General features: G+C 45.8%; 10 protein-coding genes across 12 annotated transcripts in view; 4 read left to right on the top strand and 6 right to left on the bottom strand.

Annotated features, from left to right (window-relative positions):
- Window positions 1-221: 221 nt before the first annotated feature.
- Window positions 222-26,017, top strand: LOC110485718 (uncharacterized). The gene is made up of 9 exons (XM_090194323.1): window positions 222-316; window positions 453-505; window positions 639-2,541; window positions 18,126-18,226; window positions 22,629-22,689; window positions 22,826-22,878; window positions 23,012-24,914; window positions 24,993-25,029; window positions 25,110-26,017. Exons 1-8 carry the CDS (start codon window positions 288-290, stop codon window positions 25,000-25,002), a joined length of 4,113 nt encoding a protein of 1,370 aa, XP_090050449.1. The 5' UTR covers window positions 222-287; the 3' UTR covers window positions 25,003-25,029; window positions 25,110-26,017.
- Window positions 26,018-31,510: 5,493 nt separating this feature from the next.
- Window positions 31,511-32,674, top strand: LOC118938215 (uncharacterized). Of its 2 annotated transcripts, XM_090195795.1 has the most exons (4): window positions 31,511-31,622; window positions 31,709-31,767; window positions 31,871-32,126; window positions 32,176-32,674. In XM_090195795.1, exons 1-4 carry the CDS (start codon window positions 31,585-31,587, stop codon window positions 32,585-32,587), a joined length of 765 nt encoding a protein of 254 aa, XP_090051921.1. In that variant the 5' UTR covers window positions 31,511-31,584; the 3' UTR covers window positions 32,588-32,674. The 2 variants fall into 2 exon arrangements, 1 of the variants encoding a protein (XP_090051921.1); XR_016485761.1 differs by lacking the exons at window positions 31,709-31,767; window positions 32,176-32,674 and having other exon boundaries at window positions 31,871-31,959.
- Window positions 32,675-43,956: 11,282 nt separating this feature from the next.
- On the top strand, window positions 43,957-47,518 carry LOC149978782 (uncharacterized). The gene is made up of 6 exons (XM_090194322.1): window positions 43,957-44,014; window positions 44,106-44,161; window positions 44,242-44,825; window positions 44,870-47,049; window positions 47,130-47,166; window positions 47,241-47,518. The coding sequence occupies exons 1-5, from the start codon at window positions 43,986-43,988 to the stop codon at window positions 47,137-47,139; spliced, it is 2,859 nt and encodes a 952-aa protein (XP_090050448.1). The 5' UTR covers window positions 43,957-43,985; the 3' UTR covers window positions 47,140-47,166; window positions 47,241-47,518.
- A 3,066-nt stretch (window positions 47,519-50,584) lies between these two features.
- LOC110487285 (uncharacterized) lies at window positions 50,585-58,885 on the top strand. Of its 2 annotated transcripts, none has more exons than XM_090195792.1 (7): window positions 50,585-50,704; window positions 50,796-50,851; window positions 50,932-53,378; window positions 53,445-57,922; window positions 58,427-58,627; window positions 58,706-58,742; window positions 58,817-58,885. In XM_090195792.1, exons 1-6 carry the CDS (start codon window positions 50,676-50,678, stop codon window positions 58,713-58,715), a joined length of 7,221 nt encoding a protein of 2,406 aa, XP_090051918.1. In that variant the 5' UTR covers window positions 50,585-50,675; the 3' UTR covers window positions 58,716-58,742; window positions 58,817-58,885. The 2 variants fall into 2 exon arrangements, with proteins under 2 accessions (XP_090051918.1, XP_090051917.1); XM_090195791.1 differs by having other exon boundaries at window positions 50,592-50,704; window positions 50,932-51,704.
- A 9,829-nt stretch (window positions 58,886-68,714) lies between these two features.
- LOC149978781 (uncharacterized) lies at window positions 68,715-72,722 on the bottom strand. The gene is made up of 5 exons (XM_090195793.1): window positions 72,553-72,722; window positions 72,406-72,461; window positions 68,971-72,325; window positions 68,854-68,890; window positions 68,715-68,776 (listed from the first exon to the last, which is right to left on the bottom strand). The coding sequence occupies exons 1-4, from the start codon at window positions 72,579-72,581 to the stop codon at window positions 68,881-68,883; spliced, it is 3,450 nt and encodes a 1,149-aa protein (XP_090051919.1). The 5' UTR covers window positions 72,582-72,722; the 3' UTR covers window positions 68,715-68,776; window positions 68,854-68,880.
- A 6,116-nt stretch (window positions 72,723-78,838) lies between these two features.
- LOC118936523 (uncharacterized) lies at window positions 78,839-82,153 on the bottom strand. Its single transcript, XM_090194427.1, has 5 exons — window positions 82,041-82,153; window positions 81,894-81,949; window positions 79,095-81,813; window positions 78,978-79,014; window positions 78,839-78,900 (listed from the first exon to the last, which is right to left on the bottom strand). Exons 1-4 carry the CDS (start codon window positions 82,067-82,069, stop codon window positions 79,005-79,007), a joined length of 2,814 nt encoding a protein of 937 aa, XP_090050553.1. The 5' UTR covers window positions 82,070-82,153; the 3' UTR covers window positions 78,839-78,900; window positions 78,978-79,004.
- A 2,510-nt stretch (window positions 82,154-84,663) lies between these two features.
- Window positions 84,664-91,471, bottom strand: LOC149978780 (uncharacterized). The gene is made up of 5 exons (XM_090195790.1): window positions 91,359-91,471; window positions 91,212-91,267; window positions 85,638-91,131; window positions 85,521-85,557; window positions 84,664-85,446 (listed from the first exon to the last, which is right to left on the bottom strand). The coding sequence occupies exons 1-4, from the start codon at window positions 91,385-91,387 to the stop codon at window positions 85,548-85,550; spliced, it is 5,589 nt and encodes a 1,862-aa protein (XP_090051916.1). The 5' UTR covers window positions 91,388-91,471; the 3' UTR covers window positions 84,664-85,446; window positions 85,521-85,547.
- A 4,313-nt stretch (window positions 91,472-95,784) lies between these two features.
- Window positions 95,785-98,477, bottom strand: LOC149978779 (uncharacterized). Its single transcript, XM_090195789.1, has 3 exons — window positions 98,365-98,477; window positions 98,218-98,273; window positions 95,785-98,137 (listed from the first exon to the last, which is right to left on the bottom strand). The coding sequence occupies exons 1-3, from the start codon at window positions 98,391-98,393 to the stop codon at window positions 95,790-95,792; spliced, it is 2,433 nt and encodes an 810-aa protein (XP_090051915.1). The 5' UTR covers window positions 98,394-98,477; the 3' UTR covers window positions 95,785-95,789.
- A 2,517-nt stretch (window positions 98,478-100,994) lies between these two features.
- On the bottom strand, window positions 100,995-114,816 carry LOC110485717 (uncharacterized). The gene is made up of 10 exons (XM_090194321.1): window positions 114,694-114,816; window positions 114,547-114,602; window positions 114,280-114,466; window positions 110,638-114,054; window positions 107,294-107,301; window positions 107,060-107,102; window positions 106,913-106,968; window positions 101,948-106,832; window positions 101,831-101,867; window positions 100,995-101,756 (listed from the first exon to the last, which is right to left on the bottom strand). Exons 1-9 carry the CDS (start codon window positions 114,720-114,722, stop codon window positions 101,858-101,860), a joined length of 8,691 nt encoding a protein of 2,896 aa, XP_090050447.1. The 5' UTR covers window positions 114,723-114,816; the 3' UTR covers window positions 100,995-101,756; window positions 101,831-101,857.
- A 5,306-nt stretch (window positions 114,817-120,122) lies between these two features.
- Window positions 120,123-121,896, bottom strand: part of LOC110485716 (endoplasmic reticulum resident protein 27) — a 3,086-nt gene continuing 1,312 nt past the window's right edge. Inside the window, exons 3-7 of the mRNA XM_021556856.3 lie at window positions 121,612-121,755; window positions 121,364-121,480; window positions 121,053-121,178; window positions 120,515-120,709; window positions 120,123-120,191 (exon numbers count right to left, since the gene is read on the bottom strand). Coding sequence (XP_021412531.3) covers window positions 120,147-120,191; window positions 120,515-120,709; window positions 121,053-121,178; window positions 121,364-121,480; window positions 121,612-121,755 — 627 coding nt within the window. The 3' untranslated portion in view covers window positions 120,123-120,146. The remainder of the gene's footprint in view (window positions 120,192-120,514; window positions 120,710-121,052; window positions 121,179-121,363; window positions 121,481-121,611; window positions 121,756-121,896) is intronic.

Below are 121,896 nucleotides of genomic sequence, written 5' to 3'. Positions count from 1 at the left end.
GATAGGCTGGATGCAATTGTTGCCATATTGCTTATACCTTTTCAATAATTTCTGATTCACAGATGTGTTTAGTCCAGGGTGTAGGATTTAGCGGTCAATTTGGAATTAGGAATCACATGTAGTTCAGGGACTTACAGCTGTCCTTAATTAGCCAATGACATTAGAAGGGTCTGGGATTTGTTTAAAATGAGCAACCAAAAAGCCTGCCAGATACAGCAAAAGGGATATTAAACTAGGGCTTATATCGGCCATTAGTTCTGATTACTGGTGAGGGTTCGAGGCGCAAAATGGCCGTGATGATTGGAATCACTTTCAGGTAGGTTTTTAAAAGTATTGCTCTAGTTTGTTTCCCTTGTCCTTCATGTGTTACAGGTAGTGTGTACAGGTTATATGGTTATACAGGTTATATGTTTATAACATATGTTTTTATTTTATATATATTTTTTTTTTAGAGTTTCTTGGTTTTGTTGCCTGCTAATTGTCGGGATAACCTGTTCTACATCAAGTGAGTTTCTACACATTAATTGCAAGTAACAGTTGCAGTTCCAATTACTTCCAAGGCTGGCGTTTTTACTTTGTTTCTAACCTAGGTGATGGCTATCATGCACCAGGTTCTGATGCAGTATGTCTCTATGCAGGCTCACTTAGGTCTAAAGGATATGGAAATTACATCTCTCCAACAGCTCAATTGCGAGCGCAGCTGACCGAAGAGCAACAGAAACATCTGGCCTCCATCCTGCAAAAGCAACTGGCCCCCATGCCCCAGGCACCTCAGGAAATGTGGTATCCAACTCAAATGCCCCAGCAGGAAAAGCAACTGGCCGCCATGACCCAACAGGAGACTCTACCGGCCAGTTATCCTAAGCAGCTTCAAGCTGTGTTGTATCCAGCTCAAATGCCCCAGAAGCAACCAGCTACTGAACGTCAGCATCAGAAGGAACAGGTCATACCCCAGGTACCTCAGCAAAAGCAACCAGCTACTGGGCCTCAGCCGCAGACGGAACTGACCACCATGCCCCAGAAGCAACCGGCTCCAATGGATATACCGCAGAAACAACCAACAGCTATGCCGCAGCAAACATGGTATCCAGCTCAAATGCAGCAGAAGCAACCGGCCACCATTCACCAGCAAGTGTGGCATCCAGCTCAATTGTCCCAGCAGCAAAAGCAACCAGCTACTGAACCTCAGCAGCAGAAGGAACCGGCCGCTATAAGCCAGCAACCTCAGCAAGTGTTGCATCCAGCTCAAAAGCCGCAGAAGCAACTGACTGCCACGCCCCAGCAAGTGTGGTATCCAGCTCAAAAGCCCCAGCAGCAGAAGCAACCCGCCACTGTACCTCAGCAGCAGATTGACCTAACCGCCATGCCCCAGCCTCAGCAAATGTGGCATCCAGCTCAATTTCCCCAGGAGCAACCAGTCCCTATGCGTCAACTGCAGAAGGATCTGACCGCCATTCCACCACAACTGTTGCATTCCGCTCAAATGCCCCAGCTGCATAAGCAACCGGCTGCCATGCTTCAGCAAGTGTGGCAACTGGCCCCCATTCCCCAGCAGCCTCATGACGTGTGGTATCCAGCTAAAATGGTCCAGAAGCAACAAGCCGCTGCAACTCGGCGGCAGAAGGAACTGACCACCATGCCTCAGCAAGTGTGGTATCCAGCTCAAATGCCCCAGGAGCAGAAGCAACCGGCCACCATAACACAGCAAGAGTTGCATCCAGTGCACGTTCCCCAGCAGCAACAGGAACCGGCCACCATACCCCAGCAAGGGTGGCATCCAGCTCAAATGCTGCAGACGCAACTGGCCCCAATGCCTATCCTGCAGAAACAACCAACAGCTATTCTCCAGCAAGCATGGTATCCAGCTCAAATGTCCCAGCAGCAGAAACAACTGGCCACCATGCTGCAGAAGCAACCAGCCCCAATGCCTCAACCGCAGAAGGAACAGGCCACCCTGCCCCCGCAAGTGTGGCATCCAGCTCAAATGCAACAGCAGCAAAAGCAACCAGCTACTGAAACTCGGCAGCAAATTGAACCGACTGCCATGCCCCAGCCACCTCAGCAAGTGTGGCATCCAAATCAATTTCCCCAGCAGCGGAAGCAACCGGCCTCCACCCCTCTACCGCAGGAGCAGCCGACCGCCGTATCCCAAGTGTGGTATCCAGCTCAAATGTCCCAGCAGCGGAAGCTACACACTGCCATGCCACAGCAGCAACTGACCGCCATGCCTCAGCAATTATGGCATGTAGCGCAAATGACCCAGAAGCAACTGACCCCAATGTCTCAGCAGAAGCACTACCAAAGCACTGAAGATGGTGCCTCTGGTAGCGCTCAGGCCAGCATCGTTGAACAGTCGGGTGTCATCCCAATCTATTCCTACAGTTCCAAATCGCACTACGAGAATGGCAGAACTGTCTTTTCCCAAATCAGCTACACTCCTAGGGAGGCTATTTCTGTTGACAGTGGAAATGCTCCCAAGGACGGTTATGTTAGCATTGGTGCACCAAGCATATATCCACCACTAGTGAAGGATTCTGCAAGGTAATGGTTCACTTTAACCTGCTCTGAACTTTGCTCTCTGAATTTGAAGTCCTTTGTACTAACCATATCTTTCAACAGGAAAATGTAATGGATTCATCCTCTAGAAGCTCTAATGGTGAGTATTGTTTCTTACATTGGTTACTTAACATTCTGTGTTGCTGACACTGCATTTCTTTCTGCTTTTGTTTTGACCAGGACGTTGCTGGTGCTCTTGCTACTCTAGAGTTATGGAATACATCAACAATTTTACTTTAAAAAATGCCTTGTCTCTTTGAAACAATGATTTTCGTGTCCATTGCTTGCGAATTGGGAACAGGTGGTGTGCAGTCTTGTAAAAATGACTGTTCAGTTAAATGTTTGGTTGTTCATCTTTTACCTTTGCTACTGGTTGTTCAAAATAAAAGCTTGTCTACATTAGAGCATTTGTGAAGGGGTGAGTTGTTAGACATTCATCATATGTTCATACTTTAGATGTAGTCATGCATTGTATACAGTGAGACTTCACTTCAACCTCAGTGTAAGTTGTTGGTGAGTAAATTAACATATAGGAAATTGTTTTTAGATGGTCAGACAATGGCTCATTTAGCTATTAGAATTGAAACCCAAAAAGTACACTCAAACTTGCGTTTAGCCTTCTACTATAGCCCACACCACAAATGGCAAAGAGTCAAATCAGTTTAGAAGTGTCTGTCCCATATCTAGGTGATGCCTCATGTTTTGGATGCTTCAACCCCTGTTGGCACATCTACCTCCATACTTCTGTTTGTATGGGTTACAACCTTCAGATGTGTCTTACAATTGTGGGATCAAAGAGGGAAAAGTAACTATGTTCGGGAGTCAATTTTCCGTAATGTTCATAGTTTGTAGGCCAAACCGTTCTGACGCTAGGTGTTTTTGAGACTGCATTTTGAGGTGTCTGACCAACACCACTGTAGCTCGGCCCCTGTCCACCGCAGATGCGTAAGGGCGACAGGCGGATGCAGTGGATTGAGACGCAGCCCATTCTAAATGTTCTAGCTTCAACTGGATTTTGATGGGCCTCCATACTCTTCACCTGTAGCCCATTCCTCCTAGTCCATTTATTGTACCACAGGTTCCTATAGAATGGATTCGGTGTATTTGATTTTTATGAAGCCTGGAGCGTTTAACCTATCAATAAATATGTTCTGTACAGACTGTCTTCAAACATGTACATTTTCTTAACCAGTTATTAATCTTACTTCATAGTATGAGAATTCAGCCCTTAAATGGATCCATTAAGTTCCAAAGAGGAAGCTGGTAGGCACTAGCATGACAGTTTAACTAGCATAAGATGTCACCCAGGACTTTTTGTTAACTTGACATATTTGCCTGTTGTAGTTGAGTATTTGGACACAGACTCATGAACACGAATGAAATTGTATATGCATTGAATTTTCTACAAGGAGTTACACTTTGCTGTTGGACAATGTCTTGTCTAGCGTACCTCAACATACTAAGTTTAATTTGTCACGGTATGGAATTTTTGGACACAATCTCAATGTGTGTACAGCCTTTTTGCACAAAATTTCTTCCCGGACCACTGAGGTTGCACCTGCAAAAGCCTCTGTCAGGAACTTCATTAGCCTGCATTAAAAGGTGCACTTGACTAAGCTCACCCAGTGCAATGGTTAGTTACATTTCCCGCTATAAAACCATCGGATTGGTCCACGATCCTCTAGACCCAAATTGCTACAGACGCAATCTATCCTGCCTTTCTAAGGTCTTCGAAAGCCAAGTCAACAAACAGGTCACTGACCATCTCGAATCCCACCGTACCTTCTCCGCTGTGCAATCTGGTTTCCGAGCCGGTCACGGGTGTACCTCAGCCACGCTCAAGGTACTAAACGATATCATAACCGCCATCGATAAAAGACAGTACTGTGCAGCCGTCTTCATAGACCTTGCCAAGGCTTTTGACTCTGTCAATCACCGTATTCTTATCGGCAGACTCAGTAGCCTCGGTTTTTCGGATGACTGCCTTGCCTGGTTCACCAATTACTTTGCAGACAGAGTTCAGTGTGTCAAATCGGAGGGCATGCTGTCCGGTCCTCTGGCAGTCTCTATGGGGGTGCCACAGGGTTCAATTCTCGGGCCGACTCTTTTCTCTGTATATATCAATGATGTTTCTCATGCTGCGGGCGATTCCCTGATCCACCTCTACGCAGACGACACCATTCTATATACTTCCGGCCCGTCCTTGGACACTGTGCTATCTAACCTCCAAACGAGCTTCAATGCCATACAGCACTCCTTCCGTGGCCTCCAACTGCTCTTAAACGCTAGTAAAACCAAATGCATGCTTTTCAACCGTTCGCTTCCTGCACCCGCACGCCTGACCAGCATCACCACCCTGGATGGTTCCGACCTTGAATATGTGGACATCTATAAGTACCTAGGTGTCTGGCTAGACTCTAAACTCTCCTTCCAGACCCATATCAAACATCTCCAATCGAAAATCAAATCAAGAGTCGGCTTTCTATTCCGCAACAAAGCCTCCTTCACTCACGCCGCCAAACTTACCCTAGTAAAACTGACTATCCTACCGATCCTCGACTTCGGCGATGTCATCTACAAAATTGCATCCAACACTCTACTCAGCAAACTGGATGCAGTTTATCACAGTGCCATCCGTTTTGTCACTAAAGCACCTTATACCACCCACCACTGCGACTTGTATGCTCTAGTCGGCTGGCCCTCGCTACATATTCGTCGCCAGACCCACTGGCTCCAGGTCATCTACAAGTCCATGCTAGGTAAAGCTCCGCCTTATCTCAGTTCACTGGTTACGATGGCAACACCCATCCGTAGCACGCGCTCCAGCAGGTGTATCTCACTGATCATCCCTAAAGCCAACACCTCATTTGGCCGCCTTTCGTTCCAGTTCTCTGCTGCCTGTGACTGGAACGAATTGCAAAAATCGCTGAAGTTGGAGACTTTTATCTCCCTCACCAACTTCAAACATCTGCTATCTGAGCAGCTAACCGATCGCTGCAGCTGTACATAGTCTACTGGTAAATAGCCCACCCATTTTCACCTACCTCATCCCCATACTGTTTTTATTTATTTATTTTTCTGCTCTTTTGCACACCAATATACCTGTACATAACCATCTGATCATTTATCACTCCAGTGTTAATCTGCATAATTGTAATTATTTGCCTACCTTCTCATGCCTTTTGCACACAATGTATATATAGACTCCCCTTTTTTCTACTGTGTTATTGACTTGTTAATTGTTTACTCCATGTGTAACTCTGTGTTGTCTGTTCACACTGCTATGCCTTATCTTGGCCAGGTCGCAGTTGCAAATGAGAACTTGTTCTCAACTAGCCTACCTGGTTAAATAAAGGTGAAATAAAAAATAAAATAAAAATCCTCTTCAACCGATCACTGCCCGCACCTGCCCGCTTGTCCAGCATCACTACTCTGGACGGTTCTGACTTAGAATATGTGGACAACTACAAATACCTAGGTGTCTGGCTAGGCTGTAAATTATCCTTCCAAACTCACATTAAGCATCTCCAATCCAATATTAAATCTAGAATCCGCTTCCTATTTCGCAAAAAAGCCTCCTTCACTCATGCTGCCAAACACCCTCGTAAAACTGACTATCCTACTGATCCTTGATCATCTATAAAATAGCTTCCATCACTCTACTCAACAAATGTGATGCAGTCTATCACAGTGCCATCCGTTTTGTCACCAAAGCCCCATTTATCACCCACCACTGCGACCTGTACACTCTCGTTGGCTGGCCATCGCTTCATACTCGTCGCCAAACCCACTGTTTCCAAGTCTTTGCTAGGTAAAGCTCCACCTTATCTCAGCTCACTGGTCACCATAACACCCACCCGTAGCACGCGCTCCAGCAGGTATATCACACTGGTCACCCCTGAAGCCAATTCCTACATTGGCTGCCTTTCCTTCCAGTTCTCTGCTGCTAATGACTGGAACAAACTGCAAAAATCACTGAAGCTGGAGACAAATATCTCCCTCACTAGCTTTAAGCACCAGCTGTCAGAGCAGTTCACAGATCACTGCACCTGTACATAGCCCATCTGTAAACAGCCCATCCAACTACCTCGTCCCCATACTGTATTTATTTATTAATCTTGCTCCTTTGCAACCCAGTATCTCTACTTGCACATTCACCTTCTGCACATCTACCACATCTACCATTCCAGTGTCTAATTGCTATATTGTAATTACTTCGCCACCATGGCCTATTTATTGCCTTACCTCCCTTATCTTACCTCATTTGCACTCACTGTATACAGATTTTTATTTTTTCTAATGTATTACTGACTGTACGTTTGTTTATCCCATGTGTATCTATGTGGTTTTTGTCGCACTGCTTTGCTTTATCTTGGCCAGGTCGCAGTTGTAAATGAGAACTTGTTCTCAACTGGCCTAACTGGTTAAATAAAGGCGAAATAAAAAAATAAGAGCAAGTACATTTTTCTAAACCAAGTATTGTTGGTGAAATCATCTAACTACATAGTATGAGAAGTCATACCTTAAATGGATCCATTCAAGTTCCAATGATGAAGCCGGCAAGGCACTAGCAGGGAAGCATATCTAGCATTATGTGTCACATGGAACTCATTCACAAACATTGACACATTAACACATTTGCCTGCTGTAATCAACTGCCTGTTTGGCCAAAGACTCATGACACGGGATGAAATTGTATATGCATTCAATGGTCTGCTTTTATGTAATGAATGTAAATTCTGTGTTGTTGGACAATCTCTTGTCTACCATGCAGTAGCACTCAAACTTGGACACACCTAGTCATTCAAGGGTTTTCTTTATTTTTAATATTTTCTACAATGTATTATAATAATAGTGAAGAGTAGTTAATAGTTAACACATCAAAACTATGAAATAACACATGTGACCCGATTCAGGAAACTAGGCGTATGTTGCAAGTCACGACTTCACAGGGGAGCCGTTTGAACGTAAAAATCTAATTTTTTTGGCAGAAATTCCTTCCCGAACAAGTGAACTTTCATGTACCTTAATAACAAACATGTCATCTGTAAATACAAATACAATTGTTAAATTACGAGCCTTGCTGGTTAAGCCACAGTAAAAGTAAGCAAACTTCTCACTAGCCATGATTGTCTGAGGTAATGAGTGGGCTGGACATGCAGAGAGAGGAGTTCAGATTGGTCTGCCATATTGAAGTCCTCTGTCTATTTGAGCTCGTCAGTCTGTTTTGGTAATCCTGTCGAACACCGCTTAAAAATGTTTTGTATAGTGGAGCTACATAAGTGTTGCTCTCCTGTTTTCTGTAGGAATTCAGTGGAATTAGAGTATGATAGCTAAAGAGATGGAGAAAACACCTGTCTCCGGATTACATCTTCAAACCGTGCAACCGTGGTATGGCATTCCTGACAGGGAGATGCGTCCATGATGTATGTTGATAGTCTAGCATTAGCTAGCTACATTTTCAGATATGACACATTTCTAATTTTGACAAAGGGGTTTCATTTCAAGCTAAAGTGTACTGTTAGCTGGTTGGTTCCCTAGCTGACCTTATTATTTGTTTCCCAGAGCCGTTTGCTTTTCTAGTTAGACCCTAATGTTAGCTAGCTAACCTGGTTGGTTAGCTCCCAGCACTGTGGCATTGTTGCCACTTTGTTCATTGTTGTTTAACTAGCTAACATTAGCTGGCTGGCTCGTTAGCTAACGTTACGTGACGTGTGTACAACACCCGTTGAATATGGCCGGTGTCAGTAAACGTCTGCAAGAAAGCGTCATGCAATTGTTTCCAGAAGAACTGGTTAGGCTGTTTTCATGTTATCCAGAGGTAAACAAATAATTGGCCAGAGTGTGCTCTGAAAGCGAAACGAGATGGGTGGGGCTAAAGCTTATTAAGAGGGTGTGAACGATGCTGAATGGGTGTAGACAAAGAAGAGCTCTAAACTAGAAACTACCAAAACATTCAAAGGTGATTTTCTCAAAAGTGAGATTAAAAGATGATCAACTTTCAAAGCAGAATTACTTTCCCATTGTTCCTCAAATGCAGTGTATGATATACCATTTTGTAACTTTGAGTCTCTACTTTTAACACAATTTCACATTTTACTACATAAGACGGAATCCAGGTGGTGAGTCACATATGGAATCATGTAGCAACAAAAACAAGTGTTAAACAAATTGAAATATATTTTATATTTGAGATTCTTCAAAGTAGCCACCCTTTGCCTTGATGACAGATTTGCACACTCTTTGAAAAATCTAAAATATATTTTTGCACAACACACTTCCACCGAGGTTGCACCTGCAAAAGCCCCTGGTAGGATCTTAATTAGCATGAAATAAAGGTGCACTTGATTAAGCTCACCCAGTGCAATGGGTAGGTAGAGTTCACTCTTTATTAATTAAAACCACTGGTTTTGTCCATGATGCGCAAACCCTCCAGCACACCAGCTGAATGAAATCAAGCGCACCTAATCTCAATTGGGAAATTGGACCAATGGAAATTATGTTCAGTGGCTTGCATGTGTACCTAATTAACCAGCCAGATTAGAAGGGTCTAGGATTCCTTTGTAAAGCGCAGCAAAAAAAACAATCAGATACAATATCAGGGATCTCCTGGTAAGGCTTCTGGCTACCATTAGTTCTGAATACTGAGGTTTTGATGCGAAAAATGGCTGTGAGTTTTGAAATGTCTTTGAGGTAAGTTGTATGGCTCTAGTTTGATTCTCTTGTCTTCCATGTTTTACAGGTAGCTGTATTTAACTGACTAGGATATTTTTATTTAGAATTTCTTGGATTTGTTGCCTGCTAATTGGAGGGATAACCTGTTATCCTCCACCTAAAGGTGTGTTTTGTTCTGCACATTTTAATTCAGTAAAAATAAATGTGTATAAATGGCTTCAAATGCTGGCATTTTACGATTTGAAACTTTTTATTTTATTTTGTAGGTAATTATAGCTATATTCCCCAAAATCAAGTAAAAGGAACTGGCCGCAATGCAGCGGAAGCTACCGGCTCCCGTGCCTCGACAGGTGAAGCTACCGGCTCCCGTACCTCAGCAGGTGAAGCAGCCACCCATAATGCCTCTGCAAGCGTCACGACTGGCCCAAATACCTTAGCTGAAGCAACTGGCCACAATGCTCCATCAAGTGCCACGACTGTCCCAAATTCCTTAGGTGAAGCAGCTGGCCACGGTGCCTCAAAGCAACTGGCCACGGTGCCACACAAGCGCCACCCATAATGCCTCGACAAGTGTGGCAGCTGGCCCAAATACCTTAGGTGAATCAATTTGCCACAGTGCTTCATCAAGCGCCGTGACTGGCCTAAATACCTTCGGTGAAGCAACCGGCCACTTTGCCTCGGCAGCGGAAGCAACCGGCCACGGTACCTCAAGTGCGGAATCTGGTTCAAATGCCTCGGCAGAAGCGGCAGGCGCCCTTGCCTCGGCAGAAGCGGCAGGCGCCCTTGCCTCGGCAGAAGCGGCAGGCGCCCTTGCCTCGGCAGAAGCGGCAGGCGCCCTTGCCTCGGCAGAAGCGGCAGGCGCCCTTGCCTCGGCAGAAGCGGCAGGCGCCCTTGCCTCGGCAGAAGCGGCAGGCGCCCTTGCCTCGGCAGAAGCGGCAGGCGCCCTTGCCTCGGCAGAAGCGGCAGGCGCCCTTGCCTCGGCAGAAGCGGCAGGCGCCCTTGCCTCGGCAGAAGCGGCAGGCCTTGAACAGGAGGGCCAACTCCTCAAGCAACATGGATTTTAGCAGCAGTGATGTTTCTCAGGATTTTGGGTATGAGGGTGACAATGAAAGCACCCAATGTGTCAGCTCCAGCAGCGTTCAAGGCAGCATCGTTGAACAGTCAGTTCTCGTACCAACATAGTTACAAATCGGTGTATGAGAATGGCAATACTGTACTCCCAAACCTGCCACGCCACTGGGTAGGTTATGCAAACAACTCTCGGACTGTAGTGACATCTCTGAACCAAGCATATCCCCACCTGCTACAAACTCACAACCTGCTAAAGTAGCCCCGCCACAAGGGAACGGCTACTTGGATGCAATGTAATGTGCATTTTCTACACTCACCTGCACTTTGCGTTCTGATTTTGAAATCCGTTGTACTAATCATCTATCAACAGAATTGCAATGGTAGATTCATCCTTTGGATGACAATTCTGAGTTGTTGCTGACACTAAGCTTCCACTGTATGCTTTTGCGTCGGTCAGGGAGTTGCTGCTGCTCATTCTACCCTGCATTACTTGTAAAACAATAAAATATTGTACCTTTTAAAAGTGCCTCCTGGTGTTTTGAAATAGTATGTGTTTTAATGTCTACCTTTGGCTTGCTGGTTGAGAACAGTGTTGGTTGCCAGTGCAATTTGTAGTAATTGGGAATGTGATTCATAGTTCCTTATCTTTTGGATATCAAATCTATAATTTCTTTTTATCTTTGCTGCTGGTTGACAAACCCCAAGATTGTCTCTACGTTAAAGCCACTGACCACGTTTACATGATCCCGTTATTCGGGATCCTGAAGTTTATTTTGTGTTGACATGTAAACATCAAATCCTGTTTTACAAAAACCAGAGAAAGCTCTTCTGTTTTTGTGGTATGCGCAGGCTCCACTTCGCCTCTCGTGGTTGTCTGACTCTGTCAATCAATTTAAAGTGGGCTATCTGTCCAGTTTGATCCACCATAACTGAGCTTAATGGCTATTTTCACCCCTAATTTAGACACGTTTCTGCTTACTTAGGTAGGCCATTTGTCAACTATAGTTTAATACATGCAGCTTCTCTTCTGTCACTTGTTGCCCCAGAAGACTAAAGTAGTGCTCACAAATGTCTTACGTTGATAGAATGAATGCATTAGTCATCTTAACAGGTAAAATTATTTAAGGACCAGGTAGCATAGCATGCTAGAACAGTGGAAACATTGGTCCTGTGCCAAATGTCATTGTAACAGATTTTAAGGAAATGGAAAGCTGAGAATGGTAACTCCAGTTAATCTTGGGTGTGTAGTTTGTGGTTGAAATGCTGTCTGCTTGCAAAAGTGTCAAAGATGACACATTACACGTGCATTGGCATTTTCCCCGAGACGATGATAGAAATATTTATCCACTCTGTTCCCAAGACAATTTCAAATAGATTTTTATTTCACTGCAACTGAAGTTAATATAAACTCTGCAAAAAAATAAACGTCCTCTGTGTCCTGTTTATTTCCAGCAAAATAATATTTGTATTAACAAGATTCTACAACTGACACAAACTGAGTTCCACAGACATGACTAACAGAACTGGAATTATGTGTTGCATTAAGTACTGCACCAGATTTGCCAGTTCTTGCTGTGAGATGTTACCCCACTCTTCCACCAAGGCAGGCTTTGTTTGGTGTGAGTGAAGTAGGGTCTGTTACGAAATTGGAAGCCGATTCTAGATTGAATTATGGATTGGAGATGCTTAATATGAGTCGAAGGAGAGTTCACAGCCTAGCCAGACACCTATGTATTTGTAGTTGTCCACATATTTTAAGTCAGAACCGTCCAGAGTAGTGATGCTAGTCGGGCGGGAGGGTGCGGGCAGCGACCGGTTGAAAAGCATGCATTTGGGTTTACTAGCGTTTAAGAGAAGTTGGAAGCCACGGAAGGAGTGTTGTATGGCATTGAAGCTCATTTGGAGGTTAGTTAACAGTGTCCAAAGAAGGGCAAGATGTATACAGAATGGTGTCTGCATAGAGGTGGATCAGGGAATCACCCGCAGCAAGAGCGACATCGTTGATATATAGACAGAGAAAAGAGTCGGCCCGAGAATTGAACCCTGTGGTACCCCCATAGAGACTGCCAGAGGTGCGGACAACAGGCCCTCCGATTTGACACTGAACTCTGTCTGAGAAGTAGTTGGTGAACCAGGCGAGGCAGTCATTTGAGAAACCAAGGCTGTTGAGTCTGCCAATAAGGATACGGGGATTGACAGAGTCAAAGGCCTTGGCCAGGTCGATGAAGACGGCTGCACAGTACTGTCTTTTATCGATGGCGGTTACGATATTGTTTAGGACCTTGAGCGTGGCTGAGGTAAACCTGTGACCAGCTCGGAAACCGGATTGCACAGCGGAGAAGGTACGGTGGGATTCGAAATGCTCTGTGATCTGTTTATTAACTTGGTGTTAGAAAACTTTAGACAGGCAGGGCAGGTTGGATATAGGTCTATAACAGTTTGGGTATAGAGTGTCAACCACTTTGAAGAGGGGGATGACCGCAGCAGCTTTCCAATCTTTTAGTGATCTCTGACAATACGAAAGAGGTTGATAAGACTGGTAATAGGGGTTCCAACAATGGCGGCGGATAATTTTATAAAGAGAGGGTCCAGATTGTCTAGCCCAGCTGATTTGTACGGGTCCAGGTTTTGCAGCTCTTTCAGAACATCAGCTATCTGAATTTGGGTGAAGGAGAAACTGGGGAGGCTTGGGCAAGTAGCTGCGGCAATAAGCTGTGTAACTCTGCAGTTGTTGCCATCCTGTACCTATCCCGCATTTGTGATCTTTTAATGTATCGATCCTGTGCAGGTGTTGTTACATGTGGTCTGTCACTGCAAGGGCGATCAGCTGTCCGTCTTGTCTCCCTGTAGTGCTGTCTTAGGCGTCTCACAGTATAGACATTGCAATTTATCACCCTGGCCCCATCTGCAGTCTCCTTGCAGCATGCCTAAGGCACGTTCACCCAGATGACTAGGGACCCTGGACATGGTGTTTTTTAGAGTCAGTAGAAAGGCCTTTTTTAGTGTCCTAAGTTTTCATAACTGTGACCTTATTTGCCTACCGTCTGTAAGCTGTTAGTGTCTTAACGGCCGTTGAACAGGTGAATGTTCATTCATGGTTCATTGAACAAGCATGTGTTTAAATCCGTTTTACTAATCATCTATCAACATAATTGCAATGGTAGATTCATCCTTTGGATGACATTTCTGAGTTGTTGCTGACACTTTCTTTAAGCTTCCACTGTATGCTTTTGCGTCGGCCAGGGAGTTGCTGCTGCTCATTCTACCCTGCATTACTTGTAAAACAATAAAATATTGTACCTTTAAAACTGCCTCCTTGTGTTTTGAAATACTGTGTGTTTTTAATGTCTACCTCTGCCTTGCTTGGCCCCAGTAATGTACTAGGCCGTTCGCGCTACCGAATGCAACAGTGAAATGGTTACTTACGAGCCCGTAAGCAACAATGCAGTTTAAAAACAAATATGACTAAGAATAAGAAACAAAAGTAACAAGTAATTAAAGAGCAGCAGTAAAATAACAATAGTGAGACTATATACAGGGGGGTACAGAGTCAATGTGTAGGTGCACCGTTTTAGTTGAGGTAATATGTAGGTGGAGTTATTAAAGTGACAATGCATAGATAACCACAGAGAGTAGCAGTGGTGTAAAGGGGGGATGCAAGTAGTCTGATTAGCTGTTTGACTAGATGTTCAGGAGTCTTATGGCTTGGGGGTAGAAGCTGTTTAGAAGCCTCTTGGACCTAGCCTTGGTGCTCCGGTACCGCTTGCCGTGCGGTAGCAGAGAAACCAGTCAATGACTAGGGTGGCTGGAGTCTTTGACCATTTTTAGGGCCTTCCTCTGACATGGCCTGGTACAGAGGTCCTGGATGGCAGGAAGCTTGTCCCCAGTGATGTACTAGGCCGTTCACACTACCCTCTGTAGTGCCTTGCGGTCGGAGGCTGAGCAGTTGCCATACCGGGCAGATATTCAACCAGTCAGGATACTCTCGATGGTGCAGCTGTAGAACCTTTGGAGAATATGAGGACCCATGCCAAATCTTTTCAGTCTCCTGAGTGGGAATAGGTTTTGTCGTGCTGGCTTCACGACTGTCTTGGTGTGCTTGGAACATGTTCGCTTGTTGGTGATGTGGACACCAAGGAACTTGAAGCTCTCAACCTTGAAGCTCTCGTCCTCTCTTTCCTGTAGTCCACAATCATCTCCTTTGTCTTGATCACATTGAGGGAATGGTTGTTGTCCTTGCACCACATGGCCAGGTCTCTGACCTCCTCCCTATAGGCTGTCTCGTTGTCTCAGGCCTACCACTGTTGTGTCGTCAACAAACTTAATGATGGTGTTGGAGTCGTGCCTGGCCGTGCTGTCATGAGTGAACAGGGAGTACAGGAGGGGACTGAGCACGCACCCCTGAGTGGCCCCGTGTTGAGGATCAGTGTGGCGGATGTGTTATTACCTACCCTTACCACCTGGTGGCGGGCCGTCAGGAAGTCCAGGATCCAGTTGCAGAGGGAGGTGTTTAGTCCCAGGGTCCTTAGCTTATTGATGAGTTTTGAGGGCACTATGATGTTGAATGCTGAGTACTAGTCAAAGAATAGGAAAGAATAGCAGTGTGGAGTGCAGTAAAATTGCATCTGTGGATCTGTTAGGACGGTATGCAAATTGGAGTGGGTCTAGTGTTTCTGGGATAATGGTGTTGATGTGAGCCATGACCTGCCTTTCAAAGCACTTCATAGCTACAGACGTGAGTGCTACGGGTTGGTAGACATTTAGGCAGGTTACCTTAGTGTTCTTGAGCACAGGGACTATAGTGGTCTGCTTAAAACATGTTGGTATTACAGACTTGGACAGGGAGAGGTTGAAAATGTCAATGAAGACACTTGCAAGTTGGTCTGCACCTGCTCGCAGTACACGTCCTGGTAATCTGTCAAGCCCTGCGGTCTTGTGAATGTTGACCTGTTTAAAGGTCTTACTCACATCGGCTGCGGAGAGCGTGATCACGCAGTCTTCCTGATCAGCTTTTGCTCTCATGCATGTTTCAGTGTTATTTGCCTCGAAGTGAGCATAGAAGTATTTTAGCTCGTCTGGTAGGCAGGTGTCACTGGGCAGCTCTCGGCTGTGCTTCCCTTTGTAGTCTGTAAAGGTTCGCAAGCCCTGCCACATCCGACGAGTGTCAGAGCCGATGTAGTACGATCAATCTTAGTCCTATATTGGCGCTTTGCCTGTTTGATGGTTCATCGGAGGGCATAGCGGGATTTCTTATAAGCTTCCGGGTTGGCGTCCCGCTCCTTGAAAGCGGCAACTCTAGCCTTTAGCTCAGTGCAAATGTTGCCTGTAATCCATGGCTTCTGGTTGGGTTATGTATGTACGGTCACTGTGGGGACGACGTCATTGATGCACTTATTGATGAAGCCAATGATTGATGTGGTGTACTCCTCAATGTCATCGGAGGAATCCCGGAATATATTCCAGTCTGTGCTAGCAAAACAGTCATGTAGCTTAGCAGCTGCTTCATCTGACCACTTTTTTATTGATCAAGTCACGGGTGTTTCCTGCTTAAATTATTTCTTGTAAGCAGGAGGATAGAATTATGGTTAGATTTGCCAAATGGAGGGTGAGAGAGAGCTTTGTATGCATCTCTGTGTGTGGAGTAAAGGTGGTCCAGAGTTTTTTTTCCCCCTCTGGTTGCACATGTAACATGCTGATAGAAATATGGTAAGATGTATTTAAGTTTCCATACATTTAAGTCCCCGGCTACGAGGAGCACCATCTCCCGGTGAGCGTTTTCCTTTTTGCTTATGGCAGAATACAGTTCATTCAATGCGGTCTTAGTGCCAGCCTCAGTCTGTGGTGGTATGTATACAGCTACAAAAAATACAGATAACTCTCTAGGTAGATAGTGTGGTCTACAGCTTATCATGAGATATTATACCTCAGGCTGGCAATAGCTCGGGACTTCCTCAGATATCGTACATCAGCTGTTATTTACAAAAATACATAGTCCACCGCCCCTCGTCTTACCAGACACCGCTGTTCTATCCTGAAGGATAGCCAGCTGTATGTTGATAATGTCGTTGTTCAGCCATGACTCCGTGAAGCATAAGATATTACAATTTTGAATTAATCTTCCGCGTAGGTCATCTATTTTATTTTCCAAAGATTGCACGTTTGCTAGCAGAATGGAAGGAAGTGGGGGTTTATTCGATCGCCAACTAAATCTCAGAAGGCAGTCCAGCCTCTGGCCCCCTTTTCTCCACCTTCTCTTCACACAAATCACGGATCTGGGCCTGTCCCAAAAAAATGATTCTGTTCCAAAAAAAAAGGATTCTGCCAGTCCGTGGTGAGTAATTGCAGTTATTTTCGGTCATAAGAGATGATAGCGGCAACATTATGTACAAAATAAGTAAAAAAACAAGTTCCAAACAACTCAAGAAACTAACAAAAAACACAATTGGTTGGGAATATGTCAATTAACTCAAATATGCTCTACACACAACAGAATGTCTTTGAACATTTCTGCTGAAATAATTCACTAACTGCATATTATGAGAATTCTGACCTTCAATTGATCTATTCATTGGAGGGATAACCTGTTATCCTACACCTAATGGTGTTTGTTATACACAAATTAATTAAGTAAAAAAAACAGCATTCGTATAGTTCCAATGACTTCAAATTCAGGCATTTTACTATTTTGAACTTTTTGTCTTTGTTTCCTAGGTAAATTATAGATATATTCTCCACACTTCATTAAAAGGAACCTGCGCCAATGTCCCAGCAACAAAAGGAATGGGCTTGCATGCCTTTTCAGCAGAAGCAACCAGCCACAATGCCTCAGCAAGTGTGACGACTGGCGCAAATACCTTAGGTGAAGCAACAGGCTCTCGTGCTTCAGCAGCAGAAGCAACCAGCCACAATGACTCGGCAGAAGCAACCATCCAAAATTTCCATCAGAAATCACCTGCTTGACTCGCATTACAAATACCTGGACTGCAAATTTACACAAGATTTAAACCAGCCTTGTTAAAACTACACCTTGGCATCACATCTTTGTATTATTAGCCTTTCATGTTCAGTCATATAACCAGACTATACCTACAGACAGTTAATGTACTGGCACATGCCTATTTTCATATCTATTTCCCATACTTCTGTCTTTCTCTTTCTCATTTTCTCTCTCTCACACACACACACACACTCTCTCTCACACACACACTCACTCACACTCACAGAGACAGCAGTGGGTCTGTACCAGTCAGAGGTGAAGGGGCACATCCTGCTCTTCATCAACAGGGGGAGTGGTGACTATGAAGTGCTCAAGGACCGGCTAGGTCAGGAGCTCTGGCCCCAGAATTAGTTGAAAAGGTGAGATCAGGCAAGCAGCTACTGGACCTGAAAAAGAGTGACTCACAAAAACCTCTATTATATTAGCTATTTGATTCAGATCTTAAGATAATGTCCCTAATCCACTATTTGGAACAAGTTATTTTGAATCCACTCTTTAATTGCAGCTTGAATTGAATTTGTAAATTGATTCATTGGAGTCAGATGTGATGAACTGCTTTGTGATCTGAGAAAACCCTTACCAAATGCGGGAGATAAGGAACTGCCCATCAACAAAATTCATACGTTCTGCAACCGAAACTAAAACTAAAATCTGTGTTTTTTTTGGATGAGACCAATGTCAAAAGTAGTTCAATATATATGAACTGCTGAACTACTTTTGACATTGGTCTGGTCCAAAAAACCCACTCATTTTAGTTTTAGTTTCGGTTGCAGACCGTTTTGCTACGCTGTGCCCTACTGAACATAACTATTAATTATTTGTCTAGGTTCCTGTTTGTGCTGGTAAACGGGCTGAAGTCCAATGGAAAATCTCTGGCCTACTTCGGCCTGATGTCACGTGACCTTCCTCGCGTGGGCATTTACGACGGCAAGTCAGCCATGAAATGGCTCATGCACGAGGGAGAGATCTCCACTCACTCATAAGAGGCGATCTCAAGGTCTGAGGTGAAAACAAACCTGAGTTCAAATAGTATTGGTTTTCTTTCAAATTCTTTTGAGGGTTGATTGATCCTGCCTGGAGTGACAGATAAACTCTCAATTAAGAGCAGCTAAAAAAGTATTTGAAAGAAAGAAATTCATTTTGAAGCCATGTCTATGGAGCAGTATACGATTAAGTGGCTTTGATAATATATAGAAAGCAGCAGTGAATTATACTGAGTTGCCTCTATATAATCTATCTACATTGCTTCTCAAATACTTTTTTCTTAATTTTAAGAGGTGAAGCAGGCAGTAGTACCTGATCCTAAAACTGAGTTGTAAAACAAACAAATAAATGAATGTCTATGATAATTGTGTCTGTTTTGGAGTCAGTATTGATTTCTGTCTGAATCTGATGTAGGCTATTTGTGTGCTCTGGTGGGCATGGTGTGTCTTTATGTGAGGACTGCCATCAGCTCAGTGGTTACTCACCACTGAGATTTTGGATCTGATGGTTACAATCACAACTGACTGACCTCAGTAGACTAATAGGGCCTGGAGGGTCTAACAGAGAAAGAAGAATTGGAATCTGTCTACAGAAAAAATAACCGTTGAGGATTTCAAATGCAATCGCAAAGAAACAAGAAATACAATAGAATATGATGCAGTATAATACAATACATATCTGTGTATTTTCATGCAAATGCTACATTTTAAGTGCAGACCTGTATTCAAAAACATGTGTATTTCAGTATCTGGGTTATAATATCTGGGTTATAATACAAATTGTATATTTGACAGTATTTTCAAATACTTATTTAATACATTGGAGTGTAAATTAGTTTGTGATTTTGAGTTTTCAAACACTTTCCAAGTGTATTTCTAAATACATAACATTTAACTACTTATCTTTTCAAATAAAAGATCAGAATACTTACTTTGAATGTATGTGAAATTAATTGAAATATTTTAAATAGTATTTGAACCCAGGTCCGATTTAAGTGACATACATTTGTGTTCCAGTTACAGTAGGCCAGCCTACAGCAGTGGAAGAGGGGAGTTAGTGCAGATTTCTAGACATTAAGGGCTGTACAATAAAGTACAGAATGATTGGAGCACTTGGGGCGAATATAAAAGACCAGAAAAAATAACAGTGTCTGCCTGCTGTGTTGTAAGAAACAGGAGAAGAAAAGGAGATTGGCATTTTCAAGGCACAGACTTGGAATCAAGTATAATTATCAGAGATGGAATGCAAGCGGAAACATCAGTCGGAATAGGGAAAACACTGTGGCAGATTTAAGGGGGCTGGAGATATATGCATAGCTATCTAAACAGTTGTAATCGAGTTTATATGTTTGTGGATGTGTACTGCAATCAAAGTTGAGACAACATTGGAAAAAAATGCTTCCACAAAGTAGGATAGACGGTCAGAGGATGATGAGATGGGTTGTTGTCTTGTGTTTTATTTCATCCACATGAGGGAGACATTTTATGGAGACAGTGGGCACCTTCGAGCTGATCACTATTGTCAAGTCGGTGACAATTGTTGGTCACCGCTGTCGTGTCTTTGGCTATGCCGGATTAATTGCTATGACATGCTATTCTATAAAATAATTTCTCTGTAATTAATATCACCTGATTGAGCTAATCATGTAAATGTAATTAACTAGAGAGTCGGGCAACACAAAATAATATTTATAGACCTGTTATCTTCCAAATAAACTCTTAAAGATTGTAATATTTTACATCAATAGTAGTCAACATTAATTGTCATCTTACTTCAGTCTCATAATCTTAAAGTTGTAAATTCTTGGTTATCTGCAAGAATCCTGGCTAACAAGTTGAATCAGCAATACAAAATTGGGTTTAATTAGTTATTTACTAAATACCTAACTAATCACACAGAATCACACATACACATAATTAAATCATAACTTGATTACAAATTGTCGTCATAAAGGAAAACGTCCCTAGTGGGCGGAACAGATATGACAGCTTGTTACACAGAGGAAAAGGGGCTGGGTTGAGTGAAAGAGTGGGAGACTGGAACAAAGGCGAAGCTGTGCTATCGTAAATACAGGATCTTATGCATTCTAAATTACCGCTCATTTGGAAAAGGAAAATGCAATAAATATTTACTCTGAGCTGCGCTTCTGTAGGTTGGTGGTAGAAGACCGCGTTGCCAAACCGAGTCCTCTGTCCTTTGAAGAATGTCTCTGGTGGTCACTTGGATAAGTTGTAGTAACGTCGTTGTGTGGTATACTCTGTCTGTTCCTTCCTACCCTGCATTTGCAGCTGCGGTCGCTAACTCAATGGCTAGGAGGTATCACTTCTGTTGTGAACAAGAGTTCAAAGTTCATAGCATTCGCAACCAAAGCTCATGCTGATGTTGGCTTCGTTCTGTAGTTTTATCTGAACCATTCTGACATAGGATCGTCATCCTACCTCATTGGAACAGAAAGTTATGTTGTCGTCAAGGCTTTATATAGGAAGGGAGAAAAGGGGTGCGTGTCATAGTTTACGACCTCTGTCTCTTCACGTGGGCGGGCCACTGAGTGAGCAGCCCTAACTTATGAAAACCCACATCTCACATTTTAGAAGCTAAAATCACATTTCATCCCGTCACAAATAATTTCATATTCAAACATTTAAATTGAACAACAATTCCATGTGAATCTGATAACTCTGATGTATAGACTTTCTACTGCAGAGTTTGTCATCTTATCATGGATGAGAATGTCTCAGATGACAATCGAACTGACATCATATTCATTAAGTACAGCTGCATATGTTCAATTGTTTGGATTACCAGAATATAGTTAATTTCCCCCCACATACTGATGCTCCCAGAATCTCTATGTTAACCAAGATTTTAAAAAAATGTAACCTCAGTAGGTTAGAGATTGGAAAAAGGGGGGAAGAGGTATTTATGACTGTCATAAACCAACCCAACCAGGCCAACATCATGACGCCTTTCAAAGTTTGTTGCGTTCTGGGGATAAAACATTTCCGAAGTGAGTCTATATGTCGACTGCATGAACTTTACAAAAATCTTTACAAAAGCTCTTCACCAACTTCATCCTGCAGCCATCACCTGTCATGTGGGGGCTCCATTGTCAACCAATCATTAGTGTTTATGTTTAACCCACATGACCAAAAACATGACTGAAACAGGAACCAATTTGCTGCAGTTAATGTGTAGCCTACAGTGCATAAATGAATGTTGTGATTGAGGCTCTCTCTCATTTATTGATTGTATAATGTACACATAAATTATTTCAGTTTGTGAGTGGGTGTTAGAGACATGTTTTTTTTTACATTATAAAGGAAGCCTTGTATAAACAATGGCAACACTGCCATGGTGATCTGAGCCTTGCTGTTGGAAGACATTAGTATCCGAATTTCGGTTGTTGCAGATGCACCTCTCCTGACTTTACTTCTTGACTTTGGTCTACAGTCAGTTGCTTTAGCTTTACCACTCAAACGAGCCCTACTGTATGTTTGCCTCTGAAAAATTAAAGACTCAGATCATCAAAAGCATAACATGAGTGTTTAATTGGTGTCTGTCTGAAATCAGAATTTGTCTAAGATGTTGCACTTTGTGCAAATGAAACTGTTATCCATCTAATGTTGCTATGCTGAATGAAACACACGGTTTTAAAGAAGGCATGTGTAAAATAATGGTGCCTAACTGCTTATTCAACCTCTAATCTTCAAATGAACCAAGTGAATTTTGTACAAACAATAATTGAAACCGATCAATGAAGTGCCAAGACAAAATGTGTTTCCTACTTTAGAGCAGGGGTGTCAAACTCAGTCCATGGAGGGCCTAGTGTCTGTTGGTTTTGGTTTTTTCCTACAAGGAAGGAGCAAAAACCCACAGACACTCGGCCCTCCGTGAAATGAGTTTTACGTGTGCTTTAGAGTAAGGGCTGTCAAACCTGTCAGGAACTCAATTAGAGAATCAACCACACCTGAGTAAATTTCTGAATTCCAAATCAACCCCTAGCCCCTACACCTACCACTTAGTCACTTATGGGCATTTGAAACGATCCGATAGGTTATAGCAATATGGTAATTGCTTCACTTTGACTTCTGATAGGCTGGATGCAATTGTTGCCATATTGCTTATACCTTTTCAATAATTTCTGATTCACAGATGTGTTTAGTCCAGGGTGTAGGATTTAGCGGTCAATTTGGAATTAGGAATCACATGTAGTTCAGGGACTTACAGCTGTCCTTAATTAGCCAATGACATTAGAAGGGTCTGGGATTTGTTTAAAATGAGCAACCAAAAAGCCTGCCAGATACAGCAAAAGGGATATTAAACTAGGGCTTATATCGGCCATTAGTTCTGATTACTGGTGAGGGTTCGAGGCGCAAAATGGCCGTGATGATTGGAATCACTTTCAGGTAGGTTTTTAAAAGTATTGCTCTAGTTTGTTTCCCTTGTCCTTCATGTGTTACAGGTAGTGTGTACAGGTTATATGGTTATACAGGTTATATGTTTATAACATATGTTTTTATTTTATATATATTTTTTTTTTAGAGTTTCTTGGTTTTGTTGCCTGCTAATTGTCGGGATAACCTGTTCTACATCAAGTGAGTTTCTACACATTAATTGCAAGTAACAGTTGCAGTTCCAATTACTTCCAAGGCTGGCGTTTTTACTTTGTTTCTAACCTAGGTGATGGCTATCATGCACCAGGTTCTGATGCAGTATGTCTCTATGCAGGCTCACTTAGGTCTAAAGGATATGGAAATTACATCTCTCCAACAGCTCAATTGCGAGCGCAGCTGACCGAAGAGCAACAGAAACATCTGGCCTCCATCCTGCAAAAGCAACTGGCCCCCATGCCCCAGGCACCTCAGGAAATGTGGTATCCAACTCAAATGCCCCAGCAGGAAAAGCAACTGGCCGCCATGACCCAACAGGAGACTCTACCGGCCAGTTATCCTAAGCAGCTTCAAGCTGTGTTGTATCCAGCTCAAATGCCCCAGAAGCAACCAGCTACTGAACGTCAGCATCAGAAGGAACAGGTCATACCCCAGGTACCTCAGCAAAAGCAACCAGCTACTGGGCCTCAGCCGCAGACGGAACTGACCACCATGCCCCAGAAGCAACCGGCTCCAATGGATATACCGCAGAAACAACCAACAGCTATGCCGCAGCAAACATGGTATCCAGCTCAAATGCAGCAGAAGCAACCGGCCACCATTCACCAGCAAGTGTGGCATCCAGCTCAATTGTCCCAGCAGCAAAAGCAACCAGCTACTGAACCTCAGCAGCAGAAGGAACCGGCCGCTATAAGCCAGCAACCTCAGCAAGTGTTGCATCCAGCTCAAAAGCCGCAGAAGCAACTGACTGCCACGCCCCAGCAAGTGTGGTATCCAGCTCAAAAGCCCCAGCAGCAGAAGCAACCCGCCACTGTACCTCAGCAGCAGATTGACCTAACCGCCATGCCCCAGCCTCAGCAAATGTGGCATCCAGCTCAATTTCCCCAGGAGCAACCAGTCCCTATGCGTCAACTGCAGAAGGATCTGACCGCCATTCCACCACAACTGTTGCATTCCGCTCAAATGCCCCAGCTGCATAAGCAACCGGCTGCCATGCTTCAGCAAGTGTGGCAACTGGCCCCCATTCCCCAGCAGCCTCATGACGTGTGGTATCCAGCTAAAATGGTCCAGAAGCAACAAGCCGCTGCAACTCGGCGGCAGAAGGAACTGACCACCATGCCTCAGCAAGTGTGGTATCCAGCTCAAATGCCCCAGGAGCAGAAGCAACCGGCCACCATAACACAGCAAGAGTTGCATCCAGTGCACGTTCCCCAGCAGCAACAGGAACCGGCCACCATACCCCAGCAAGGGTGGCATCCAGCTCAAATGCTGCAGACGCAACTGGCCCCAATGCCTATCCTGCAGAAACAACCAACAGCTATTCTCCAGCAAGCATGGTATCCAGCTCAAATGTCCCAGCAGCAGAAACAACTGGCCACCATGCTGCAGAAGCAACCAGCCCCAATGCCTCAACCGCAGAAGGAACAGGCCACCCTGCCCCCGCAAGTGTGGCATCCAGCTCAAATGCAACAGCAGCAAAAGCAACCAGCTACTGAAACTCGGCAGCAAATTGAACCGACTGCCATGCCCCAGCCACCTCAGCAAGTGTGGCATCCAAATCAATTTCCCCAGCAGCGGAAGCAACCGGCCTCCACCCCTCTACCGCAGGAGCAGCCGACCGCCGTATCCCAAGTGTGGTATCCAGCTCAAATGTCCCAGCAGCGGAAGCTACACACTGCCATGCCACAGCAGCAACTGACCGCCATGCCTCAGCAATTATGGCATGTAGCGCAAATGACCCAGAAGCAACTGACCCCAATGTCTCAGCAGAAGCACTACCAAAGCACTGAAGATGGTGCCTCTGGTAGCGCTCAGGCCAGCATCGTTGAACAGTCGGGTGTCATCCCAATCTATTCCTACAGTTCCAAATCGCACTACGAGAATGGCAGAACTGTCTTTTCCCAAATCAGCTACACTCCTAGGGAGGCTATTTCTGTTGACAGTGGAAATGCTCCCAAGGACGGTTATGTTAGCATTGGTGCACCAAGCATATATCCACCACTAGTGAAGGATTCTGCAAGGTAATGGTTCACTTTAACCTGCTCTGAACTTTGCTCTCTGAATTTGAAGTCCTTTGTACTAACCATATCTTTCAACAGGAAAATGTAATGGATTCATCCTCTAGAAGCTCTAATGGTGAGTATTGTTTCTTACATTGGTTACTTAACATTCTGTGTTGCTGACACTGCATTTCTTTCTGCTTTTGTTTTGACCAGGACGTTGCTGGTGCTCTTGCTACTCTAGAGTTATGGAATACATCAACAATTTTACTTTAAAAAATGCCTTGTCTCTTTGAAACAATGATTTTCGTGTCCATTGCTTGCGAATTGGGAACAGGTGGTGTGCAGTCTTGTAAAAATGACTGTTCAGTTAAATGTTTGGTTGTTCATCTTTTACCTTTGCTACTGGTTGTTCAAAATAAAAGCTTGTCTACATTAGAGCATTTGTGAAGGGGTGAGTTGTTAGACATTCATCATATGTTCATACTTTAGATGTAGTCATGCATTGTATACAGTGAGACTTCACTTCAACCTCAGTGTAAGTTGTTGGTGAGTAAATTAACATATAGGAAATTGTTTTTAGATGGTCAGACAATGGCTCATTTAGCTATTAGAATTGAAACCCAAAAAGTACACTCAAACTTGCGTTTAGCCTTCTACTATAGCCCACACCACAAATGGCAAAGAGTCAAATCAGTTTAGAAGTGTCTGTCCCATATCTAGGTGATGCCTCATGTTTTGGATGCTTCAACCCCTGTTGGCACATCTACCTCCATACTTCTGTTTGTATGGGTTACAACCTTCAGATGTGTCTTACAATTGTGGGATCAAAGAGGGAAAAGTAACTATGTTCGGGAGTCAATTTTCCGTAATGTTCATAGTTTGTAGGCCAAACCGTTCTGACGCTAGGTGTTTTTGAGACTGCATTTTGAGGTGTCTGACCAACACCACTGTAGCTCGGCCCCTGTCCACCGCAGATGCGTAAGGGCGACAGGCGGATGCAGTGGATTGAGACGCAGCCCATTCTAAATGTTCTAGCTTCAACTGGATTTTGATGGGCCTCCATACTCTTCACCTGTAGCCCATTCCTCCTAGTCCATTTATTGTACCACAGGTTCCTATAGAATGGATTCGGTGTATTTGATTTTTATGAAGCCTGGAGCGTTTAACCTATCAATAAATATGTTCTGTACAGACTGTCTTCAAACATGTACATTTTCTTAACCAGTTATTAATCTTACTTCATAGTATGAGAATTCAGCCCTTAAATGGATCCATTAAGTTCCAAAGAGGAAGCTGGTAGGCACTAGCATGACAGTTTAACTAGCATAAGATGTCACCCAGGACTTTTTGTTAACTTGACATATTTGCCTGTTGTAGTTGAGTATTTGGACACAGACTCATGAACACGAATGAAATTGTATATGCATTGAATTTTCTACAAGGAGTTACACTTTGCTGTTGGACAATGTCTTGTCTAGCGTACCTCAACATACTAAGTTTAATTTGTCACGGTATGGAATTTTTGGACACAATCTCAATGTGTGTACAGCCTTTTTGCACAAAATTTCTTCCCGGACCACTGAGGTTGCACCTGCAAAAGCCTCTGTCAGGAACTTCATTAGCCTGCATTAAAAGGTGCACTTGACTAAGCTCACCCAGTGCAATGGTTAGTTACATTTCCCGCTATAAAACCATCGGATTGGTCCACGATCCTCTAGACCCAAATTGCTACAGACGCAATCTATCCTGCCTTTCTAAGGTCTTCGAAAGCCAAGTCAACAAACAGGTCACTGACCATCTCGAATCCCACCGTACCTTCTCCGCTGTGCAATCTGGTTTCCGAGCCGGTCACGGGTGTACCTCAGCCACGCTCAAGGTACTAAACGATATCATAACCGCCATCGATAAAAGACAGTACTGTGCAGCCGTCTTCATAGACCTTGCCAAGGCTTTTGACTCTGTCAATCACCGTATTCTTATCGGCAGACTCAGTAGCCTCGGTTTTTCGGATGACTGCCTTGCCTGGTTCACCAATTACTTTGCAGACAGAGTTCAGTGTGTCAAATCGGAGGGCATGCTGTCCGGTCCTCTGGCAGTCTCTATGGGGGTGCCACAGGGTTCAATTCTCGGGCCGACTCTTTTCTCTGTATATATCAATGATGTTTCTCATGCTGCGGGCGATTCCCTGATCCACCTCTACGCAGACGACACCATTCTATATACTTCCGGCCCGTCCTTGGACACTGTGCTATCTAACCTCCAAACGAGCTTCAATGCCATACAGCACTCCTTCCGTGGCCTCCAACTGCTCTTAAACGCTAGTAAAACCAAATGCATGCTTTTCAACCGTTCGCTTCCTGCACCCGCACGCCTGACCAGCATCACCACCCTGGATGGTTCCGACCTTGAATATGTGGACATCTATAAGTACCTAGGTGTCTGGCTAGACTCTAAACTCTCCTTCCAGACCCATATCAAACATCTCCAATCGAAAATCAAATCAAGAGTCGGCTTTCTATTCCGCAACAAAGCCTCCTTCACTCACGCCGCCAAACTTACCCTAGTAAAACTGACTATCCTACCGATCCTCGACTTCGGCGATGTCATCTACAAAATTGCATCCAACACTCTACTCAGCAAACTGGATGCAGTTTATCACAGTGCCATCCGTTTTGTCACTAAAGCACCTTATACCACCCACCACTGCGACTTGTATGCTCTAGTCGGCTGGCCCTCGCTACATATTCGTCGCCAGACCCACTGGCTCCAGGTCATCTACAAGTCCATGCTAGGTAAAGCTCCGCCTTATCTCAGTTCACTGGTTACGATGGCAACACCCATCCGTAGCACGCGCTCCAGCAGGTGTATCTCACTGATCATCCCTAAAGCCAACACCTCATTTGGCCGCCTTTCGTTCCAGTTCTCTGCTGCCTGTGACTGGAACGAATTGCAAAAATCGCTGAAGTTGGAGACTTTTATCTCCCTCACCAACTTCAAACATCTGCTATCTGAGCAGCTAACCGATCGCTGCAGCTGTACATAGTCTACTGGTAAATAGCCCACCCATTTTCACCTACCTCATCCCCATACTGTTTTTATTTATTTATTTTTCTGCTCTTTTGCACACCAATATACCTGTACATAACCATCTGATCATTTATCACTCCAGTGTTAATCTGCATAATTGTAATTATTTGCCTACCTTCTCATGCCTTTTGCACACAATGTATATATAGACTCCCCTTTTTTCTACTGTGTTATTGACTTGTTAATTGTTTACTCCATGTGTAACTCTGTGTTGTCTGTTCACACTGCTATGCCTTATCTTGGCCAGGTCGCAGTTGCAAATGAGAACTTGTTCTCAACTAGCCTACCTGGTTAAATAAAGGTGAAATAAAAAATAAAATAAAAATCCTCTTCAACCGATCACTGCCCGCACCTGCCCGCTTGTCCAGCATCACTACTCTGGACGGTTCTGACTTAGAATATGTGGACAACTACAAATACCTAGGTGTCTGGCTAGGCTGTAAATTATCCTTCCAAACTCACATTAAGCATCTCCAATCCAATATTAAATCTAGAATCCGCTTCCTATTTCGCAAAAAAGCCTCCTTCACTCATGCTGCCAAACACCCTCGTAAAACTGACTATCCTACTGATCCTTGATCATCTATAAAATAGCTTCCATCACTCTACTCAACAAATGTGATGCAGTCTATCACAGTGCCATCCGTTTTGTCACCAAAGCCCCATTTATCACCCACCACTGCGACCTGTACACTCTCGTTGGCTGGCCATCGCTTCATACTCGTCGCCAAACCCACTGTTTCCAAGTCTTTGCTAGGTAAAGCTCCACCTTATCTCAGCTCACTGGTCACCATAACACCCACCCGTAGCACGCGCTCCAGCAGGTATATCACACTGGTCACCCCCGAAGCCAATTCCTACATTGGCTGCCTTTCCTTCCAGTTCTCTGCTGCTAATGACTGGAACAAACTGCAAAAATCACTGAAGCTGGAGACAAATATCTCCCTCACTAGCTTTAAGCACCAGCTGTCAGAGCAGTTCACAGATCACTGCACCTGTACATAGCCCATCTGTAAACAGCCCATCCAACTACCTCGTCCCCATACTGTATTTATTTATTAATCTTGCTCCTTTGCAACCCAGTATCTCTACTTGCACATTCACCTTCTGCACATCTACCACATCTACCATTCCAGTGTCTAATTGCTATATTGTAATTACTTCGCCACCATGGCCTATTTATTGCCTTACCTCCCTTATCTTACCTCATTTGCACTCACTGTATACAGATTTTTATTTTTTCTAATGTATTACTGACTGTACGTTTGTTTATCCCATGTGTATCTATGTGGTTTTTGTCGCACTGCTTTGCTTTATCTTGGCCAGGTCGCAGTTGTAAATGAGAACTTGTTCTCAACTGGCCTAACTGGTTAAATAAAGGCGAAATAAAAAAATAAGAGCAAGTACATTTTTCTAAACCAAGTATTGTTGGTGAAATCATCTAACTACATAGTATGAGAAGTCATACCTTAAATGGATCCATTCAAGTTCCAATGATGAAGCCGGCAAGGCACTAGCAGGGAAGCATATCTAGCATTATGTGTCACATGGAACTCATTCACAAACATTGACACATTAACACATTTGCCTGCTGTAATCAACTGCCTGTTTGGCCAAAGACTCATGACACGGGATGAAATTGTATATGCATTCAATGGTCTGCTTTTATGTAATGAATGTAAATTCTGTGTTGTTGGACAATCTCTTGTCTACCATGCAGTAGCACTCAAACTTGGACACACCTAGTCATTCAAGGGTTTTCTTTATTTTTAATATTTTCTACAATGTATTATAATAATAGTGAAGAGTAGTTAATAGTTAACACATCAAAACTATGAAATAACACATGTGACCCGATTCAGGAAACTAGGCGTATGTTGCAAGTCACGACTTCACAGGGGAGCCGTTTGAACGTAAAAATCTAATTTTTTTGGCAGAAATTCCTTCCCGAACAAGTGAACTTTCATGTACCTTAATAACAAACATGTCATCTGTAAATACAAATACAATTGTTAAATTACGAGCCTTGCTGGTTAAGCCACAGTAAAAGTAAGCAAACTTCTCACTAGCCATGATTGTCTGAGGTAATGAGTGGGCTGGACATGCAGAGAGAGGAGTTCAGATTGGTCTGCCATATTGAAGTCCTCTGTCTATTTGAGCTCGTCAGTCTGTTTTGGTAATCCTGTCGAACACCGCTTAAAAATGTTTTGTATAGTGGAGCTACATAAGTGTTGCTCTCCTGTTTTCTGTAGGAATTCAGTGGAATTAGAGTATGATAGCTAAAGAGATGGAGAAAACACCTGTCTCCGGATTACATCTTCAAACCGTGCAACCGTGGTATGGCATTCCTGACAGGGAGATGCGTCCATGATGTATGTTGATAGTCTAGCATTAGCTAGCTACATTTTCAGATATGACACATTTCTAATTTTGACAAAGGGGTTTCATTTCAAGCTAAAGTGTACTGTTAGCTGGTTGGTTCCCTAGCTGACCTTATTATTTGTTTCCCAGAGCCGTTTGCTTTTCTAGTTAGACCCTAATGTTAGCTAGCTAACCTGGTTGGTTAGCTCCCAGCACTGTGGCATTGTTGCCACTTTGTTCATTGTTGTTTAACTAGCTAACATTAGCTGGCTGGCTCGTTAGCTAACGTTACGTGACGTGTGTACAACACCCGTTGAATATGGCCGGTGTCAGTAAACGTCTGCAAGAAAGCGTCATGCAATTGTTTCCAGAAGAACTGGTTAGGCTGTTTTCATGTTATCCAGAGGTAAACAAATAATTGGCCAGAGTGTGCTCTGAAAGCGAAACGAGATGGGTGGGGCTAAAGCTTATTAAGAGGGTGTGAACGATGCTGAATGGGTGTAGACAAAGAAGAGCTCTAAACTAGAAACTACCAAAACATTCAAAGGTGATTTTCTCAAAAGTGAGATTAAAAGATGATCAACTTTCAAAGCAGAATTACTTTCCCATTGTTCCTCAAATGCAGTGTATGATATACCATTTTGTAACTTTGAGTCTCTACTTTTAACACAATTTCACATTTTACTACATAAGACGGAATCCAGGTGATGAGTCACATATGGAATCATGTAGCAACAAAAACAAGTGTTAAACAAATTGAAATATATTTTATATTTGAGATTCTTCAAAGTAGCCACCCTTTGCCTTGATGACAGATTTGCACACTCTTTGAAAAATCTAAAATATATTTTTGCACAACACACTTCCACCGAGGTTGCACCTGCAAAAGCCCCTGGTAGGATCTTAATTAGCATGAAATAAAGGTGCACTTGATTAAGCTCACCCAGTGCAATGGGTAGGTAGAGTTCACTCTTTATTAATTAAAACCACTGGTTTTGTCCATGATGCGCAAACCCTCCAGCACACCAGCTGAATGAAATCAAGCGCACCTAATCTCAATTGGGAAATTGGACCAATGGAAATTATGTTCAGTGGCTTGCATGTGTACCTAATTAACCAGCCAGATTAGAAGGGTCTAGGATTCCTTTGTAAAGCGCAGCAAAAAAAACAATCAGATACAATATCAGGGATCTCCTGGTAAGGCTTCTGGCTACCATTAGTTCTGAATACTGAGGTTTTGATGCGAAAAATGGCTGTGAGTTTTGAAATGTCTTTGAGGTAAGTTGTATGGCTCTAGTTTGATTCTCTTGTCTTCCATGTTTTACAGGTAGCTGTATTTAACTGACTAGGATATTTTTATTTAGAATTTCTTGGATTTGTTGCCTGCTAATTGGAGGGATAACCTGTTATCCTCCACCTAAAGGTGTGTTTTGTTCTGCACATTTTAATTCAGTAAAAATAAATGTGTATAAATGGCTTCAAATGCTGGCATTTTACGATTTGAAACTTTTTATTTTATTTTGTAGGTAATTATAGCTATATTCCCCAAAATCAAGTAAAAGGAACTGGCCGCAATGCAGCGGAAGCTACCGGCTCCCGTGCCTCGACAGGTGAAGCTACCGGCTCCCGTACCTCAGCAGGTGAAGCAGCCACCCATAATGCCTCTGCAAGCGTCACGACTGGCCCAAATACCTTAGCTGAAGCAACTGGCCACAATGCTCCATCAAGTGCCACGACTGTCCCAAATTCCTTAGGTGAAGCAGCTGGCCACGGTGCCTCAAAGCAACTGGCCACGGTGCCACACAAGCGCCACCCATAATGCCTCGACAAGTGTGGCAGCTGGCCCAAATACCTTAGGTGAATCAATTTGCCACAGTGCTTCATCAAGCGCCGTGACTGGCCTAAATACCTTCGGTGAAGCAACCGGCCACTTTGCCTCGGCAGCGGAAGCAACCGGCCACGGTACCTCAAGTGCGGAATCTGGTTCAAATGCCTCGGCAGAAGCGGCAGGCGCCCTTGCCTCGGCAGAAGCGGCAGGCGCCCTTGCCTCGGCAGAAGCGGCAGGCGCCCTTGCCTCGGCAGAAGCGGCAGGCGCCCTTGCCTCGGCAGAAGCGGCAGGCGCCCTTGCCTCGGCAGAAGCGGCAGGCGCCCTTGCCTCGGCAGAAGCGGCAGGCGCCCTTGCCTCGGCAGAAGCGGCAGGCCTTGAACAGGAGGGCCAACTCCTCAAGCAACATGGATTTTAGCAGCAGTGATGTTTCTCAGGATTTTGGGTATGAGGGTGACAATGAAAGCACCCAATGTGTCAGCTCCAGCAGCGTTCAAGGCAGCATCGTTGAACAGTCAGTTCTCGTACCAACATAGTTACAAATCGGTGTATGAGAATGGCAATACTGTACTCCCAAACCTGCCACGCCACTGGGTAGGTTATGCAAACAACTCTCGGACTGTAGTGACATCTCTGAACCAAGCATATCCCCACCTGCTACAAACTCACAACCTGCTAAAGTAGCCCCGCCACAAGGGAACGGCTACTTGGATGCAATGTAATGTGCATTTTCTACACTCACCTGCACTTTGCGTTCTGATTTTGAAATCCGTTGTACTAATCATCTATCAACAGAATTGCAATGGTAGATTCATCCTTTGGATGACAATTCTGAGTTGTTGCTGACACTAAGCTTCCACTGTATGCTTTTGCGTCGGTCAGGGAGTTGCTGCTGCTCATTCTACCCTGCATTACTTGTAAAACAATAAAATATTGTACCTTTTAAAAGTGCCTCCTGGTGTTTTGAAATAGTATGTGTTTTAATGTCTACCTTTGGCTTGCTGGTTGAGAACAGTGTTGGTTGCCAGTGCAATTTGTAGTAATTGGGAATGTGATTCATAGTTCCTTATCTTTTGGATATCAAATCTATAATTTCTTTTTATCTTTGCTGCTGGTTGACAAACCCCAAGATTGTCTCTACGTTAAAGCCACTGACCACGTTTACATGATCCCGTTATTCGGGATCCTGAAGTTTATTTTGTGTTGACATGTAAACATCAAATCCTGTTTTACAAAAACCAGAGAAAGCTCTTCTGTTTTTGTGGTATGCGCAGGCTCCACTTCGCCTCTCGTGGTTGTCTGACTCTGTCAATCAATTTAAAGTGGGCTATCTGTCCAGTTTGATCCACCATAACTGAGCTTAATGGCTATTTTCACCCCTAATTTAGACACGTTTCTGCTTACTTAGGTAGGCCATTTGTCAACTATAGTTTAATACATGCAGCTTCTCTTCTGTCACTTGTTGCCCCAGAAGACTAAAGTAGTGCTCACAAATGTCTTACGTTGATAGAATGAATGCATTAGTCATCTTAACAGGTAAAATTATTTAAGGACCAGGTAGCATAGCATGCTAGAACAGTGGAAACATTGGTCCTGTGCCAAATGTCATTGTAACAGATTTTAAGGAAATGGAAAGCTGAGAATGGTAACTCCAGTTAATCTTGGGTGTGTAGTTTGTGGTTGAAATGCTGTCTGCTTGCAAAAGTGTCAAAGATGACACATTACACGTGCATTGGCATTTTCCCCGAGACGATGATAGAAATATTTATCCACTCTGTTCCCAAGACAATTTCAAATAGATTTTTATTTCACTGCAACTGAAGTTAATATAAACTCTGCAAAAAAATAAACGTCCTCTGTGTCCTGTTTATTTCCAGCAAAATAATATTTGTATTAACAAGATTCTACAACTGACACAAACTGAGTTCCACAGACATGACTAACAGAACTGGAATTATGTGTTGCATTAAGTACTGCACCAGATTTGCCAGTTCTTGCTGTGAGATGTTACCCCACTCTTCCACCAAGGCAGGCTTTGTTTGGTGTGAGTGAAGTAGGGTCTGTTACGAAATTGGAAGCCGATTCTAGATTGAATTATGGATTGGAGATGCTTAATATGAGTCGAAGGAGAGTTCACAGCCTAGCCAGACACCTATGTATTTGTAGTTGTCCACATATTTTAAGTCAGAACCGTCCAGAGTAGTGATGCTAGTCGGGCGGGAGGGTGCGGGCAGCGACCGGTTGAAAAGCATGCATTTGGGTTTACTAGCGTTTAAGAGAAGTTGGAAGCCACGGAAGGAGTGTTGTATGGCATTGAAGCTCATTTGGAGGTTAGTTAACAGTGTCCAAAGAAGGGCAAGATGTATACAGAATGGTGTCTGCATAGAGGTGGATCAGGGAATCACCCGCAGCAAGAGCGACATCGTTGATATATAGACAGAGAAAAGAGTCGGCCCGAGAATTGAACCCTGTGGTACCCCCATAGAGACTGCCAGAGGTGCGGACAACAGGCCCTCCGATTTGACACTGAACTCTGTCTGAGAAGTAGTTGGTGAACCAGGCGAGGCAGTCATTTGAGAAACCAAGGCTGTTGAGTCTGCCAATAAGGATACGGGGATTGACAGAGTCAAAGGCCTTGGCCAGGTCGATGAAGACGGCTGCACAGTACTGTCTTTTATCGATGGCGGTTACGATATTGTTTAGGACCTTGAGCGTGGCTGAGGTAAACCTGTGACCAGCTCGGAAACCGGATTGCACAGCGGAGAAGGTACGGTGGGATTCGAAATGCTCTGTGATCTGTTTATTAACTTGGTGTTAGAAAACTTTAGACAGGCAGGGCAGGTTGGATATAGGTCTATAACAGTTTGGGTATAGAGTGTCAACCACTTTGAAGAGGGGGATGACCGCAGCAGCTTTCCAATCTTTTAGTGATCTCTGACAATACGAAAGAGGTTGATAAGACTGGTAATAGGGGTTCCAACAATGGCGGCGGATAATTTTATAAAGAGAGGGTCCAGATTGTCTAGCCCAGCTGATTTGTACGGGTCCAGGTTTTGCAGCTCTTTCAGAACATCAGCTATCTGAATTTGGGTGAAGGAGAAACTGGGGAGGCTTGGGCAAGTAGCTGCGGCAATAAGCTGTGTAACTCTGCAGTTGTTGCCATCCTGTACCTATCCCGCATTTGTGATCTTTTAATGTATCGATCCTGTGCAGGTGTTGTTACATGTGGTCTGTCACTGCAAGGGCGATCAGCTGTCCGTCTTGTCTCCCTGTAGTGCTGTCTTAGGCGTCTCACAGTATAGACATTGCAATTTATCACCCTGGCCCCATCTGCAGTCTCCTTGCAGCATGCCTAAGGCACGTTCACCCAGATGACTAGGGACCCTGGACATGGTGTTTTTTAGAGTCAGTAGAAAGGCCTTTTTTAGTGTCCTAAGTTTTCATAACTGTGACCTTATTTGCCTACCGTCTGTAAGCTGTTAGTGTCTTAACGGCCGTTGAACAGGTGAATGTTCATTCATGGTTCATTGAACAAGCATGTGTTTAAATCCGTTTTACTAATCATCTATCAACATAATTGCAATGGTAGATTCATCCTTTGGATGACATTTCTGAGTTGTTGCTGACACTTTCTTTAAGCTTCCACTGTATGCTTTTGCGTCGGCCAGGGAGTTGCTGCTGCTCATTCTACCCTGCATTACTTGTAAAACAATAAAATATTGTACCTTTAAAACTGCCTCCTTGTGTTTTGAAATACTGTGTGTTTTTAATGTCTACCTCTGCCTTGCTTGGCCCCAGTAATGTACTAGGCCGTTCGCGCTACCGAATGCAACAGTGAAATGGTTACTTACGAGCCCGTAAGCAACAATGCAGTTTAAAAACAAATATGACTAAGAATAAGAAACAAAAGTAACAAGTAATTAAAGAGCAGCAGTAAAATAACAATAGTGAGACTATATACAGGGGGGTACAGAGTCAATGTGTAGGTGCACCGTTTTAGTTGAGGTAATATGTAGGTGGAGTTATTAAAGTGACAATGCATAGATAACCACAGAGAGTAGCAGTGGTGTAAAGGGGGGATGCAAGTAGTCTGATTAGCTGTTTGACTAGATGTTCAGGAGTCTTATGGCTTGGGGGTAGAAGCTGTTTAGAAGCCTCTTGGACCTAGCCTTGGTGCTCCGGTACCGCTTGCCGTGCGGTAGCAGAGAAACCAGTCAATGACTAGGGTGGCTGGAGTCTTTGACCATTTTTAGGGCCTTCCTCTGACATGGCCTGGTACAGAGGTCCTGGATGGCAGGAAGCTTGTCCCCAGTGATGTACTAGGCCGTTCACACTACCCTCTGTAGTGCCTTGCGGTCGGAGGCTGAGCAGTTGCCATACCGGGCAGATATTCAACCAGTCAGGATACTCTCGATGGTGCAGCTGTAGAACCTTTGGAGAATATGAGGACCCATGCCAAATCTTTTCAGTCTCCTGAGTGGGAATAGGTTTTGTCGTGCTGGCTTCACGACTGTCTTGGTGTGCTTGGAACATGTTCGCTTGTTGGTGATGTGGACACCAAGGAACTTGAAGCTCTCAACCTTGAAGCTCTCGTCCTCTCTTTCCTGTAGTCCACAATCATCTCCTTTGTCTTGATCACATTGAGGGAATGGTTGTTGTCCTTGCACCACATGGCCAGGTCTCTGACCTCCTCCCTATAGGCTGTCTCGTTGTCTCAGGCCTACCACTGTTGTGTCGTCAACAAACTTAATGATGGTGTTGGAGTCGTGCCTGGCCGTGCTGTCATGAGTGAACAGGGAGTACAGGAGGGGACTGAGCACGCACCCCTGAGTGGCCCCGTGTTGAGGATCAGTGTGGCGGATGTGTTATTACCTACCCTTACCACCTGGTGGCGGGCCGTCAGGAAGTCCAGGATCCAGTTGCAGAGGGAGGTGTTTAGTCCCAGGGTCCTTAGCTTATTGATGAGTTTTGAGGGCACTATGATGTTGAATGCTGAGTACTAGTCAAAGAATAGGAAAGAATAGCAGTGTGGAGTGCAGTAAAATTGCATCTGTGGATCTGTTAGGACGGTATGCAAATTGGAGTGGGTCTAGTGTTTCTGGGATAATGGTGTTGATGTGAGCCATGACCTGCCTTTCAAAGCACTTCATAGCTACAGACGTGAGTGCTACGGGTTGGTAGACATTTAGGCAGGTTACCTTAGTGTTCTTGAGCACAGGGACTATAGTGGTCTGCTTAAAACATGTTGGTATTACAGACTTGGACAGGGAGAGGTTGAAAATGTCAATGAAGACACTTGCAAGTTGGTCTGCACCTGCTCGCAGTACACGTCCTGGTAATCTGTCAAGCCCTGCGGTCTTGTGAATGTTGACCTGTTTAAAGGTCTTACTCACATCGGCTGCGGAGAGCGTGATCACGCAGTCTTCCTGATCAGCTTTTGCTCTCATGCATGTTTCAGTGTTATTTGCCTCGAAGTGAGCATAGAAGTATTTTAGCTCGTCTGGTAGGCAGGTGTCACTGGGCAGCTCTCGGCTGTGCTTCCCTTTGTAGTCTGTAAAGGTTCGCAAGCCCTGCCACATCCGACGAGTGTCAGAGCCGGTGTAGTACGATCAATCTTAGTCCTATATTGGCGCTTTGCCTGTTTGATGGTTCATCGGAGGGCATAGCGGGATTTCTTATAAGCTTCCGGGTTGGCGTCCCGCTCCTTGAAAGCGGCAACTCTAGCCTTTAGCTCAGTGCAAATGTTGCCTGTAATCCATGGCTTCTGGTTGGGTTATGTATGTACGGTCACTGTGGGGACGACGTCATTGATGCACTTATTGATGAAGCCAATGATTGATGTGGTGTACTCCTCAATGTCATCGGAGGAATCCCGGAATATATTCCAGTCTGTGCTAGCAAAACAGTCATGTAGCTTAGCAGCTGCTTCATCTGACCACTTTTTTATTGATCAAGTCACGGGTGTTTCCTGCTTAAATTATTGCTTGTAAGCAGGAGGATAGAATTATGGTTAGATTTGCCAAATGGAGGGTGAGAGAGAGCTTTGTATGCATCTCTGTGTGTGGAGTAAAGGTGGTCCAGAGTTTTTTTTCCCCCTCTGGTTGCACATGTAACATGCTGATAGAAATATGGTAAGATGTATTTAAGTTTCCATACATTTAAGTCCCCGGCTACGAGGAGCACCATCTCCCGGTGAGCGTTTTCCTTTTTGCTTATGGCAGAATACAGTTCATTCAATGCGGTCTTAGTGCCAGCCTCAGTCTGTGGTGGTATGTATACAGCTACAAAAAATACAGATAACTCTCTAGGTAGATAGTGTGGTCTACAGCTTATCATGAGATATTATACCTCAGGCTGGCAATAGCTCGGGACTTCCTCAGATATCGTACATCAGCTGTTATTTACAAAAATACATAGTCCACCGCCCCTCGTCTTACCAGACACCGCTGTTCTATCCTGAAGGATAGCCAGCTGTATGTTGATAATGTCGTTGTTCAGCCATGACTCCGTGAAGCATAAGATATTACAATTTTGAATTAATCTTCCGCGTAGGTCATCTATTTTATTTTCCAAAGATTGCACGTTTGCTAGCAGAATGGAAGGAAGTGGGGGTTTATTCAATCGCCAACTAAATCTCAGAAGGCAGTCCAGCCTCTGGCCCCCTTTTCTCCACCTTCTCTTCACACAAATCACGGATCTGGGCCTGTCCCAAAAAAATGATTCTGTTCCAAAAAAAAAGGATTCTGCCAGTCCGTGGTGAGTAATTGCAGTTATTTTCGGTCATAAGAGATGATAGCGGCAACATTATGTACAAAATAAGTAAAAAAACAAGTTCCAAACAACTCAAGAAACTAACAAAAAACACAATTGGTTGGGAATATGTCAATTAACTCAAATATGCTCTACACACAACAGAATGTCTTTGAACATTTCTGCTGAAATAATTCACTAACTGCATATTATGAGAATTCTGACCTTCAATTGATCTATTCATTGGAGGGATAACCTGTTATCCTACACCTAATGGTGTTTGTTATACACAAATTAATTAAGTAAAAAAAACAGCATTCGTATAGTTCCAATGACTTCAAATTCAGGCATTTTACTATTTTGAACTTTTTGTCTTTGTTTCCTAGGTAAATTATAGATATATTCTCCACACTTCATTAAAAGGAACCTGCGCCAATGTCCCAGCAACAAAAGGAATGGGCTTGCATGCCTTTTCAGCAGAAGCAACCAGCCACAATGCCTCAGCAAGTGTGACGACTGGCGCAAATACCTTAGGTGAAGCAACAGGCTCTCGTGCTTCAGCAGCAGAAGCAACCAGCCACAATGACTCGGCAGAAGCAACCATCCAAAATTTCCATCAGAAATCACCTGCTTGACTCGCATTACAAATACCTGGACTGCAAATTTACACAAGATTTAAACCAGCCTTGTTAAAACTACACCTTGGCATCACATCTTTGTATTATTAGCCTTTCATGTTCAGTCATATAACCAGACTATACCTACAGACAGTTAATGTACTGGCACATGCCTATTTTCATATCTATTTCCCATACTTCTGTCTTTCTCTTTCTCATTTTCTCTCTCTCACACACACACACACACTCTCTCTCACACACACACTCACTCACACTCACAGAGACAGCAGTGGGTCTGTACCAGTCAGAGGTGAAGGGGCACATCCTGCTCTTCATCAACAGGGGGAGTGGTGACTATGAAGTGCTCAAGGACCGGCTAGGTCAGGAGCTCTGGCCCCAGAATTAGTTGAAAAGGTGAGATCAGGCAAGCAGCTACTGGACCTGAAAAAGAGTGACTCACAAAAACCTCTATTATATTAGCTATTTGATTCAGATCTTAAGATAATGTCCCTAATCCACTATTTGGAACAAGTTATTTTGAATCCACTCTTTAATTGCAGCTTGAATTGAATTTGTAAATTGATTCATTGGAGTCAGATGTGATGAACTGCTTTGTGATCTGAGAAAACCCTTACCAAATGCGGGAGATAAGGAACTGCCCATCAACAAAATTCATACGTTCTGCAACCGAAACTAAAACTAAAATCTGTGTTTTTTTTGGATGAGACCAATGTCAAAAGTAGTTCAATATATATGAACTGCTGAACTACTTTTGACATTGGTCTGGTCCAAAAAACCCACTCATTTTAGTTTTAGTTTCGGTTGCAGACCGTTTTGCTACGCTGTGCCCTACTGAACATAACTATTAATTATTTGTCTAGGTTCCTGTTTGTGCTGGTAAACGGGCTGAAGTCCAATGGAAAATCTCTGGCCTACTTCGGCCTGATGTCACGTGACCTTCCTCGCGTGGGCATTTACGACGGCAAGTCAGCCATGAAATGGCTCATGCACGAGGGAGAGATCTCCACTCACTCATAAGAGGCGATCTCAAGGTCTGAGGTGAAAACAAACCTGAGTTCAAATAGTATTGGTTTTCTTTCAAATTCTTTTGAGGGTTGATTGATCCTGCCTGGAGTGACAGATAAACTCTCAATTAAGAGCAGCTAAAAAAGTATTTGAAAGAAAGAAATTCATTTTGAAGCCATGTCTATGGAGCAGTATACGATTAAGTGGCTTTGATAATATATAGAAAGCAGCAGTGAATTATACTGAGTTGCCTCTATATAATCTATCTACATTGCTTCTCAAATACTTTTTTCTTAATTTTAAGAGGTGAAGCAGGCAGTAGTACCTGATCCTAAAACTGAGTTGTAAAACAAACAAATAAATGAATGTCTATGATAATTGTGTCTGTTTTGGAGTCAGTATTGATTTCTGTCTGAATCTGATGTAGGCTATTTGTGTGCTCTGGTGGGCATGGTGTGTCTTTATGTGAGGACTGCCATCAGCTCAGTGGTTACTCACCACTGAGATTTTGGATCTGATGGTTACAATCACAACTGACTGACCTCAGTAGACTAATAGGGCCTGGAGGGTCTAACAGAGAAAGAAGAATTGGAATCTGTCTACAGAAAAAATAACCGTTGAGGATTTCAAATGCAATCGCAAAGAAATAACAAATACAATAGAATATGATGCAGTATAATACAATACATATCTGTGTATTTTCATGCAAATGCTACATTTTAAGTGCAGACCTGTATTCAAAAACATGTGTATTTCAGTATCTGGGTTATAATATCTGGGTTATAATACAAATTGTATATTTGACAGTATTTTCAAATACTTATTTAATACATTGGAGTGTAAATTAGTTTGTGATTTTGAGTTTTCAAACACTTTCCAAGTGTATTTCTAAATACATAACATTTAACTACTTATATTTTCAAATAAAAGATCAGAATACTTACTTTGAATGTATGTGAAATTAATTGAAATATTTTAAATAGTATTTGAACCCAGGTCTGATTTAAGTGACATACATTTGTGTTCCAGTTACAGTAGGCCAGCCTACAGCAGTGGAAGAGGGGAGTTAGTGCAGATTTCTAGACATTAAGGGCTGTACAATAAAGTACAGAATGATTGGAGCACTCGGGGTGAATATAAAAGACCAGAAAAAAGAACAGTGTCTGCCTGCTGTGCTGTAAGAAACAGGAGAAGAAAAGGAGATTGGCATTTTCAAGGCACAGACTTGGAATCAAGTATAATTATCAGAGATGGAATGCAAGCGGAAACATCAGTCGGAATAGGGGAAACACTGTGGCAGATTTAAGGGGGCTGGAGATATATGCATAGCTATCTAAACAGTTGTAATCGAGTTTATATGTTTGTGGATGTGTACTGCAATCAAAGTTGAGACAACATTGGAAAAAAATGCTTCCACAAAGTAGGATAGACGGTCAGAGGATGATGAGATGGGTTGTTGTCTTGTGTTTTATTTCATCCACATGAGGGAGACATTTTATGGAGATAGTGGGCACCTTCGAGCTGATCACTATTGTCAAGTCGTGACAATTGTTGGTCACCGCTGTCGTGTCTTTGGCTATGCCGGATTAATTGCTATGACATGCTATTCTATAAAATAATTTCTCCGTAATTAATATCACCTGATTGAGCTAATCATGTAAATGTAATTAACTAGAGAGTTGGGCACCACAAAATAATATTTATAGAGCTGTTATCTTCCAAATAAACTCTTAAAGATTTAGTAATATTTTACATCAATAGTAGTCAACATTAATTGTCATCTTACTTCAGTCTCATGATCTTAAAGTTGTAAATTCTTGGTTATCTGCAAGGGTAGACGGTCAGAGGATGAAGAGATGGGTTGTTGTCTTGTGTTTTATTTCATCCACATGAGGGAGACATTTTATGGAGACAGTGGGCACCTTCGAGCTGATCACTATTGTCAAGTCGGTGGCAATTGTTGGTCACCGCCTTTCAAAGTGTGTTGCGTTTTGAGGATAAAACATTTCCGACATGAGTCTGTCTATATGTTGACTAGATTAACTTTACAATTGCTCTTCACCAACTTCATCCTGCAGCCATCACCTGTCATGTGGGGGATCCATTGTCAACCAATCATTAGTGTTTATGTTTAACCCACGTGACCAAAAACATGACTGAAACAGGAACCAACTTGCTAAAATTCACGTGTAGCCTACAGTGCATAAATTAATGATGTGATTGAGGCTCTCCCTCATTTATTGATTTTATAATGTACACAAATTATTTCAGTATGTGAGAGGGTGTTGGAGACATGCTTTTACATTATAAAGGAAACCTTTTATAAACAATGGCAACACTGCCATGGTGATCTGAGCCTTGCTGTTGGAAAATGACGTTAGTATCCGACTTTCGGTTGTAGCAGATGCACCTCTCCTGACTTTACTTCTTGACTTTGGTCTACAGTCAGTTGCTTTAGCTTTACCACTCAAACGAGCCCTACTGTATGTTTGCCTCTGAAAAATTAAAGACTCAGATCATCAAAAGCATAACATGAGTGTTTAATTGGTGTCTGTCTGAAATCAGAATTTGTCTAAGATGTTGCACTTTGTGCAAATGAAACTGTTATCCATCTAATGTTGCTATGCTGAATGAAACACACGGTTTTAAAGAAGGCATGTGTAAAATAATGGTGCCTAACTGCTTATTCAACCTCTAATCTTCAAATGAACCAAGTGAATTTTGTACAAACAATAATTGAAACCGATCAATGAAGTGCCAAGACAAAATGTGTTTCCTACTTTAGAGCAGGGGTGTCAAACTCATTCCATGGAGGGCCTAGTGTCTGTAGGTTTGTTTTTTCCTTTCATTTAAGACCAAGACAACTACTGTAGGTGAGGGGAGTAATTAGTGGCCTTAATTCAGCCATCAAGTACAATGAAGGAGTGAAAATCCGCAAACACTCGGCCCTCCGTGTAATGAGATTGACGCGTGCTTTAGAGTAAGTGCTGTCAAACCTGTCAGGATCTCAATTAGAGAATCAACCAGACCTGAGTAAATTTCTGCATTCCAAATCAACCCCTAGCTCCTACACCTACCACTTAGTCACTTATGGGCATTTGAAATGATCAGATAGGGTAAAGCAATATGTTAATTGCTTCACCTTGCCTTCTGATAGGCTGGATGCAATTGTGGCCATATTGCTTATCCCTATTAAATCCTTGTGTTTAGATCAAGGTGTAGGATTTAGGGGTCAATTTGGAAATAGAAATTGAATGTAGTTCAGTGGCTGACAGCTGTCCTTAATTAGCCAACAACATTAGAAGGGTCTGGGATTCCTTTAAAAGGAGCAACCAAACATCTGGCAAATATAGTAAAAGGGATATTCTGGTAGGATGTATGCCTACCATTAGTGCTGAATACTGGTGAGGTGTTGAGGGCAAAATGGCTGTGATGATTGGAATCGCTTTCAGGTATGTTTTTAAGTATTGATTTAGTTTGTTTCCCTTGTCCTTCAGGTGTTACAGGTATCTATGTTTATAACATACATTCTCTTTCCTCAAGCGTTTCTTGGCTTTGTTGCCTGCTAATTGGAGGGATAACGTGTTCTACATCAGAAGGTGAGTTAATTTCAAATAACAGCTACGCAGTTCCATAACCTTCAAAGGCTGGCATTTTACAGTTTATATTTTTAACCTAGGTGATTGGTCTCCTGCACTGGATTCTAATGCAGCATGGCTTGACGCAGGATCACTTCGGTCTCTAGGATATAGCAATTATAAGTCTCCAAAATCTCAAATGCAAGCGCAACAGAAACAACCGGCCGCCATGTCCCAGCAACCTCAGCAAGTGTGGTATCCAGTTCAAATGCTGCAGAAGCAACAGACCGCCGTGCTCCAGCAAGTGGGGCATCAAGCTCACATGCTGACGCATAAGCAACCGACCGCCGTGCCCCAGCAAGTGTGGCATCAAGCTCACATGCTGATGCATAAGCAACCGACCGCCGTGCCCCAGCAAGTGTGGCATCAAGCTCACATGCTGACGCATAAGCAACCGACAGCCGTGCCCCAGCAAGTGTGGCATCAAGCTCACATGCTGACGCATAAGCAACCGACCGCCGTGCCCCAGCAAGTGTGGCATCCAGCTCAAATGCCCCTGCAGCAGAAGCAACCGACCACCGTGCCCCAGCTGGGGTGGTATCCAGCTCAAATGCAGCAGAAGCAACCGACCACCGTGCCCCAGCTTGGGTGGCATCCTGCTCAGTTTCCCCAGCAGAAGCAACTGGCCCCATAGCCCAGCATCCATAGCAGGTGTGGCATCCATCTCAAATGCCCCTGCAGCAGAAGCAACCGACCGCCGTGCCCCAGCAAGTGTGGCAACCTTCTCAAATGCCCCTGCAGCAGAAGCAACCGACCGCCGTGCCCCAGCAAGTGTGGCATGCAGCTCAAATGCCCCTGCAGCAGAAGGAACCGACCGCCGTGCCCCAGCAAGTGTGGCATCCTGCTCAAATGCCCCTGCAGCAGAAACAACCGACCGCCGTGTCCCAGCAAGTGTGGCAACCTTCTCAAATGCCCCTGCAGCAGAAGGAACCGAACGCCGTGCCCCAGCAAGTGTGGCAACCTTCTCAAATGCCCCTGCAGCAGAAGGAACCGAACGCCATGCCCCAGCAAGTGTGGCAACCTTCTCAAATGCCCCTGCAGCAGAAGGAACCGACTGCCGTGCCCCAGCAAGTGTGGCAACCTTCTCAAATTTCCCTGCAGCAGAAGGAACCGACCGCTGTGCCCCAGCAAGTGTGGCAACCTTCTCAAATGCCCCTGCAGCAGAAGGAACCGACCGCCGTGCCCCAGCAAGTGTGGCATCCTGCTCAAATGCCCCTGCAGCAGAAACAACCGACCGCCGTGCCCCAGCAAGTGTGGCAACCTTCTCAAATGCCCCTGCAGCAGAAGGAACCGAACGCCATGCCCCAGCAAGTGTGGCAACCTTCTCAAATGCCCCTGCAGCAGAAGGAACCGACCGCTGTGCCCCAGCAAGTGAGGCATCCAGCTCAAATGCCCCTGCAGCAGAAGCAAACGACTGCCATGCCCCAGCAAGTGTGGAATACATTTTACACACTGCAGAAGCAACCGACTGCCGTGCCCCAGCAAGTTTGGCATCCAGCTCTAATGCCCCTGCAGCAGAAGCAACCGACCGCCAAGCCCCAGCAAGTTTGGCATCCAGCTCAAATGCCCCTGCAGCAGAAGCAACCGACCACCGTGCCCCAGCAAGTGTGGCATCCTGCTCAAATGCCCCTGCAGCAGAAACAACCGACCGCCATGCCCCAGCTAGTGTGGAATCCATTTTCCACACTGCAGAAGCAACCGACCGCCGTGCCCCAGCAAGTGTGGCATCCTGCTCAAATGCCCCTGCAGCAGAAGCAACCGACCGCCGTGCCCCAGCAAGTGTGGCATCCAGCTAAAATGCCCCTGCAGCAGAAGCAACCGACTGCCGTGCCCCAGCTGGGTTGGCATCCTGCTCAGTTTCCCCAGCAGAAGCAACTGGCCCCTGAACCTCAGCATAAGGAACTGACCGCCATGCCCCAGCAAGTGTGGCATCCAGCTCAATTTCCCCAGCAGAAGCAACTGGCCCCTATGCCTCTACTGCAGAAGGAACCAACCACCATAGCCCAGCAACCTCAGCAGGTGTGGCATCCAGCTCAAATGTCCAAAAATCGAACAGCCACTGAACCTCAGCTGCAGAAGCAACCACCCACCACGTCCCAGCAATCGTGGCATCCAGCTCAAATGCCCCTGCAGCAGAAGCAACCGGCCACTGAACCTCAGCAGAAGGAACTGCCCGCCATGCCCCAGCAAATGTGGTATCGAGCCAAAATGCTCCAACAGGAGAATCATCTGGCCGCCATGCCACAGAAGCTACAGGTTATTCTCCAGGAGCCTCCGCTCGTGTGGCATCCATCTCAATTTCCCCAGCAGCAGACGGAACTGGCCGTCGAGCCCCAGCAGCAGACGGAACTGGCCGTCGAGCCCCAGCAGCAGACGGAACTGGCCGTCGAGCCCCAGCAGCAGACGGAACTGGCCGTCGAGCCCCAGCAGCAGACGGAACTGGCCGTCGAGCCCCAGCAGCAGACGGAACTGGCCGTCGAACCTCAGCAAGTGAGGTATCCAGCTCAAATGGCCCAGCAGCAACCCAACCCCATTCCTCAGCAATTATGGCATGTAGCCCAAATTTCCCAGCAGCAACTGGCCCCAATGTCTCAGCAGAAGCACTACGAAAGCACTGAAGATGGTGCCTCTGGTAGTTCTCAGGCCAGCATTGTTGAACAGTCGGGTGTCATCCCAATCTCTTCCTACAGTTCCAAATCGCACTACAAGAATGGCAGAACTGTCTTCTCCCAAATCAGCTACACTCCTAGGGAGGCAATGCCTGTTGACAGTGGAAATGCTCCCAAGGACGGTTATGTTAGCATTGGTGCACCAAGCATATATCCAACACTAGTGAAGGATTCTGCAAGGTAATGGTTCACTTTAACCTGCTCTGAACTTTGCTCTCTGAATTTGAAGGACTTTGTACTAACCATATATCTATCAACAGGAACATATAATGGAGTCATCCTCTAGAAGCTCTAATGGTGAGTATTGTTTTTGACATTGGTTACTTAACATTCTGCGTTGCTGACAGTTTGCATTTCTTTCTGCTTTTTAGACCAGGAAGTTGCTGGTGCTCTTGCTACTCTAGTGTGATGGAATCAATAAACAATTTAAATTTAAAAAATGCCTTGTCTCTTTGAAATGTTTCATGTCCATTGCTTGCTAATTGAACAGGTGGTGTGCAGTCCGTAGTAAAAATGACTACTGTTCAGTTAATTCTTTGGTTTTCTCATCTTTTACCTTTGCTACTGATTCAAAATAAAAGCTTGGGTCTATAAGAGCATTTGTGATGGGGTGAGTTGTCAGACATTCCTCATATGTTCATACTTTAGATGTAGGCATGCATTGTATACAGTGAGACTGTCAGACAAATCCCTGATTAAGAGATCTGGGGAAGTGTACGAAGCATTGAAGGTCCCTAAGAACACAGTGGCCTCCAACAAGTGGAGGACAGAGGAGCCTCTTAAAGAAGTTACAGGTCTGAGAGCCAAATACTGATTTTCCACCATAATTTGCAAATTCATTAAATCCTACAATGTGATTTTCCTGACTTTTTTTTTCTCATTTTGTCTGTCAGTTGAAGTGTACCGATGAATTACAGGCCTCTCCTTTTAAGTGGGAGAATTTGCACAATTGGCTGACTAAATACTTTTTTGCCCCACTGTATGTAAACCTATTTAATACTTATTGCTTGTTACAGAAGACTACTGTTGTACATTGAATAGCCATTAATCACTGTTAAACCTTCTTGATGTGATCGTTCTGTCTGGACATGTTTATAATCCAGTGTGAATAGGTGTTTCCAAGATTTTATTACCCCCCTCCCCCTAAACCTGAATCTGAAATGACCTTTATGATCTTTCTTACCACTTTGGGGTTCTAATCCCCCTCTTTCAAAATCCCCAAGGTGAACAAATCTAACATTCATGATCCTTGATCACTATATTGATCCTTCATCTTTCTTACCACTTTGGGGTTCTAATCCCCCTCTTTCAAAATCCCCAAGGTGAACAAATCTAACATTCATGATCCTTGATCACTATATTGATCCCTAAACCTCCCACAACTACTGTCCATAGCTAGTCTCAATGACCTTACTGCCAATATGAAAGTTTTCTACATAGCTAAATACATTGTTGGATACAGTTCATGTCTTCCGTTATGCAGACATTTGTTTATATTTCTCATCAATGTTTTAATTATATGGCTTTGCTTTGGTCATGATTTTAATTACAATATAGAAATTGTTCTAGGCTCAATTAAAAGTGCATGTGGTCCCAGGTGCATATTTGGGAGCCCATATTCATTCAGGATGTAAGGCTTACTAGTTATGGCAAATGTTAGGAAAACTTTGTAACAAAACAGCAACGTTTTATACTTTGACCACATCTTTTCACATACGTTTTATTTGGGTCTTTTTAATTTACTATGTTGATTGGCTCCAGCCCTTGGAGGCTCGGTGCATTTACAAAGAAAAATAACACAATTCAACAATTGATGGATGGTGACAAATAATGACATTACCAGTAGTCATGTTAAGGTTTTCAAAGTTCTATTGGTGGAGTTTATGGATTTACATGTGGCTGTGCATTATATGGTGCCTGCATAGGAAAGGGGATCTGATCAAGCCTATTGGTATTCTTGAGCCAAAAAGACAACTGTTATGGGGTTAATTCCACATCTGCTTGCATTGCTTGGTATGTATTGTCATGGTATGAGACAACATAATACAATTTCAGTAAAGTAGAAAATAAATGATATCCTAAATTGAGAGATGAATAAAGAATGTGTTATCACAGCATCAAAAATCTTTCAGAATATACCTGTCTTCAGTATAGAATGACATGTATACAGATTATATTACAACTCTTTGTGTTTTGTCTTAATGACTGTTCTTTAGTAAATAGGAAACTCAAGTGTGTTAGTCCGAGAAACATTAACTAGATAGTTTTATGTTTGTGAAACCTTGAAATGAACACAATGAGAAGTGATTTTGTAACAGTTTTGAATGGGTAATTGTATCAAATATATATCATTGTATATTTTAATTAGCACACATATAAACTTTTTTCATCACTGCCTTGTAAACCCATTCTTGTAAGTTGGAGCTACTGTACATGATTGTCTGGCGCTGCTGTAAAAATTTGAGCACTTGCCAAGATGTTGACATTTCTGGGTATGCCTCACCTGTAACATAAAGATTATGATGATATTGTTATATTATTTTTTATAATAATACAAATCTGTCAATCAACCATATGTATTTCTTAAAAGCCCTTTTTTGCATCAGCAGTAGTCACAAAGCATTTTCGAGATACCCAGTCTAAAAATCCAAGACCCATCAATGCATATGTCAAAGCACAGTTTTACATTATAAAGGAAACTTTTTATAAACAATGGCAACACTGCCATGGTGATCTGAGCCTTGCTGTTGGATACTAACTTCATTTTCCGACTTTCGGTTGTCGCAGATGCACCTCTCCTGACTTTACTTCTTGACTTTGGTCTACAGTCAGTTGCTTTAGCTTTACCACTCAAACGAGCCCTACTGTATGTTTGCCTCTGAAAAATTAAAGACTCAGATCATCAAAAGCATAACATGAGTGTTTAATTGGTGTCTGTCTGAAATCAGAATTTGTCTAAGATGTTGCACTTTGTGCAAATGAAACTGTTATCCATCTAATGTTGCTATGCTGAATGAAACACACGGTTTTAAAGAAGGCATGTGTAAAATAATGGTGCCTAACTGCTTATTCAACCTCTAATCTTCAAATGAACCAAGTGAATTTTGTACAAACAATAATTGAAACCGATCAATGAAGTGCCAAGACAAAATGTGTTTCCTACTTTAGAGCAGGGGTGTCAAACTCATTCCATGGAGGGCCTAGTGTCTGTAGGTTTGTTTTTTCCTTTCATTTAAGACCAAGACAACTACTGTAGGTGAGGGGAGTAATTAGTGGCCTTAATTCAGCCATCAAGTACAATGAAGGAGTGAAAATCCGCAAACACTCGGCCCTCCGTGTAATGAGACTGACGCGTGCTTTAGAGTAAGTGCTGTCAAACCTGTCAGGATCTCAATTAGAGAATCAACCAGACCTGAGTAAATTTCTGCATTCCAAATCAACCCCTAGCTCCTACACCTACCACTTAGTCACTTATGGGCATTTGAAATGATCAGATAGGGTAAAGCAATATGTTAATTGCTTCACCTTGCCTTCTGATAGGCTGGATGCAATTGTGGCCATATTGCTTATCCCTATTAAATCCTTGTGTTTAGATCAAGGTGTAGGATTTAGGGGTCAATTTGGAAATAGAAATTGAATGTAGTTCAGTGGCTGACAGCTGTCCTTAATTAGCCAACAACATTAGAAGGGTCTGGGATTCCTTTAAAAGGAGCAACCAAACATCTGGCAAATATAGTAAAAGGGATATTCTGGTAGGATGTATGCCTACCATTAGTGCTGAATACTGGTGAGGTTTTGAGGGCAAAATGGCTGTGATGATTGGAATCGCTTTCAGGTATGTTTTTAAGTATTGATTTAGTTTGTTTCCCTTGTCCTTCAGGTGTTACAGGTATCTATGTTTATAACATACATTCTCTTTCCTCAAGTGTTTCTTGGCTTTGTTGCCTGCTAATTGGAGGGATAACGTGTTCTACATCAGAAGGTGAGTTAATTTCAAATAACAGCTACGCAGTTCCATAACCTTCAAAGGCTGGCATTTTACAGTTTATATTTTTAACCTAGGTGATTGGTCTCCTGCACTGGATTCTAATGCAGCATGGCTTGACGCAGGATCACTTCGGTCTCTAGGATATAGCAATTATAAGTCTCCAAAATCTCAAATGCAAGCGCAACAGAAACATCCGGCCGCCATCCTGCGGAAGGACTTGGCCCCCATGTCCCAGCAACCTCAGCAAGTGTGGTATCCAGTTCAAATGCTGCAGAAGCAACAGACCGCCGTGCTCCAGCAAGTGGGGCATCAAGCTCAAATGCTGCCGCAACCACCGTCCGCCGTGCCCCAGCAAGTGTGGCATCAAGCTCACATGCTGAAGCATAAGCAACCGACCGCTGTACCCCAGGAAGTGTGGCATCCAGCTCAAATGCCCCTGCAGCAGAAGGAACCATCCGCAGAAGCTCAGCCGCAGAGGAAACCGACAACTGTGCCCCAGCAAGTGTGGCATCAAACTCACATGCTGAAGCAGAAGCACCCGCCCGCCGTGTCCCAGCAAGTGTGGAATCCTGCTCTAATGCCCCTGCAGCAGAAGAAACCGACTGCCATGCCCAAGCAAGTGTGGAATCCATTTCACACACTGCAGAAGCAACCAACCGCCGTGCCCCAGCAAGTGTGGAATCCTGCTCTAATGCCCCTGCAGCAGAAGCAACCGACCACTGTGCCCCAGCAAGTGTGGAATCCTGCTCTAATGCCCCTGCAGCAGAAGCAACCAACCGCCGTGCCCCAGCAAGTGTGGAATCCAGCTCAAATGCAGCAGAAGCAACCGTCCGCCGTGCCCCAACAAGTGTGGAATCCTGCTCTAATGCCCCTGCAGCAGAAGCAACTGACCACTGTGCCCCAGCAAGTGTGGAATCCTGCTCTAATGCCCCTGCAGCAGAAGCAACCAACCGCCGTGCCCCAGCAAGTGTGGTATCCAGTTCAAATGCCCCTGCAACCAGCCGCAGAAGCTCAGCCGCAGAGGCAACCGACAACTGTGCCCCAGCAGGTGTGGCATCAAGCTCACATGCTGACGCAACCATCGACTGCCGTGCCCCAGCAAGTGTGGCATCAAGCTCACATGTTGACGCATAAGCAACCGACTGCCGTGCCCCAGCAAGTGTGGCATCAAGCTCACATGCTGATGCATAAGCAACCGACCGCCGTGCCCCAGCAAGTTTGGCATCCTAATCAAATGCTGCAGAAGCAACCGACCGCCTTGCCTCAGCAAGTGTGGCATCCTGCTCAAATTACCCTGCAGCAGAAGCAACCGACCGCTGTGCCCCAGCAAGTATGGCATCCTTCTAAAATGCCCCTGCAAACAACCGCTGTGCCCCAGCAAGTGTGGCATCCTGCTCAAATGCCCCTGCAGCAGAAGCTACCGACTGCCGTGCCCCAGCAAGTGTGGCATCCTGCTCAAATGCCCCTGCAGCAGAAGCTACCGACCGCCGTGCCCCAGCAAGTGTGGCATCCTAATCAAATGCTGCAGAAGCAACCGACCGCCGTGCCCCAGCAAGTGTGGCATCCTTCTCAAATGCCCCTGCAAACAACCGCTGTGCCCCAGCAAGTGTGGCATCCTTCTCAAATGCCCCTGCAGCAGAAGCAACCGAACGCCGTGCCCCAGCAAGTGTGGCATCCTGCTCAAATGCCCCTGCAGCAGAAGCAACCGACCGCCTTGCCACAGCAAGTGTGGCATCCTGCTCAAATGCCCCTGCAGCAGAAGCTACCGACTACCGTGCCCCAGCAAGTATGGCATCCTTCTAAAATGCCCCTGCTGCAGAAGCAACCGACCGCCTTGCCCCAGCAAGTGTGGCATCCTGCTCAAATGCCCCTGCAGCAGAAGCTACCGACTGCCGTGCCCCAGCAAGTGTGGCATCCTGCTCAAATGCCCCTGCAGCAGAAGCTACCGACCGCCGTGCCCCAGCAAGTGTGGCATCCTAATCAAATGCTGCAGAAGCAACCGACCGCCGTGCCCCAGCAAGTGTGGCATCCTTCTCAAATGCCCCTGCAAACAACCGCTGTGCCCCAGCAAGTGTGGCATCCTTCTCAAATGCCCCTGCAGCAGAAGCATCCGACCGCTGTGCCACAGCAAGTATGGCATCCTTCTCAAATGCCCCAGCAAACAACCGCCTTGCCCCAGCAAGTGTGGCATCCTGCTCAAATGCCCCTGCAGCAGAAGCAACCGACCGCCGTGCCCCAGCAAGTGTGGCATCCTAATCAAATGCTGCAGAAGCAACCGACCGCCTTGCCCCAGCAAGTGTGGCATCCTGCTCAAATGCCCCTGCAGCAGAAGCTACCGACTGCCGTGCCCCAGCAAGTGTGGCATCCTGCTCAAATGCCCCTGCAGCAGAAGCAACCGACCGCTGTGCCACAGCAAGTGTGGCATCCTTTTCAAATGCCCCAGCAAACAACCGCCGTGCCCCTGCAAGTGTGGCATTTTAATCAAATGCTGCAGAAGCAACCGACCACCTTGCCTCAGCAAGTGTGGCATCCTGCTCAGTTTCCCCAGCAGAAGCAACTGGCCCCCATAGCCCAGCATCCTCAGCAGGTGTGGCATCCATCTCAAATGCCCCTGCAGCAGAAGCAACCGGCCACTGAACCTCAACAGAAGAAGCTGACCGCCATGCCCCAGCAAATGTGGTATCGAGCTAAAATGCTGCAACGGGAGAATCATCTGGCCGCCATGCCACAGAAGCTACAGGTTATTCTCCAGCAGCCTCCGCTTGTGTGGCATCCATCTCAATTTCCCCAGCAGCGGAAGGAACTGGCCGTCGAGCCCCAGCAGCAGAAGGAACTGGCCGTCGAGCCCCAGCAGCAGAAGGAAGTGGCCGTCGAGCCCCAGCAGCAGAAGGAAGTGGCCGTCGAGCCCCAGCAGCAGAAGGAAGTGGCCGTCGAGCCCCAGCAGCAGAAGGAAGTGGCCGTCGAGCCCCAGCAGCAGAAGGAAGTGGCCGTCGAGCCCCAGCAGCAGAAGGAAGTGGCCGTCGAGCCCCAGCAGCAGAAGGAAGTGGCCGTCGAGCCCCAGCAGCAGAAGGAAGTGGCCGTCGAGCCCCAGCAAGAGTGGAATCCAGCTCAAATGCTGCAGAAGCAACCGACTGACATGCCCCAGCAAGTGTGGAATCCATTTTACACACTGCAGAAGCAACCGACCGCCGTTCCCCAGCAAGTGTGGCATCCAGCTCAAATGCCCCTGCAGCAGAAGCAACCGACCGCCGTGCCCCAGCAAGTGTGGAATCCAGCTCAAATGCAGCAGAAGCAACCGACTGCCGTGCCCCAGCAAGTGTGGAATCCATTTCACACACTGCAGAAGCAACCGACCGCTGTGCCCCAGCAAGTGTGGCATCCAGCTCAAATGCCCCTGCAGCAGAAGCAACCGACCGCCGTGCCCCAGCAAGTGTGGAATCCATTTCACACACTGCAGAAGCAACCGACCGCTGTGCCCCAGCAAGTGTGGCATCCAGCTCTAATGCCCCTGCAGCAGAAGCAACTGACCGCCTTGCCCCAGCAAGTGTGGCATCCAGCTCAAATGCCCCTGCAGCAGAAGCAACCGACCGCCGTGCCCCAGCAAGTGTGGAATCCATTTCACACACTGCAGAAGCAACCGACCGCTGTGCCCCAGCAAGTGTGGCATCCAGCTCTAATGCCCCTGCAGCAGAAGCAACTGACCGCCTTGCCCCAGCAAGTGTGGCATCCAGCTCAAATGCCCCTGCAGCAGAAGCAACCGACCGCCGTGCCCCAGCAAGTGTGGCATCCAGCTCAAATGCCCCTGCAGCATAAGGAACCGACCGCCGTGCCCCAGCAAGTGTGGCATCCAGCTCTAATGCCCCTGCAGCAGAAGCAGCCGACCGCCGTGCCCCAGCAAGTGTGGCATCCAGCTCAAATGCCCCTGCAGCAGAAGCAACCGACCGCCTTGCCCCAGCAAGTGGGGCATCCTGCACTAATGCCCCTGCAGCAGAAGCAAACAACCGCCGTGCCCCTGCAAGTGTGGAATCCAGCTCAAATGCAGCAGAAGCAACCGACTGCCGTGCCCCAGCAAGTGTGGCATCCTTCTCAAATGCCCCTGCAGCAGAAGCAAACAACCGCTGTGCCCCAGCAAGTGTGGAATCCAGCTCAAATGCAGCAGAAGCAACTGGTCCCTATGCCTCTACTGCAGAAGGAACCAACCACCATAGCCCAGCAACCTCAGCAGGTGTGGCATCCAGCGCAGATGTCCAAGAATCAAACATCCACTGAACCTCAGCAGCAGAAACAACCATCCACCACGCCCAAGCAAGCGTGGCATCCAGCTCAAATGCCCCTGCAGCAGAAGCAACCGGCCACTGAACCTCAACAGAAGGAACTGACTGCCATGCCCCAGCAAATGTGGTATGGAGCTAAAATGCTCCAACCAGAGAATCATCTGGCCGCCATGCCACAGAAGCTACAGGGCTCCAGTCTCCAGCTGCCTCTGTTCGTGTGGCATCCATCTCAATTTCCCCAGCAGCAGAAGGAAGTGGCCGTCGAGCCCCAGCAGCAGAAGGAAGTGGCCGTCGAGCCCCAGCAGCAGAAGGAAGTGGCCGTCGAGCCCCAGCAGCAGAAGGAAGCGGCCGTCGAGTCTCAGCAAGTGTGGCATCCATTTCACACACTGCAGAAGCAACCGACCGCCGTGCCCCAGCAAGTGTGGCATCAAGCTCAAATGCCCCTGCAGCAGAAGCAACTGGTCCCTTTGCCTCTACTGCAGAAAGAACCAAAAACCATAGCCCAGCAAGCGTGGCATCCAGCTCAAATGCCCCTGCAGCAGAAGCAACCTACCGCCGTGCCCCAGCAAGTGTGGAATCCATTTCACACACTGCAGAAGCAAGTGTGGCATCCTGCTCTAATGCCCCTGCAGCAGGAGCAACCAACCGACGTTACCCTGCAAGTGTGGCATCCTTCTCAAATGCCCCAGCAGCAGAAGGAACTGGCCGTCGAGCCCCAGCAGCAGAAGGAACCGACCGCCGTGCCCCAGCAAATGTGGCATACAGCTCAAATGCTGCAGAAGCAACCGACCACCGTGCCGCAGCAAGTGTGGCATCCAGCTAAAATGCTGCAGAAGCAACCGACCGCCGTGCCCCAGCAAGTGTGGCATCCAGCTCAAATGCCCCTGCTGCAGAAGCAACCGACCGCCTTGCCCCAGCAAGTGTGGCATCCAGCTCAAATGCCCCTGCTGCAAAAGGAACCGACCGCTGTGCCCCAGCAAGTGTGGCATCCAGCTCAAATGCTGCAGAAGCAACCGACCGCCGTGCCCCAGCAAGTGTGGCATCAAGCTCAAATGCCCCTGCTGCAAAAGGAACCGACCGCCGTGCCCCAGCAAGTGTGGCATCCTGTTCAGTTTCCCCAGCAGAAGCAACTGGCCCCTATGCCTCTACTGCAGAAGGAACCAACAACCATAGCCCAGCAACCTCAGCAGGTGTGGCATCCAGCTCAAATGTCCAAGAATCAAACAGCCACTGAACCTCAGCAGCAGAAGCAACCATCCACCACGCCCCAGCAAGTGTGGCATCTTGCTCTAATGCCCCTGCAGCAGAAGCAACCGACCGCCGTGCCCCAGCAAGTGTGGCATCCAGCTCTAATGCCCCTGCAGCAGAAGCAACCGGCCACTGAACCTCAACCGAAGGAACTGACCGCCGTGCCCCAGCAAGTGTGGCATCCAGCTCAAATGCCCCTGCAGCAGAAGCAACCGACCGCCTTGCCCCAGCAAGTGGGGCATCCTGCACTAATGCCCCTGCAGCAGAAGCAAACAACCGCTGTGCCCCAGCAAGTGTGGAATCCATTTCACACACTGCAGAAGCAACCAACCACCGTGCCCCTGCAAGTGTGGAATCCAGCTCAAATGCAGCAGAAGCAACCGACTGCCGTGCCCCAGCAAGTGTGGCATCCTTCTCAAATGCCCCTGCAGCAGAAGCAAACAACCGCTGTGCCCCAGCAAGTGTGGAATCCAGCTCAAATGCAGCAGAAGCAACTGGTCCCTATGCCTCTACTGCAGAAGGAACCAACCACCATAGCCCAGCAACCTCAGCAGGTGTGGCATCCAGCGCAGATGTCCAAGAATCAAACATCCACTGAACCTCAGCAGCAGAAACAACCATCCACCACGCCCCAGCAAGCGTGGCATCCAGCTCAAATGCCCCTGCAGCAGAAGCAACCGGCCACTGAACCTCAACAGAAGGAACTGACTGCCATGCCCCAGCAAATGTGGTATGGAGCTAAAATGCTCCAACCAGAGAATCATCTGGCCGCCATGCCACAGAAGCTACAGGGCTCCAGTCTCCAGCTGCCTCTGTTCGTGTGGCATCCATCTCAATTTCCCCAGCAGCAGAAGGAAGTGGCCGTCGAGCCCCAGCAGCAGAAGGAAGTGGCCGTCGAGCCCCAGCAGCAGAAGGAAGTGGCCGTCGAGCCCCAGCAGCAGAAGGAAGTGGCCGTCGAGCCCCAGCAGCAGAAGGAAGCGGCCGTCGAGTCTCAGCAAGTGTGGCATCCATTTCACACACTGCAGAAGCAACCGACCGCCGTGCCCCAGCAAGTGTGGCATCAAGCTCAAATGCCCCTGCAGCAGAAGCAACTGGTCCCTTTGCCTCTACTGCAGAAAGAACCAAAAACCATAGCCCAGCAAGCGTGGCATCCAGCTCAAATGCCCCTGCAGCAGAAGCAACCTACCGCCGTGCCCCAGCAAGTGTGGAATCCATTTCACACACTGCAGAAGCAAGTGTGGCATCCTGCTCTAATGCCCCTGCAGCAGGAGCAACCAACCGACGTTACCCTGCAAGTGTGGCATCCTTCTCAAATGCCCCAGCAGCAGAAGGAACTGGCCGTCGAGCCCCAGCAGCAGAAGGAACCGACCGCCGTGCCCCAGCAAATGTGGCATACAGCTCAAATGCTGCAGAAGCAACCGACCACCGTGCCGCAGCAAGTGTGGCATCCAGCTCAAATGCTGCAGAAGCAACCGACCGCCGTGCCCCAGCAAGTGTGGCATCCAGCTCAAATGCCCCTGCTGCAGAAGCAACCGACCGCCTTGCCCCAGCAAGTTTGGCATCCAGCTCAAATGCCCCTGCTGCAAAAGGAACCGACCGCTGTGCCCCAGCAAGTGTGGCATCCAGCTCAAATGCTGCAGAAGCAACCGACCGCCGTGCCCCAGCAAGTGTGGCATCCAGCTCTAATGCCCCTGCAGCAGAAGCAACCGGGCACTGAACCTCAACAGAAGGAACTGACCGCCATGCCCCAGCAAATGTGGTATGTAGCTAAAATGCTCCAACAGGAGAATCATCTGGCCGCTATGCCACAGAAGCTACAGGCCTCCATTCTCCAGCAGCCATCTCAATTTCCCCAGCAGCAGAAGGAACTGGCCGTCGAATCTCAGCAAGTGAGGTATCCAGCTCAAATGTCCCAGCAGCAACCCAACCCCATTCTTCAGGAATTATGGCATGTAGCCCAAATTCCCCAGCGGCAACTGACCCCAATGTCTCAGCAGAAGCACTACGAAAGCACTGAAGATGGTTTCTCTGGTAGTTCTCAAGCCAGCATTGTTGAACAGTCCGGTTTCATCCAAATCTCTTCCTACAGTTCCAAATCGCACTACAAGAATGGCAGAACTGTCATCTCCCAAATCAGCTACACTCCTAGGGAGGCAATGCCTGAATACAGTGGAAATGCTCCCAATGATGGTTTTGTTAGCATTGGTGCACCAAGCATATATCCAACACTAGTGAAGGATTCTGCAAGGTAATGGCTCACTTTAACCTGCTCTGAACTTTGCTCTGAATTTGAAGTCCTTTGTACTAACCATATATCTATCAACAGGAAAATGTAATGGATTCATCCTCTAGAAGCTCTAATGGTGAGTATTGTTTTTGACATTGGTTACTTAACATTCTGTGTTGCTGACAGTTTGCATTTCTTTCTGCTTTTTAGACCAGGAAGTTGCTGGTGCTCTTGCTACTCTAGTGTGATGGAATCAATAAACAATTTGACTTTAAAAAATGCCTTGTCTCTTTGAAATGTTTCATGTCCATTGCTTGCTAATTGAACAGGTGGTGTGCAGTCCGTAGTAAAAGTGACTACTGTTCAGTTAATTCTTTGGTTGTTCATCTTTTACATTTGCTACCTGTTCAAAATAAAAGCTTGTCTACATAAGAGCATTTGTGAAGGGGAGAGTTGTCAGACATTCCTCATACAGTGCCTTGCGAAAGTATTCGGCCCCCTTGAACTTTGTGACCTTTTGCCACATTTCAGGCTTCAAACATAAAGATATAAAACTATTTTTTTGTGAAGAATCAACAAGTGGGACACAATCATGAAGTGGAATGACATTTATTGGATATTTCAAACTTTAACAAATCAAACTGAAATTGGGCGTGCAAAATTATTCAGCCCCCTTAAGTTAATACTTTGTAGCGCCACCTTTTGCTGCGATTACAGCTGTAAGTCGCTTGGGGTATGTCTCTATCAGTTTTGCACATCGAGAGAATTAAATTTTCCCATTCCTCCTTGCAAAACAGCTCGAGCTCAGTGAGGTTGGATGGAGAGCATTTGTCAACAGCAGTTTTCAGTTCTTTCCACTGATTCTCGATTGGATTCAGGTCTGGACTTTGACTTGGCCATTCTAACACCTTGATATGTTTATTTTTGAACCATTCCATTGTAGATTTTGCTTTATGTTTTGGATCATTGTCTTGTTGGAAGACAAATCTCCGTCCCAGTTTCAGGTCTTTTGCAGACTCCATCAGGTATTCTTCCAGAATGGTCCTGTATTTGGCTCCATCCATCTTCCCATCAATTTTAACCATCTTCCCTGTCCCTGCTGAAGAAAAGCAGGCCCAAACCATGATGCTGCCACCACCATGTTTGACAGTGGGGATGTGTGTTTAGGGTGAGCTGTGTTGCTTTTACGCCAAACATAATGTTTTGCATTGTTGCCAAAAAGTTCAATTTTGGTTTCATCTGACCAGAGCACCTTCTTCCACATGTGTGTCTCCCAGGTGGCTTGTGGCAAACTTTAAACAACACTTTTTATGGATATCTTTAAGAAATGGCTTTCTTCTTGCCACTCTTCCATAAAGCCCAGATTTGTGCAATATACGACTGATTGTTGTCCTATGGACAGAGTCTCCCACCTCAGCTGTAGATCTCTGCAATTCATCCAGAGTGATCATGGGCATCTTGGCTGCATCTCTGATCAGTCTTCTCCTTGTATGAGCTGAAAGTTTAGAGGGACGGCCAGGTCTTGCTAGATTTGCAGTGGTCTGATACTCCTTCCATTCGCTTGCACAGTGCTCCTTGATGTTTAAAGCTTGGGAAATCTTTTTGTATCCAAATCCGGCTTTAAACGTCTTCACAACAGTATCTCGGACCTGCCTGGTGTGTCCCTTGTTCTTCATGATGCTCTCTGCGCTTTTAACGGACCTCAGACTATCACAGTGCAGGTGCATTTATACGGAGACTTGATTACACACAGGGGGATTGTATTTATCATTAGTCATTTAGGTCAACATTGGATCATTCAGAGATCCTCACTGAACTTCTGGAGAGTTTGCTGCACTGAAAGTAAAGGGGCTGAATAATTTTGCACGCCCAATTTTTCAGTTTTTGATTTGTTAAAGTTTGAAATATCCAATAAATGTCGTTCCACTTCATGATTGTGTCCCACTTGTTGATTCTTCACAAAATACAGTTTTATATCTTTATGTTTGAAGCCTGAAATGTGGCAAAAGGTCACAAAGTTCAAGGGGGCCGAATACTTTCGCAAGGCACTGTATGTAATGTGTTTGAACATTTTAAAGAGTAGAGCACTGTTGAAGTGAGCTTATGGTCTGGCTGTTGTATATTAAACAGTGATTTCCAGGGGGGGGAGAGAAACCACAGAAATCTACAGAACACATGGCTCCTAGACCAAATGTAGGTGTATTGTGATTTAACTTCAATGAATGCAATCGCTGTCTCTCTCTCTCCGTGTGTGTGTGTGGTGACAAGGATCTGTAGCGTCAGGGGGGAGCTAATGACATCTGCCACCACCCAACAGGTGTGGGAGGTTGTTTGGTTACAAACATAGAAACATGCTGATAACATTATTTTCTAAGAAAGGAATTAAATAATAATTATACATGTAAACATTTAAAGGATATAAATGGCATTTATGTATAAAATTTAGAAGAAAATACATGGGTTTTAAAAAAGAAAATGTTTACTTTCAATGCAGGACAGCGGGCCCTATGTCTGTGTGTCCAGGCTGCAGGCTGCATGGGAGATGTCAGGTTACGAGCTGTTGGTTGACACACAGGGAGAGAATCCTTATCAAGGAGCAAAATGCCTTATTTTATATGAATACAGTTTAAAAAATGAATATACATATATATCTATGTAATGTAAACATTTACGGGGTATTAAAGTGTAGTATTTTTTGATAATATGTATGTTTTATATACATTTTAGTAAAAAAACAGAGGTTTATTATAATATTGCATAGCACACATTTTAAAAATAGTAGTACGTTTAAAGGTCTGTACAGTAGGCATTTCGGTATTTACATATTCAAATTAAATATTATATTAAAAAAATAAAATGTATCTTTCCTTCAATGAATGAAATCTCTGTCTCTCATGTCTGTCCCCTGATCTGTTACTCTATACACAAGAGAATGTGGTTCGGGGGGGTGTAAGGTCTTTGAAACAATTGTCTGAAAACAGTGGGGTCCTGTGGCGTCCGAGGATTTCCTGACCTTTGAACTTCCAAAAGACTTCTCAGGGGTCAGCAACAAACACAAAAATGTCAGGAAACAGGTTTATGTTCTCGTGAGGTCTCCTGGGGTGGATGTCTCAATCAATCACGCCATCCTCTTTTTGAAAGTGTACTTGTACTCTTTAAGATGGGCCCTTTACTTATGACTTAAACAGATCCATTATACCCCTTTTAATAACCTTTTAATGCACGAGGCTAAATCAGGGGCACACAGTGTTTCTTAGTAGTCTTAAACAAATCTACTGTGAAAGAAAAGTGTACACCTCACACACAGGGTTATGGACTTAAAAAAGAAGACACCAGTAACATGTCAGATATAGTTTAAATGTATTCATATATGAGTTTGCACCTCATTTATGAATTTACATCACAGAAGACTGAAATGTAACAAAACGCCTATTGTGTTTGAGATGTACACTGAGATGCACTGTTGGGCAATATTCCCCTCCAGTGATTCCCCTACATCTTGTCAACATAGAACCCAAAAATGGAGCATTTCTCTTATACCAACTTATCTTTACAGACATATATCCATAACAAGGCATAGGAGGCCCCTATAAGTGTCCAAAAATGTCTCCAAAATGTCACATTTTAAGCATCTTTATTTTCATGCATATAAATGGTCAACTAGAATTTTTATGACCAAATTCACATTCTTTAGTGTAGAAATTCATTTTTGAATGTTCAAAAAAACCTCTTCAAATAGAAGTATGTTTGTAGGACAAAATATCTTACAGGTCGGCCCTCTCACTCTCTCAACATGTAAAAGCAGACAGGCTCCCCATAAAAGGCCCCACCCAGCTCACTCAAATGCCCCTCCCCTCAACAACAGCCAACAGCCCAGAACAGCAGGAAAACAGAACAGCTAAAAGATCATCTGGGAATCCTCCCTTCCTCATGGAGCTTTTTGAAGGTGAGTTGAATATTCAATGTGATGTATGTATATAGATATATATTATTTAAGAATGATTTGTCTAAATTGTTTTCATTGACATATATTTATTTTCTTTTAAATTAGGGCTATTTAGCCATTGAGCAGTAGCCATTGTTTTTATTCATACCGTTTGTAAACAATAGCTTCTGCCCTCTTAGTTTCTATTTGACCCTCTTATTACAGTGGGGCAAAAACATTTTTAGTCAGCCACCAATTGTGCAACTTCTCCCACTTAAAAAGATGAGAGAGGCCTGTAATTTTCATCATAGGTACACTTCAACAACTTTTGTTATTGACCAAATACTATTTTCCACCATAATTTGCAAATAAATTCATAAAAAATCCTACAATGTGATTTTCTGGATTTTTCTTTTCTCATTTTGTCTGTCATAGTTGAAGTGTACCTATGGTGAAAATTACAGGCTTCTCTCATCTTTTTAAGTGGCTGACTAAATGCTTTTTTGCCCCAATGTATATCAAAACCTCTCAGACTAGAAAGTATGATTAGAAACGATAATTAGAAACTATGATAATACACTCTGAACAACGATGAAGTCATGTCTGTGTGTGTGAGTGATTATTTAATTGTGTAATATTACACTCTCTCGCTCTCTCTCAATGTATACCAAAGTTACACATATTTAACAAGGTTTCAATGTTTTGTATTGGAACAGTTATGAAAGACAATGACATCCAATTTGAAGGGAATTATTGATATAATGTGTTACATAGTGTGCATCTGTGATAACTTTATGTAATAGAGCCTCTCTCTCTCTTTCTCTCTCTCTCTCGTTCTCTCTCAGGCTATGAAAAAAAGAGATGACGTTGACTCCTGAGTGTTGAACTTTTGCCCCCTCTATAGCCTCCCTGGTAATTATATGACCCTTATGGTAATCTACGATCGTTGGAACGTCTTGGATAACAATAAGAGGCACATGTACAGTTCCTCTCTAGTTTTTATCCTAGGTTTATGACATCTAGGGAGTGTTTCCTAGATGCTGTGCTTTGACATATGCATTGATGGGTCTTAGATTTTTAGACTGGGTATCTCTAAAATGCTTTGTGACTACTGCTGATGCAAAAAAGGGCTTTTAAGAAATACATATGGTTGATTGACAGATTTGTATTATTATAAAAAATAATATAACAATATCATCATAATCTTTATGTTACAGGTGAGGCATACCCAGAAATGTCAACATCTTGGCAAGTGCTCAAATCTGTACAGCAGCGCCAGACAATCATGTACAGTAGCTCCAACTTACAAGAATGGGTTTACAAGGCAGTGATGAAAAAAGTTTATATGAGCGCTAATTAAAACATACAATGATATATATTTGATACAATTACCCATTCAAAACTGTTACAAAATCACTTCTCATTGTGTTCATTTCAAGGTTTCACAAACATAAAACTATCTAGTTAATGTTTCTCGGACTAACACACTTGAGTTTCCTATTTACTAAAGAACAGTCATTAAGACAAAACACAAAGAGTTGTAATATAATCTGTATACATGTCATTCTATACTGAAGACAGGTATATTCTGAAAGATTTTTGATGCTGTGATAACACATTCTTTATTCATCTCTCAATTTAGGATATCATTTATTTTCTACTTTACTGAAATTGTATTATGTTGTCTCATACCATGACAATACATACCAAGCAATGCAAGCAGATGTGGAATTAACCCCATAACAGTTGTCTTTTTGGCTCAAGAATACCAATAGGCTTGATCAGATCCCCTTTCCTATGCAGGCACCATATAATGCACAGCCACATGTAAATCCATAAACTCCACCAATAGAACTTTGAAAACCTTAACATGACTACTGGCAATGTCATTATTTGTCACCATCCATCAATTGTTGAATTGTGTTATTTTTCTTTGTACATGCACCGAGCCTCCAAGGGCTGGAGCCAATCAACATAGTAAATTAAAAAGACCCAAATAAAACGTATGTGAAAAGATGTGGTCAAAGTATAAAACGTTGCTGTTTTGTTACAAAGTTTTCCTAACATTTGCCATAACTAGTAAGCCTTACATCCTGAATGAATATGGGCTCCCAAATATGCACCTGGGACCACATGCACTTTTAATTGAGCCTAGAACAATTTCTATATTGTAATTAAAATCATTGACCCATAAGAGAACACATGACCAAAGCAAAGCCATATAATTAAAACAACATTATTCTTAATGAGAAATATAATCTAATGAACAAATGTTTGCATAACGAAAGACATGAAAACTGTCTCCAACAATATATTTAGCTATGTATAAAACTTTCATATTGGCAGTAAGGTCATTGAGACTAGCTATAGACAGTAGTTCTTGTGGGAGGTTTAGGGATCAATATAGTGAAGGATCATGAATGTTAAAGATTTGTTCACCTTGGGGATTTTGAAAGAGGGGGATTAGAACCCCAAAGTAAGTGGTAAGAAAGATCATAAAGGTAATTTCAGATTCAGGTTTAGGGGGAGGGGGGGGGGAAATAAAATCTTGGAAACACCTATTCACACTGGATTATAAACATGTCCAGACAGAACGATCACATCAAGAAGGTTTAACAGTGATGAATGGCTATTCAATGTACAACAGTAGTCTTCTGTAACAAGCAATATGTATTAAATAGGTTTACATACATCCATGACTGAATGGTTTCACAAACGCCTTTAAAGGTTTTGTAAGTAAGTTGTAACAGGCCTCATTCAGCAGTCTGAATTAACCTAGAGACACCAAAACATCCATGTTTAGAGAAGCTTGGAGATTATTCCACAAGTAAGGGGCAAAGAGCTGATTTACTGAATTCTGTACAGACCAAAGGAGTTTCCAGAGTTAGCAATCCCTGAGACTGTGTATGATAACCCTGACTCGTACATCTAATGGTTATTGTAGATGTTAGCTACAGAGGGAGTTTACAGTGTGTAAAAGAGCTTTCTAAAGGCAAAGAGAGCAACGAATTGACCTACGTGACAGAGGGTCAGCCTACTTTATGATAGAGAATGCAGGGATGTGTACTGAACCTGTACCCATAATAAAACAAAGTGCTCTAGGATCAAATGCATCTAAAGGCTTTAATGAAGTGGCAGTTGCATTCATATAGATGATTTTGCAATAGTCTAGGACCAGTAAGAACATTGATTGAATTATCTGCTTTGTACTATTTTAAGCGAGGCCAGACCTATTTCTATAGAAGCCCCTTTTATTTTCAGCATCTTAATTCATCAATATGTTTTTCAAAAAGACAACTTAAGGTATATACTGATACACCGTACCAGGTACGTACACTTCAATCATTAGAATAATTTTTGTGTACTCTAGAAAACATTAGTTTTCCATGAATTCAATAATAATTTAAGGTCAATAAAGGTGTTCTGCAAAATAATGAAAGCCTAATGTAGATCAGATAGAGCCTGATTAGCAGGGCGGGGCAATTGAGTACACAACGGTATCTGCATACAGGTGCAGGTAATAGTTATATATTTGACATGAATAAAATGGTTTAGACATTCTAACACAATATCTAGATACTAAAGAAATGTATATGCAACATTTAAACAATGTATATAACTTGACGATACATTGGCCATTTTAGTATTCCTTTTATTTTTTTCGTTTTTTTTCTCCACATGTAATCTAAGAGCTTCACAACCAAATGTTTTCATTCCCCCATGGCTATATAAACTGAACTCTAGGTTTCATTTGCGTTATTATTTAGAAATGAAAGTTAGCATTCCTCTCTGCAGATCCTCTCAAGCTCTGTCAGGTTGGATGTGGAGCTTTGCTGGACAGCTATTTTCAGGTCTCTCCAGAGATGTTTGATATGGTTTAAGCCCGGGCTATGGCTGGGCCACTCAATGGTTAGGTTTCCTCCAGACGTGACGCTTGCCATTCATGCCAAAGACTTAATTCTTGGTTTAATCAGACCAGAGAATCCTGTTCTCATGGTTTGAGTCGAGGTGTTTTTTGGCAAATGCCAAGCCGGCTGTAATGTGCTTTTTACTGAGGAGAGGCTTCCACCTCTCCACACTACCATAAAGCCCTGATTGGTGGAGTGCTGCAGAGATGGCACTCTAGAGCTCTGTCAGAGTGACAATCGGGTTCTTGATCACCTCCCTGACCAAGGCCCTTCTCCCCCGATTGCTCAGTTTGGCCCGGCGGCCAGCTCTAGGAAGAGTCTTGGTGGTTCCAAAGCTCTTCCATTTATAAACAATGTAGGCCACTGTTCTTAGGGACCTTCAATGCTTCAGACATTTTAGTACACTTCCCCAGATCTCTTAAGCAGGGATTTGTCAGAGATTTGACAGTCTCACTGTATACAATCCATGCCTACATCTGAAGCATGAACATATTATTTATTTCACCTTTATTTAACCAGGTAGGCAAGTTGAGAACAAGTTCTCATTTACAATTGCGACCTGGCCAAGATAAAGCAAAGCAGCTCGACACATACGACACAGAGTTAAACATACAGTCAACAATACAGTATAAACAAGTCTATATACGATGTGAGCAAATGAGGTGAGATGAGGTAAAGGCAAAAAGGCCATGGTGGCAAAGTAAATACAATATAGCAAGTAAAACACTGGAATGGATGATTTGCAATGGGAGAATGTGCAAAGTAGAAATAATGGGGGTGCAAAGGAGCAAAGTAAATACATTTAATACAGTAGGGAAAGAGGTAGTTGTTTGGGCTAAATTATAGGTGGGCTATGTACAGGTGCAATAATCTGTGAGCTGCTCTGACAGTTGGTGCTTAAAGCTAGTGAGGGAGATAAGTGTTTCAAGTTTGAGATTTTTGTAGTTCGTTCCAGTCATTGGCAGCAGAGAACTGGAAGGAGAGGCGGCCAAAGAAAGAATTGGTCCTGGGGGTGACTAGAGATACCTGCTGGAGCGTGTGCTACAGGTGGGAGATGCAATGGTGACCAGCGAGCTGAGATAAGGGGGACTTTACCTAGCAGGGTCTTGTAGATGACATGGAGCCAGTGGGTTTGGCGACGAGTATGAAGCGAGGGCCAGCCAACGAGAGCGTACAGGTCGCAATGGTGGGTAGTATATGGGGCTTTGGTGACAAAACGGATTGCACTGTGATAGACTGCATCCAATTTGTTGAGTAGGGTATTGGAGGCTATTTTGTAAATGACATCGCCAAAGTCGAGGATTGGTAGGATGGTCAGTTTTACAAGGGTATGTTTGGCAGCATGAGTGAAGGATGCTTTGTTGCGAAAGAAGACAATTCTAGATTTAACTTTGGATTGGAGATGTTTGATATGGGTCTGGATGGAGAGTTTAAAGTCTAACCAGACACCTAAGTATTTGTAGTTGTCCACGTATTCTAAGTCAGAGCCGTCCAGAGTAGTGATGTTGGACAGGCGGGTAGGTGCAGGTAGCGATCGGTTGAAGAGCATGCATTTAGTTTTACTTGTATTTAAGAGCAATTGGAGGCCACGGAAGGAGAGTTGTATGGCATTGAAGCTTGCCTGGAGGGTTGTTAACACAGTGTCCAAAGAAGGGCCAGAAGTATACAGAATGGTGTCGTCTGCGTAGAGGTGGATCAGAGACTCACCAGCAGCAAGAGCGACCTCATTGATGTAAACAGAGAAGAGAGTCGGTCCAAGAATTGAACCCTGTGGCACCCCCATAGAGACTGCCAGAGGTCCGGACAGCAGACCCTCCGATTTGACACACTGAACTCTATCAGAGAAGTAGTTGGTGAACCAGGCGAGGCAATCATTTGAGAAACCAAGGCTGTCGAGTCTGCCGATGAGGATGTGGTGATTGACAGAGTCGAAAGCCTTGGCCAGATCAATGAATACGGCTGCACAGTAATGTTTCTTATCGATGGCGGTTAAGATACCATTTAGGACCTTGAGCGTGGCTGAGGTGCACCCATGACCAGCTCTGAAACCAGATTGCATAGCAGAGAAGGTATGGTGAGGAATATCTGACAACTCTCCCCTTCACAAATGCTCTAATGTAGACCAAAGCTTTGATTTTGAACCAGCAGTAAAGGTAAAAGATGAACAACCAAAGAATTAACTGAACAGTAGTCATTTTTACTATGGCCTGCACACCACCTGTTCAATTAGCAAGCAATGGACATGAAACATTTCAAAGAGACAAGGCATTTTTTTAAGTAAAATTGTTTATTGATTCCATCACACTAGAGTAGCAAGAGCACCAGCAACTTCCTGGTCTAAAAAGCAGAAAGAAATGCAAACAGTGTCAGCAACGCAGAATGTTAAGTAACCAATGTCAAAAAAAATTACTCACCATTAGAGCATCTAGAGGATGAATCCATTATATTTTCCTGTTGATAAATATATGGTTAGTACAAAGCCCTTCAAATTCAGAGAGCAAAGTTCAGAGCAGGTTAAAGTGAACCATTACCTTGCAGAATCCTTCACTAGTGTTGGATATATGCTTGGTGCACCAATGCTAACATACTCGTCCTTGGGAGAATTTCCACTGTCAACAGGCATTGCCTCGCTAGGAGTGTAGCTGATTTGGGAGGAGACAGTTCTGCCATTCTTGTAGTGCGATTTAGAACTGTAGGAAGAGATTGGGATGACACCTGACTGTTCAATGCTGGCCTGAGATCTACCGGAGGCATCTTCAGTGCTTTCATAGTGCTTCTGCTGAGACATTGGGGCCAGTTGCTGCTGGGAAATTTGGGCAACATGCCATAATTGCTGAGGAATGGGGTTGGGTTGCTGCTGGGCCATTTGAGCTGGATACCTCACTTCCTGAGGTTCGACGGCCAGTTCCTTCTGCTGCTGGGGCTCGACTGCCAGTTCCTTCTGCTGCTGGGGCTCGACTGCCAGTTCCTTCTGCTGCTGGGGCTCGACTGCCAGTTCCTTCTGCTGCTGGGGCTCGACTGCCAGTTCCTTCTGCTGCTGGGGCTCGACTGCCAGTTCCTTCTGCTGCTGGGGCTCGACTGCCAGTTCCTTCTGCTGCTGGGGCTCGACTGCCAGTTCCTTCTGCTGCTGGGGCTCGACTGCCAGTTCCTTCTGCTGCTGGGGCTCGACGGCCAGTTCCTTCTGCTGCTGGGGCTCGACGGCCAGTTCCTTCCGCTGCTGGGGCTCGACGGCCAGTTCCTTCCGCTGCTGGGGCTCGACGGCCAGTTCCTTCCGCTGCTGGGGCTCGACGGCCAGTTCCTTCCGCTGCTGGGGCTCGACGGCCAGTTCCTTCCGCTGCTGGGGCTCGACGGCCAGTTCCTTCCGCTGCTGGGGAAATTGAGATGGATGCCACACAAGCGGAGGCTGCTGGAGAATAACCTGTAGCTTCTGTGGCATGGCGGCCAGATGATTCTCCCGTTGCAGCATTTTAGCTCGATACCACATTTGCTGGGGCATGGCGGTCAGCTTCTTCTGTTGAGGTTCAGTGGCCGGTTGCTTCTGCTGCAGGGGCATTTGAGATGGATGCCACACCTGCTGAGGATGCTGGGCTATGGGGGCCAGTTGCTTCTGCTGGGGAAACTGAGCAGGATGCCACACTTGCTGAGGCAAGGCGGTCGGTTGCTTCTGCAGCATTTGATTAAAATGCCAAACTTGCAGGTGCACGGCGGTTGTTTGCTGGGGCATTTGAAAAGGATGCCACACTTGCTGTGGCACAGCGGTCGGTTGCTTCTGCTGCAGGGGCATTTGAGCAGGATGCCACACTTGCTGGGGCACGGCAGTCGGTAGCTTCTGCTGCAGGGGCATTTGAGCAGGATGCCATACTTGCTGGGGCAAGGCGGTCGGTTGCTTCTGCAGCATTTGATTAGGATGCCACACTTGCTGGGGCACGGCGGTCGGTTGCTTCTGCTGCAGGGGCATTTGAGCAGGATGCCACACTTGCTGGGGCAAGGCGGTTGTTTGCTGGGGCATTTGAGAAGGATGCCATACTTGCTGTGGCACAGCGGTCGGATGCTTCTGCTGCAGGGGCATTTGAGAAGGATGCCACACTTGCTGGGGCACAGCGGTTGTTTGCAGGGGCATTTGAGAAGGATGCCACACTTGCTGGGGCACGGCGGTCGGTTGCTTCTGCAGCATTTGATTAGGATGCCACACTTGCTGGGGCACGGCGGTCGGTAGCTTCTGCTGCAGGGGCATTTGAGCAGGATGCCACACTTGCTGGGGCACGGCAGTCGGTAGCTTCTGCTGCAGGGGCATTTGAGCAGGATGCCACACTTGCTGGGGCAAGGCGGTCGGTTGCTTCTGCTGCAGGGGCATTTGAGCAGGATGCCACACTTGCTGGGGCACGGCAGTTGGTAGCTTCTGCTGCAGGGGCATTTGAGCAGGATGCCACACTTGCTGGGGCAAGGCGGTCGGTTGCTTCTGCTGCAGGGGCATTTGAGCAGGATGCCACACTTGCTTGGGCACAGCGGTTGTTTGCAGGGGCATTTTAGAAGGATGCCATACTTGCTGGGGCACGGCAGTCGGTAGCTTCTGCTGCAGGGGCATTTGAGCAGGATGCCACACTTGCTGGGGCAAGGCGGTCGGTTGCTTCTGCTGCAGGGGCATTTGAGCAGGATGCCACACTTGCTGGGGCACGGCGTTCGGTTGCTTCTGCTGCAGGGGCATTTGAGCTGGATGCCACACTTGCAGGGGCATGGCGGTCAGTTCCTTCTGCTGAGGTTCAGGGGCCGGTTGCTTCTGCTGCAGGGGCATTAGAGCTGGATGCCAAACTTGCTGGGGCACGGCGGTCGGTTGCTTCTGCCGCTGGGGCTCGACTGCCAGGTCCTTCTGCCGCTGGGGCTCGACTGCCAGGTCCTTCTGCCGCTGGGGCTCGACTGCCAGGTCCTTCTGCCGCTGGGGCTCGACTGCCAGGTCCTTCTGCCGCTGGGGCTCGACTGCCAGGTCCTTCTGCCGCTGGGGCTCGACTGCCAGGTCCTTCTGCCGCTGGGGCTCGACTGCCAGGTCCTTCTGCCGCTGGGGCTCGACTGCCAGGTCCTTCTGCCGCTGGGGCTCGACTGCCAGGTCCTTCTGCCGCTGGGGAAATTGAGAAGGATGCCACACCTGCTGAGGATGCTGGGCTATGGGGGCCAGTTGCTTCTGCTGGGGAAACTGAGCAGGATGCCACCCAAGCTGGGGCACGGTGGTCGGTTGCTTCTGCTGCATTTGAGCTGGATACCACCCCAGCTGGGGCACGGTGGTCGGTTGCTTCTGCTGCAGGGGCATTTGAGCTGGATACCACACTTGCTGGGGCACGGCGGTCGGTGGTTGCGGCAGCATTTGAGCTTGATGCCACACTTGCTGGGGCACGGCGGTCGGTTGCTTATGCGTCAGCATGTGAGCTTGATGCCACACTTGCTGGGGCACGGCTGTCGGTTGCTTATGCGTCAGCATGTGAGCTTGATGCCACACTTGCTGGGGCACGGCGGTCGGTTGCTTATGCATCAGCATGTGAGCTTGATGCCACACTTGCTGGGGCACGGCGGTCGGTTGCTTATGCGTCAGCATGTGAGCTTGATGCCACACTTGCTGGGGCACGGCGGTCGGTTGCTTATGCGTCAGAATGTGAGCTTGATGCCCCACTTGCTGGAGCACGGCGGTCTGTTGCTTCTGCAGCATTTGAACTGGATACCACACTTGCTGAGGTTGCTGGGACATGGGGGCCAAGTCCTTCCGCAGGATGGCGGCCGGATGTTTCTGTTGCGCTTGCATTTGAGATTTTGGAGACTTATAATTGCTATATCCTAGAGACCGAAGTGATCCTGCGTCAAGCCATGCTGCATTAGAATCCAGTGCAGGAGACCAATCACCTAGGTTAAAAATATAAACTGTAAAATGCCAGCCTTTGAAGGTTATGGAACTGCGTAGCTGTTATTTGAAATTAACTCACCTTCTGATGTAGAACACGTTATCCCTCCAATTAGCAGGCAACAAAGCCAAGAAACGCTTGAGGAAAGAGAATGTATGTTATAAACATAGATACCTGTAACACCTGAAGGACAAGGGAAACAAACTAAATCAATACTTAAAAACATACCTGAAAGCGATTCCAATCATCACAGCCATTTTGCCCTCAAAACCTCACCAGTATTCAGCACTAATGGTAGGCATACATCCTACCAGAATATCCCTTTTACTATATTTGCCAGATGTTTGGTTGCTCCTTTTAAAGGAATCCCAGACCCTTCTAATGTTGTTGGCTAATTAAGGACAGCTGTCAGCCACTGAACTACATTCAATTTCTATTTCCAAATTGACCCCTAAATCCTACACCTTGATCTAAACACAAGGATTTAATAGGGATAAGCAATATGGCCACAATTGCATCCAGCCTATCAGAAGGCAAGGTGAAGCAATTAACATATTGCTTTACCCTATCTGATCATTTCAAATGCCCATAAGTGACTAAGTGGTAGGTGTAGGAGCTAGGGGTTGATTTGGAATGCAGAAATTTACTCAGGTCTGGTTGATTCTCTAATTGAGATCCTGACAGGTTTGACAGCCCTTACTCTAAAGCACGCGTCAATCTCATTACACGGAGGGCCGAGTGTTTGCGGATTTTCACTCCTTCATTGTACTTGATGGCTGAATTAAGGCCACTAATTACTCCCCTCACCTACAGTAGTTGTCTTGGTCTTAAATGAAAGGAAAAAACAAACCTACAGACACTAGGCCCTCCATGGAATGAGTTTGACACCCCTGCTCTAAAGTAGGAAACACATTTTGTCTTGGCACTTCATTGATCGGTTTCAATTATTGTTTGTACAAAATTCACTTGGTTCATTTGAAGATTAGAGGTTGAATAAGCAGTTAGGCACCATTATCTTACACATGCCTTCTTTAAAACCGTGTGTTTCATTCAGCATAGCAACATTAGATGGATAACAGTTTCATTTGCACAAAGTGCAACATCTTAGACAAATTCTGATTTCAGACAGACACCAATTAAACACTCATGTTATGCTTTTGATGATCTGAGTCTTTAATTTTTCAGAGGCAAACATACAGTAGGGCTCGTTTGAGTGGTAAAGCTAAAGCAACTGACTGTAGACCAAAGTCAAGAAGTAAAGTCAGGAGAGGTGCATCTGCGACAACCGAAAGTCGGAAAATGAAGTTAGTATCCAACAGCAAGGCTCAGATCACCATGGCAGTGTTGCCATTGTTTATAAAAAGTTTCCTTTATAATGTAAAACTGTGCTTTGACATATGCATTGATGGGTCTTGGATTTTTAGACTGGGTATCTCGAAAATGCTTTGTGACTACTGCTGATGCAAAAAAGGGCTTTTAAGAAATACATATGGTTGATTGACAGATTTGTATTATTATAAAAAATAATATAACAATATCATCATAATCTTTATGTTACAGGTGAGGCATACCCAGAAATGTCAACATCTTGGCAAGTGCTCAAATTTTTACAGCAGCGCCAGACAATCATGTACAGTAGCTCCAACTTACAAGAATGGGTTTACAAGGCAGTGATGAAAAAAGTTTATATGTGTGCTAATTAAAATATACAATGATATATATTTGATACAATTACCCATTCAAAACTGTTACAAAATCACTTCTCATTGTGTTCATTTCAAGGTTTCACAAACATAAAACTATCTAGTTAATGTTTCTCGGACTAACACACTTGAGTTTCCTATTTACTAAAGAACAGTCATTAAGACAAAACACAAAGAGTTGTAATATAATCTGTATACATGTCATTCTATACTGAAGACAGGTATATTCTGAAAGATTTGATGCTGTGATAACACATTCTTTATTCATCTCTCAATTTAGGATATCATTTATTTTCTACTTTACTGAAATTGTATTATGTTGTCTCATACCATGACAATACATACCAAGCAATGCAAGCAGATGTGGAATTAACCCCATAACAGTTGTCTTTTTGGCTCAAGAATACCAATAGGCTTGATCAGATCCCCTTTCCTATGCAGGCACCATATAATGCACAGCCACATGTAAATCCATAAACTCCACCAATAGAACTTTGAAAACCTTAACATGACTACTGGCAATGTCATTATTTGTCACCATCCATCAATTGTTGAATTGTGTTATTTTTCTTTGTAAACGCACCGAGCCTCCAAGGGCTGGAGCCAATCAACATAGTAAATTAAAAAGACCCAAATAAAACGTATGTGAAAAGATGTGGTCAAAGTATAAAACGTTGCTGTTTTGTTACAAAGTTTTCCTAACATTTGCCATAACTAGTAAGCCTTACATCCTGAATGAATATGGGCTCCCAAATATGCACCTGGGACCACATGCACTTTTAATTGAGCCTAGAACAATTTCTATATTGTAATTAAAATCATTGACCCATAAGAGAACACATGACCAAAGCAAAGCCATATAATTAAAACAACATTATTCTTAATGAGAAATATAATCTAATGAACAAATGTTTGCATAACGAAAGACATGAAAACTGTCTCCAGCAATATATTTAGCTATGTATAAAACTTTCATATTGGCAGTAAGGTCATTGAGACTAGCTATAGACAGTAGTTCTTGTGGGAGGTTTAGGGATCAATATAGTGAAGGATCATGAATGTTAAAGATTTGTTCACCTTGGGGATTTTGAAAGAGGGGGATTAGAACCCCAAAGTAAGTGGTAAGAAAGATCATAAAGGTCATTTCAGATTCAGGTTTAGGGGGGGGGGTAATAAAATCTTGGAAACACCTATTCACACTGGATTATAAACATGTCCAGACAGAACGATCACATCAAGAAGGTTTAACAGTGATGAATGGCTATTCAATGTACAACAGTAGTCTTCTGTAACAAGCAATATGTATTAAATAGGTTTACATACATCCATGACTGAATGGTTTCACAAACGCCTTTAAAGGTTTTGTAAGTAAGTTGTAACAGGCCTCATTCAGCAGTCTGAATTAACCTAGAGACACCAAAACATCCATGTTTAGAGAAGCTTGGAGATTATTCCACAAGTAAGGGGCAAAGAGCTGATTTACTGAATTCTGTACAGACCAAAGGAGTTTCCAGAGTTAGCAATCCCTGAGACTGTGTATGATAACCCTGACTCGTACATCTAATGGTTATTGTAGATGTTAGCTACAGAGGGAGTTTACAGTGTGTAAAAGAGCTTTCTAAAGGCAAAGAGAGCAACGAATTGACCTACGTGACAGAGGGTCAGCCTACTTTATGATAGAGAATGCAGGGATGTGTACTGAACCTGTACCCATAATAAAACAAAGTGCTCTAGGATCAAATGCATCTAAAGGCTTTAATGAAGTGGCAGTTGCATTCATATAGATGATTTTGCAATAGTCTAGGACCAGTAAGAACATTGATTGAATTATCTGCTTTGTACTATTTTAAGCGAGGCCAGACCTATTTCTATAGAAGCCCCTTTTATTTTCAGCATCTTAATTCATCAATATGTTTTTCAAAAAGACAACTTAAGGTATATACTGATACACCGTACCAGGTACGTACACTTCAATCATTAGAATAATTTTTGTGTACTCTAGAAAACATTAGTTTTCCATGAATTCAATAATAATTTAAGGTCAATAAAGGTGTTCTGCAAAATAATGAAAGCCTAATGTAGATCAGATAGAGCCTGATTAGCAGGGCGGGGCAATTGAGTACACAACGGTATCTGCATACAGGTGCAGGTTATAGTTATATATTTGACATGAATAAAATGGTTTAGACATTCTAACACAATATCTAGATACTAAAGAAATGTATATGCAACATTTAAACAATGTATATAACTTGACGATACATTGGCCATTTTAGTATTCCTTTTATTTTTTTCGTTTTTTTTCTCCACATGTAATCTAAGAGCTTCACAACCAAATGTTTTCATTCCCCCATGGCTATATAAACTGAACTCTAGGTTTCATTTGCGTTATTATTTAGAAATGAAAGTTAGCATTCCTCTCTGCAGATCCTCTCAAGCTCTGTCAGGTTGGATGTGGAGCTTTGCTGGACAGCTATTTTCAGGTCTCTCCAGAGATGTTTGATATGGTTTAAGCCCGGGCTATGGCTGGGCCACTCAATGGTTAGGTTTCCTCCAGACGTGACGCTTGCCATTCATGCCAAAGACTTAATTCTTGGTTTAATCAGACCAGAGAATCCTGTTCTCATGGTTTGAGTCGAGGTGTTTTTTGGCAAACGCCAAGCCGGCTGTAATGTGCTTTTTACTGAGGAGAGGCTTCCACCTCTCCACACTACCATAAAGCCCTGATTGGTGGAGTGCTGCAGAGATGGCACTCTAGAGCTCTGTCAGAGTGACAATCGGGTTCTTGATCACCTCCCTGACCAAGGCCCTTCTCCCCCGATTGCTCAGTTTGGCCCGGCGGCCAGCTCTAGGAAGAGTCTTGGTGGTTCCAAAGCTCTTCCATTTATAAACAATGTAGGCCACTGTTCTTAGGGACCTTCAATGCTCCAGACATTTTAGTACACTTCCCCAGATCTCTTAAGCAGGGATTTGTCAGAGATTTGACAGTCTCACTGTATACAATCCATGCCTACATCTGAAGCATGAACATATTATTTATTTCACCTTTATTTAACCAGGTAGGCAAGTTGAGAACAAGTTCTCATTTACAATTGCGACCTGGCCAAGATAAAGCAAAGCAGCTCGACACATACGACAGTTAAACATACAGTCAACAATACTTTATAAACAAGTCTATATACGATGTGAGCAAATGAGGTGAGATGAGGTAAAGGCAAAAAGGCCATGGTGGCAAAGTAAATACAATATAGCAAGTAAAACACTGGAATGGTAGATTTGCAATGGGAGAATGTGCAAAGTAGAAATAATGGGGGTGCAAAGGAGCAAAGTAAATACATTTAATACAGTAGGGAAAGAGGTAGTTGTTTGGGCTAAATTATAGGTGGGCTATGTACAGGTGCAATAATCTGTGAGCTGCTCTGACAGTTGGTGCTTAAAGCTAGTGAGGGAGATAAGTGTTTCAAGTTTGAGATTTTTGTAGTTCGTTCCAGTCATTGGCAGCAGAGAACTGGAAGGAGAGGCGGCCAAAGAAAGAATTGGTCCTGGGGGTGACTAGAGATACCTGCTGGAGCGTGTGCTACAGGTGGGAGATGCAATGGTGACCAGCGAGCTGAGATAAGGGGGACTTTACCTAGCAGGGTCTTGTAGATGACATGGAGCCAGTGGGTTTGGCGACGAGTATGAAGCGAGGGCCAGCCAACGAGAGCGTACAGGTCGCAATGGTGGGTAGTATATGGGGCTTTGGTGACAAAACGGATTGCACTGTGATAGACTGCATCCAATTTGTTGAGTAGGGTATTGGAGGCTATTTTGTAAATGACATCGCCAAAGTCGAGGATTGGTAGGATGGTCAGTTTTACAAGGGTATGTTTGGCAGCATGAGTGAAGGATGCTTTGTTGCGAAAGAAGACAATTCTAGATTTAACTTTGGATTGGAGATGTTTGATATGGGTCTGGATGGAGAGTTTAAAGTCTAACCAGACACCTAAGTATTTGTAGTTGTCCACGTATTCTAAGTCAGAGCCGTCCAGAGTAGTGATGTTGGACAGGCGGGTAGGTGCAGGTAGCGATCGGTTGAAGAGCATGCATTTAGTTTTACTTGTATTTAAGAGCAATTGGAGGCCACGGAAGGAGAGTTGTATGGCATTGAAGCTTGCCTGGAGGGTTGTTAACACAGTGTCCAAAGAAGGGCCAGAAGTATACAGAATGGTGTCGTCTGCGTAGAGGTGGATCAGAGACTCACCAGCAGCAAGAGCGACCTCATTGATGTAAACAGAGAAGAGAGTCGGTCCAAGAATTGAACCCTGTGGCACCCCCATAGAGACTGCCAGAGGTCCGGACAGCAGACCCTCCGATTTGACACACTGAACTCTATCAGAGAAGTAGTTGGTGAACCAGGCGAGGCAATCATTTGAGAAACCAAGGCTGTCGAGTCTGCCGATGAGGATGTGGTGATTGACAGAGTCGAAAGCCTTGGCCAGATCAATGAATACGGCTGCACAGTAATGTTTCTTATCGATGGCGGTTAAGATACCATTTAGGACCTTGAGCGTGGCTGAGGTGCACCCATGACCAGCTCTGAAACCAGATTGCATAGCAGAGAAGGTATGGTGAGGAATATCTGACAACTCTCCCCTTCACAAATGCTCTAATGTAGACCAAAGCTTTGATTTTGAACCAGCAGTAAAGGTAAAAGATGAACAACCAAAGAATTAACTGAACAGTAGTCATTTTTACTATGGCCTGCACACCACCTGTTCAATTAGCAAGCAATGGACATGAAACATTTCAAAGAGACAAGGCATTTTTTTAAGTAAAATTGTTTATTGATTCCATCACACTAGAGTAGCAAGAGCACCAGCAACTTCCTGGTCTAAAAAGCAGAAAGAAATGCAAACAGTGTCAGCAACGCAGAATGTTAAGTAACCAATGTCAAAAAAAATTACTCACCATTAGAGCATCTAGAGGATGAATCCATTATATTTTCCTGTTGATAAATATATGGTTAGTACAAAGCCCTTCAAATTCAGAGAGCAAAGTTCAGAGCAGGTTAAAGTGAACCATTACCTTGCAGAATCCTTCACTAGTGTTGGATATATGCTTGGTGCACCAATGCTAACATACTCGTCCTTGGGAGAATTTCCACTGTCAACAGGCATTGCCTCGCTAGGAGTGTAGCTGATTTGGGAGGAGACAGTTCTGCCATTCTTGTAGTGCGATTTAGAACTGTAGGAAGAGATTGGGATGACACCTGACTGTTCAATGCTGGCCTGAGATCTACCGGAGGCATCTTCAGTGCTTTCATAGTGCTTCTGCTGAGACATTGGGGCCAGTTGCTGCTGGGAAATTTGGGCAACATGCCATAATTGCTGAGGAATGGGGTTGGGTTGCTGCTGGGCCATTTGAGCTGGATACCTCACTTCCTGAGGTTCGACGGCCAGTTCCTTCTGCTGCTGGGGCTCGACTGCCAGTTCCTTCTGCTGCTGGGGCTCGACTGCCAGTTCCTTCTGCTGCTGGGGCTCGACTGCCAGTTCCTTCTGCTGCTGGGGCTCGACTGCCAGTTCCTTCTGCTGCTGGGGCTCGACTGCCAGTTCCTTCTGCTGCTGGGGCTCGACTGCCAGTTCCTTCTGCTGCTGGGGCTCGACTGCCAGTTCCTTCTGCTGCTGGGGCTCGACGGCCAGTTCCTTCCGCTGCTGGGGAAATTGAGATGGATGCCACACAAGCGGAGGCTGCTGGAGAATAACCTGTAGCTTCTGTGGCATGGCGGCCAGATGATTCTCCCGTTGCAGCATTTTAGCTCGATACCACATTTGCTGGGGCATGGCGGTCAGCTTCTTCTGTTGAGGTTCAGTGGCCGGTTGCTTCTGCTGCAGGGGCATTTGAGATGGATGCCACACCTGCTGAGGATGCTGGGCTATGGGGGCCAGTTGCTTCTGCTGGGGAAACTGAGCAGGATGCCACACTTGCTGAGGCAAGGCGGTCGGTTGCTTCTGCTGCAGGGGCATTTGAGCAGGATGCCACACTTGCTGGGGCAAGGCGGTTGTTTGCTGGGGCATTTGAGAAGGATGCCATACTTGCTGTGGCACAGCGGTCGGATGCTTCTGCTGCAGGGGCATTTGAGAAGGATGCCACACTTGCTGGGGCACAGCGGTTGTTTGCAGGGGCATTTGAGAAGGATGCCACACTTGCTGGGGCACGGCGGTCGGTTGCTTCTGCAGCATTTGATTAGGATGCCACACTTGCTGGGGCACGGCGGTCGGTAGCTTCTGCTGCAGGGGCATTTGAGCAGGATGCCACACTTGCTGGGGCACGGCAGTCGGTAGCTTCTGCTGCAGGGGCATTTGAGCAGGATGCCACACTTGCTGGGGCAAGGCGGTCGGTTGCTTCTGCAGCAGGGGCATTTTAGAAGGATGCCATACTTGCTGGGGCACGGTAGTCGGTAGCTTCTGCTGCAGGGGCATTTGAGCAGGATGCCACACTTGCTGGGGCAAGGCGGTCGGTTGCTTCTGCTGCAGGGGCATTTGAGCAGGATGCCACACTTGCTGGGGCACGGCGTTCGGTTGCTTCTGCTGCAGGGGCATTTGAGCAGGATGCCACACTTGCTGGGGCACAGCGGTTGTTTGCAGGGGCATTTTAGAAGGATGCCATACTTGCTGGGGCACAGCGGTCGGTTGCTTCTGCTGCAGGGTAATTTGAGCAGGATGCCACACTTGCTGAGGCAAGGCGGTCGGTTGCTTCTGCAGCATTTGATTAGGATGCCAAACTTGCTGGGGCACGGCGGTCGGTTGCTTATGCATCAGCATGTGAGCTTGATGCCACACTTGCTGGGGCACGGCAGTCGGTTGCTTATGCTTCAACATGTGAGCTTGATGCCACACTTGCTGGGGCACGGCAGTCGATGGTTGCGTCAGCATGTGAGCTTGATGCCACACCTGCTGGGGCACAGTTGTCGGTTGCCTCTGCGGCTGAGCTTCTGCGGCTGGTTGCAGGGGCATTTGAACTGGATACCACACTTGCTGGGGCACGGCGGTTGGTTGCTTCTGCTGCAGGGGCATTAGAGCAGGATTCCACACTTGCTGGGGCACGGCGGTTGGTTGCTTCTGCTGCATTTGAGCTGGATTCCACACTTGCTGGGGCACGGCGGTTGGTTGCTTCTGCTGCAGGGGCATTAGAGCAGGATTCCACACTTGCTGGGGCACGGCGGTTGGTTGCTTCTGCAGTGTGTGAAATGGATTCCACACTTGCTTGGTTATGGCAGTCGGTTTCTTCTGCTGCAGGGGCATTTGAGCAGGATTCCACACTTGCTGGGACACGGCGGGCGGGTGCTTCTGCTTCAGCATGTGAGCTTGATGCCACACTTGCTGGGGCACAGTTGTCGGTTTCCTCTGCGGCTGAGCTTCTGCGGATGGTTCCTTCTGCTGCAGGGGCATTTGAGCTGGATGCCACACTTCCTGGGGTACAGCGGTCGGTTGCTTATGCTTCAGCATGTGAGCTTGATGCCACACTTGCTGGGGCACGGCGGACGGTGGTTGCGGCAGCATTTGAGCTTGATGCCCCACTTGCTGGAGCACGGCGGTCTGTTGCTTCTGCAGCATTTGAACTGGATACCACACTTGCTGAGGTTGCTGGGACATGGGGGCCAAGTCCTTCCGCAGGATGGCGGCCGGATGTTTCTGTTGCGCTTGCATTTGAGATTTTGGAGACTTATAATTGCTATATCCTAGAGACCGAAGTGATCCTGCGTCAAGCCATGCTGCATTAGAATCCAGTGCAGGAGACCAATCACCTAGGTTAAAAATATAAACTGTAAAATGCCAGCCTTTGAAGGTTATGGAACTGCGTAGCTGTTATTTGAAATTAACTCACCTTCTGATGTAGAACACGTTATCCCTCCAATTAGCAGGCAACAAAGCCAAGAAACGCTTGAGGAAAGAGAATGTATGTTATAAACATAGATACCTGTAACACCTGAAGGACAAGGGAAACAAACTAAATCAATACTTAAAAACATACCTGAAAGCGATTCCAATCATCACAGCCATTTTGCCCTCAAAACCTCACCAGTATTCAGCACTAATGGTAGGCATACATCCTACCAGAATATCCCTTTTACTATATTTGCCAGATGTTTGGTTGCTCCTTTTAAAGGAATCCCAGACCCTTCTAATGTTGTTGGCTAATTAAGGACAGCTGTCAGCCACTGAACTACATTCAATTTCTATTTCCAAATTGACCCCTAAATCCTACACCTTGATCTAAACACAAGGATTTAATAGGGATAAGCAATATGGCCACAATTGCATCCAGCCTATCAGAAGGCAAGGTGAAGCAATTAACATATTGCTTTACCCTATCTGATCATTTCAAATGCCCATAAGTGACTAAGTGGTAGGTGTAGGAGCTAGGGGTTGATTTGGAATGCAGAAATTTACTCAGGTCTGGTTGATTCTCTAATTGAGATCCTGACAGGTTTGACAGCCCTTACTCTAAAGCACGCGTCAATCTCATTACACGGAGGGCCGAGTGTTTGCGGATTTTCACTCCTTCATTGTACTTGATGGCTGAATTAAGGCCACTAATTACTCCCCTCACCTACAGTAGTTGTCTTGGTCTTAAATGAAAGGAAAAAACAAACCTACAGACACTAGGCCCTCCATGGAATGAGTTTGACACCCCTGCTCTAAAGTAGGAAACACATTTTGTCTTGGCACTTCATTGATCGGTTTCAATTATTGTTTGTACAAAATTCACTTGGTTCATTTGAAGATTAGAGGTTGAATAAGCAGTTAGGCACCATTATTTTACACATGCCTTCTTTAAAACCGTGTGTTTCATTCAGCATAGCAACATTAGATGGATAACAGTTTCATTTGCACAAAGTGCAACATCTTAGACAAATTCTGATTTCAGACAGACACCAATTAAACACTCATGTTATGCTTTTGATGATCTGAGTCTTTAATTTTTCAGAGGCAAACATACAGTAGGGCTCGTTTGAGTGGTAAAGCTAAAGCAACTGACTGTAGACCAAAGTCAAGAAGTAAAGTCAGGAGAGGTGCATCTGCGACAACCGAAAGTCGGAAAATGAAGTTAGTATCCAACAGCAAGGCTCAGATCACCATGGCAGTGTTGCCATTGTTTATAAAAAGTTTCCTTTATAATGTAAAACTGTGCTTTGACATATGCATTGATGGGTCTTGGATTTTTAGACTGGGTATCTCGAAAATGCTTTGTGACTACTGCTGATGCAAAAAAGGGCTTTTAAGAAATACATATGGTTGATTGACAGATTTGTATTATTATAAAAAATAATATAACAATATCATCATAATCTTTATGTTACAGGTGAGGCATACCCAGAAATGTCAACATCTTGGCAAGTGCTCAAATTTTTACAGCAGCGCCAGACAATCATGTACAGTAGCTCCAACTTACAAGAATGGGTTTACAAGGCAGTGATGAAAAAAGTTTATATGTGTGCTAATTAAAATATACAATGATATATATTTGATACAATTACCCATTCAAAACTGTTACAAAATCACTTCTCATTGTGTTCATTTCAAGGTTTCACAAACATAAAACTATCTAGTTAATGTTTCTCGGACTAACACACTTGAGTTTCCTATTTACTAAAGAACAGTCATTAAGACAAAACACAAAGAGTTGTAATATAATCTGTATACATGTCATTCTATACTGAAGACAGGTATATTCTGAAAGATTTTTGATGCTGTGATAACACTCTTTATTCATCTCTCAATTTAGGATATCATTTATTTTCTACTTTACTGAAATTGTATTATGTTGTCTCATACCATGACAATACATACCAAGCAATGCAAGCAGATGTGGAATTAACCCCATAACAGTTGTCTTTTTGGCTCAAGAATACCAATAGGCTTGATCAGATCCCCTTTCCTATGCAGGCACCATATAATGCACAGCCACATGTAAATCCCTTAACTCCACCAATAGAACTTTGAAAACCTTAACATGACTACTGGCAATGTCATTATTTGTCACCATCCATCAATTGTTGAATTGTGTTATTTTTCTTTGTACATGCACCGAGCCTCCAAGGGCTGGAGCCAATCAACATAGTAAATTAAAAAGACCCAAATAAAACGTATGTGAAAAGATGTGGTCAAAGTATAAAACGTTGCTGTTTTGTTAAAGTTTTCCTAACATTTGCCATAACTAGTAAGCCTTACATCCTGAATGAATATGGGCTCCCAAATATGCACCTGGGACCACATGCACTTTTAATTGAGCCTAGAACAATTTCTATATTGTAATTAAAATCATTGACCCATAAGAGAACACATGACCAAAGCAAAGCCATATAATTAAAACATTGATGAGAAATATAAATAAACAAATGTTTGCATAACGGAAGACATGAACTGTATCCAACAATGTATTTAGCTATGTAGAAAACTTTCATATTGGCAGTAAGGTCATTGAGACTAGCTATGGACAGTAGTTATTGTGGGAGGTTTAGGGATCAATATAGTGATCAAGGATCATGAATGTTAGATTTGTTCACCTTGGGGATTTTGAAAGAGGGGGATTAGAACCCCAAAGTAAGTGGTAAGAAAGATCATAAAGGTAATTTCAGATTCAGGTTTAGGGGGAGGGGGGGGGGTAATAAAATCTTGGAAACACCTATTCACACTGGATTATAAACATGTCCAGACAGAACGATCACATCAAGAAGGTTTAACAGTGATTAATGGCTATTCAATGTACAACAGTAGTCTTCTGTAACAAGCAATAAGTATTAAATAGGTTTACATACAGTGGGGCAAAAAAGTATTTAGTCAGCCAATTGTGCAAATTCTCCCACTTTAAAGGAGAGGCCTGTAATTCATCGGTACACTTCAACTGACAGACAAAATGAGAAAAAAAAAGTCAGGAAAATCACATTGTAGGATTTAATGAATTTGCAAATTATGGTGGAAAATCAGTATTTGGCTCTCAGACCTGTAACTTCTTTAAGAGGCTCCTCTGTCCTCCACTTGTTGGAGGCCACTGTGTTCTTAGGGACCTTCAATGCTTCAGACATTTTAGTACACTTCCCCAGATCTCTTAATCAGGGATTTGTCTGACAGTCTCACTGTATACAATGCATGCCTACATCTAAAGTATGAACATATGAGGAATGTCTGACAACTCACCCCATCACAAATGCTCTTATAGACCCAAGCTTTTATTTTGAATCAGTAGCAAAGGTAAAAGATGAGAAAACCAAAGAATTAACTGAACAGTAGTCATTTTTACTACGGACTGCACACCACCTGTTCAATTAGCAAGCAATGGACATGAAACATTTCAAAGAGACAAGGCATTTTTTAAATTTAAATTGTTTATTGATTCCATCACACTAGAGTAGCAAGAGCACCAGCAACTTCCTGGTCTAAAAAGCAGAAAGAAATGCAAACTGTCAGCAACGCAGAATGTTAAGTAACCAATGTCAAAAACAATACTCACCATTAGAGCTTCTAGAGGATGACTCCATTATATGTTCCTGTTGATAGATATATGGTTAGTACAAAGTCCTTCAAATTCAGAGAGCAAAGTTCAGAGCAGGTTAAAGTGAACCATTACCTTGCAGAATCCTTCACTAGTGTTGGATATATGCTTGGTGCACCAATGCTAACATAACCGTCCTTGGGAGCATTTCCACTGTCAACAGGCATTGCCTCCCTAGGAGTGTAGCTGATTTGGGAGAAGACAGTTCTGCCATTCTTGTAGTGCGATTTGGAACTGTAGGAAGAGATTGGGATGACACCCGACTGTTCAACAATGCTGGCCTGAGAACTACCAGAGGCACCATCTTCAGTGCTTTCGTAGTGCTTCTGCTGAGACATTGGGGCCAGTTGCTGCTGGGAAATTTGGGCTACATGCCATAATTGCTGAGGAATGGGGTTGGGTTGCTGCTGGGCCATTTGAGCTGGATACCTCACTTGCTGAGGTTCGACGGCCAGTTCCGTCTGCTGCTGGGGCTCGACGGCCAGTTCCGTCTGCTGCTGGGGCTCGACGGCCAGTTCCGTCTGCTGCTGGGGCTCGACGGCCAGTTCCGTCTGCTGCTGGGGCTCGACGGCCAGTTCCGTCTGCTGCTGGGGCTCGACGGCCAGTTCCGTCTGCTGCTGGGGAAATTGAGATGGATGCCACACGAGCGGAGGCTCCTGGAGAATAACCTGTAGCTTCTGTGGCATGGCGGCCAGATGATTCTCCTGTTGGAGCATTTTGGCTCGATACCACATTTGCTGGGGCATGGCGGGCAGTTCCTTCTGCTGAGGTTCAGTGGCCGGTTGCTTCTGCTGCAGGGGCATTTGAGCTGGATGCCACGATTGCTGGGACGTGGTGGGTGGTTGCTTCTGCAGCTGAGGTTCAGTGGCTGTTCGATTTTTGGACATTTGAGCTGGATGCCACACCTGCTGAGGTTGCTGGGCTATGGTGGTTGGTTCCTTCTGCAGTAGAGGCATAGGGGCCAGTTGCTTCTGCTGGGGAAATTGAGCTGGATGCCACACTTGCTGGGGCATGGCGGTCAGTTCCTTCTGCTGAGGTTCAGGGGCCAGTTGCTTCTGCTGGGGAAACTGAGCAGGATGCCAACCCAGCTGGGGCACGGCAGTCGGTTGCTTCTGCTGCAGGGGCATTTGAGCTGGATGCCACACTTGCTGGGGCACGGCGGTCGGTTGCTTCTGCTGCAGGGGCATTTGAGCAGGATGCCACACTTGCTGGGGCACGGCGGTCGGTTGCTTCTGCAGTGTGGAAAATGGATTCCACACTAGCTGGGGCATGGCGGTCGGTTGTTTCTGCTGCAGGGGCATTTGAGCAGGATGCCACACTTGCTGGGGCACGGTGGTCGGTTGCTTCTGCAGTGTGGAAAATGGATTCCACACTAGCTGGGGCATGGCGGTCGGTTGTTTCTGCTGCAGGGGCATTTGAGCTGGATGCCAAACTTGCTGGGGCTTGGCGGTCGGTTGCTTCTGCTGCAGGGGCATTAGAGCTGGATGCCAAACTTGCTGGGGCACGGCAGTCGGTTGCTTCTGCAGTGTGTAAAATGTATTCCACACTTGCTGGGGCATGGCAGTCGGTTGCTTCTGCTGCAGGGGCATTTGAGCTGGATGCCTCACTTGCTGGGGCACAGCGGTCGGTTCCTTCTGCTGCAGGGGCATTTGAGAAGGTTGCCACACTTGCTGGGGCATGGCGTTCGGTTCCTTCTGCTGCAGGGGCATTTGAGAAGGTTGCCACACTTGCTGGGGCACGGCGGTCGGTTGTTTCTGCTGCAGGGGCATTTGAGCAGGATGCCACACTTGCTGGGGCACGGCGGTCGGTTCCTTCTGCTGCAGGGGCATTTGAGAAGGTTGCCACACTTGCTGGGGCACAGCGGTCGGTTCCTTCTGCTGCAGGGAAATTTGAGAAGGTTGCCACACTTGCTGGGGCACGGCGGTCGGTTCCTTCTGCTGCAGGGGCATTTGAGAAGGTTGCCACACTTGCTGGGGCACAGCGGTCGGTTCCTTCTGCTGCAGGGAAATTTGAGAAGGTTGCCACACTTGCTGGGGCACGGCGTTCGGTTCCTTCTGCTGCAGGGGCATTTGAGAAGGTTGCCACACTTGCTGGGGCACGGCGTTCGGTTCCTTCTGCTGCAGGGGCATTTGAGAAGGTTGCCACACTTGCTGGGACACGGCGGTCGGTTGTTTCTGCTGCAGGGGCATTTGAGCTGGATGCCACACTTGCAGGGGCATGGCGGTCAGTTCCTTCTGCTGAGGTTCAGGGGCCGGTTGCTTCTGCTGCAGGGGCATTAGAGCTGGATGCCAAACTTGCTGGGGCACGGCGGTCGGTTGCTTCTGCCGCTGGGGCTCGACTGCCAGGTCCTTCTGCCGCTGGGGCTCGACTGCCAGGTCCTTCTGCCGCTGGGGCTCGACTGCCAGGTCCTTCTGCCGCTGGGGCTCGACTGCCAGGTCCTTCTGCCGCTGGGGCTCGACTGCCAGGTCCTTCTGCCGCTGGGGCTCGACTGCCAGGTCCTTCTGCCGCTGGGGCTCGACTGCCAGGTCCTTCTGCCGCTGGGGCTCGACTGCCAGGTCCTTCTGCCGCTGGGGCTCGACTGCCAGGTCCTTCTGCCGCTGGGGCTCGACTGCCAGGTCCTTCTGCCGCTGGGGCTCGACTGCCAGGTCCTTCTGCCGCTGGGGCTCGACTGCCAGGTCCTTCTGCCGCTGGGGAAATTGAGATGGATGCCACACCTGCTGAGGATGCTGGGCTATGGGGGCCAGTTGCTTCTGCTGGGGAAACTGAGCAGGATGCCACCCAAGCTGGGGCACGGTGGTCGGTTGCTTCTGCTGCATTTGAGCTGGATACCACCCCAGCTGGGGCACGGTGGTCGGTTGCTTCTGCTGCAGGGGCATTTGAGCTGGATGCCACGATTGCTGGGACGTGGTGGGTGGTTGCTTCTGCAGCTGAGGTTCAGTGGCTGTTCGATTTTTGGACATTTGAGCTGGATGCCACACCTGCTGAGGTTGCTGGGCTATGGTGGTTGGTTCCTTCTGCAGTAGAGGCATAGGGGCCAGTTGCTTCTGCTGGGGAAATTGAGCTGGATGCCACACTTGCTGGGGCATGGCGGTCAGTTCCTTCTGCTGAGGTTCAGGGGCCAGTTGCTTCTGCTGGGGAAACTGAGCAGGATGCCAACCCAGCTGGGGCACGGCAGTCGGTTGCTTCTGCTGCAGGGGCATTTGAGCTGGATGCCACACTTGCTGGGGCACGGCGGTCGGTTGCTTCTGCTGCAGGGGCATTTGAGCAGGATGCCACACTTGCTGGGGCACGGCGGTCGGTTGCTTCTGCAGTGTGGAAAATGGATTCCACACTAGCTGGGGCATGGCGGTCGGTTGTTTCTGCTGCAGGGGCATTTGAGCAGGATGCCACACTTGCTGGGGCACGGTGGTCGGTTGCTTCTGCTGCAGGGGCATTTGAGCTGGATGCCAAACTTGCTGGGGCTTGGCGGTCGGTTGCTTCTGCTGCAGGGGCATTAGAGCTGGATGCCAAACTTGCTGGGGCACGGCAGTCGGTTGCTTCTGCAGTGTGTAAAATGTATTCCACACTTGCTGGGGCATGGCAGTCGTTTGCTTCTGCTGTAGGGGCATTTGAGCTGGATGCCTCACTTGCTGGGGCACAGCGGTCGGTTCCTTCTGCTGCAGGGGCATTTGAGAAGGTTGCCACACTTGCTGGGGCATGGCGTTCGGTTCCTTCTGCTGCAGGGGCATTTGAGAAGGTTGCCACACTTGCTGGGGCACGGCGGTCGGTTGTTTCTGCTGCAGGGGCATTTGAGCAGGATGCCACACTTGCTGGGGCACGGCGGTCGGTTCCTTCTGCTGCAGGGGCATTTGAGAAGGTTGCCACACTTGCTGGGGCACAGCGGTCGGTTCCTTCTGCTGCAGGGAAATTTGAGAAGGTTGCCACACTTGCTGGGGCACGGCGGTCGGTTCCTTCTGCTGCAGGGGCATTTGAGAAGGTTGCCACACTTGCTGGGGCACAGCGGTCGGTTCCTTCTGCTGCAGGGAAATTTGAGAAGGTTGCCACACTTGCTGGGGCACGGCGTTCGGTTCCTTCTGCTGCAGGGGCATTTGAGAAGGTTGCCACACTTGCTGGGGCACGGCGTTCGGTTCCTTCTGCTGCAGGGGCATTTGAGAAGGTTGCCACACTTGCTGGGACACGGCGGTCGGTTGTTTCTGCTGCAGGGGCATTTGAGCTGGATGCCACACTTGCAGGGGCATGGCGGTCAGTTCCTTCTGCTGAGGTTCAGGGGCCGGTTGCTTCTGCTGCAGGGGCATTAGAGCTGGATGCCAAACTTGCTGGGGCACGGCGGTCGGTTGCTTCTGCCGCTGGGGCTCGACTGCCAGGTCCTTCTGCCGCTGGGGCTCGACTGCCAGGTCCTTCTGCCGCTGGGGCTCGACTGCCAGGTCCTTCTGCCGCTGGGGCTCGACTGCCAGGTCCTTCTGCCGCTGGGGCTCGACTGCCAGGTCCTTCTGCCGCTGGGGCTCGACTGCCAGGTCCTTCTGCCGCTGGGGCTCGACTGCCAGGTCCTTCTGCCGCTGGGGCTCGACTGCCAGGTCCTTCTGCCGCTGGGGCTCGACTGCCAGGTCCTTCTGCCGCTGGGGCTCGACTGCCAGGTCCTTCTGCCGCTGGGGCTCGACTGCCAGGTCCTTCTGCCGCTGGGGCTCGACTGCCAGGTCCTTCTGCCGCTGGGGCTCGACTGCCAGGTCCTTCTGCCGCTGGGGCTCGACTGCCAGGTCCTTCTGCCGCTGGGGCTCGACTGCCAGGTCCTTCTGCCGCTGGGGAAATTGAGATGGATGCCACACCTGCTGAGGATGCTGGGCTATGGGGGCCAGTTGCTTCTGCTGGGGAAACTGAGCAGGATGCCACCCAAGCTGGGGCACGGTGGTCGGTTGCTTCTGCTGCATTTGAGCTGGATACCACCCCAGCTGGGGCACGGTGGTCGGTTGCTTCTGCTGCAGGGGCATTTGAGCTGGATACCACACTTGCTGGGGCACGGCGGTCGGTGGTTGCGGCAGCATTTGAGCTTGATGCCACACTTGCTGGGGCACGGCGGTCGGTTGCTTATGCGTCAGCATGTGAGCTTGATGCCACACTTGCTGGGGCACGGCTGTCGGTTGCTTATGCGTCAGCATGTGAGCTTGATGCCACACTTGCTGGGGCACGGCGGTCGGTTGCTTATGCATCAGCATGTGAGCTTGATGCCACACTTGCTGGGGCACGGCGGTCGGTTGCTTATGCGTCAGCATGTGAGCTTGATGCCACACTTGCTGGGGCACGGCGGTCGGTTGCTTATGCGTCAGCATGTGAGCTTGATGCCCCACTTGCTGGAGCACGGCGGTCTGTTGCTTCTGCAGCATTTGAACTGGATACCACACTTGCTGAGGTTGCTGGGACATGGGGGCCAAGTCCTTCCGCAGGATGGCGGCCGGATGTTTCTGTTGCGCTTGCATTTGAGATTTTGGAGACTTATAATTGCTATATCCTAGAGACCGAAGTGATCCTGCGTCAAGCCATGCTGCATTAGAATCCAGTGCAGGAGACCAATCACCTAGGTTAAAAATATAAACTGTAAAATGCCAGCCTTTGAAGGTTATGGAACTGCGTAGCTGTTATTTGAAATTAACTCACCTTCTGATGTAGAACACGTTATCCCTCCAATTAGCAGGCAACAAAGCCAAGAAACGCTTGAGGAAAGAGAATGTATGTTATAAACATAGATACCTGTAACACCTGAAGGACAAGGGAAACAAACTAAATCAATACTTAAAAACATACCTGAAAGCGATTCCAATCATCACAGCCATTTTGCCCTCAAAACCTCACCAGTATTCAGCACTAATGGTAGGCATACATCCTACCAGAATATCCCTTTTACTATATTTGCCAGATGTTTGGTTGCTCCTTTTAAAGGAATCCCAGACCCTTCTAATGTTGTTGGCTAATTAAGGACAGCTGTCAGCCACTGAACTACATTCAATTTCTATTTCCAAATTGACCCCTAAATCCTACACCTTGATCTAAACACAAGGATTTAATAGGGATAAGCAATATGGCCACAATTGCATCCAGCCTATCAGAAGGCAAGGTGAAGCAATTAACATATTGCTTTACCCTATCTGATCATTTCAAATGCCCATAAGTGACTAAGTGGTAGGTGTAGGAGCTAGGGGTTGATTTGGAATGCAGAAATTTACTCAGGTCTGGTTGATTCTCTAATTGAGATCCTGACAGGTTTGACAGCCCTTACTCTAAAGCACGCGTCAATCTCATTACACGGAGGGCCGAGTGTTTGCGGATTTTCACTCCTTCATTGTACTTGATGGCTGAATTAAGGCCACTAATTACTCCCCTCACCTACAGTAGTTGTCTTGGTCTTAAATGAAAGGAAAAAACAAACCTACAGACACTAGGCCCTCCATGGAATGAGTTTGACACCCCTGCTCTAAAGTAGGAAACACATTTTGTCTTGGCACTTCATTGATCGGTTTCAATTATTGTTTGTACAAAATTCACTTGGTTCATTTGAAGATTAGAGGTTGAATAAGCAGTTAGGCACCATTATTTTACACATGCCTTCTTTAAAACCGTGTGTTTCATTCAGCATAGCAACATTAGATGGATAACAGTTTCATTTGCACAAAGTGCAACATCTTAGACAAATTCTGATTTCAGACAGACACCAATTAAACACTCATGTTATGCTTTTGATGATCTGAGTCTTTAATTTTTCAGAGGCAAACATACAGTAGGGCTCGTTTGAGTGGTAAAGCTAAAGCAACTGACTGTAGACCAAAGTCAAGAAGTAAAGTCAGGAGAGGTGCATCTGCGACAACCGAAAGTCGGAAAATGAAGTTAGTATCCAACAGCAAGGCTCAGATCACCATGGCAGTGTTGCCATTGTTTATAAAAAGTTTCCTTTATAATGTAAAACTGTGCTTTGACATATGCATTGATGGGTCTTGGATTTTTAGACTGGGTATCTCGAAAATGCTTTGTGACTACTGCTGATGCAAAAAAGGGCTTTTAAGAAATACATATGGTTGATTGACAGATTTGTATTATTATAAAAAATAATATAACAATATCATCATAATCTTTATGTTACAGGTGAGGCATACCCAGAAATGTCAACATCTTGGCAAGTGCTCAAATTTTTACAGCAGCGCCAGACAATCATGTACAGTAGCTCCAACTTACAAGAATGGGTTTACAAGGCAGTGATGAAAAAAGTTTATATGTGTGCTAATTAAAATATACAATGATATATATTTGATACAATTACCCATTCAAAACTGTTACAAAATCACTTCTCATTGTGTTCATTTCAAGGTTTCACAAACAAAACTATCTAGTTAATGTTTCTCGGACTAACACACTTGAGTTTCCTATTTACTAAAGAACAGTCATTAAGACAAAACACAAAGAGTTGTAATATAATCTGTATACATGTCATTCTATACTGAAGACAGGTATATTCTGAAAGATTTTTGATGCTGTGATAACACTCTTTATTCATCTCTCAATTTAGGATATCATTTATTTTCTACTTTACTGAAATTGTATTATGTTGTCTCATACCATGACAATACATACCAAGCAATGCAAGCAGATGTGGAATTAACCCCATAACAGTTGTCTTTTTGGCTCAAGAATACCAATAGGCTTGATCAGATCCCCTTTCCTATGCAGGCACCATATAATGCACAGCCACATGTAAATCCCTTAACTCCACCAATAGAACTTTGAAAACCTTAACATGACTACTGGCAATGTCATTATTTGTCACCATCCATCAATTGTTGAATTGTGTTATTTTTCTTTGTACATGCACCGAGCCTCCAAGGGCTGGAGCCAATCAACATAGTAAATTAAAAAGACCCAAATAAAACGTATGTGAAAAGATGTGGTCAAAGTATAAAACGTTGCTGTTTTGTTACAAAGTTTTCCTAACATTTGCCATAACTAGTAAGCCTTACATCCTGAATGAATATGGGCTCCCAAATATGCACCTGGGACCACATGCACTTTTAATTGAGCCTAGAACAATTTCTATATTGTAATTAAAATCATTGACCCATAAGAGAACACATGACCAAAGCAAAGCCATATAATTAAAACATTGATGAGAAATATAAATAAACAAATGTTTGCATAACGGAAGACATGAACTGTATCCAACAATGTATTTAGCTATGTAGAAAACTTTCATATTGGCAGTAAGGTCATTGAGACTAGCTATGGACAGTAGTTATTGTGGGAGGTTTAGGGATCAATATAGTGATCAAGGATCATGAATGTTAGATTTGTTCACCTTGGGGATTTTGAAAGAGGGGGATTAGAACCCCAAAGTAAGTGGTAAGAAAGATCATAAAGGTAATTTCAGATTCAGGTTTAGGGGGAGGGGGGGGGGGTAATAAAATCTTGGAAACACCTATTCACACTGGATTATAAACATGTCCAGACAGAACGATCACATCAAGAAGGTTTAACAGTGATTAATGGCTATTCAATGTACAACAGTAGTCTTCTGTAACAAGCAATAAGTATTAAATAGGTTTACATACAGTGGGGCAAAAAAGTATTTAGTCAGCCAATTGTGCAAATTCTCCCACTTTAAAGGAGAGGCCTGTAATTCATCGGTACACTTCAACTGACAGACAAAATGAGAAAAAAAAAGTCAGGAAAATCACATTGTAGGATTTAATGAATTTGCAAATTATGGTGGAAAATCAGTATTTGGCTCTCAGACCTGTAACTTCTTTAAGAGGCTCCTCTGTCCTCCACTTGTTGGAGGCCACTGTGTTCTTAGGGACCTTCAATGCTTCAGACATTTTAGTACACTTCCCCAGATCTCTTAATCAGGGATTTGTCTGACAGTCTCACTGTATACAATGCATGCCTACATCTAAAGTATGAACATATGAGGAATGTCTGACAACTCACCCCATCACAAATGCTCTTATAGACCCAAGCTTTTATTTTGAATCAGTAGCAAAGGTAAAAGATGAGAAAACCAAAGAATTAACTGAACAGTAGTCATTTTTACTACGGACTGCACACCACCTGTTCAATTAGCAAGCAATGGACATGAAACATTTCAAAGAGACAAGGCATTTTTTAAATTTAAATTGTTTATTGATTCCATCACACTAGAGTAGCAAGAGCACCAGCAACTTCCTGGTCTAAAAAGCAGAAAGAAATGCAAACTGTCAGCAACGCAGAATGTTAAGTAACCAATGTCAAAAACAATACTCACCATTAGAGCTTCTAGAGGATGACTCCATTATATGTTCCTGTTGATAGATATATGGTTAGTACAAAGTCCTTCAAATTCAGAGAGCAAAGTTCAGAGCAGGTTAAAGTGAACCATTACCTTGCAGAATCCTTCACTAGTGTTGGATATATGCTTGGTGCACCAATGCTAACATAACCGTCCTTGGGAGCATTTCCACTGTCAACAGGCATTGCCTCCCTAGGAGTGTAGCTGATTTGGGAGAAGACAGTTCTGCCATTCTTGTAGTGCGATTTGGAACTGTAGGAAGAGATTGGGATGACACCCGACTGTTCAACAATGCTGGCCTGAGAACTACCAGAGGCACCATCTTCAGTGCTTTCGTAGTGCTTCTGCTGAGACATTGGGGCCAGTTGCTGCTGGGAAATTTGGGCTACATGCCATAATTGCTGAGGAATGGGGTTGGGTTGCTGCTGGGCCATTTGAGCTGGATACCTCACTTGCTGAGGTTCGACGGCCAGTTCCGTCTGCTGCTGGGGCTCGACGGCCAGTTCCGTCTGCTGCTGGGGCTCGACGGCCAGTTCCGTCTGCTGCTGGGGCTCGACGGCCAGTTCCGTCTGCTGCTGGGGCTCGACGGCCAGTTCCGTCTGCTGCTGGGGCTCGACGGCCAGTTCCGTCTGCTGCTGGGGCTCGACGGCCAGTTCCGTCTGCTGCTGGGGAAATTGAGATGGATGCCACACGAGCGGAGGCTCCTGGAGAATAACCTGTAGCTTCTGTGGCATGGCGGCCAGATGATTCTCCTGTTGGAGCATTTTGGCTCGATACCACATTTGCTGGGGCATGGCGGGCAGTTCCTTCTGCTGAGGTTCAGTGGCCGGTTGCTTCTGCTGCAGGGGCATTTGAGCTGGATGCCACGATTGCTGGGACGTGGTGGGTGGTTGCTTCTGCAGCTGAGGTTCAGTGGCTGTTCGATTTTAGAACATTTGAGCTGGATGCCACACCTGCTGAGGTTGCTGGGCTATGGTGGTTGGTTCCTTCTGCAGTAGAGGCATAGGGGCCAGTTGCTTCTGCTGGGGAAATTGAGCTGGATGCCACACTTGCTGGGGCATGGCGGTCAGTTCCTTCTGCTGAGGTTCAGGGGCCAGTTGCTTCTGCTGGGGAAACTGAGCAGGATGCCAACCCAGCTGGGGCACGGCAGTCGGTTGCTTCTGCTGCAGGGGCATTTGAGCTGGATGCCACACTTGCTGGGGCACGGCGGTCGGTTGCTTCTGCTGCAGGGGCATTTGAGCAGGATGCCACACTTGCTGGGGCACGGCGGTCGGTTGCTTCTGCTGCAGGGGCATTTGAGCAGGATGCCACACTTGCTGGGGCACGGCGGTCGGTTGCTTCTGCAGTGTGGAAAATGGATTCCACACTAGCTGGGGCATGGCGGTCGGTTGTTTCTGCTGCAGGGGCATTTGAGCAGGATGCCACACTTGCTGGGGCACGGTGGTCGGTTGCTTCTGCTGCAGGGGCATTTGAGCTGGATGCCAAACTTGCTGGGGCTTGGCGGTCGGTTGCTTCTGCTGCAGGGGCATTTGAGCTGGATGCCAAACTTGCTGGGGCACGGCAGTCGGTTGCTTCTGCAGTGTGTAAAATGTATTCCACACTTGCTGGGGCATGGCAGTCGTTTGCTTCTGCTGTAGGGGCATTTGAGCTGGATGCCTCACTTGCTGGGGCACAGCGGTCGGTTCCTTCTGCTGCAGGGGCATTTGAGAAGGTTGCCACACTTGCTGGGGCATGGCGTTCGGTTCCTTCTGCTGCAGGGGCATTTGAGAAGGTTGCCACACTTGCTGGGGCACGGCGGTCGGTTGTTTCTGCTGCAGGGGCATTTGAGCAGGATGCCACACTTGCTGGGGCACGGCGGTCGGTTCCTTCTGCTGCAGGGGCATTTGAGAAGGTTGCCACACTTGCTGGGGCACGGCGGTCGGTTCCTTCTGCTGCAGGGAAATTTGAGAAGGTTGCCACACTTGCTGGGGCACGGCGGTCGGTTCCTTCTGCTGCAGGGAAATTTGAGAAGGTTGCCACACTTGCTGGGGCACGGCGTTCGGTTCCTTCTGCTGCAGGGGCATTTGAGAAGGTTGCCACACTTGCTGGGGCACGGCGTTCGGTTCCTTCTGCTGCAGGGGCATTTGAGAAGGTTGCCACACTTGCTGGGACACGGCGGTCGGTTGTTTCTGCTGCAGGGGCATTTGAGCTGGATGCCACACTTGCAGGGGCATGGCGGTCAGTTCCTTCTGCTGAGGTTCAGGGGCCGGTTGCTTCTGCTGCAGGGGCATTAGAGCTGGATGCCAAACTTGCTGGGGCACGGCGGTCGGTTGCTTCTGCCGCTGGGGCTCGACTGCCAGGTCCTTCTGCCGCTGGGGCTCGACTGCCAGGTCCTTCTGCCGCTGGGGCTCGACTGCCAGGTCCTTCTGCCGCTGGGGCTCGACTGCCAGGTCCTTCTGCCGCTGGGGCTCGACTGCCAGGTCCTTCTGCCGCTGGGGCTCGACTGCCAGGTCCTTCTGCCGCTGGGGAAATTGAGATGGATGCCACACCTGCTGAGGATGCTGGGCTATGGGGGCCAGTTGCTTCTGCTGGGGAAACTGAGCAGGATGCCACCCAAGCTGGGGCACGGTGGTCGGTTGCTTCTGCTGCATTTGAGCTGGATACCACCCCAGCTGGGGCACGGTGGTCGGTTGCTTCTGCTGCAGGGGCATTTGAGCTGGATACCACACTTGCTGGGGCACGGCGGTCGGTGGTTGCGGCAGCATTTGAGCTTGATGCCACACTTGCTGGGGCACGGCGGTCGGTTGCTTATGCGTCAGCATGTGAGCTTGATGCCACACTTGCTGGGGCACGGCTGTCGGTTGCTTATGCGTCAGCATGTGAGCTTGATGCCACACTTGCTGGGGCACGGCGGTCGGTTGCTTATGCATCAGCATGTGAGCTTGATGCCACACTTGCTGGGGCACGGCGGTCGGTTGCTTATGCGTCAGCATGTGAGCTTGATGCCACACTTGCTGGGGCACGGCGGTCGGTTGCTTATGCGTCAGCATGTGAGCTTGATGCCCCACTTGCTGGAGCACGGCGGTCTGTTGCTTCTGCAGCATTTGAACTGGATACCACACTTGCTGAGGTTGCTGGGACATGGGGGCCAAGTCCTTCCGCAGGATGGCGGCCGGATGTTTCTGTTGCGCTTGCATTTGAGATTTTGGAGACTTATAATTGCTATATCCTAGAGACCGAAGTGATCCTGCGTCAAGCCATGCTGCATTAGAATCCAGTGCAGGAGACCAATCACCTAGGTTAAAAATATAAACTGTAAAATGCCAGCCTTTGAAGGTTATGGAACTGCGTAGCTGTTATTTGAAATTAACTCACCTTCTGATGTAGAACACGTTATCCCTCCAATTAGCAGGCAACAAAGCCAAGAAACGCTTGAGGAAAGAGAATGTATGTTATAAACATAGATACCTGTAACACCTGAAGGACAAGGGAAACAAACTAAATCAATACTTAAAAACATACCTGAAAGCGATTCCAATCATCACAGCCATTTTGCCCTCAAAACCTCACCAGTATTCAGCACTAATGGTAGGCATACATCCTACCAGAATATCCCTTTTACTATATTTGCCAGATGTTTGGTTGCTCCTTTTAAAGGAATCCCAGACCCTTCTAATGTTGTTGGCTAATTAAGGACAGCTGTCAGCCACTGAACTACATTCAATTTCTATTTCCAAATTGACCCCTAAATCCTACACCTTGATCTAAACACAAGGATTTAATAGGGATAAGCAATATGGCCACAATTGCATCCAGCCTATCAGAAGGCAAGGTGAAGCAATTAACATATTGCTTTACCCTATCTGATCATTTCAAATGCCCATAAGTGACTAAGTGGTAGGTGTAGGAGCTAGGGGTTGATTTGGAATGCAGAAATTTACTCAGGTCTGGTTGATTCTCTAATTGAGATCCTGACAGGTTTGACAGCCCTTACTCTAAAGCACGCGTCAATCTCATTACACGGAGGGCCGAGTGTTTGCGGATTTTCATGATGGCTGAATTAAAGCCACTAATTACTCCCCTCACCTACAGTAGTTGTCTTGGTCTTAAATGAAAGGAAAAAACAAACCTACAGACACTAGGCCCTCCATGGAATGAGTTTGACACCCCTGCTCTAAAGTAGGAAACACATTTTGTCTTGGCACTTCATTGATCGGTTTCAATTATTGTTTGTACAAAATTCACTTGGTTCATTTGAAGATTAGAGGTTGAATAAGCAGTTAGGCACCATTATTTTACACATGCCTTCTTTAAAACCGTGTGTTTCATTCAGCATAGCAACATTAGATGGATAACAGTTTCATTTGCACAAAGTGCAACATCTTAGACAAATTCTGATTTCAGACAGACACCAATTAAACACTCATGTTATGCTTTTGATGATCTGAGTCTTTAATTTTTCAGAGGCAAACATACAGTAGGGCTCGTTTGAGTGGTAAAGCTAAAGCAACTGACTGTAGACCAAAGTCAAGAAGTAAAGTCAGGAGAGGTGCATCTGCGACAACCGAAAGTCGGAAAATGAAGTTAGTATCCAACAGCAAGGCTCAGATCACCATGGCAGTGTTGCCATTGTTTATAAAAAGTTTCCTTTATAATGTAAAACTGTGCTTTGACATATGCATTGATGGGTCTTGGATTTTTAGACTGGGTATCTCGAAAATGCTTTGTGACTACTGCTGATGCAAAAAAGGGCTTTTAAGAAATACATATGGTTGATTGACAGATTTGTATTATTATAAAAAATAATATAACAATATCATCATAATCTTTATGTTACAGGTGAGGCATACCCAGAAATGTCAACATCTTGGCAAGTGCTCAAATTTTTACAGCAGCGCCAGACAATCATGTACAGTAGCTCCAACTTACAAGAATGGGTTTACAAGGCAGTGATGAAAAAAGTTTATATGTGTGCTAATTAAAATATACAATGATATATATTTGATACAATTACCCATTCAAAACTGTTACAAAATCACTTCTCATTGTGTTCATTTCAAGGTTTCACAAACAAAACTATCTAGTTAATGTTTCTCGGACTAACACACTTGAGTTTCCTATTTACTAAAGAACAGTCATTAAGACAAAACACAAAGAGTTGTAATATAATCTGTATACATGTCATTCTATACTGAAGACAGGTATATTCTGAAAGATTTTTGATGCTGTGATAACACTCTTTATTCATCTCTCAATTTAGGATATCATTTATTTTCTACTTTACTGAAATTGTATTATGTTGTCTCATACCATGACAATACATACCAAGCAATGCAAGCAGATGTGGAATTAACCCCATAACAGTTGTCTTTTTGGCTCAAGAATACCAATAGGCTTGATCAGATCCCCTTTCCTATGCAGGCACCATATAATGCACAGCCACATGTAAATCCCTTAACTCCACCAATAGAACTTTGAAAACCTTAACATGACTACTGGCAATGTCATTATTTGTCACCATCCATCAATTGTTGAATTGTGTTATTTTTCTTTGTACATGCACCGAGCCTCCAAGGGCTGGAGCCAATCAACATAGTAAATTAAAAAGACCCAAATAAAACGTATGTGAAAAGATGTGGTCAAAGTATAAAACGTTGCTGTTTTGTTACAAAGTTTTCCTAACATTTGCCATAACTAGTAAGCCTTACATCCTGAATGAATATGGGCTCCCAAATATGCACCTGGGACCACATGCACTTTTAATTGAGCCTAGAACAATTTCTATATTGTAATTAAAATCATTGACCCATAAGAGAACACATGACCAAAGCAAAGCCATATAATTAAAACATTGATGAGAAATATAAATAAACAAATGTTTGCATAACGGAAGACATGAACTGTATCCAACAATGTATTTAGCTATGTAGAAAACTTTCATATTGGCAGTAAGGTCATTGAGACTAGCTATGGACAGTAGTTATTGTGGGAGGTTTAGGGATCAATATAGTGATCAAGGATCATGAATGTTAGATTTGTTCACCTTGGGGATTTTGAAAGAGGGGGATTAGAACCCCAAAGTAAGTGGTAAGAAAGATCATAAAGGTAATTTCAGATTCAGGTTTAGGGGGAGGGGGGGGGGGTAATAAAATCTTGGAAACACCTATTCACACTGGATTATAAACATGTCCAGACAGAACGATCACATCAAGAAGGTTTAACAGTGATTAATGGCTATTCAATGTACAACAGTAGTCTTCTGTAACAAGCAATAAGTATTAAATAGGTTTACATACAGTGGGGCAAAAAAGTATTTAGTCAGCCAATTGTGCAAATTCTCCCACTTTAAAGGAGAGGCCTGTAATTCATCGGTACACTTCAACTGACAGACAAAATGAGAAAAAAAAAGTCAGGAAAATCACATTGTAGGATTTAATGAATTTGCAAATTATGGTGGAAAATCAGTATTTGGCTCTCAGACCTGTAACTTCTTTAAGAGGCTCCTCTGTCCTCCACTTGTTGGAGGCCACTGTGTTCTTAGGGACCTTCAATGCTTCAGACATTTTAGTACACTTCCCCAGATCTCTTAATCAGGGATTTGTCTGACAGTCTCACTGTATACAATGCATGCCTACATCTAAAGTATGAACATATGAGGAATGTCTGACAACTCACCCCATCACAAATGCTCTTATAGACCCAAGCTTTTATTTTGAATCAGTAGCAAAGGTAAAAGATGAGAAAACCAAAGAATTAACTGAACAGTAGTCATTTTTACTACGGACTGCACACCACCTGTTCAATTAGCAAGCAATGGACATGAAACATTTCAAAGAGACAAGGCATTTTTTAAATTTAAATTGTTTATTGATTCCATCACACTAGAGTAGCAAGAGCACCAGCAACTTCCTGGTCTAAAAAGCAGAAAGAAATGCAAACTGTCAGCAACGCAGAATGTTAAGTAACCAATGTCAAAAACAATACTCACCATTAGAGCTTCTAGAGGATGACTCCATTATATGTTCCTGTTGATAGATATATGGTTAGTACAAAGTCCTTCAAATTCAGAGAGCAAAGTTCAGAGCAGGTTAAAGTGAACCATTACCTTGCAGAATCCTTCACTAGTGTTGGATATATGCTTGGTGCACCAATGCTAACATAACCGTCCTTGGGAGCATTTCCACTGTCAACAGGCATTGCCTCCCTAGGAGTGTAGCTGATTTGGGAGAAGACAGTTCTGCCATTCTTGTAGTGCGATTTGGAACTGTAGGAAGAGATTGGGATGACACCCGACTGTTCAACAATGCTGGCCTGAGAACTACCAGAGGCACCATCTTCAGTGCTTTCGTAGTGCTTCTGCTGAGACATTGGGGCCAGTTGCTGCTGGGAAATTTGGGCTACATGCCATAATTGCTGAGGAATGGGGTTGGGTTGCTGCTGGGCCATTTGAGCTGGATACCTCACTTGCTGAGGTTCGACGGCCAGTTCCGTCTGCTGCTGGGGCTCGACGGCCAGTTCCGTCTGCTGCTGGGGCTCGACGGCCAGTTCCGTCTGCTGCTGGGGCTCGACGGCCAGTTCCGTCTGCTGCTGGGGCTCGACGGCCAGTTCCGTCTGCTGCTGGGGCTCGACGGCCAGTTCCGTCTGCTGCTGGGGCTCGACGGCCAGTTCCGTCTGCTGCTGGGGAAATTGAGATGGATGCCACACGAGCGGAGGCTCCTGGAGAATAACCTGTAGCTTCTGTGGCATGGCGGCCAGATGATTCTCCTGTTGGAGCATTTTGGCTCGATACCACATTTGCTGGGGCATGGCGGGCAGTTCCTTCTGCTGAGGTTCAGTGGCCGGTTGCTTCTGCTGCAGGGGCATTTGAGCTGGATGCCACGATTGCTGGGACGTGGTGGGTGGTTGCTTCTGCAGCTGAGGTTCAGTGGCTGTTCGATTTTTGGACATTTGAGCTGGATGCCACACCTGCTGAGGTTGCTGGGCTATGGTGGTTGGTTCCTTCTGCTGAGGTTCAGGGGCCAGTTGCTTCTGCTGGGGAAACTGAGCAGGATGCCAACCCAGCTGGGGCACGGCAGTCGGTTGCTTCTGCTGCAGGGGCATTTGAGCTGGATGCCACACTTGCTGGGGCACGGCGGTCGGTTGCTTCTGCTGCAGGGGCATTTGAGCAGGATGCCACACTTGCTGGGGCACGGCGGTCGGTTGCTTCTGCAGTGTGGAAAATGGATTCCACACTAGCTGGGGCATGGCGGTCGGTTGTTTCTGCTGCAGGGGCATTTGAGCAGGATGCCACACTTGCTGGGGCACGGTGGTCGGTTGCTTCTGCTGCAGGGGCATTTGAGCTGGATGCCAAACTTGCTGGGGCTTGGCGGTCGGTTGCTTCTGCTGCAGGGGCATTAGAGCTGGATGCCAAACTTGCTGGGGCACGGCAGTCGGTTGCTTCTGCAGTGTGTAAAATGTATTCCACACTTGCTGGGGCATGGCAGTCGTTTGCTTCTGCTGCAGGGGCATTTGAGCTGGATGCCTCACTTGCTGGGGCACAGCGGTCGGTTCCTTCTGCTGCAGGGGCATTTGAGAAGGTTGCCACACTTGCTGGGGCATGGCGTTCGGTTCCTTCTGCTGCAGGGGCATTTGAGAAGGTTGCCACACTTGCTGGGGCACGGCGGTCGGTTGTTTCTGCTGCAGGGGCATTTGAGCAGGATGCCACACTTGCTGGGGCACGGCGGTCGGTTCCTTCTGCTGCAGGGGCATTTGAGAAGGTTGCCACACTTGCTGGGGCACGGCGTTCGGTTCCTTCTGCTGCAGGGGCATTTGAGAAGGTTGCCACACTTGCTGGGACACGGCGGTCGGTTGTTTCTGCTGCAGGGGCATTTGAGCAGGATGCCACACTTGCTGGGGCACGGCGGTCGGTTCCTTCTGCTGCAGGGGCATTTGAGCTGCATGCCACACTTGCTGGGGCACGGCGGTCGGTTGCTTCTGCTGCAGGGGCATTTGAGAAGGTTGCCACACTTGCTGGGGCACAGCGGTCGGTTGCTTCTGCTGCAGGGGCGTTTGAGCTGGATGCCACACTTGCAGGGGCATGGCGGTCAGTTCCTTCTGCTGAGGTTCAGGGGCCGGTTGCTTCTGCTGCAGGGGCATTAGAGCTGGATGCCAAACTTGCTGGGGCACGGCGATCGGTTGCTTCTGCTGCAGGGGCATTTGAGAAGGTTGCCACACTTGCTGGGGCATGGCGTTCGGTTCCTTCTGCTGCAGGGGCATTTGAGAAGGTTGCCACACTTGCTGGGGCACGGCGGTCGGTTGTTTCTGCTGCAGGGGCATTTGAGCAGGATGCCACACTTGCTGGGGCACGGCGGTCGGTTCCTTCTGCTGCAGGGGCATTTGAGAAGGTTGCCACACTTGCTGGGGCATGGCGTTCGGTTCCTTCTGCTGCAGGGGCATTTGAGAAGGTTGCCACACTTGCTGGGGCACGGCGGTCGGTTGTTTCTGCTGCAGGGGCATTTGAGCAGGATGCCACACTTGCTGGGGCACGGCGGTCGGTTCCTTCTGCTGCAGGGGCATTTGAGAAGGTTGCCACACTTGCTGGGGCACAGCGGTCGGTTCCTTCTGCTGCAGGGAAATTTGAGAAGGTTGCCACACTTGCTGGGGCACGGCGGTCGGTTCCTTCTGCTGCAGGGGCATTTGAGAAGGTTGCCACACTTGCTGGGGCACGGCGTTCGGTTCCTTCTGCTGCAGGGGCATTTGAGAAGGTTGCCACACTTGCTGGGACACGGCGGTCGGTTGTTTCTGCTGCAGGGGCATTTGAGCAGGATGCCACACTTGCTGGGGCACGGCGGTCGGTTCCTTCTGCTGCAGGGGCATTTGAGAAGGTTGCCACACTTGCTGGGGCACGGCGGTCGGTTGCTTCTGCTGCAGGGGCATTTGAGCTGGATGCCAAACTTGCTGGGGCTCGGCTGTCGGTTGCTTCTTCCTAAGGGGCATTTGAGCTGGATGCCACACTTGCTGGGGCTCGGCGGTCGGTTGCTTCTGCTGCAGGGGCATTTGAGAAGGTTGCCACACTTGCTGGGGCACAGCGGTCGGTTGCTTCTGCTGCAGGGGCATTTGAGCTGGATGCCACACTTGCAGGGGCATGGCGGTCAGTTCCTTCTGCTGAGGTTCAGGGGCCGGTTGCTTCTGCTGCAGGGGCATTAGAGCTGGATGCCAAACTTGCTGGGGCACGGCGATCGGTTGCTTCTGCTGCAGGGGCATTTGAGAAGGTTGCCACACTTGCTGGGGCACAGCGGTCGGTTGCTTCTGCTGCAGGGGCATTTGAGCTGGATGCCACACTTGCAGGGGCATGGCGGTCAGTTCCTTCTGCTGAGGTTCAGGGGCCGGTTGCTTCTGCTGCAGGGAAATTTGAGAAGGTTGCCACACTTGCTGGGGCACGGCGTTCGGTTCCTTCTGCTGCAGGGGCATTTGAGAAGGTTGCCACACTTGCTGGGGCACGGCGTTCGGTTCCTTCTGCTGCAGGGGCATTTGAGAAGGTTGCCACACTTGCTGGGGCACGGCGTTCGGTTCCTTCTGCTGCAGGGGCATTTGAGAAGGTTGCCACACTTGCTGGGACACGGCGGTCGGTTGTTTCTGCTGCAGGGGCATTTGAGCTGGATGCCACACTTGCAGGGGCATGGCGGTCAGTTCCTTCTGCTGAGGTTCAGGGGCCGGTTGCTTCTGCTGCAGGGGCATTAGAGCTGGATGCCAAACTTGCTGGGGCACGGCGGTCGGTTGCTTCTGCCGCTGGGGCTCGACTGCCAGGTCCTTCTGCCGCTGGGGCTCGACTGCCAGGTCCTTCTGCCGCTGGGGCTCGACTGCCAGGTCCTTCTGCCGCTGGGGCTCGACTGCCAGGTCCTTCTGCCGCTGGGGCTCGACTGCCAGGTCCTTCTGCCGCTGGGGCTCGACTGCCAGGTCCTTCTGCCGCTGGGGCTCGACTGCCAGGTCCTTCTGCCGCTGGGGCTCGACTGCCAGGTCCTTCTGCCGCTGGGGCTCGACTGCCAGGTCCTTCTGCCGCTGGGGCTCGACTGCCAGGTCCTTCTGCCGCTGGGGCTCGACTGCCAGGTCCTTCTGCCGCTGGGGCTCGACTGCCAGGTCCTTCTGCCGCTGGGGCTCGACTGCCAGGTCCTTCTGCCGCTGGGGCTCGACTGCCAGGTCCTTCTGCCGCTGGGGCTCGACTGCCAGGTCCTTCTGCCGCTGGGGAAATTGAGATGGATGCCACACCTGCTGAGGATGCTGGGCTATGGGGGCCAGTTGCTTCTGCTGGGGAAACTGAGCAGGATGCCACCCAAGCTGGGGCACGGTGGTCGGTTGCTTCTGCTGCATTTGAGCTGGATACCACCCCAGCTGGGGCACGGTGGTCGGTTGCTTCTGCTGCAGGGGCATTTGAGCTGGATACCACACTTGCTGGGGCACGGCGGTCGGTGGTTGCGGCAGCATTTGAGCTTGATGCCACACTTGCTGGGGCACGGCGGTCGGTTGCTTATGCGTCAGCATGTGAGCTTGATGCCACACTTGCTGGGGCACGGCTGTCGGTTGCTTATGCGTCAGCATGTGAGCTTGATGCCACACTTGCTGGGGCACGGCGGTCGGTTGCTTATGCATCAGCATGTGAGCTTGATGCCACACTTGCTGGGGCACGGCGGTCGGTTGCTTATGCGTCAGCATGTGAGCTTGATGCCACACTTGCTGGGGCACGGCGGTCGGTTGCTTATGCGTCAGCATGTGAGCTTGATGCCCCACTTGCTGGAGCACGGCGGTCTGTTGCTTCTGCAGCATTTGAACTGGATACCACACTTGCTGAGGTTGCTGGGACATGGGGGCCAAGTCCTTCCGCAGGATGGCGGCCGGATGTTTCTGTTGCGCTTGCATTTGAGATTTTGGAGACTTATAATTGCTATATCCTAGAGACCGAAGTGATCCTGCGTCAAGCCATGCTGCATTAGAATCCAGTGCAGGAGACCAATCACCTAGGTTAAAAATATAAACTGTAAAATGCCAGCCTTTGAAGGTTATGGAACTGCGTAGCTGTTATTTGAAATTAACTCACCTTCTGATGTAGAACACGTTATCCCTCCAATTAGCAGGCAACAAAGCCAAGAAACGCTTGAGGAAAGAGAATGTATGTTATAAACATAGATACCTGTAACACCTGAAGGACAAGGGAAACAAACTAAATCAATACTTAAAAACATACCTGAAAGCGATTCCAATCATCACAGCCATTTTGCCCTCAAAACCTCACCAGTATTCAGCACTAATGGTAGGCATACATCCTACCAGAATATCCCTTTTACTATATTTGCCAGATGTTTGGTTGCTCCTTTTAAAGGAATCCCAGACCCTTCTAATGTTGTTGGCTAATTAAGGACAGCTGTCAGCCACTGAACTACATTCAATTTCTATTTCCAAATTGACCCCTAAATCCTACACCTTGATCTAAACACAAGGATTTAATAGGGATAAGCAATATGAAGGTGGTGCAAGGTGAAGCAATTAACATATTGCTTTACCCTATCTGATCATTTCAAATGCCCATAAGTGACTAAGTGGTAGGTGTAGGAGCTAGGGGTTGATTTGGAATGCAGAAATTTACTCAGGTCTGGTTGATTCTCTAATTGAGATCCTGACAGGTTTGACAGCCCTTACTCTAAAGCACGCGTCAATCTCATTACACGGAGGGCCGAGTGTTTGCGGATTTTCACTCCTTCATTGTACTTGATGGCTGAATTAAGGCCACTAATTACTCCCCTCACCTACAGTAGTTGTCTTGGTCTTAAATGAAAGGAAAAAACAAACCTACAGACACTAGGCCCTCCATGGAATGAGTTTGACACCCCTGCTCTAAAGTAGGAAACACATTTTGTCTTGGCACTTCATTGATCGGTTTCAATTATTGTTTGTACAAAATTCACTTGGTTCATTTGAAGATTAGAGGTTGAATAAGCAGTTAGGCACCATTATTTTACACATGCCTTCTTTAAAACCGTGTGTTTCATTCAGCATAGCAACATTAGATGGATAACAGTTTCATTTGCACAAAGTGCAACATCTTAGACAAATTCTGATTTCAGACAGACACCAATTAAACACTCATGTTATGCTTTTGATGATCTGAGTCTTTAATTTTTCAGAGGCAAACATACAGTAGGGCTCGTTTGAGTGGTAAAGCTAAAGCAACTGACTGTAGACCAAAGTCAAGAAGTAAAGTCAGGAGAGGTGCATCTGCGACAACCGAAAGTCGGAAAATGAAGTTAGTATCCAACAGCAAGGCTCAGATCACCATGGCAGTGTTGCCATTGTTTATAAAAAGTTTCCTTTATAATGTAAAACTGTGCTTTGACATATGCATTGATGGGTCTTGGATTTTTAGACTGGGTATCTCGAAAATGCTTTGTGACTACTGCTGATGCAAAAAAGGGCTTTTAAGAAATACATATGGTTGATTGACAGATTTGTATTATTATAAAAAATAATATAACAATATCATCATAATCTTTATGTTACAGGTGAGGCATACCCAGAAATGTCAACATCTTGGCAAGTGCTCAAATTTTTACAGCAGCGCCAGACAATCATGTACAGTAGCTCCAACTTACAAGAATGGGTTTACAAGGCAGTGATGAAAAAAGTTTATATGTGTGCTAATTAAAATATACAATGATATATATTTGATACAATTACCCATTCAAAACTGTTACAAAATCACTTCTCATTGTGTTCATTTCAAGGTTTCACAAACAAAACTATCTAGTTAATGTTTCTCGGACTAACACACTTGAGTTTCCTATTTACTAAAGAACAGTCATTAAGACAAAACACAAAGAGTTGTAATATAATCTGTATACATGTCATTCTATACTGAAGACAGGTATATTCTGAAAGATTTTTGATGCTGTGATAACACTCTTTATTCATCTCTCAATTTAGGATATCATTTATTTTCTACTTTACTGAAATTGTATTATGTTGTCTCATACCATGACAATACATACCAAGCAATGCAAGCAGATGTGGAATTAACCCCATAACAGTTGTCTTTTTGGCTCAAGAATACCAATAGGCTTGATCAGATCCCCTTTCCTATGCAGGCACCATATAATGCACAGCCACATGTAAATCCCTTAACTCCACCAATAGAACTTTGAAAACCTTAACATGACTACTGGCAATGTCATTATTTGTCACCATCCATCAATTGTTGAATTGTGTTATTTTTCTTTGTACATGCACCGAGCCTCCAAGGGCTGGAGCCAATCAACATAGTAAATTAAAAAGACCCAAATAAAACGTATGTGAAAAGATGTGGTCAAAGTATAAAACGTTGCTGTTTTGTTACAAAGTTTTCCTAACATTTGCCATAACTAGTAAGCCTTACATCCTGAATGAATATGGGCTCCCAAATATGCACCTGGGACCACATGCACTTTTAATTGAGCCTAGAACAATTTCTATATTGTAATTAAAATCATTGACCCATAAGAGAACACATGACCAAAGCAAAGCCATATAATTAAAACATTGATGAGAAATATAAATAAACAAATGTTTGCATAACGGAAGACATGAACTGTATCCAACAATGTATTTAGCTATGTAGAAAACTTTCATATTGGCAGTAAGGTCATTGAGACTAGCTATGGACAGTAGTTATTGTGGGAGGTTTAGGGATCAATATAGTGATCAAGGATCATGAATGTTAGATTTGTTCACCTTGGGGATTTTGAAAGAGGGGGATTAGAACCCCAAAGTAAGTGGTAAGAAAGATCATAAAGGTAATTTCAGATTCAGGTTTAGGGGGAGGGGGGGGGGGTAATAAAATCTTGGAAACACCTATTCACACTGGATTATAAACATGTCCAGACAGAACGATCACATCAAGAAGGTTTAACAGTGATTAATGGCTATTCAATGTACAACAGTAGTCTTCTGTAACAAGCAATAAGTATTAAATAGGTTTACATACAGTGGGGCAAAAAAGTATTTAGTCAGCCAATTGTGCAAATTCTCCCACTTTAAAGGAGAGGCCTGTAATTCATCGGTACACTTCAACTGACAGACAAAATGAGAAAAAAAAAGTCAGGAAAATCACATTGTAGGATTTAATGAATTTGCAAATTATGGTGGAAAATCAGTATTTGGCTCTCAGACCTGTAACTTCTTTAAGAGGCTCCTCTGTCCTCCACTTGTTGGAGGCCACTGTGTTCTTAGGGACCTTCAATGCTTCAGACATTTTAGTACACTTCCCCAGATCTCTTAATCAGGGATTTGTCTGACAGTCTCACTGTATACAATGCATGCCTACATCTAAAGTATGAACATATGAGGAATGTCTGACAACTCACCCCATCACAAATGCTCTTATAGACCCAAGCTTTTATTTTGAATCAGTAGCAAAGGTAAAAGATGAGAAAACCAAAGAATTAACTGAACAGTAGTCATTTTTACTACGGACTGCACACCACCTGTTCAATTAGCAAGCAATGGACATGAAACATTTCAAAGAGACAAGGCATTTTTTAAATTTAAATTGTTTATTGATTCCATCACACTAGAGTAGCAAGAGCACCAGCAACTTCCTGGTCTAAAAAGCAGAAAGAAATGCAAACTGTCAGCAACGCAGAATGTTAAGTAACCAATGTCAAAAACAATACTCACCATTAGAGCTTCTAGAGGATGACTCCATTATATGTTCCTGTTGATAGATATATGGTTAGTACAAAGTCCTTCAAATTCAGAGAGCAAAGTTCAGAGCAGGTTAAAGTGAACCATTACCTTGCAGAATCCTTCACTAGTGTTGGATATATGCTTGGTGCACCAATGCTAACATAACCGTCCTTGGGAGCATTTCCACTGTCAACAGGCATTGCCTCCCTAGGAGTGTAGCTGATTTGGGAGAAGACAGTTCTGCCATTCTTGTAGTGCGATTTGGAACTGTAGGAAGAGATTGGGATGACACCCGACTGTTCAACAATGCTGGCCTGAGAACTACCAGAGGCACCATCTTCAGTGCTTTCGTAGTGCTTCTGCTGAGACATTGGGGCCAGTTGCTGCTGGGAAATTTGGGCTACATGCCATAATTGCTGAGGAATGGGGTTGGGTTGCTGCTGGGCCATTTGAGCTGGATACCTCACTTGCTGAGGTTCGACGGCCAGTTCCGTCTGCTGCTGGGGCTCGACGGCCAGTTCCGTCTGCTGCTGGGGCTCGACGGCCAGTTCCGTCTGCTGCTGGGGCTCGACGGCCAGTTCCGTCTGCTGCTGGGGCTCGACGGCCAGTTCCGTCTGCTGCTGGGGCTCGACGGCCAGTTCCGTCTGCTGCTGGGGCTCGACGGCCAGTTCCGTCTGCTGCTGGGGAAATTGAGATGGATGCCACACGAGCGGAGGCTCCTGGAGAATAACCTGTAGCTTCTGTGGCATGGCGGCCAGATGATTCTCCTGTTGGAGCATTTTGGCTCGATACCACATTTGCTGGGGCATGGCGGGCAGTTCCTTCTGCTGAGGTTCAGTGGCCGGTTGCTTCTGCTGCAGGGGCATTTGAGCTGGATGCCACGATTGCTGGGACGTGGTGGGTGGTTGCTTCTGCAGCTGAGGTTCAGTGGCTGTTCGATTTTTGGACATTTGAGCTGGATGCCACACCTGCTGAGGTTGCTGGGCTATGGTGGTTGGTTCCTTCTGCAGTAGAGGCATAGGGGCCAGTTGCTTCTGCTGGGGAAATTGAGCTGGATGCCACACTTGCTGGGGCATGGCGGTCAGTTCCTTCTGCTGAGGTTCAGGGGCCAGTTGCTTCTGCTGGGGAAACTGAGCAGGATGCCAACCCAGCTGGGGCACGGCAGTCGGTTGCTTCTGCTGCAGGGGCATTTGAGCTGGATGCCACACTTGCTGGGGCACGGCGGTCGGTTGCTTCTGCTGCAGGGGCATTTGAGCAGGATGCCACACTTGCTGGGGCACGGCGGTCGGTTGCTTCTGCAGTGTGGAAAATGGATTCCACACTAGCTGGGGCATGGCGGTCGGTTGTTTCTGCTGCAGGGGCATTTGAGCAGGATGCCACACTTGCTGGGGCACGGTGGTCGGTTGCTTCTGCTGCAGGGGCATTTGAGCTGGATGCCAAACTTGCTGGGGCTTGGCGGTCGGTTGCTTCTGCTGCAGGGGCATTAGAGCTGGATGCCAAACTTGCTGGGGCACGGCAGTCGGTTGCTTCTGCAGTGTGTAAAATGTATTCCACACTTGCTGGGGCATGGCAGTCGTTTGCTTCTGCTGCAGGGGCATTTGAGCTGGATGCCTCACTTGCTGGGGCACAGCGGTCGGTTCCTTCTGCTGCAGGGGCATTTGAGAAGGTTGCCACACTTGCTGGGGCATGGCGTTCGGTTCCTTCTGCTGCAGGGGCATTTGAGAAGGTTGCCACACTTGCTGGGGCACGGCGGTCGGTTGTTTCTGCTGCAGGGGCATTTGAGCAGGATGCCACACTTGCTGGGGCACGGCGGTCGGTTCCTTCTGCTGCAGGGGCATTTGAGAAGGTTGCCACACTTGCTGGGGCACGGCGTTCGGTTCCTTCTGCTGCAGGGGCATTTGAGAAGGTTGCCACACTTGCTGGGACACGGCGGTCGGTTGTTTCTGCTGCAGGGGCATTTGAGCAGGATGCCACACTTGCTGGGGCACGGCGGTCGGTTCCTTCTGCTGCAGGGGCATTTGAGCTGCATGCCACACTTGCTGGGGCACGGCGGTCGGTTGCTTCTGCTGCAGGGGCATTTGAGAAGGTTGCCACACTTGCTGGGGCACGGCGGTCGGTTGCTTCTGCTGCAGGGGCATTTGAGCTGGATGCCAAACTTGCTGGGGCTCGGCTGTCGGTTGCTTCTTCCTAAGGGGCATTTGAGCTGGATGCCACACTTGCTGGGGCTCGGCGGTCGGTTGCTTCTGCTGCAGGGGCATTTGAGAAGGTTGCCACACTTGCTGGGGCACAGCGGTCGGTTGCTTCTGCTGCAGGGGCGTTTGAGCTGGATGCCACACTTGCAGGGGCATGGCGGTCAGTTCCTTCTGCTGAGGTTCAGGGGCCGGTTGCTTCTGCTGCAGGGGCATTAGAGCTGGATGCCAAACTTGCTGGGGCACGGCGATCGGTTGCTTCTGCTGCAGGGGCATTTGAGAAGGTTGCCACACTTCCTGGGGCACAGCGGTCGGTTGCTTCTGCTGCAGGGGCATTTGAGCTGGATGCCACACTTGCAGGGGCATGGCGGTCAGTTCCTTCTGCTGAGGTTCAGGGGCCGGTTGCTTCTGCTGCAGGGGCATTAGAGCTGGATGCCAAACTTGCTGGGGCACGGCGGTCGGTTGCTTCTGCCGCTGGGGCTCGACTGCCAGGTCCTTCTGCCGCTGGGGCTCGACTGCCAGGTCCTTCTGCCGCTGGGGCTCGACTGCCAGGTCCTTCTGCCGCTGGGGCTCGACTGCCAGGTCCTTCTGCCGCTGGGGCTCGACTGCCAGGTCCTTCTGCCGCTGGGGCTCGACTGCCAGGTCCTTCTGCCGCTGGGGCTCGACTGCCAGGTCCTTCTGCCGCTGGGGCTCGACTGCCAGGTCCTTCTGCCGCTGGGGCTCGACTGCCAGGTCCTTCTGCCGCTGGGGCTCGACTGCCAGGTCCTTCTGCCGCTGGGGAAATTGAGATGGATGCCACACCTGCTGAGGATGCTGGGCTATGGGGGCCAGTTGCTTCTGCTGGGGAAACTGAGCAGGATGCCACCCAAGCTGGGGCACGGTGGTCGGTTGCTTCTGCTGCATTTGAGCTGGATACCACACTTGCTGGGGCACGGTGGTCGGTTGCTTCTGCTGCAGGGGCATTTGAGCTGGATACCACACTTGCTGGGGCACGGCGGTCGGTGGTTGCGGCAGCATTTGAGCTTGATGCCACACTTGCTGGGGCACGGCGGTCGGTTGCTTATGCGTCAGCATGTGAGCTTGATGCCACACTTGCTGGGGCACGGCTGTCGGTTGCTTATGCGTCAGCATGTGAGCTTGATGCCACACTTGCTGGGGCACGGCGGTCGGTTGCTTATGCGTCAGCATGTGAGCTTGATGCCACACTTGCTGGGGCACGGCGGTCGGTGGTTGCGGCAGCATTTGAGCTGGATGCCACACTTGCTGGGGCACAGTTGTCGGTTGCCTCTGCGGCTGAGCTTCTGCGGCTGGTTGCTTCTGATGCAGGGGCATTTGAGCTGGATGCCACTCTTGCTGGGGCACGGCGGTCGGTTCCTTCTGCTGTAGGGGCATTTGAGCTGGATGCCACACTTCCTGGGGCACAGCGGTCGGTTGCTTATGCTTCAGCATGTGAGCTTGATGCCACACTTGCTGGGGTACGGCGGTCGGTGGTTGCGGCAGCATTTGAGATTGATGCCCCACTTGCTGGAGCACGGCGGTCTGTTGCTTCTGCAGCATTTGAACTGGATACCACACTTGCTGAGGTTGCTGGGACATGGGGGCCAGGTCCTTCCGCAGGATGGCGGCCGGATGTTTCTGTTGCGCTTGCATTTGAGATTTTGGAGACTTATAATTGCTATATCCTAGAGACCGAAGTGATCCTGCGTCAAGCCATGCTGCATTAGAATCCAGTGCAGGAGACCAATCACCTAGGTTAAAAATATAAACTGTAAAATGCCAGCCTTTGAAGGTTATGGAACTGCGTAGCTGTTATTTTAAATTAACTCACCTTCTGATGTAGAACACGTTATCCCTCCAATTAGCAGGCAACAAAGCCAAGAAACGCTTGAGGAAAGAGAATGTATGTTATAAACATAGATACCTGTAACACCTGAAGCACAAGGGAAACAAACTAAATCAATACTTAAAAACATACCTGAAAGCGATTCCAATCATCACAGCCATTTTGCCCTCAAAACCTCACCAGTATTCAGCACTAATGGTAGGCATACATCCTCCCAGAATATCCCTTTTACTATATTTGCCAGATGTTTGGTTGCTCCTTTTAAAGGAATCCCAGACCCTTCTAATGTTGTTGGCTAATTAAGGACAGCTGTCAGCCACTGAACTACATTCAATTTCTATTTCCAAATTGACCCCTAAATCCTACACCTTGATCTAAACACAAGGATTTAATAGGGATAAGCAATATGGCCACAATTGCATCCAGCCTATCAGAAGGCAAGGTGAAGCAATTAACATATTGCTTTACCCTATCTGATCATTTCAAATGCCCATAAGTGACTAAGTGGTAGGTGTAGGAGCTAGGGGTTGATTTGGAATGCAGAAATTTACTCAGGTCTGGTTGATTCTCTAATTGAGATCCTGACAGGTTTGACAGCCCTTACTCTAAAGCACACGTAAAACTCATTTCACGGAGGGCCGAGTGTCTGTGGGTTTTTGCTCCTTCCTTGTAGGAAAAAAACAAAACCAACAGACACTAGGCCCTCCATGGACTGAGTTTGACACCCCTGCTCTAAAGTAGGAAACACATTTTTGTCTTGGCACTACATTGATCAGTTTAAGTTATAGCTTGTACAAAATTAACTTGGTTCATCTGAAGATTAGAGGTTGAATAAGCAGTTAGGCACCATTATTTTACACATGCCTTCTTTAAAACCGTGTGTTTCATTCAGCATAGCAACATTAGATGGATAACAGTTTCATTTGCACAAAGTGCAACATCTTAGACAAATTCTGATTTCAGACAGACACCAATTAAACACTCATGTTATGCTTTTGATGATCTGAGTCTTTAATTTTTCAGAGGCAAACATACAGTAGGGCTCGTTTGAGTGGTAAAGCTAAAGCAACTGACTGTAGACCAAAGTCAAGAAGTAAAGTCAGGAGAGGTGCATCTGCGACAACCGAAAGTCGGATACTAACATCATTTTCCAACAGCAAGGCTCAGATGTTGCAGTGTTGCCATTGTTTATAAAATGTTTCCTTTATAATGTAAAAACAAAAACCAGTCTCCAACACCCACTCACAGACTGAAATAATTTGTGTGTACGTTATAAAATCAATAAATTAGAGAGAGCCTCAATTACATCACTCATTTATGCACTGTAGGCTACACATGAATTTTAGCAAGTTGGTTCCTGTTTCAGTCATGTTTTTGGTCACATTTGCATGGGTCAAACAAAAACCCTAAGGATTGGTTGACAATAGAGCCGCGATGCAGGTGATGGATGCAGGAGGAAGTTGGTGAAGAGCAACTGCAGAAACTTGGAGTCAAATCTTCATGACCTTTGATCACATGATTTTTGTCAAGTTCATGCAGTCGACATATAGACCCACGTCAGAAATGTTTAATCCCCAGAATGCAACACACTTTGAAAAGAGGTGACCAACAATTGTCACCGACTTGAAAACGGTGACCCCCTAGAAGGTGCCCACTATCTCCATAAAATGTCTCCCTCATGTGGATGAAATACAACACAAGACAACAACCCATCAAGTCATCCTCTCATCGTCTACCCTCTTTTGTGGACACTTTTTTCCAATGTTGTCTCAACTTTGATTGCAGTACACATCCACAAACACAGACACTCAAATGCAGCTGTTTAGATACTGTAGCTATGCATATATCTCCAGCCCTTTCAAACTTAACATCTGCCAAATAGTGGTTTCCCTTTTCCGTCTGATGTTTCCGCTTGGCACTCCATCCCTACTAATTATCCTTGATTCCAAGTCTTAACCTTGAAAATTCCCATCCACTTTTCAAGGAATTTATTTGGATCAACCGTTCAACTTGTCTTTCTCTTTGGAGTGTGTTGTTTTCTTCTCCTGTTTCTTTCAGCACAGCAGACAGACAATCTGTTCTTTTTTCTGGTCTTTTATATTCACCCCGAGTGCTCCAATCCTTCTTTACTTTATTGTATGGCCCTTAATGTCTAGAAATCTGCACTCACTCCCTGCTTCCACTGCTGTACGCTGGCCAACAGTGACTGGATCTTTCATGTACAGTTGAAGTCGGAAGTTTACGTACACTTAGGAGTCATTAAAACTTGTTTTTCAACCACCAGTCATTAAAACTTGTTTTTCAACCACCACAAATTTAGGACATATACTTTGTGCCAGAAGTTATTTTTCCAACAATTGTTTACAGACAGATTATTTCACTTATAATTCACTCTATCACAATTCCAGTGGGTCAGAAGTTTACATATACTAAGTTGACTGTGCCTTTAAACAGCTTGGAAAATTCCAGAAAATGATGTCATGGCATTAGAAGCTTCTGATGGGCTAATTGACATAATTTGATTCAATTGGAGGTGTACCAGTGGATGTATTTCAAGGCCTACCTTCAAACTCAGTGCCTCTTTGCTTTACATCATGGGAAAATCAAAAGAAATCAGCCAAGACCTCAGAAAAAACATTGTAGACCTCCAGAAGTCTAGTTCATCCTTGGGAGCAATTTCCAAACACCTGAAGGTACCGCGTACAAACAATTGTACGCAAGAATAAACACCATGGAACCACACAGCCGTCATACCGCTCAGGAAGGAGACGCATTCTGTCTCCTAGAGATGAACGTACTTTGGTGCGAAAATTGCAAATAAATCCCAGAACAGCAGCAAAGTTGTGAAGATGCTGGAGGAAACAGGTACAAAAGTATCTATATCCACAGTAAAACGAGTCCTATATCAACATAACCTGAAAGGCCGCTCAGCAAGGAAGAAGCCACTGCTCCAAAACCGCCATAATAAAGTCAGACTACGGTTTGCAACTGCACATGGTGACAAAGACGGTATTTTTTGGAGAAATGTCCTCTGGTCTGATGAAACAAAAATATAACTGTTTGGCCATAATGTCCATCGTCAAGTTTAGAGGAAAAAGAGGGAGGCTTGCAAGCCGGAGAACACCATCCCAACCATGAAGCACGGGGGTGGCAGCATCATGTTGTGGGGGTGCTTTGCTGCAGGAGGGACTGGTGATCTTCACAAAATAGATGGCATCATGAAGACGGAAGATTATGTGGATATATTGAAGCAACATCTCAAGACATCAGTCAGGAAGTTAAAGCTTTGTGGCAAATGGGTCTTCCAAATGGACAATGACCCCAAGCATACTTCCAAAGTTGTGGCAAAATGGCTTGAGGACAACAAAGTCAAGGTATTGGAGTGGCCATCACAAAGCCCTGACCTCAATCCTATAGAACATTTGTGGGCAGAACTGAAAAAGCGCGTGCGAGCAAGGAGGCCTACAAACCTGACTCAGTTACACCAGCTCTGTCAGAAGGAATGGGCCAAAATTCACCCAACTTATTGTGGGAAGCTTGTGGAAGGCTACCCGAAACATTTGACCCAAGTTAAACAATTTAAAGGCAATGCTACCAAATACTAATTGAGTGTATGTAAACTTCTGACCCACTGGGAATCAGATGAAATAAATAAAAGCTGAAATAAATAATTTTCTCTACTATTATTCTGACATTTCACATTCTTAAAATAAAGTGGTGATCCTAACTGATCTAAAACAGGGATTTTTTACTAGGATTAAATGTCAGGAATTGTGGAAAACTGAGTTTAAATGTATTTGGCTAAGGTGTATTTAAACTTTCGACTTCAACTGTATGTAACTTAATCAGATCTGGGTTCAAATACTACAGTGGCAAGAAAAATTATGTGAACCTGTGTAATTACCTGGATTTCTGCATAAATTAGTCATAAAATGTTCTGATCTTCATCTTAGTCACAACAATAAACAAACAGGGTGTGCTTAAACTAATAACACACAAATTATTGTATTTTTTCTTGTTAAATACATCATTTAAACATTCACAGTGTAGGTTGGAAAAAGAATGGGAACCCCTAGGCTATTGACTTTTCCAAAAGCTAATTGGAGTCAGAAGTCAAACTGAAGTTGATTTGTTTGTAAGGAACACATAACACTATATGTGGAGGAAAAAAAAGCACAGCACACCAACATCAAAACCCCATCCCGACTGTAAAGTATGGTGGAGGGAACATCATGGTTTGGGGCTGCTTTGCTGCCTCAGGGCCTGGACAACTTGCTATCATTGACGGAAAAATTAATTCCCAAGTTTATCAAGACATTTTGCATGAGAATATAAGGCTATCTGTCCGCCCATTGAAGCTCAACAGAGGTTGGGCAACGCAACAGGACAGTGACCCAAAACACAAGTAAATCAACAACAGAATGGCTTGAACAGAAGAATATACGTCTTCTGGAGTGGCCCAGTCCAGACCTCAACCTGATTGCGATGCTGTGGCATGACCTCGAGAGCGGTTCACACCAGACATCCTAAGAATATTGCTGAACTGAAACATTTTTGTAAAGATGAATAGTCCAAAATTCCTCCTGACCGCTGTGCAGGTCTACAGAAAACATTTGGTTTAGGTTATTGCTGCCAAAAGAGGGTCAACCAGTTATTAAATCCAACATTTCACATAACATTCACAGTATAGGGTGGGAAAAGTAACACAGTGAGTTCAATAAAGACATGAAAACATATAATTGTTTGTGTTATTTGTTTAAACAGACTGTGTTTGTCTGTTGTTGTGACTTAGATGAAGATCAGATCAAATTTTATGACCAATTTATGCAGAAATCCAGGTAATTCCAAACGCTTCACACACTTTTTCTTGCCACTGTATTTAAAATATTTCTATTAATTGCTCATATATTCAAAGTATTCTGATATTTTATTTGAAAAGATAAGTAGTTTGATGTTTTATATATATATTTGGAAAACTCAAATACACTCTCATGAATGTACATAAGAATTTGAAAAAACTGTCACATAATACAATTTGGCAGACTTTGGTTTTTACAAATAACCATTCAAATACAGAAATAAAAGTTGTTTTGGGTTGTGTATTTAAAAAAGTTTTTTTATATACCAGACACTCAAATATCCTGTACATGTATTTGAACACAGGTCTGCACTTAAATGTAGCATTTGCATGAAAATACAAATGTATTGTAATATTTTGCATCGTATTGTTTCTTTGTGATTGGATTTGGAATCTTCAACGGTTATTTTTTCAGAAGACAGATTTCAATTCTTCTTTCTCTGTTAGACCCTCCATGCCCTGCCAGTCTTCTGAGGTCAGTCAGTTGTGATTGTAACCATCAGATCAGCGCCAACGCTGACAAACTAGGCTAAAATCTCAGTGGTGAGTAGCCACTGAGCTGTGGTCAACTCGCAGATGGCAGACTTTCCCTCACATAAAGACACACCATGCCCACCAGAGCACACACATAGCCTACATAAGATTCAGGCAGAAAACAATACTGACTCCAAAACAGACACAATAACTGTCACAAACCTAATTATTTACATTCATTTAGTTGTTTATTTTACAACTCAGTTTTAGGAACACGTTCTCCTGCCTGCTTCACCTCCTAAAATGATAGAAAAAGTTTTTGAGAAGCAGTATACATACATTAAATGGAGGCCACTCAGGATAATTTATTGCTGCTTTCTACATATTATCAAAGCCACTGAAACGTATACTGCACCATAGATATGGGTTCAAATAGTATTTGTTTTCTTTCAAATACGTATTTACCTGCTCTTAATTGAGCTTGCCTGGCACAATGGAACCAATAGAATAGTCCAAGAAGTGCAAACCCTGTCCAACTGGCACTCCAGGTAGGCTCAATCAACCCTCAAAGGCATTTGAAAGAGAACCAATACTATTTTGTTATTTGTTTTGACCTCTGACCTTGAGATTGCCTAGTATGAGTGACTGGCAGAACTTCCGCACACGTTCGGTGGAGATCTCTCCCTCGGGCATGAGCCACTTCATATCTGAGTCGCGGTCGTAAATGCCCACGCGGGGAAGGTCACGTGACGTCAGGCCAAAGTAGCCCAGAGATTTCTCATTGGACTTCACCCCGTGTACCAGCACAAACAGGAACTGTGACAAAAAAAATCATGGTAATATTCAGTAGAGCACACTGTAGCAAATACGTTTGGCAACAGAAACTAACATCTGTGATTTTATTGAACGAGACCAATATCAAAAGTAGTGCACTATATATAATATACAGTACATTGAGATTCTGGGACTCAAAACATCGGACTCCATTGATGCAATTTGCAAATTAAATTCAAGATTCAGTTAAATAGTTGAATCAAAAGAACCAATTCCAAATAGGGGATTAGGGACATTATCTCAAGATTTGAATCAAATGGCCGATATAACAGATGTTTTGTTAAGTCGCTCTTTTCAGGTCCAGTTGCTGCTTGCCTGCTCTCACCTTCCCAACAAATTCTGGGGCCAGAGCTCCTAGTCGGTCCTTGAGCACTTCATAGTCACTACTCCCCCTGTTGATGAAGAGCAGGAGGTGCCCCTTCACCTCAGACTGGAACAGACCCACTGCTGTCTGAGAGGAGAGAGACATTAACTGTCTGTAGGTGTAGTCTGAACATGACTGAACATGAAAGGCTAATAATACAAAGATGTGCTGGCAAGATGTAATCATAACCAGGCTGGTAGAACTGTTAATAGGTGCTGTTGTATAGAGTAGTGTGTAAGGTGTAGATGAACAGTGCTGTGGTCAGTGACTACCACTTGGTTGTACTCGGTGATGTAGCGAAGCTCGTTCATGGTGATAAAGCGAGCAAGGCCGTCCGCCTCCACTTTCTTGGTCTCAGAGAGCTGAAGGTTGTCTTGGTGGTTATCTGCCTGAACACACACACATAAATCAACATTTTCAGTTGATATTTTCTTGTAAATTTGTTGTCAAAGTAGTTGTAACGGGAGTCAAGCAGGTGATTTCTGATGGACAAAGTGAAAGGTGTGGTGTGGTAGTTTACTTTTCTGAAGATGGAGATCGTGTCAGACACGATGCCGAGTTTGGCCCATGCCTCCTTATCACTGCACAGAGCCACAGGGATATGCTTCACAGTCTTAGCTGCCTCCACAAACTCCTTGTAGCCAAAAGTCTCATCTGAGGGAGTCTGAGAAAGAGAGGGAAAGAGATTGCGAGAGAGAGAAGGGGGGGCAGCGAGAGGGGGCAGGCAGAGAGGGAGAGAGAATGTTAGAGTCTGATAACACTCACTACAGTGATATACTATAGAAGTCTGTTTTTGAGATTCAAA

This window comes from Oncorhynchus mykiss, chromosome 13 (assembly GCF_057628025.1).
Source record: "Oncorhynchus mykiss isolate SJ-2025 chromosome 13, ASM5762802v1, whole genome shotgun sequence".
Lineage (NCBI taxonomy): Eukaryota > Metazoa > Chordata > Actinopteri > Salmoniformes > Salmonidae > Oncorhynchus > Oncorhynchus mykiss.
The sequence above is the reverse complement of the archived record's forward strand: the minus strand, read 5'-3'. Positions and strand labels throughout refer to the sequence as shown.

Excerpts from the sequence above, each read along its gene's own strand:
- LOC149978779 (XM_090195789.1), bottom strand. The coding sequence starts at position 98,393 with ATGGCTGTGATGATTGGAATCGCTTTCAG. Across the intron at positions 98,274-98,364 it reads ATGATTGGAATCGCTTTCAG|CGTTTCTTGGCTTTGTTGCC; the intron begins GTATGTTTTTAA and ends TCTTTCCTCAAG. Across the intron at positions 98,138-98,217 it reads AACGTGTTCTACATCAGAAG|GTGATTGGTCTCCTGCACTG; the intron begins GTGAGTTAATTT and ends TTTTTAACCTAG.
- LOC118938215 (XM_090195795.1), top strand. The coding sequence starts at position 31,585 with ATGCGAAAAATGGCTGTGAGTTTTGAAATGTCTTTGAG. Across the intron at positions 31,623-31,708 it reads AGTTTTGAAATGTCTTTGAG|AATTTCTTGGATTTGTTGCC; the intron begins GTAAGTTGTATG and ends ATTTTTATTTAG. Across the intron at positions 31,768-31,870 it reads CTGTTATCCTCCACCTAAAG|GTAATTATAGCTATATTCCC; the intron begins GTGTGTTTTGTT and ends TTTATTTTGTAG.
- LOC110485717 (XM_090194321.1), bottom strand. The coding sequence starts at position 114,722 with ATGGCTGTGATGATTGGAATCGCTTTCAG. Across the intron at positions 114,467-114,546 it reads AACGTGTTCTACATCAGAAG|GTGATTGGTCTCCTGCACTG; the intron begins GTGAGTTAATTT and ends TTTTTAACCTAG. Across the intron at positions 114,055-114,279 it reads CAGCAAGTGTGGTATCCAGT|TCAAATGCCCCTGCATCAGA; the intron begins TCAAATGCTGCA and ends GTGGCATCCAGC.
- LOC149978780 (XM_090195790.1), bottom strand. The coding sequence starts at position 91,387 with ATGGCTGTGATGATTGGAATCGCTTTCAG. Across the intron at positions 91,268-91,358 it reads ATGATTGGAATCGCTTTCAG|CGTTTCTTGGCTTTGTTGCC; the intron begins GTATGTTTTTAA and ends TCTTTCCTCAAG. Across the intron at positions 91,132-91,211 it reads AACGTGTTCTACATCAGAAG|GTGATTGGTCTCCTGCACTG; the intron begins GTGAGTTAATTT and ends TTTTTAACCTAG.
- LOC149978781 (XM_090195793.1), bottom strand. The coding sequence starts at position 72,581 with ATGGCTGTGATGATTGGAATCGCTTTCAG. Across the intron at positions 72,462-72,552 it reads ATGATTGGAATCGCTTTCAG|CGTTTCTTGGCTTTGTTGCC; the intron begins GTATGTTTTTAA and ends TCTTTCCTCAAG. Across the intron at positions 72,326-72,405 it reads AACGTGTTCTACATCAGAAG|GTGATTGGTCTCCTGCACTG; the intron begins GTGAGTTAATTT and ends TTTTTAACCTAG.
- LOC149978782 (XM_090194322.1), top strand. The coding sequence starts at position 43,986 with ATGGCTGTGATGATTGGAATCGCTTTCAG. Across the intron at positions 44,015-44,105 it reads ATGATTGGAATCGCTTTCAG|CGTTTCTTGGCTTTGTTGCC; the intron begins GTATGTTTTTAA and ends TCTTTCCTCAAG. Across the intron at positions 44,162-44,241 it reads AACGTGTTCTACATCAGAAG|GTGATTGGTCTCCTGCACTG; the intron begins GTGAGTTAATTT and ends TTTTTAACCTAG.
- LOC118936523 (XM_090194427.1), bottom strand. The coding sequence starts at position 82,069 with ATGGCTGTGATGATTGGAATCGCTTTCAG. Across the intron at positions 81,950-82,040 it reads ATGATTGGAATCGCTTTCAG|CGTTTCTTGGCTTTGTTGCC; the intron begins GTATGTTTTTAA and ends TCTTTCCTCAAG. Across the intron at positions 81,814-81,893 it reads AACGTGTTCTACATCAGAAG|GTGATTGGTCTCCTGCACTG; the intron begins GTGAGTTAATTT and ends TTTTTAACCTAG.
- LOC110487285 (XM_090195792.1), top strand. The coding sequence starts at position 50,676 with ATGGCTGTGATGATTGGAATCGCTTTCAG. Across the intron at positions 50,852-50,931 it reads AACGTGTTCTACATCAGAAG|GTGATTGGTCTCCTGCACTG; the intron begins GTGAGTTAATTT and ends TTTTTAACCTAG. Across the intron at positions 57,923-58,426 it reads CAGAAGCAACCGACCGCCTT|CATTGTTGAACAGTCCGGTT; the intron begins GCCCCAGCAAGT and ends TTCTCAAGCCAG.
- LOC110485718 (XM_090194323.1), top strand. The coding sequence starts at position 288 with ATGGCCGTGATGATTGGAATCACTTTCAG. Across the intron at positions 317-452 it reads ATGATTGGAATCACTTTCAG|AGTTTCTTGGTTTTGTTGCC; the intron begins GTAGGTTTTTAA and ends TTTTTTTTTTAG. Across the intron at positions 22,690-22,825 it reads ATGATTGGAATCACTTTCAG|AGTTTCTTGGTTTTGTTGCC; the intron begins GTAGGTTTTTAA and ends TTTTTTTTTTAG.